The sequence below is a fragment of the Saccoglossus kowalevskii genome, chromosome 22, assembly GCF_978046115.1.
Source record: "Saccoglossus kowalevskii chromosome 22, keSacKowa6.1, whole genome shotgun sequence".
Classification (NCBI taxonomy): Eukaryota; Metazoa; Hemichordata; class Enteropneusta; family Harrimaniidae; genus Saccoglossus; species Saccoglossus kowalevskii.
In genome coordinates this window covers 22,948,604-23,092,782 of record NC_140662.1, presented here as the reverse complement: position 1 = coordinate 23,092,782, position 144,179 = coordinate 22,948,604, and the positions used below count along the sequence as shown (strand labels likewise).

Sequence of the window (144,179 nt, the reverse complement as noted above, 5' to 3'; positions counted from 1 at the left end):
TAATTCACTTTTCTCAGCAGCATTATATAGTTCATCTAGCTGCCCCTTTTATTACTCACCCATGCTCACACCGCTATCTTCTATACACTGTTTTGAATATACTACTAACTTCTTTCAGGTTTGCAAGACTATTGTTCTTTTTGACTTTTTATTTCTGTACTACACTCACCCGTTGCCCGGTAGTTACGCATGCGCAAATAGAGAACCGGGAATTATTCATATTAATGTGAATTAATGAATGAATCGTATGCTCTCTGGGACATTCAAGCGATAATTCAATAAAGTTACAATACTTGAACCACTGGGCCAATGAAATAAGGGACAAAGTTGCAGCCTCAAACCCTCTTCTAGAAAATGATATTCAGCCGTAAACTATTTAGAATCAACTCCTCACTTTGTGGTTTGGGTGCGACACGAATCTTTATATAAGGTTAAGTTGTTATATAGTCTGTCCTGCATACACAATATATATACAAAAGTATAATTTAGCACAAACAATGTCACCACATTTTGTGGTTACTGGTGGAAATACAGGGTGACAACACGCATATTGAGATTATTTACCGAAATCTATGTGCAAGTACATGCAGCACCGTGTCTTTGTACTAGTCCGCATCTACGAGGGTCTCGGCTTAAAGATGAATGTGTATTTCTGTTCTGGATTTCATGACGTCATTGCAGCAGATTACTCGCGATATTGTATCTCATTATTGAGCATCAAGGCCCCATATCATGGATATGAATACAATGTTGTTTTCGAAAACAAATAAGAAAAAAACTATTTAAAAAGAAGCGAAATTGTTAGATAAAAAGTATTTCATACTAAAATCATCATCAAATAAAATGTCCATTGCCAATAACAACGGATTTCAATAACTAAATCTGGCAATTGTGTGAGGGCATCGTCGTCTGCTCTTTGCGCTAAAGCGTGTTCGGTCGCCATGTTCCATCTAGGATGCGCGCTTCTTGATGCCGCGACTGATGGCGGTGATTGTGTTGATGAACTAAGGTTAGCCCGGAGTGATTTGTCCAAGCAAATGCGATAAACGAAGTGGGGGTATGTCCACAGAGCGCGAGTACAGAAAGATGAACGACGTACCAATCACGGTGTGCTGTTCGCTCGGGCGATCACTACAAAGCTACTCTACACCACACATCAGTTCCTCGTACACTCGCAATGTAAATGATTTAAATACATGTACAATAAAATTTGATACATTAAAACTAGTTCATTTCTTAGTTTGTCATATGAGATTGTGGAAACAACTTCCAGAAAGACATTTTAATTATGCAGATTCACGGGCCAGTACCTGTGAAAGTGAAAAACACCACCCTTTCCCGCTAATTTCGGAACGCACATGGGGTAGTAACGGCATATGGAGTGACCCCCCCCCCTGGGATTTGTATCCAAGTTTTCCGCTTGTTGGTGGCAGCAAAACCACTAGTATTGACAACACTACAAAACTCAAGCACACTTTGTGCTCCATATAAGTACTCGGTTCACGCTTGGCACATATATGTCGCACAAATTGAGCTTTTGCTCAATATGGGTTGGCTGGTCGTTCATTATTATTGTTCAAATATTTATAGTACTCTCAGAAATATGAACATAAAGCACAGGATGCACTGACAAGATGTTGATCAATGAAACGAGCAACCATCATACCATGAAGTTATATGAAATCATCTTAGTCAACTGATTACTAACGAGAACTTATCTTATTTAGCGTTTACGCCCATATTTTTGCTTCGAGGCAATACATATTTGAATATTTTTTGTAAATAATTTTATCGTAAATAGGGTTTATTGTTTAAATAATGATTAAACTTTCTAGTTATAAATTAACAGTACAAGTAATAAAATGATTAAACATATACAGGTCTTGTAACAAACACTTTATTAACATCATCATTTAATATATCAATCTAAATGATCTCCAAGAGAGTATTGAAATACAACTATAATAGTTAATGTGTACAACATAAAAACAACTAATACTCTTGTAATAGAAGACATAGCAGTTTGAAATATTTAACATTGACAACAAAAGATTAGAACATGACACCATTGAATTCCATTGAATTCCATTGAATTCCATGTTTGTTAAATAAAATGAAGTCAACCAACCTGTATACTTGAAACATCATATTTGCATGTGTTGATTGTATTGGCATGCTGACTCTAGGCTTTGAATGTAAACAGGTTACAAGTCAGTGCGCCATTCTAACCCTATACAACCACAAATTGTTACGACTCGTTACCAAAATCTACTTGGTGTATCACGTTTACATCACTACAAATTAGTTTCATGGCTTTACTACTACCAAGTTTAGCTTTTATTCACCTATAAAACGAGCGTCTTCATGCTGTCAACATATATCAGAGGGTGGGCGAGGGAGATAGCTGATACAGGTTACACAAAATTAAAAAGGCATTTTACGTTTTTACAAGAAATAAAATGAAAATTTCATGTATAGTGAAAATGGGTTTTTACACTTTACGAAGATAAAACAAATTCATAATTACATTTTACAGTTATTTTCATAAATTTGATTTAAGAGCCAAAGAATATCACACATAGAATAATCTCCGGTGAATGCGTTCTGCTGTGACAAATCTCATGGGTTTGTGTGACGCATATGCGCGAATCAGGCCAGGAATTAATGTCGAACGTTAACGTGCGATATTAGTTCCGGTTTGATATATTTTCCGGTGTTCTACTAAGAACAATGCTTGACGAGGACACTTGCACACCGCATTAAATAAAATGTAGATAACATTGCGTACATGTCATTGTAAAAGTCAGAACATCGTGTTAACTTCGAACGTCACGCTAAATCGCTCATTGTTTTAGCAAATGAGCATACAAATTAAATATACATATAATATTAATAATAATAATAATAATAATAATAATAATAATAATAATAATAATTCACTAAACAAACTACAGTGAGTATAGAATATATAATCATGATATAATCTGTTCAGATATAGAGGTAAGAAATGGATCTTTTGACAAGTTATTAAAATAATATTATAGTGACAAATAAAAATCTGATGCCAGACAAAACATCAGAAATATAATATACGAGGCGAAACAATGATCATCATTGTCTGTTGTAAGGATTAGCTTTTAAACTTAACAATTGTTTAATTTCATTATGTTATTGACGAAATAACTATAAATTATAACAAGTTTTGTATTTGCGACTTGAATACTAATAATTTTTACTGAATACTAATAATAATATACTACTACCTTGAATGGGTCTCTCTCAGATTTTGTGTCAATAATGTATTTTGTTTTTAAATATTTTGGGTCATTTATGTCAAAACTGCTATTTCCGACGACTTCTTGAAAACTACCAGCTCAATTCATTTGATACATGTTATGTAGGTATCTTGTGTTAATCTCTATTAGATATGTTCTTTTTGTGACGATATCAACTATTCTCAATTCTTAGCAATTATTTTTCCATGTTTGGAAAAATAAAATTATACATGAGCATGCTTGACATGTATGTGGAATCATCGATAAAAGGAAACTAGAAGAGAAAACTTTTTCACATTTTATTTTAGTAAAACAATAGAATAGTTGAATTACAAAAACAATGCGACACGTATTATGTACAACGCCAGGCAAAATAATATTAATCATTTATAATCCTTAAGTAAATAACACATCTGGTGTTTACACAAGCAGAGGTGCTCGCTAGGTTGTTGTATTTTGTTTATAAATGTACTATTTGTATTTACTGATAGTTTTACGGAAATAGTTTCAAACACAGTCTTTGCTGTTATATACATTTATTTAGATTTTGGATTACTTAATATATAGAACTGCATAGATTCAATCAACAAGATATAAAATATGCGTGTGTGGTCGAAACTTCCTACATTCGAGATATACGTTACAACTTAGCCATCTGCCGTCGATGCATCAACAGCAGAACGTTTATTTTCATTGAACAATGCACATTATTTACGAGAATCCACTACACCGCGAAGAAAATTCAAGAACTGCATTGCTCTTGTGCGACGACCTCACTCGGAAGTTTTAGTGCACGGGAAATTCTTCGCATGATACCGGGCTTCAAATGAGGAATTACAAGTTTGTAATTTCGTACGAATTACAACATTTAATGTGGAAAATGGTTTATACACTTACAAAAAATAAGATTTGTGTACGAATTACGGAAGAATAGGATAGCTGATTACGTTTTACACCTTGCTCATGTCTACGAAATTACGTTTTTTTATTTTTTAAATTACATTATTACGAAAAATAAAAACAATTGATTACAGCTTACGAAAATACCCCTTGCCGACCGTCATATCACCTGATTCGCAACTATGGGTTGTAAATCGGGCACACTAATGTTTATGACTTATTTAATACATGATTGTCAAAGCTGAGGTGATAGAACGGTCAACCAAACTAATTGCACAAACAAACAATATGTTATCTGTAATAATTGAAATGTGTGCAATTTTGGCGCGACACACAAAGCTTACCTACATGCTATGAGGATATTTTCAACAATTTGGTCTACCATCATGTTGTGAATATATCGTGCATACACGATCTCTAAAATTTAAAAGAAAGCGAAAAACGACAAGAAAAAATCTCGTTACCGTGATTTTCAAGTAACCGACCGATTTTCATGTAGCTGACCGATTTTCATGTAGCCGACCGATTTTCATGTAGCCGACCGATTTTCATATAGCCGACTGATTTTCATGTAGCCGACCGATTTTCATATAGCCGGCCGATTTTCATGTAGCCGACCGATTTTCATGTAGCCGACCGATTTTCATATAGTCGGCCGATTTTCATGTAGCCGACCGATTTTCATTTAGCCGACCGATTTTCATGTAGCCGACCGATTTTCATGTAACGGAGCAATTTTCAAGTAGTCGACCGACTTTTTTCAAGTAGCAGAACGATTTTCAAATAGTCGACGGATTTTCATGTAGCGGACTAATTGTATATATGGGCCACCGTACAGGTCTGTGCAGTGTCCTATGACATCTATGTACCAAGTTTCATTGAAATGTGACAATTACTACTTGAAATATCAAAAGCTGAAAATTAATTAATTATGCTAATTAGGTAATTAATATCTACTGATATTACCATAAAAACTTTCAGGTTTGTGCAGTGTCCTATGACATCTATGTACCAAGTTTTATTGAAATGTGATGATTAGTACTTGAGATATCAGTGGAAAAGCCGAAAATTGATTAATCATTATGCAAATTAGGTAATTAATATTGCACAGATTTTTACCCAAAAGTAATCAAATCTGTGCATTATTTTGGAGCATCTGTGTGCCAAGTTTCATCAAAATCCAATGAGTGATTCTTTAGATATCAGTGGAAAAGTCATGAAACAGCCAAAAATCAGCTAATAATCATGCAAATTAGGTAATTAGTATGCATGGATTTTTACCAAAACCTAATCAAATCTGCGCATTGGCCCAGAGCATCTATGCACCAAGTTTCATCAAAAACTGATGTATGGTTCTTGAGATAGCAGTGGAACAGACGGACACACATACACACACACACACACACACACACACACACACACACACACACACACACACACACACACACACACACACACACACATACACACATACAGACACACTAACTGCAAAGACTCCCTTTTTGTGCTTCGCACACGGGAGTCAATAAAATATCAATCGAATAATTAGGAATACAAATGAAAACAACATATTCCTTTCAAAAGTCATTAAACTGTGCAATATATTGCAAACAACCAAAACACTTCTTAGTGCTAACAATGAACGATTATTATTCAAACGATATCCATTGCCCATATTCCACTCTGTAGAACGGAATTGAACTCGGCCCGAAATTCTGGATAATTAGAATATGATATTGGAGCTCAAGTGTATTGCCACATGTGTGAGCTACAGGACATTGGCCTAATCTTTCCAGCTGTACAAAGACCAATTTTAATGGTTCTGAAAGGCATTAAGATAGATCCTGTACAAAAACGGAAAAACCTCTCAAGAGTCTTCACATACATTTCTCTCACATATCGCTGCAGATGGTTGTGAACTACTTTCTCTTCCATGCTCATTACACTTGGACACTCTATTAACTTACACATGGCTTTCTTTCTTTGTATATGTTGTCAAGATTCTTGATGCCAATATTTGCCGCAAGTGGTTTTTAAAATCATTCTCCTTGAATCAATAACAAACATCGGCTCCTGGATCATTTTCTTGTGCGCAATCTCATGCAGTATATCTGGAAAGCTTTCTGCTGTTGGGGATTTACGACAAGCATGGCAGTCAAGACTTTCGATAAGCTCTTCCTCGTCTACTGTACAGTGTAATCATTAATAGCTCTTTGAAATATATCACGCTCTGTTTCTGAGACGAAAAGGCAATAGTCATCTTGTAAATTAGATGTGTCCTGCGTTCTATGAGCGTCTCCGAACAGGATTTCATTCATGAATGACTTTGCAAGACTTATTGGAAAATACCTGATTTTTTGCCAGCCTTTCCAAATTATCCTTGCAGTTCTATTTCTCGCGAGAGTAATCATGTCGATATATGTTGCCAACTGTAGATCTTTCATAGAACTCAGCCCAAAATCTAGTAAAACAATCTCGAGTTACTCCATCACCATAGGCAAGTTCAACATCCCAATTCGGCAAAATTAATTTTACATTGATATCATCGAGAATGCTTGAGTCGGAAAAGCTGTCTATCATTTCTTTCATCACATTACTACTGTGAATCAATAGTAGTCTAGTCCTTGCTGGTTCTTGTACCTCAAGGTCATCATGGTTAGGTGAGTTGTTGTCTGAATCACTATTGTAGGGAAGGGTTTCATCCATATTATTTCCAGTATAAACTACATTTCTGCAAAATTGTACAGTGTCTGAGTACTCTTGTTCTGCTGACACAAATACGGCGTATATACTGTAAGCAGCATCAACAATGATATCGCTGCTTGCTTATATTTCACCTGTAGTTCCTGACAATAGATCACCAGACGTAGCATACATGGTTTGTAGCTCGTTGTTAACATGATCACAATTAGAACCACTTGCCTCAGATGATGTTGTTGGTTCATCTGTTAGGGCTTGGGGTTCTTCTGTAACGTGCTCAGCTCCCTCCTCTGACAACTTCATCTTTGTTGTGAGATTTAAACGTAACATTCTAAATCCAGTCGTACTATACAGGTTCCCAACAGTACTATGATCATCTACTGTATTGTCTTGCATGTCTTTGAGATCAAACTCAAACTCTTCCACACTTCCTTTGTTGGACACACCATTGGGAAAAAACAAGGATTTACCAATTTGTATCATTTCGTCTTTTCGACTGGATTTCTTGAGCGGATCTGCTTGTAGGCATTCAAGGAGGGGTCATAATGAAGCCATCCTATTTTAACCTTTCGTTTAGATTTAGCGGCATTGTTGTTTCCAAACCTTCTTGTTGGGCACTCAGAGATGTTGTTGTCGTCATCGCTTTCCAATAAAGATTCCTGACTTGTCTGTCTTGCTTTGCGTAATTTAAATTTTCTCCTGATTTTGTTCAGTAGAGCATGCTTTCTGCTTTCCGATTTCGGAGCAGTCTGTACAAACCTTCGGCAAAAATCCACCACTGCAATTCTATCACCGTAAGAAGAGATATATTTAGACAACATTTCGCCATCCATAAGAAGGATAACTGTTGGGTCAATCTGAAAGAATACCATACAAAACAAAATGTAACTATTAAATATGGTAGTTTCCTCTCACCATTGACTCAATGCATTCAGCTATAAAAAATAAAAAATAACAAGAAATGTCAATATTTGTATATATTGCTGCGATCATTCCAATCTAATTTATTATGTATTTATTTGTATCTGTACATAAGGCCAATGACCACAGTACGAAATAAAAAGATATTATTATTATTATCATATAAATTCAGTCGGCATAATATTTTACGATGATGGAATAGAGTCTACAATAATATGTTGAAATAATAAAACCATTTGATTGATTTTGGTCAATATTTGACGTCTTACCTTCTCTCTTTCCATTTTTTAAATGACGTCAGAAGACAAACCTCTTCGAGACAAGTATTCATACAGATCGTCAGCCATTTTTTATCTAAAATAAATATTCAAGTATTTTTTCATTCGACTGGTTAATGTGGCGATGGTGTGTGGAAGTGTATTTCGCTTATGTTACAAATATGCTTTGCTACATCAATGAGGTGTAAATGTTATTAACATTAGGGAAAATGAATACAAATATATAGAAATAATCTACAATCTAGTTGGAAAAGTGTGTCCAAAAATATGGCAAAATCGCTGGTATTAAACGTTTAAGGACAGTTCAGATTAATGGACGATTTATATCGTACAGACATATTTACCACATGTGTTATGTTAAGTTGACCAATTATTATGCAAATTAGATAATTTTTATGCAAAGATTTGCGCAGTGGGCAGACCCCGAACTAATCAGGTCTGCGCACTGTCCCAGGGCATCAATGTATCAAGTTTCATCGAAATCCGTCCAGTGGTTCTTGAAATACTGGTGAAATAGACATACAGATAGGGATAGGCTTTGCACACGGAAATCTCGGTCATATTCCATATGTTGGTGCACCGCAATTGGCGAAACCTGCGAATCGCGACAACCATTTTACGCTTGTGGGTATATACTTATCTCCCCATCGAAACGTATGCATTGCGTTCACTGCATGCAAGTTTTAATTCCCTCCGCCCGATCATTCAATAAATGAAACACGTGTACACGTGTTTGCGTGACATTAAACACGGTCTTGGCAGTTAGTTATGCATACTGAGTGCCTGCCAAGAAACTTGCTGGACATACTCGCAAAATAGAGCAATATTCGCAGAGTTAAAACTGTTACTTACATTACAAACAAGACCGAACAAGGTTAGCCTCTTTCAATGGTGGAGATCCTCGGTCATAGATGTCGTCTGCACTGTAAATTATCTCGAGATCTCGACTCACTATCTCGAGATCTCGACTTATTATTTTGAGATCTTGAATTATTATCTCGAGATTTCGACTTATTATCTCGAGATCTCGACTTACTATCTCGAAATCTCGACTTATTATCTCGAGATCTCGCCTTATTATCTCGAGATCTCGAGATCTCGACTTTATTTTTTTTTCGTTTACAAAATGTCCCCAATGAGCTTTCATATTATAACGTGTTTGTAAGTCACGAATAATTTTCGCAAATGTTAAAAAACGGCAAAGTCCACTTTATTTGGTGATATTTATTAATTTTATCACAGTATTGTAGGCCGTTGGCCAAACAAAAGGTTCACAAAAACAAAGGATTGATAATCCCATCTTAATCAACATTGGAAATAATATTGTCTTTTAATTTGAAACCATAGAATATATAGTTTAATAAAGACAGAAAAAACGCGTTATGAGAATTTAAAAGTGAAATACATTTTACAAATGATTGGTATTTGTAATAGTAGGGAAGGAGAATTTTGTCTCCCAAATTTTTGTATAAGAGACATTCGCAATTTTAAAAAGAAATTCGTCTTCCACTTCCTGTAAATAACATAAAGTGCAGATTTGTCTTTCTATGGGAATATTTCCACTCTCGATGTGCAATCTGTGACACGAAAATTAGAGTAAATTTGTATCAATGAAGAACAGCTATTTCTCCTAAACCAGATTAGTTTTATATAGACGATAAGTGTCAAGTCAAGACAACGATTGGTGACTCATTGACGATCTTGTCTTTAAAGGCGGGTACAATTATATTCACATTGTCAACTCTTTGCATATCCGAGGCCATATGGAAACCAAAACTAACATCAGTTTCTTTACATGATATGTCCAGCACTTGTAACCTTTTTCAACCACTTCAAATTGAAATTATAACAACATTTAATATACGACATCTTGGCACGATTTAGAATGTTTAAATGATATCTAACACTACGAGACATCCTGAGGGTTCTCAGCGGAAATCTACCAAGTTCACAAAGTACAGCGGTATTACAGGTATTATAATCAACGTGTGGAATTTTTCAGTATTTTCCCGCGCATAGAAACCCTTAATTTCACAACCATAATTCAATATTGGTATCGTCAGGCTTTATTAATTTTGATATTTTTATGAAAATATGCGAATCTGTATAACTATTTACAAATAACAAGCTAACTCATACATAATGGTATTTATTTATTTTTTATTTAATTATTCATTTATTTGTTCATGAATAATGAATTTTGCTACAAGATATATAAATATTATAACACAATTTTTCATTAATGTGACGCACAATTGTCTGTAATATAAGTAAAATCAATAGTTAATATGATACATTGATCTTAGTTTGTAATATCATTTTTTATTGATAATGAAGAAATATCGCCTTTTTTACCAGATAATAAGTTGGAAACAATAAGAAAAGGACTGAAGTAATAAATGCACAAACGGTTCTCTAAAATACTGCATAACGCGATCACGATTTACTACGACTTGACTTTGTAACCAAAAAGACCACTGAGGATGATATTCACTAAAATATATTATTTATATGTATGGTCCTTTATGATTTATATTTCCTATTGGATAGACTAAAGATAATAATAATAACCATACATTCCCGGCTTTAAATTTATATCACATGCATTTATTTGTCAACTGTTGTATTTTAACAACGACCACGTGGTCATATTTTTTTTGATGAGCCTGCGCGTTTCAGACGCAAATATCATACCCGTTGATTTTACATTCTTTAAAAGTACTATTTTGGGAACTAAGTGTACTCATATGTGGTGACATTTCTGAAAGGTTGGTCCGTATTTGGTGATCACAGATGCTAAACTTCCCATTGTCTAACAATAAATTAGTAAGTATTATGTTATATACATATTTTATTGTTGATGTAGAATGCTTCTATGATAGACATCCGTGAAAATAAAAATAAAGCGGCCACTAGCAAATCGTCACAAACAAATCAATATCTTATTCATGGCCCGCTTGTAAATAATATATTTTTAATGCACATGTATGGCGCTAATTTGATTGTGTTCCAGTTATACAAAATCACTCTAAATGGACTCGAAAGCAGCTCTAGTCTGCCTTGACGACTATGAAAAATATACCAAAGACCATATGGAGCAAAGAGCTTTAGTGTATATCACCGGTGGTGCCGATAAGCAAATTACTCTAAACGAAAATATAACTGCATATTCAAGGTGAGTTATAGAACTGTCGACAAATGTAAACGTTCCAGTTATCATTTCAGTGTTTGAATATTAAAATTAATTTTTTTGTTATACTGTAACTGTACATTTGACCTTATTTCGATGTCCCGACTAATATTTCAGCAACCACCACCCACGTCTTCTATTCAGTCGACGATTATTATATATTTTATTGTATATATTCTATTTTTATTCAAAGTACATATGCATTCAGCATATCGTTCATGCACTGTATGTTGATTTTATTATAGTCGCGCATTCAACGAAGTATGTTATCACGTAAATTTATCGCATCCTTTTTGCGATTTATTGTTTTTCGATAGGGTTTGTATCGCACACTTCATCCACTATAGAGGCAATAAAAACTTATTGTTAGAAAACACGTCAAGACCTAACTTCTATGTTCGCTGATGTAGAATAACAAATCAAATCACTATGCCTGGGCTACTCTGTTCGTTACATAGCATGGTGTTGTAAGGGTGCGATTGCACTATGCGATAAGAGTGTGATAAATGGAATATGCGATTAATTGTCTTCTATTAAAGGTTAAGAATAATCTCAACAGTGTTAAAGGATGTTTCCAAAATAGACCTATCAACAGCTATTCTTGGCGATCATATAGATTTCCCAGTGTGCATCGCGCCAAGTTCTTTCCACAAGGTCCTGTCGCCTGGCGGAGAAATGGACACAATCAAAGGTAAATGCTGATGTCATCAACTAATTTAAAAGCCATTCATAATTAGACTATAATCAGTATTGCCACGAGAAATTACAAATTTATTGACTAATAACTATAAGTTACATTTAAAATCTCAAAGAGACGAGATAGTGAAATAAACGAATGAGAGTAACCTAGATATGAAACAAGATAAATCAGTTACATTATATGTTCAGCATTTGACATTTTATGTCTATAATGTGCTGTGCTGTAACAGTTTTTGAAATTCCCATTTACAGCTGCTGATACGATGAATACTTGCATGGTGCTGAGCAATTTCTCGACGACGTCTATGGAGATGATAGCTTCTGCTTGCCCTGACACTCTGAAATGGTTCCAGATGTACATCTGGAAATTCAGAGAGTTTACTGAAAGCCTGATCAGAAGAGCCGAAACAGCTGGATTCAAATCTTTAGTGGTTACGATTGATTCTCCAGTCAGAGGAAATAGAAAATGGGCAGGGCTTATATTTCCACCAAACACAGAATTGGTACATTTACCAGAACAATACAAGGTAAAATGATGTTACTTTGCATATATCTATCTGCGCATGTGTAATGGATTGTTATTCACCATATCGTTTATTTATAGAAAGACAGTGGGCACGCAATTGTTGCAACCAGAAAAAGCCTGGAAGTACACCTATAGTTAAAGTATACGGGTATATGTCACTATTTGACCCCAATTTTCACGGTCGAGCTGATCCTTTAATCATTGAATTTTATTCAGATTGAGGTAATATTTTGACGTTCAATTTGGGCAACAGTTTATGTAAAATTGTACGCGCACAACAGGTATCTGTGTACAGAGAATGTTTGATCAATATACATTACATGAATAGGCCCGATACTGGGCACTGGAATGGGCTTTGATCCGAATTAATTTGAGCTAAATTAGCTTAAGAGGAGACAACTGAAGCGACGTCGATCCGTTTTAGATTCTAACTGGAACTACTCGTTTTATTCTAGTAAGAACAGGGATTCAGCAAGCAGTATCTGTCAAATGTCGACTATAAGAGGACTCGCTTATTATTGTTTGTAGTGCATTTATTGGAATTATATTGTTGTATGGGCGTATATGTATAAATGAATATGTATCAATATAAACCCATTCATTGGTCTATGATAAGGATTCCCGGTTAAAGCAAGTATACTACCAGCAGCATAACATGCCCATCGTATCTTGTATATTCTCGTGTTTATTTATTTATTTATTTATTTATTTATTTATTTATTTATTTATTTATTTATTTATTTATTTATTTATTTATTTATTTATTTATTTATTTATTTATTTATTTATTTATTTATTTAATTAATTCACATGCTGGGCCTTACCTCAATAATATAAGAATGACAACTTTAGCTAGACTAATCATTTATTAGCCAGGTTCATCGAGCCTGGAAGCTAAATTATCAAGGCTAGCAAAATTGACTTTCTTGACCAAATGACAAGCAACACTGTACCCTGTGGCTAGTAAAGGGGAGGCTGAAGACATGTCAGCACCAATAACACGGACTAAGATAGTGTAACGCAGTAGTGCAAACCAGATTTTATCTAGTTTATCTAGTTTATTGTAATTTTACTATCATAAATTGTTAACACATTTACAGCAATACCATTTTCTCTATTTCTCTATCTCTATCTCTATTATTTATATATGTGATATATAATATTCTCGCCTCTCAAAAGAATATTCTGCTTGCACAGAATCGTTCAAGCTATGACATTTGAATATCATGATGACGTTCTCAACTGGCTTGTATTTGTTATGATCGTGGCTGGTGCACAAAATCGAATAGTTTACATACCCTCAAATGACGGTGGAATGGAGGTTAAATCGTCATAATATTGTACATAATATATATGGCTCTTTTCGTCTTGATAGATGGTCAAAGCAGCATAAAAAAATTGTCTATGTCTTGCAGTGACGCTTATAGCTTATTTTGTTGGTGTTGGAAATGAAGCTTCTGGAACAATTTCCGCAGGTCAGACGTACACCACAAGGATTTGAAATTCTTTGATGATGACTTTTTCGTGGAACTTAGTGCCAGATCGCTGTTTGCAGCTAGCTTTTCCCATGTCTTGGGGTTAATGTTACATCCCGACAAGCTGGTTTTGCATTTGTCCTTAAACCTCAGCTTGGGTACGGTCTTCCTCTTTTTCTGTTGCCTGCAGCCATCTGGCCATACAGCATCTGTTTAGGTATCTGGCTGTCGTCCATTCTTGTCACATGTCCTAGCCATCTTAGTCGTCGTTTGTAAAGAATGGTCTGAATACTTTGAAGGTTGGCAGTCTCAATGACTTCTGTGTTGGTCTTTTTGTCTTCCCAAGTTATGCCAAGGATCTTGCGTAGGCATCTTAGATAAAATGTCTTAAGTTTCTTCTCTTGGCCTGAATATGTGGTCCATGCTTCTGATCAATAGAGGAGAGTGCTGAGAATGCATGTCCCGTAGATTCTGAACTTGGTCTTGGTCTCTTTTTGAAAGCTTGCCAAATGATTCTTATCTCATCATCTAATGAGACAGAAAATGTGATTGTAGATCCCAGGTAGCAGAACTTAGTGACTGAATCAAGGGTCTTGAGTCTAGCTGAATACTTGGCTGGGTGCTACCTTCTTGTGACAGTATGACTGTTTTCTGCACACTGATGATGAGCGAAAACGCTTTGCATGCCTGTGACAGCTGGTCCATCTTGTTTTGTAGGGTCTTTGCACTGTGGGCAACAAGTGCTGCGTCATCTGCAAAGAGGAGGTCTCTTATAAGAGTGGTTTTTGTATTGGTCTTTGCTTTAAGTCTTGCTAGATTTAACAGGGATCCATCAGTTCTCCAATGGAGAAATTCATCGCCAGGTGATTTCTTGAAAGCATGCTGCAGTAACATTGCAAAGTAGATATTAAACAAGGTTGGAGCTAGGACGCATCCCTGTTTGACCCCGCTTCTTATGTCAAAGCTGTCAGATGTTGAGCCATCAAACTGAACAGTAGCTTTCATATCTTCATGGAATGACATAACTAACTGATGAAGTGTTGGTGGGCATCCTATTCGTTTCAAAACCATGTACAGTCCAGATCTGCTGACTGTATCAAATGCCTTGGTAAGATCCACAAATGCAATATGCAGTGGTAGTTGTTGTTCGCGGCATTTTTCTTGTAATTGGCGTAATGAGAATATCATGTCCACTGTTGAGCGTTCAGATCTAAAACCGCACTGACTTACTGGTAGGACACGATCTGCCAGTTACTAAAGACGCCTCAGGATGATTCTGGCAAATGCTGGTGCTCAGGAGAGATATACCTCTCTGGATTCACAGTCAATTCGTCCCAATTCACATTCGTCCCAACACATTCGTCCCACAAGTCGATTCGTCCCAATTCACATTCGTCCCACAAGTCGATTCGTCCCAATTCACATTCGTACCACAAGTCGATTCGTCCCAATTCACATTCGTCCCATTTCACATTCGTCCCAATTCACATTCGTCCATTTTTATATTTTTGGTCAGCGTTACGACCTTGAACAGGGTCAATTTCTATGCCAACTGTTAATGACACGCTAACTAATAACTCTATGTTGCGTGTACGGTGTATTTGTATTTATTTAATAATAACTCTACGTTGCGTGTACGGTGTATTTGTATTTATTTAATAATAACTCTACGTTGCGTGTACGGTGTATTTGTATTTATTAAATAATAACTCTACGTTGCATGTAAGGTGTATTTGTATTTATTAACTAATAACTCTACGTTGCGTGTGCGGTGTATTTGTATTTATTAAATAATAACTTGTACGTTGCATGTACGATGTATTTGTATTTATTAAATAATAACTCTACGTTGCGTGTACGGTGTATTTGTATTTATTAAATAATAACTCTACGTTGCGTGTGCGGTGTATTTGTATTTATTAACTAATAACTCTACGTTGCGTGTACGGTGTATTTGTATTTATTAACTAATAACTCTACGTTGCGTGTACGGTGTATTTGTATTTAATAACTAATAACTCTACGTTGCGTGTGCGGTGTATTTGTATTTATTAACTAATAACTCTACGTTGCGTGTACGGTGTATTTGTATTTATTAACTAATAACTCTACGTTGCGTGTACGGTGTATTTGTATTTAATAACTAATAACTCTACGTTGCGTGTACGGTGTATTTGTTCATAACGTCGGCAAAAACAAAATGGCGCAACGAACAATTACGCATGCCAGTGCATGACGTGTACGTGAACAGTTCGTTGTTTGGATTTGTTTGTGCTTATTTGGCGAGTTAGTAGTGGGCTAACATTAAATCTGACGAATCGACTTGTGGGACGAATCGACTTTGGGACGAATTAACTTGTGGGACGAATCGACTTTGGGACGAATTAACTTGTGGGACGAATCGACTTGAGACGAATCGACTTGTGGGACGAATCGACTTGGGACGAATGTGATTTGGGACGAATCTACCGTCCCCCGTGTGATGATGTTGGCATCTCTCATATCGTGTGGTGTTCCTCAGTGTCTCCAACAGGTGATTAGAAGTTTGTAGAGCTGAGGTAGAAGACAGTCCATGTTCTCAATATTTTTGCAGGTATTCATAATATGATTAACCATAATGCTATTGACATTATGATTATGACTCAGAAACATACATGACAGGTGTCAAATATGGTGCAGGATCTCCTAATTTCTCATTGCTCAAAACTTCTATTTATGTATACTATGTGATCAATATGTTTCTTTACTGATTTGACTATGTTCTAATGTACTTGTCAGTTAATTATTTTGTTTTTGCGTAAATGTCCTCATTGTTTTCCCTTGATTTTCTTCAATGGTTAATCTTATAGGTTTGTACTTTTTTTTGTAACTAATTTCTGTAGAAATGCAGCTTTATATAAATAGAGGAATTAATCCGCCAGCAACGAACAGCAATTTGTTATCATTGGAATGCCGATACTTTGTTGAACAATACATACTACGAATTAAAATTCAAAAATATATTGACAATTGAAAATTCCAACATACCGATGATGTAATCTGATGTAATCGAGTGTTTTGCTTCAATCTTGTTCTGGTAGAATCGTATCTATCATTGGTTGGGCTTTTAAATAAACAAAGCTGTTTACTTGCCAAATTAGAACTGACAAAATCGAATTTTTCAAATAATACTTTTTGAACAAATAACAATACAATCTAGACTCCAGGCGTGTGTAATACAGTATATCACTATGGAATTTAAATACTCTTATTCTTTTAAATGAATTAGTGGCATGTAGTGTTGAATATAAAAATGCGCTAATAAGTAAATCATATGTTTATTTTACAGTAGGTGAATTTAGCAATCTATTTGTTCTGATGAGATTTGTAACACGGCATTAAAAGCTACTTTTATGTCAAGAGGCACCTATAGTCGAATTCAGTACTTAAGATTCACTACTCTTTCAGGCTATAACAGGCGGAAAACGTGACAGGCCAGTCGGGCTAGTAGACCCTTCAACTACTTGGGAATGCATAGCATGGATGCGATCAATCACTAAACTACCAATAGTACTGAAAGGAATTCTAAGCCCAGAAGATGCACTGCTGGCCGTGGAACACAACGTAGATGGTATCATTGTTTCAAACCATGGGGGAAGACAATTAGATATAGTGCCAGCAACGGTGTGTTGAAACATTACGGACATTGCGTTTAACTTTTTGATGATAAGGTGTATATGTTTAATGGCCAGTTATTAATCTATGATGTTAAAAACATGTGACTGACATTCAGTTATGTAGTTCAATTGCTCAACCATAACCCGTCATGTGAATATTTGAAGTATTACCCATAATTATAAATATATTCCGATTATAAATATATTCCTGGAAATAAATGCGTCATATTTTCCCTTTATATCTGTATATAAGATGTGAATGTCATTATTTCTGACTAGATTGAAATGTTGCCGCATATCATAGCTGCTGTGCGTGGTAGAATTGAGGTTTACGTTGATGGAGGGATACGTACTGGTACTGATGTATTCAAGGCACTAGCACTGGGAGCCAGGGCTGTATTCATTGGCAGATCAATTCTATATGGACTTCAGTATGCAGTGAGTAATATATTCAATTACTCTCCAATACAGATACTTCCAAACGTGTTGAGATGATTTTTATCTAGAACTATTTCATCACATAATTATATAACTGTAAGTTACAATTGCAGTTTTGCTCAATTTGGAAATTGTAATTTTTTTAGGAATAATTTCAAGAAATAAATTTTACAGTTACATTTGTGATTACAGTATATGGTAGGTGAATTTATGTTGACGAAATATAATAAACAATTCAGTACATAATACGGTCTTGCAACAGGAATATTACCGAAATCGGCCACATATGTGTAACATGGTGCATAGCGTGTGGGTTAAATTTGACTGCAATCGGTCAAGGCATGTCCGAAATATGTCCTCGGAATAGCATTCTTGAACAAAATGGATTCTGAGATAGTCGGTCATTTCGAATCCGAAGACGTCCAAAGTGTTAAATCTATCAGTGTACAGCCGAAATCGACCATTTTAAACAAATTTGTGCATATGATATATATGTGTGAATGTGATCGACCACATCATGTCAGCGATAAAAACAATTTTTGAATCTGGTCTTAAAAACAAAATGACATGATCCGGTTCCAGATTGATATACAATCATCCTTTATTGTAATTTCAGCTTTAAAATGACCATAATTCGACCATTAGCTATTGCATCGTGAAACAAATGAATATGGATGATGTAAGGCATGCGTGTGTGTTTGTGTGTGTTTGTGGACGTATTTCTTCCAGGCATGTCTAAAATGCAGATGCGGACGCATGCATAACAAATGGAAAGTGGACGAACGCACACACAGATGTGAAAATATAAGTCCTTGTTGTAAATCTTCATATGTTTTGAAAATGATATTCACCAATTCGGCTTGTCATTTGTAAAAAGTTTCACAATTCATAAACTAGTAGGAAAAATCAAATGTATATTGATTTTTCCAATGTTCTCACACACAGTGGCTTTGATAAATACATTGAATAGCCACCAAGACTCACACTAGTGGAGATGATGCAAAATATATGCTTAATTTGCATATTTTTAGAAAATTACAGAATCGAGTATATCATTGTCATATGATTCAATACATATATAAGTTTCACAATTTAAAACGTAGCTAAATACAAATATATTAATTGTAAATAGAAGCAAACAGACAAACATTACAACAGGAAACACATGCTTCTAACACATAATCATGTCAATCGCCTCAGCACTACAGGCATACGTGTTACCTATCATGCCACACTCACTGCGCCATGAGCGCAAAAAAACGCAGTTCGAAATGACGTGTAGTTAATACCGCCCCCACAAAGGACCAGATGGTGATGCGTCGAATCACGGACGTCACTAACAACGTATATAACTATGCAGTCAAGGTTTGAATGAACTTTACTTAGGTACGATTAATCTCGGAGGCAAACAAACATACAAATATTACAATATGAAACACAGGATTCAAAATTTATTTATTATTATATTGTTTTCCCTTCAAAGGGTGAAGATGGTGTAAAACAAGTTCTTCAAATATTAAAAGACGAGCTCATGAGAACAATGGCACTGTCCGGTAAGCTGTATTTGCATAAAGAATCTGAAAAGAATACATTATAGTAATTCAACATATACTATGGTGCCCCTATGTAGGCAGTATAATTGACATTCGGGCGGCGGTGTGTGTGTGGAATAAAATTAGCAATATTTGCTACTTGTACTACCTGACATCACTTCTCGATTGCATGACTTGAGATTCTTACATCGTCCTCTAGTTTGTTATAAGTCGCTTATTTGTCTGTCTGTTTGTCTGCCGGACTATAAATGTCCTAAAGAATGATACATGCGTTAATTTGTTTCCACATAATCAACTATGCATGGAAGACTTAACATAGAAGTATAACAATACACAACGTCAATGTCAATGTAAAAACTCATGAACCACATTTTATTTTTTATAGGATGTTCAAAGATCAGTGAAATCAGACCATTTCACGTGATACATCAATCTGAATTATTGAAAACACGGAGTGTAAGAAATTCACAGTTATAGAATTACGAAACACGTGGTTTTTCTGTATTAAAATATGAATCTAGCAATGTATTAGTTTGCATTTTTAGGGAAACAATTTTTGTCAATCAGATATTAATTCGAAACATTATTGCAAACTTATGATTACTGGTTTATTTCTTTGTTTGTCTATTTGCTTTCCGTAAAACTATATGAAAACTATATATATATATATATAAAGGAATACATAGTTTTAAATTATTACTGAACATATTATCATACGTAGCAATATGCAACTCATCGAGCAAATTATTTTTCTAGTAGTTGAAGATCAGTTGATCAATGATGCTTTTAAATAATTTATGCGCTAGTTAGTGTAAGAATATTGAGATATAAATTGTGTGGTCAATTGACTATAGTGGTAATGAGTATTTGCCTTATTCAGATACATTGAATATATTGTAAGATAAATATCAGGGACTATCTCTCACAATTTATATCACCATGTAACAAACTGAAAAATTGACACACAAAATTGATAACATGATAGTGTTTTATTGAAAACAACGATTTTAACAAACAGTATCTGAATCATTTATATACAAAACCTGGGCATGGACATATTTTTCAACGAACATCCTCAGTACACACATATTCGTGTAATAATAATATTCTTTTGATGTTTACAATTGTCGATAAATGCATCCACTGCATTTCATTCAATTCACAAGTTACTAATTTCTCTGCTCACATAATGTTTAAGCCATAATTCAGTCCCAGAATCCGTGCGATTTTACGTTTCATATCTTATGACTGACGTGCCTGAATTCCTCTACAGAAATCCGACACTTGTAATATTCCTTTATTTGCTACCTAATTATTGCAATATCGGCTGAAATAATGAACGACATAATTCATGGTTCGATGATCAACTTTACAAAATCTACAGCCACATATAACTGTCTATTTTGTTCTTGTTTCGCAAATAATAATCAATTAGCGTAGCTGTGTATCTTTTTAGTGTTTGAAAGTAAATTATTCTATACTACTCAAGGTGCTTAGTAGTTTTCACTTGGTGAATGTTTTATATATTATCATTCAATCATGTGTTAGTTATGATTGTATTTAGTGTATTCAACAGTTTAATTTTTAATTTAATTATTTGATTCCATGGCAACTTGTATTTGAACATCTCATTGATTCAATAACAACCGCTTTTAAATTATGCAAATTAAAGAAGAACATGTAAACGCATTATCTCGATGTAAAAGCGCCCTCAAATAATGGAAATCTGGCAAATTTTGTAATCACCGATTATATATTTTTTGGAAAGTTTATACAATCAGGTGCCTGATATTAATTGTTGCCAGGTAGTGTCGTTTAGTTTCCGTTTAAGTGTATGTACTCTGACAAAACGTTACAGTTCTGTATTGGTAAATATTAATTTACACAATACAATTTTTAACTATTATGACAATTATATGACAACCATTAACTGTGTGATGAGAGGCGCAAAATACAACAACTAGGTGTTCACCATTAGAAGAAACTAAACTAAAAGAAAGAAATCGAAGAAACACAATATGTTATTAGACACATTTCACAAATGTTCCTTTACGACTTTTGTAGATTGGATAGATCGATCGATCGATCGACGATTGGAAAAGTCATTCCCATTTTTTGCATTCACATTTGATGGCAACAACAATATTTAGCACAACACACTCGTTTCATTTTGATGTTTTTTTACGCAGACTTAAATGTAATATACTAATTGATCCCATTGAAGGTCAATACAGATTAACTAGAAGACAGCTTTATTATTCAAGCGAATGTCACAATTCTCTCTGAAAATTGTGTGTACCAGCCTGCATTGTGCTCGAAATAACTCCATCTACTGTAATTGTATAAGGGTCTTGTTGAAGAATTTAGATGTTACTTCAAAATAATCAGCTTTCAACAACGATGAAAGTTGCATTCATCACAAGTAACTTACATCTGCAAATGTTCACCATGCTGAAAACGGAGTAATGATATGATATGAATTTATTCGGTACAATGGCCTCAGGCCTATGGTACAATAAATTAAAAATATACGTTGAGGGCGCTGCAAGATTCAAAAAGTCGCTAACTTCTCCAGTAATTTCTCATTATGTTTGGATTTCAACAATTCACCCAGTTCATTATAACTATGAAGTATCAGCAAGTACGCACCTGCAATTTTATAAATTGTGCATCAGTATACAACAATATAGAAATAAAATTGGTTGTTTCCATCAACCCAAGCTAAAAGAAAGAACCGGCCATATTGGTTATACATTGAGTGTCATACCACCTGTTGTTAAATTATTTGGCCTAATGTTACTTGTAACGTGCGGTAAGAATCCAGCCCCGGATCTAAAAATCAACATTGGCATAGGATGGTAAGATGATTTCCACGGAAAGTCCATAACTATGGAAACGGATCAATAATAATGAAGGTAACGCATAACTTCGCATAACGTTATAAGTTCATTAAAGTTATTCGAATATTATGACCGCAGTTCGCATGCGCTTATTTAATCCACAACGCATGCGTGACAGTGCCGTGATATATTAGGGACAACATCAAAAGTTCAATGTAGGATAACAAACTTAATTCTTTTAGTTTTTTCCCAAACCCCTCACCCCCATTGAAAATTAATTGATAAACATTGATTATGGCGTCAGGCTACATTTACCATTAAATACAAATTGATAATCGTACAGTAGTATTGCATAGCAGTTGGTTGTCGGGTGGGTGTAAAAAGACTTTACAAATGCACCTTATTTGACGCACATATTTACACTCGGACCAAACCATTTTCTTGTCTTGGATGTGTGTTTTTTTTCCATTTTCTGTTATTTCTGTACATGATTGGATATAGAAAAAAAACGAACTACAAATACTCTAAAAATTTGTTTGACTTTATTAAAAAAATAAAATCGTTTTTGCAGGATGGAAACTTTTTGAGGTCAAACCCCCACCCCCACCCCCAAAATAAAGCAAATAATTTTTTTATCCGACATCGATCTGTTGACGTCGTCCCTTAGTACAAAGCGTTCGTCAATCTGAAAAGGGTGATGCCGCTTTAAACTGCAAGCCACTTTCTCAGTGTTGTTGTTATTGACAGTTTTTTACCAAGTCTATGGATTTATATCTACACACACTTAGTGAGAGGATCCTTTGAACTTCGTGTTCAGTGAATGCTCTCACTACCAAAGTCTGATATCCCCACTCATACTTTGATAACTCCCATCACAACCTTCTACTTTGTCTCCATCCTCGACACCAAGACATAGTCCTTCCTTCTTTTAAAAACAATCAACATGTATTAAATACTCCATGTCTACTTCAGTGAACTTCACCAGTTTCTACTTCTCGTTCAAACAGTTGTCTAAAATATTGATAAGTATATGTTATAACATATCAGAATGGAATTAGATATTCCTTAGAAATCGTTTTTATAATCGTTTATATGGTGTATTAAATATTAAACATGTTTCACCTATGATCTCCAAACTTTATTTTAACACTACATTTTGAGTATATATATAAATACATCATATTTACTTATTTAAAGTTAAAATACACTGAATTATCACAAAGCAAGCTATCCATACATAAAAACAGGTATCAAGACAAAATAATATTTTAGTTACAAATAACGTTACAAAAATATCAATAAATCTGAATTAGGTTGTTATTCCCATTTTAAATTAACCTTTAACCTCTGAAAAATTGAAAAATACACCATTCGATTAGGTGTTTAGATAGAAACGCTATCGTGATTTATATATTCTCACAGACAGGCAGGGCTGAAGCACTGTCCCCAACGAAATGACATAAATGACAACTCTGGTATATATGCAGTCGTTGGTCGTTTAAAATCAATTAAATCCAAAATATTCCACATGAGCGGTTTGTCGCTACATGTAGTATTCAAACCATCATTCGCGAGAGCTATAAAACACTACTGACAAAAGGTCATCATAGTCTACGAAAATGGATTATCGAGTCACAATATCATAACCATGGCCTGTATTATTGAACGTTTGTTATATATTGATATATAAATATTCCGACTTCTATATTGCAGCGACATTGGCGTGTATGAATGGTTTAAGGTATTCTTATTCACTCTCATCTTCCCAAAAATATAATTCCACTAATAATTGTTCGACTCCAATAATCAGTATCAGAGAAGCTAACGCATAACAGAATTCTCTCTGGAAGTGGTCTAGGACGTAGTAGAGACGATAGTACATTTGTATTATAATTTAACCCGAGGACGATGTAGTGGAACACAGCTCGGTCAACAGTGGATATAGCAAGGCATTGCAATAAACTGCTAACCATGCTACATGGTAATATTATTATACAACTGACAGTAAAAAGCAACGTCACTAAACGCAGGTGATCTGCGTTATGAATATTTGTTGAATGTCTTCTGTTAATAAAATGGCTTGTTATATCTCTCAAACGTATAACTACTATGGGTAAATACGAATAATATTATGAAGTTATCACCAGAAAGCCGAAAAAATATAGATGTTTGTTGTACAGTAGTGGTAACGATGTGCATCAAAGATTGATGAGATTGAATTACCAGATACACGAATCATAAGCAATATAATTATTGTATAATTATTTACTCGGGCACATGTACACGTACAAATAAATATATTCTTGTGTCTACGTTTCCTCCCCTATCGTGTCCGAATGGTCTGTGGATTGGCGATGCAACAAAGCTGAAATAAAAAGAGAAATAGCCATATAGATATGTTTTATTCGACTACTTAGTATATTGTATTTTCGTACAGCGTCGAGTTGCGTTTATATGTGTCGTTATAAAAGCAAAGCGTTTTAATCGATTTTGCCCTCTAGGTGACAACTTATTTTGAGGTTTCTTGAAATGTTATTTTAGGGAAATGTGCAGAAGATACCGGGCTAAGATTATCCAAAAACGTAGATGTAACCTATATCTTTGATTATGTGCGTTAAGGACTAAACATACTAATTCTTTTACTTTGAATGGCCAGTGTATTCTATACTGATAACGGTCCGAGGTCGGTTACACATATCCCATGAGTCCTTGCGAAAACACGATTGCGATTCAGGTAGTCTGCAGATAGAATTAGCCTACATATCGTATGAGAAAATGCTGCTTGTGAAAAAAATGTAATCCCTAGTTAAGTTAAGTTGAATACTTTACCTGGTCTGGTTCGCGTTATATTATTAGAAGGAATTGGTGTAACCTTTCTTCTCCTGCTTGCTGGTTTGACAAGGGACTGAAATAGGATGAATGAATTATAATGTACATAATCACAAAACAAACGTGAACCAGGAGTACAAAAAAATAAATGTCGATCACAGTTATAAACATTCCTTTATCCGAGTAGTGTTTATAATAACCCTAGGACCAAAATACAAATCGAGATACCACGCATTAATTATTCGCTGGTTTTTAAGTTTACTATTTTCGCCAATAAGTAAAATCAGCCAAATTGAATCCAAGTAAACAATAAAATAACAAGAACACTCATTGTTTTCCTGTCAATGTTGAGAGTGTGCTCAAAGCAATAAAATAGGTAAATTAAATGTCAATGAAAAAATGGTTTTACAATAGCATCTACAGAAAACTGTGTGAGTGTGTGCATACTCAATTGGCAGGGCGACACCACAAGCGGAGAGTCATTCACTGCGATATGCGACTTCGATTGAACCTCGGTTAAGATGCACATGTTCGCCGGTCGCATTAAATTGCCCAGTGACATACAGTATATGGGTTATCAGCATACCTGGGCATAAACACTCGCATCAGGTAGATCTCCTAAAACTGACATGCCGTCTTCTGAATCCTTCTGCCATCTAGCGGTTACATCGCGTTTATGTGTTTCCTCGCCACCTTCGGCGCCTTCACATTTCTTGAGGTCATTATTTCGCTTGTCAATCCCATCTTCCAGATTTTCCTCTTCATCTTCCTCCTCCTCTTGAAGCGAGAACTTCTCTTTTTCTTTGTGAATATTTTTAACTGAAATATTGTGTTTATTTAAAATGTTATGTCAATGAATGCCCTGGATTAATTAATGTGTATTCATTATGAATGTGGCATGACCAAAATTATTTGTTCAGTGTCATAGCTTACGCCTGACCTTCCACGTGTTCCTTTAATCTAAATGTACTCACCATCAAGTTTCGTCGGCAGGTTCAATGTCGCAGGTGTGTTTTTTCGACGCAGTACCTTTTTCTTGGCTCCTGGTTTGCCTGTTTTGGGAGCGGACGATGGTCGTGTGATCTCCGCATGCGCCGACTGTGGTATTGCTTGCTGTTCTTCAGAAGACGCGTCTTTTATTTCAGGGCTCTTAGTTTGGACACAAGAGGGCGGTAGAGATGAATCTGGGTCTCCGTCCCCTTCATCCTCTTCCTCTAAAAGTTCTTTGTTTTTTGTTCGCATTGTCTTGACTGCTGGAAAAGTTAATGTACAAGAAGTTTGATGCAAGCTTAAATTTTCTACTACTGTGCATGTTACTGCTCATACGTGCAAAACATTCCAAAGACGAAATTCAAGTTTTGCTTCTACTGAGCATGTTACTGAGCATATGGCAATGTATTTTGAGAAATACGTCATATTGAATAAAATATAATTTTTAAAACTTTTGTAAAAAGTTGTAGGATTTATATAGATAAAACTATAGAAATCAACTTAAAACCACAAATAAAAAGCAATTTTTGTCATTCTCGATGATATTACAGACTCCTGGTTCTCAAAAACAATTTCGGTATATGATGTCGTTGACCCATAATAATGAAAACATGGAGAAAATTAAATATAATATTCAATTCACCTCCTTATAAAACAAGTCTGTGTAATCAATTTTATCTACACTTATATTGGCACACTAAGTCGGTGGATTAATATATATTGGAGGTTATCTTACACTTAGACACGTTATCATCTAGGTGTAACATCACACTGTGGTGATGTGCATTTCAATAATATGCTACCGGACTACTTTCTAAGTTTACACGGACAGGTTGGCCGGCCACTGTAAACAAGCTGACAATTTGTTGAAACGTACGAAATGTGGAGTACATCGTGACAACTAAAACTATATAAAACTATATTTACAATGTTGCATCGTTTTGTACATTTTCTGTACGCCGACAATTCTCCCATCGTCTTTCCCAGCGTGTGTCGCCAGTTTGCGTACACCGGTTTATTGATATGATTCGGAGGGTTGTTTGTACAGTTCTCGTCGGATTTAACAAACAGAAATCGGACATGACCAAGATTAGTTTTGCGTTTTTGAAACGAACGGCCAAGCACTACTACATTGTTCGCGCACATAAATATGATAAATTTGCTTACTGTGTTACAATACATTGCAAATACATGTATAACTAAATGGTGGCATATTTCCGTTGAATAATTCTAAATAATTATATATCTCCGTTAAATACTGTAAACGCATTTAAATTGAATCCACATGAACTTGTAAAATACCATTGGAATTCATTGTTTTACCGCTAAGTTTTGGAACTTGAAAACCCAGTAAAATTGCTCAAAGCTTCAAAGTTGTATAATTAAATGCCAGGGAAAATAATGTTTTTTCAGTACGGCAACTCCCGAGCTATACACCGAGGATTTATAGCATGTACATTTTCAATGTTAAGTTGTCTCTTCAACGGTTAGTTAAAACATAGACAGGAAAATGTCTATGGTTAAAAACACTATGCCACGAAACATTAGTCTTTGTACTTCAGAACTGCTGTCAAAACACAATAGAAATTTTGGGAGCCATCCAAGTACCCGCGACTTAGCCGAATCGCGACTTACCGAGGCGCGACTTAGCGAGGGGTCACTGTATTTCATATACGTGTCATACAATAGTGTTATATGAATACAAACAATATGTAAGCTCGCATTGTAAATCGCTGCGTTATAGTATGACTGACTCCATGAAAGAACAGTAAACTGCATAGTATTTTTTAAATATATAGAACAATTTAGCCCTGAAAACAATACTGAAACACACTGAGATTCTTTTGGTTGCTCCGATTTGACTACAGATCGGACCTAAAACAGTCTTGAATACCTATAACTATAAGGCTCCAAGCTGATTATTTGATTTTTACATATGGGATAATGAAAAGTGTGCTTACACTATGGTGTGCATGTGCTATAATTTACTATGGTCTATATTCTCTCTAAAAACAAACATTGATGGAATGGCAAATAGAATGTAATTTAAACTAATCAAAATGCATGTGCTCATATGAAAGAAATGTATTCAAATGATTGTATCTCTATTTAATCCACAAGGTTTGCTAGTAAGAGTTCAGATCAGATATTTTCTGCTCGATATTTTAACAATTAACGTATTTAAACAATTACGTATTCAGCTCGTGAAATGATGTTCTAAATCTAGGACTAGAATGTGTGTGTATGTGTGTATGCCTATTTTCTTAATTTTAACTTACCTTCATTTGTTGGTAAAATTATATAAGCTGGCGTGTTTTTTCTTCTAAGTTTTGGATTCTTGTTCGGTTTATTTCGACTCGGTTACGTCTTCTTCCTTGCACCACTAGCGGTCATCGATGATGTATCTTTCGTTTTTACGTCGCCATTTTTGTGTACCTCGCTTTTTTCAGAGGTCGTGTGCTTTTTTGAAGTTTCTGCCTCCTTTACATCAGTGTTCTCGTCGAAGCTCTCCATTGGAGAGTCTGGGAACTTACGTGCTGATCTTGAGGGCGCTGTAATTGAAATAAGGTGACAAAAAGGTAATGTTTGCCGTATTTGGTCCATGTGATTTGCATATAGATAACATACGCCATACATATTTCTAATTGATTTCAACTTTTCAGCCAAAAAATTTTAAAAACATACCTCTGACATCTGGAGGTTTATTCATGACTGCTGGGGTTAGTTTTTGTTGCCTTGACAGCGCACGACTAGCCTCGTTTTAGTCCTGCTCGTTTACATTTTCAAGTGTATCCACGGATGGCCGAAGTTTGTCTCGAGTCGCTTTGCTTTTTCCTTTTCTTTTCCCGTCTTTTTTGTAAATATTGAACCGTTCTTCTTCTGGGTCAGAAAACTGAACAAACTCGAGATCGTATTCGTGGCCGCCTACTCCACTGTCCTGGGACGTGTTATCGTCATTGGTGACGCTGTTCGTAATTTCTTCGTTTTCGTAATAAATTAGTGTGTCAGGTGCAGGTCGCCCCTTGGAAGATGCTGTCAGACAAAGATCGTAAATACACATTAATTAATTTATTCATTGACCGAAGTTATATTTGCAGCATTTTTTCGGACAAGACAATGATACGTTCAAAGTACAGGCAATCGTGTGTAAATTTGAATTCAAGTCAATGTATGTACTGGTCGTAATACAAATCACAGCAATATACGAATCAATTAACGTGTTTACTAGAAGCTTATATTCATGTTGTTCGTTTCAGTAATTTGTGTTGATTTTCCCGGAATTGCTGTTATGTATATAGAACCTAATTCGTCTAAAATTGATATGAAATATTTAGAATAATTTAAAGGGCGGTAGTCGTCGCGCCACGTATGCGCGAGATATATGGGTTTCATATAAACAAAGATGGCGACTTTGACTATTGCGTAGATCAACAAGTACAAACTGAGACGTTTCCAAGCTTTAATTAGGTAATTTTTAGGTGATTGGAAGGTATGGAGGGAGTTACCGGCGGCATTCATTGCAAGTCACGCCCAGATCAACCCTCATACTTGTGATTTCCATTGGAAGAGCGCATTGGATTGAGGGAAAATCAATGTTTATCAACACAAATGTCGCACGTGCGCAGCGCGACGACCACCGCGCTTTAAAGGAATTTGTTTTTATTTGTCATAGTTTTTAGAATGTTGGAATTGCACACGTACACGTTACTTCCGTTTAGTTACAGATGTATTTATATTACCTGTAAACGGTGATCGTGGTAGATCGATGTATTTTCAATAAAAAATCTACGAGTATTTCAGAGCCTATGGTTTACCGTGAAGAGTACAAAGTGGGATATTAAATTATTTATCCTTGATGATTTTTATGTAGTATTGAGAACCAACTCCAGGAAGCGAACACACAATAATGAATAATCGCGTAATCCTAGAATCGAAACGCGAGGCACAGAAGTTTTGTTCATCCTTTCCAATCCCATTTTTCCCACTGCAACATATTTGTTAAAAGAAATATTTGAATTATGTTCGTTTTTTAAGGAGGCATTTTTTTATTTTTCCGATTTTGGCAACGCCTTATTCAGGGATTTTCTAAGACAGTCGCAGACAATCAGCGCACGGATGTACGTACAAAACATGCTGTTGTACTGCCGGCGACGGTCGCCTGTAAGAAGAGAGCTCCAGCTCCTAACGTAAAAGTTTTAAAATTTCGACCGGTTTTAAATAATTTTGTGTTGGAAATCTGACATGTTTTAAGATTGCAAAATTAAGGTGCATTTTGGAGCGGTCGAATTTTTCTTAATAGAAATCGGCAAATGGAAAAAATAGGAGTGCTAAACAGTGTGCTTCGTTAGTTTAAAAAAAATGGAATGTCCGTCAAATTGACGTAAACTTCCCCATTTTCACGGAAAAAGCAAAGGTCGTGGCCGAGTTGCAGGCTAAAAAACTCAAAAATCAAAACAAAATCATCAATCAGTAAGTAGTATGACAAGGAAAACAAAACATCAGACGCGGAGAAGCGGTCAGCGCGTCAAAAGAGTTGTTACTGTAATGTATCAAGTTACCTCTCTCTGTGATTTATTTTTCATTGAAATTATTTGATTGTTTTCAGTTAATTTTCGCGTACCTCTGCAATTTATTTTAGCATTGTCAGTTGTTTGCTTCATTGAATTAAACGGAGTTCGTCCGGTTGCAAACAAAGCTGTCTCGCACCACCTAGCAAAACTTGCGAATGATCGTAGTAGAGGTATCCATTGGACAAAAGATACACAAAAGTTTGTATCTCCCCGACCCAGTGCAATATATCCGGCTAGAATCAAAGCTCACGTGTCCCTTATTTGAGGGACCAGATTCTGCCGTAAATTCGGGATGGGATTTGGAAAAAAAAATAAAATGGGACTTTTAAGGTGTATTTTGGCGTCATTTTCGGATATTTCAATCATTCCTGATGCCTAAAATAGAGTCTAAGTTTTACCGTAGTCATTGACGCCTATTCAAGAGTATGATGTTTATTGTGACTAGCGTGAATGGGTAAGCTTCGTTTCGACAATGAGCAGTTATCACTGTAAACAATGTTAAATTATTCTTCACATGCTCAGTTTATTTTTTGAAAACAATTATTTAAAAATAAAATCTCTCGGTCAATCAGAAACTCGGATGCATGCCTTAGGGGAAAGTCATGTTTGGACGCTAACATCAATTTTGTTTTTCGTTTTGTGGGCTGATGCCTTCAGTGTAGCTTTTGCCTCTTCCGACATAGAAATCATCTGAATCTTCTTTCTACCTCTCTTTCTTTTCACACCACGCATAATATAATGATAAAAATTAGGAAAAAACACTGAGGAAATATAATGTTTGGTTTGCTAGCGAGCGAGAACTGATTTGAGAATAATTGCACATGCGCGTGAATTGAATGAACTATGACCCGTACAATCTCGATTTGCATATTGTCAATCAAAGGTCCTGTTATTTGGTTACTCATGCAAATTAGGCAATTGGACATAAACATTGCCACGTGTGAGTGTTTTTTTATTTTTAACCAGAAAATAAACAGCAATTTTAACGGTGTTCACAGAATGTTCTTTAGATAAAAATCTACATAAAAAACGAAAAAAACTATTTTTGATTGAAATTCACAAATAAACTGCATCTCTACCTTAAGTCAACTCCCATATTGTACTTCACAGTGAAAGTTAATTCAGATATATTACTTAGAAGTAACACTACAATGCACTTCCCTTTACATTCCCTTGTATTACACAACAGGCTTTGTGCTGAGGCAGTGATGGTTCACATCCATCACCAGTTCTCTTGTCTACTATTATTTTTGTTGTTAGTGACATTCACGGTCCTTGCTATTTTAATATACCTTTATAACAGTGTATACGTGGGTATTTTCGCCTCGGGCAGTTCCATTTCGCTCCGAGCAGTCTCGGGCAGTCTCGGGCAGTAATTAGTAGGACCCATCGTCGCGGATTAAAAAGAAATTCGCGTTCATGCCGAATTCTATTTTCGCCAGCGGGAGCACTGACCCGTGAAGAACTAGTACCAATATAAATAGAAGTTGAAGAACTGTTAACGTTGCTCTTGCTTTCGACATATCGAAGACAGGATTCTTTCAAACGAATAAGACCACCGAGCCGAGACACACCAAGTCGCATTAACTGCGTATCCGTCATGGTATATACAAGTGAAGGTTCGATTTTTTCTTCTCTGAAGTCTTGAACCAATGTTCCCAATGACAATTCAGTTAAAATTCAATCCATGTTGTTATCCCAATCCTGAGTCGATCACAATCAAAAACTGAACCTCGCGGCAAAATGGAAAAATATAAACGCGCATGCGCAATATATCTGAAAACAATCCGACACACGTCCGCAGCGACAATGCAGTCAGTGTGCCTATCACATTATGGTGAATGCCTACCATGTTGAATGCCTATCACGTTTTGACGAATGCCTATCACGTTTTGGCAAATGCCTATCACATTGTGGTAAATGCCTATAACGTTGTGGTAAATGCCTATCACGTTGTGGCGGATGTCTATCATATAAAGGCGAATGCCTATCACATTGTGGCGAATGCCTATCACGTTGTGGCGAATGCCTATCATGTAAAGGCGAATGCCTATCACGTTGTGGTAAATGCCTGTCACGCTATGGCGAATGCCTATCACGTTGTGGCGAATGCCTATCATGCAATGGTGAATGCCTATCATCTAATGGAAATGAGTAAGATAAAACAGTCATGACTTTCCATAAACATGCGTAATGTTGGTGTCTTCACGTAACACGTCACTCATTTGGGTAAATTAATCATCAGTATGTAATATGACGAAGCAGAGTGTCACTCGGTGAGGAGTGAATAGATGTTTATTTCTGTCAGTGGCTGTTAAAGATTTAAAAAACACCTATTTGTACTAGGATGTTTAAGTGGGTACACATTGAAACACCGTAATAAATAACTCGAATGACTGCTATGGTTGACGATGGTTGTACTAAACATTTTTCTGAACACGTTTTCCGGTGATTTATCAATTGCCTTATTATTGTCATATGCTTTCACAATCGCCAATGAATTTTCCGCTATTGGTTATAGATTTCTCTGAGAATGAATAGAAACGAAGCAATCAACTTGTACTTCAAATTGGGATTCAGCTACACAGAAATCTTGGCTTCATTGGCGCACAACCATGGATTTGTTGTGAGCATAAGACATTTGAAACGACTCCTGAAGCAAAACGGGTTATACAGAAGAAAACACCAGTCAGACATTAACGATGTGAATTTATTTATAAGAAGCCAAGTGGAGGGTTCTGGAAGATGCCATGGCTATAGATGGATGCATTTGAAATGCATCCAGGAAGGTTTAATAGTGAGTAGATAAAGTGTTCATCTTCTGTTAAAGATCATTGACCCACAAGGTGTACAAACAAGGAAACGCCATTGTCTTCCTCGCCGAAAGTACGGATCACCCGGACCAAACTTTATGTGGCACCTAGACTCGTACGACAAACTTTCACCATACGGAATTTGCGTTAATGGATGCATTGACGGCTACTCGAGAAATGTCTTATGGGCCAAAGCGTATCATACAAACAGCAATCCTAGAATAGTAGCAGGATACTTTATGAGGGCTGTTGAACTATTAGGTGGTACGCCAGCTAAAATTAGAGCGGACATGGGCACTGAAAACGGTCATGTTGAAGAAATGCAAAGATTTATGAGAACTGATCAGATTTGCTTCTAACTACGGAACAAGTCAAATGAACCAATGAATTAAAAAGATGGTGGGGAATATTCTGAACGCAATGTGGCCAATTTTGGATGGATTTGTTTAAGGGCTTGAAAAATGATGGCTGTTTTACTGGTGATACTCTGGACAAAGATCTCATCCGGTTCTGTTTCATGAGAATGATTCAGATATGATTGTGAACAAATACAAAATTTGCATGCAAACTTTATCATTCATGTGTATCTATACAGGAACAACGAAACACGTCGAGGGATGTCGCTTACATCACCAATATGAATCTATTACAAAAATGCATGTGTGTAATGTATCCTAAACCTCCTTAAGTAGGCCCAATAATAACGTTACTCTTTTTAACAGGAAGAACTAGATAATATTGTTTTGGAATGGAACTGCCAGAGACTCAGTCGTTCGCGAAACGCAATTAGTCCTGCTGGGCGCCCCTGTATTATGTTTTCAGTTCCAGAAATTTACGGAAGCTGTAACTTTCTACAGTCAGTCACACAAGATGTCATTGAAGTGTGCAAAGACGAATCTGCGAGCAAAGGGCCACCATATCCGTGTAATGAAGAACTGTTCGAGTTATGCTGTAGGCATATGTTAGAAAATAACATTTCTTTTCCACCTGACTCATATGCGGCAGTTGATTTATACTTTGTACTTCGAAACTATATTCGTGAAAACTGATTTGTAGATATATAGACTTGTATACTGATTTAGAGTTTTATTGGATTCTACAACCCATTATACTCTTTCATTGAGTTACGAAATAATCATTTCAAGTCATTTGTATTTTATATATTCACAAAACGGACCGATGACACTATATTTTCAATCTAACGACAACGTACTATAAAGGGTTATTACATTATTTTTCTTTCATGTCTGACATTATTTAGCTAGAATTGAGACTGCCATGTATGGTTCACTTTCAATTGTTTCAAACATGTTTATTATGTTATCTGTTAATAAAACATATTCCATATGCAATACAATTAGCTCATAAATCTCAGTTTCCCTGAGATAAAGCCGTTCGATATTTGTTTTAGACTCACCCCCATGTGCCACCCCATCGACAATATGATTGGTCCACACATCCTATGACATCATCAAGAACAATCACCAGTGTTGCTGGGTTAGGCTTTGTAGATTTATTTGAAGTTGAATCGTAATAAGTTGACAGTTATAGGCATAGCGAACCTGCTGGTTTGTTGTAAACTGAGTATACATGGTGTGTTTCTAAATATCAAAACGGAATTAATATCAAAAGACCATGTGACTGGCATAAGAAACTGCAACTTTTTGCTTGAACTAGGGTATGTTTCTTATGCAACATACACCTTGCAATACATTTATCAGTACCAAGTTAAGTTCCACTGCCACGTTACAAATTTGCCAGTTTTCTTCAACGACTTCTTTGTAAGTATACACACGTTACAAACATGTCGGTGCAAAAGAAAATATTATTTTGACAGTCATGGACACATTCTGAATTACTGTTACTGGCGAATTAATTTTCTATCGGGACTAGACATCACATTCTAAACCATCAACATGGTACTCGACTTAGTTGTGTTTTTTCCAGAAAAAGTTCTTAACATACTAGTATACACGGGATAAATAACATAACTGTTTATGTTCCATGCGCAGTGCGGGCCTTTTGTGACAATTACACTACACTCCAAATATAATTCATTTGAGACCCATTTGAGACACCAATACGTGTCTTGTTGCTTCAAGGTAGGAAAATGTACTTAGAAAGCAGTGTAGAAATATGATATAAATGATAATTTTACTAAATGTTAATGGTGCAATGACCATTGCAACCAGGTATTCCCGATTCTCGAATTTATTAATGCGTTTAAACGTTTATCGTTTGTGCGTTCACGCCTATTGCGTGATCCGAGGTCAACAAACCGGAAGGTAGGATAAATTTCGAATGTTTTAAACATACGTGTTTCCAACTCGTAGCAAATAAAATCCTCCCAAATAAAAGTGCCATTATCTTTCAATAAATTCATATCCGCCTCACACATTTTGCACACTATTCTGCATAAGCATGAAAAACGAACACTCAAATTATGTTTGGCTATAGCGTAATACATTTGGAGGCATTTTGGGAGTTAAAAAAAAACAATGTCTTGGTCCTTTTTATTTCATTTATTCCAAAACGTCATGTTTTTTTCAACTGGTAATTCACTTTTCTCAGCAGCATTATATAGTTCATCTAGCTGCCCCTTTTATTACTCACCCATGCTCACACCGCTATCTTCTATACACTGTTTTGAATATACTACTAACTTCGTTCAGGTTTGCAAGACTATTGTTCCTTTTGACTTTTTATTTCTGTCCTACACTCACCCGTTGCCCGGTAATTACGCATGCGCAAATAGAGAACCGGGAATTATTCATATTAATGTGAATTAATGAATGAATCGTATGCTCTCTGGGACATTCAAGCGATAATTCAATAAAGTTACAATAATTGAACCACTGGGCCAATGAAATAAGGGACAAAGTTGCAGCCTCAAACCCTCTTCTAGAAAATGATATTCAGCCGTAAACTATTTAGAATCAACTCCTCACTTTGTGGTTTGGGTGCGACACGAATCTTTATATAAGGTTGTTATATAGTCTGTCCTGCATACACAATATATATACAAAAGTATAATTTAGCACAAACTATGTCATCACAGTTTGTGGTTACTGGTGGAAATACACGGGTGACAACACGCATATTGAGATTATTTACCGAAATCTATGTGCAAGTACATGCAGCACCGTGCCTTTGTACTAGTCCGCATCTACGAGGGTCTCGGCTTAAAGATGAATGTGTATTTCTGTTCTGGATTTCATGACGTCATTGCAGCAGATTACTCGCGATATTGTATCCCATTATTGAGCATCAAGGCCCCATATCATGGATATGAATACAATGTTGTTTTCGAAAACAAATAAGAAAAAAACTAATTAAAAAGAAGCGAAATTGTTAGATAACAAGTATTTCATACTAAAATCATCATCAAATAAAATGTCCATTGCCAATAACAACGGAATTCAATAACTAAATCTGGCAATTGTATGAGGGCATCGTCGTCTGCTCTTTGTGCTAAAGCGTGTTCAGTCGCCATGATCCATCTAGGATGCGCGCTTCTAGATGCCGCGACTGATGGCGGAGATTGTGTCGATGAACTAAGGTTAGCCCGGAGTGATTTGTCCAAGCAAATGCGATAAACGAAGTGGGGGTATGTCCACAGAGCGCGAGTACAGAGAGATGAACGGCGTACCAATCACGGTGTGCTGTTCGCTCGGGCGATCACTAAAAAGCTACTCCACACCACACATCAGTTCTTCGTACACTCGCAATGTAAATGATTTAAATACATGTACAATAAAATTTGATACATTCAAACTAATTCATTTCTTAGTTTGTCATATGAGATTGTGAAAAAACTTCCAGAAAGACATTTTAATTATGCAGATTCACGGGCCAGTGCCTGTGAAAGTGAAAAACACCACCCTTTCCCGCTAAATTCGGAACGCACATGGGGTAGTAACGGCATATGGAGTGACCCCCCGGGATTTGTATCCAAGTTTTCCGCTTGTTGGTGGCAGCAAAACCACTAGTATTGACAACACTACAAAACTCAAGCATACTTTGTGCTCCATATAAGTACTCGGTTCACGCTTGGCACATATATGTCGCACAAATTGAGCTTTTGCTCAATATGGGTTGGCTGGTCGATCATTATTTTTTTTTTTTTTTTTTTTTTCAAATGAAATTATATTTTTATTGCGGTTACTAAATGAACAAGTGCGCATACAAAAATGTAATCACATTAATATATATTAGCAAAGACATTATATAATTTATGAACTTGATCATGATTGGTCAACAAAATAAATGTATTTTCCGAGTATGAGCTCTGAAAGTAATTTCGTGGCGAATACCTCGTTTGACACCTTGTAACAGGAGAACACATGAGACTATTCTCCTTAAGAACTGTTGTAAAACTAGTATAATTGGGAGCATATTATTTTAAATTCTATTTCAACACAAAGGACACGAATTGGTTGAGGCAGATTAATAAGTTTTATGCTTACTATTTTATTTGAATGTTGTATTCTATTTTTTATATCAACAAGTTGACACGGAGGTAGAATTTCGATTTTTCATTACATTTTTGATTGAAAATAATGCTGTATTTCATACTTCATGAAGTTGACAATGTAACATAAATAAAGTGATTTAATAATGTATAAAATTGCATAAAACAGTGTTCAGTAGGTTAATAAGGTATGTTTTATTTTTTTATTTTTTTTTATATCTATTTTTTATTACTTTAAATAAATACATTTACAAAAAAAAAGAAAGAAAAAAAAAATTACAAAAAAAAAAGAAAAGTGGATGGCTTAAAAGAAGTGGAAGTGGGGGAACATTATTGATAAGCTGACAAATCTGGCTAATAAGTGAATTACTCATAATTAAAATTATTCCATTTTTCATTAAATTTAGACATTGAACCATTATTGATAGCTATTTGTCGCTCTACAATGCGAGTGTTTAACATTATACTCTCCACGACTTCCACCTTTGGGACAGAACCTCTTTTCGATTCAGAATAGAGGTGCTGTTTACAGATTAAAATAAAAAGGTTGAGAAGATTACAATAAAAACTGCCATGTATTCCAAAACAAATATCCCTGTCAGACAATAAAATATCAACGTTTGTCCATTTTTTCCAGAGTTGCTGACATTTCCCCCAAAATCTTCTAGTAATAGTACATGTAATAAAAACATGCTCAAGAGTTTCAATATCAGCGTTACAAAAAGTGCACAATGTACTATCAACTAATTTCCATAAGCACAAAGTGTTATTTGTGTAAATTGCCCTATGTAAAAATTTATAATGAAATGCCTGCAGCCTGGAATCAAATGTACAGAGAAATGGTAGTTTAAAAATGGGTTTCCAATCTTCGTCCGGAATTCGAATTTCAAGCCGTTTTTCCCATTTATTTTGACAGCCCAAAGGAGGTACATTTTTCCTAACCAAATCCGAATACATTTTTTGTGAGGTTTAGGTTTGTCTCTAACATTAAGGACAAAATAATTGTCAATTGAATTTAATTTCTTAGGATTCTCCTGCAACTCCTTTTTCCATGACCTGGGAATAGCTTTTAACACAGATTGAAATTCCAAAAAATTTACATTGCAGTCGTATTTACACTTGAAATTTTCATAACTTAAAAAATGACCATCATCTCCTAATAAATCATTTACATACCAAATATTCTTTTCCTGCCACAACCTCCTGTTGACATAATCATCTTTTATAGCAATATTTGAATTATGCCACAAAACCTGACTTTGATAATTAAATTTTTGATGATTTATACAAGAATGCCAAATGTCCATTATTTCCGACCAAAAGTTATTTTTAATTGAAGTAATATACTTTTTAATAAAATTTGCATCTGCTTCCCAAATCTTATAATGTCCAATTTTCCTAAAAATATTAAAATAAAGTATTTTCCACGGGTGAGCACTTTTTTCTTGGGACTTTTTAATCCAAGTTAATTTTAACGCCTTGGAAAATAGTGTTAAATTAGGTAAATTTAAACCACCATATTCAACACCACGACTAAGAGTAGCCCTGGATATTTTAGCTCGCCTACCACTCCAAATAAATTGATTAATAATTGCATTAAGACGATTCATAAGTGCACTAGGAGGGGATGGCAAGGAGGAAAATAAATGGATTAGTTGTGAGATTGCAAGATTTTTAACAATTGTAACTTTACCCAAAAGAGATAGTGGTCTACAGCCCCATGAAGCAAACAAGGAAGAAATTTTTCTCAATTTATCTTCATAATTTAAGACCACCATGTTTTCTAAATTAAGGTCGAAGATCAGTCCCAATAATTCAAAATTATTTTCTAACCATATTAAATTAAATGTGGGGCATATTCTGTCACTGCATCCTTTTTTTGACCCAAACCAAACAGCCTTTGTCTTGCCTACATTCAATTTCAAGCCTGAAACTAAAGCAAAATTCTTCAGTACCTGGAAGACAGTACGTAGAGAGGATTCTGAACCATCTAATGTTAAAAATGTGTCATCTGCATACTGACTTAATAATAATGTTTTATTATCAATCTTTATTCCTTTAATATCACGATTGTTTTTCAGAGCCTGGGCCAGAAATTCGACTGCAATAATAAAAATGTATAGAGACAAGGGGTCTCCTTGCCTAACACCCCGGGATACTTTAAACATTTCACTTACATGTCCGTTATTTATAACACATGAGACAGAATCCTTGTAAAGACATTTAACCCAACTCCTCAAAGAAGCACCAAAATTAAATTTTAAGAGAACCTCATCAATGTAGCTCCATTCAATAGGTCAAAAGCTTTTTCGAAATCCAACAATAACAACAGACCAGGAATTTTGTTAAGCTCAGTGTACTGCAACACGTCATACAAGTAACGAGTATTTTCACCAATGAACCTATCTTTAATATATCCAGTTTGAGAATCACTAATAATATCCGGAAGAATCGTTTTAAGTCTCTCGGCTATACAGCCTGAAGCCAGCTTGTAATCTGTATTCAATAATGAGATCGGACGCCAATTTTTTAGAATGGATTTGTCCTTATCTTTCTTAGGAATTAAAGTGATAACACCTTGTTTTTGTGTAATCGACATGTAACCAAGAGACAATGAATAATTAATAGACTTTACTAGGAAATAATGAATATCGTTCCAGAAAAACTTATAAAATTCACAAGGAAATCCATCACTACCTGGTGTCTTATTATTTTCCATTTTTTTCAAAACTGATAGAATTTCTGTATAAGTGATCTCACCATTGCACTGTTCTTTTTGAATTTCAGACAAACTGGGGGATAGGACTGAAAAACAATTATCAATCGGTACAGTAGGTTTCGAGGTATAAAGGTTTTCATAAAACAATTTTTCAGTGTACAAAATTTCCTTAGGGTCTGAAATTGACCGGTCATCATCCACTTTCAAATGTGTTATGGTTTTATCAATATAATTCCTTTTTTCTAAGTTTAGAAAAAATTTAGTATTACGCTCACCATGCTCAACCCATTGAACTTTCGACCTCATTATTGCACCCTGGGTTTTAATTTTCTGCATATTTTCCAACTCTTGCTTCTTATTCTCTAATTTAATAACCAAATCATTTGATTTTTATATATTTAATTCTTGTTCCAAGGCGTTAATTTCATTCTCAATTTTTTGAAAATTGTTCACATTTTCTTTTTTCCTATAAGTACTGTAAGCAATCGTCGTACCCCGTACTTTAAGTTTTAACATTTCAAAAAATAGTTGGGGGTTAATAGAGAAATTCCAGTCATTGTCTGACACTACGGTGTCACCCTCCCCAATTTTGTATTGCTCAACAACCTCTTCAATTGACGTTTTAACCTTTTGTGTATAAACATTGTCATGCAATAGTGAAGTATTAAATTTCCAGAAACCTCTCCCTCTTTTTTGTAAGTAAAAATTACAAATAATTGTAGTCGTACTGTGATCCGAACGGTACCCGTACGAAATATCTGAATTTTTAACAAAAGAGGAAATGTCTGGGGAGACCAAGAAATAATCTAAACGACTTTGCTTTAGATGCTTTTTTTTGTGCCAAGTGAATCTTCTAGAATCTGGGTGGGTGACTCTCCAAATATCAATCAAATCAAAAGCTTTCTTTAGATTGTCAATTTCCAGGCTTGCTTTTGGGTTATTATAAGATACATACCCACTACAGTCCAAATTAAAATTGGGTGAGACATTCCAGTCCCCACAAATAATTATACTCAAATTCCCGAAGTCATCCAGGATATTCTGTATTTTTTGGTAAAAAGTTGGATTGTCCTCATTGGGGCCATAAATGGTACCCAATGTGAACCGTTGTGAATGAAAAGTTAAATCGAGAAATAGAAAATTACCACCAGCGTCGCCTCTACATTTATGTATCGTATATTCATCAACTTTGTTAAAAAAAAATTCCCACACCTCGGGAATTACTTCGATACGCACTTAAAAACACTTCTACCCCCATCCCGATTCCCATATATCCTCATCCCCGATTTTGCAGTGTATATCTTGCAAACAATAAATATTAAAATCTTTGTTTTTTAACCAACAGAAAACATCCTTTCGTTTTTCTGGAGTAGAGCACCCCTGAACGTTTAACGACAATACTTTCAAATCACTCATTATAATTTACATATGGTATTTTCCTATAACATAACCCCACACTAAAACTTAAAGCCATCCACTTACAAAAAAAACACAAAAACCACAAAGAAACAAAAAAGTAAAATTGAACAAAGTAAGAAAAGAAAGGGGGAAAACTCTCCCCCTCCACCAAAAAGGCAGATGAAAATAAAAAACCAAGAACAAAAACGCACTGCTGGTTGTTGCTAGTCTCACTATGAAAACTTAATCTAATATAAACCTGCGACTAAAATGTTTGATTCGCCAAGTTCACGAGAAGTTTTACTCTGAAAAGTTTAAACAGATTTTAGAACGCATTGCGAATCTTTTTCTTTTCTTTTGCAGCCAAAGCTGTTTTCCAAACTAAAGCATTTTAAATAGCGTAATTCACGTTTTGCAGTATTAATATTTCCCCTGATAACACATTTTTTTTAAAGCATAGAACAATGACATACAATTAACTGTATCACGTGGTCGATCATTATTATTGTTTAAATATTTATAGTACTCTCAGAAATATGAACATAAAGCACAGGATGCACTGACAAGATGTTGATCAATGAAACGAGCAACCATCATACCATGAAGGTATATGAAATCATCTTAGTCAACTGATTACTAACGAGAACTTATCTTATTTAGCGTTTACGCCCATATTTGTGCTTCGAGGCAATACATATTTGAATATTTTTTTTAAAATAATTTTATCGTAAATAGGGTTTATTGTTTATATAATGATTAAAGTTTCTAGTTATAAATTAACAGTACAAGTAATAAAATGATTAAACAATATATAGGTCTTGTAACAAACACTTTATTAACATCATCATTTAATATATCAATCTAAATGATCTCCAAGAGAGTATTGAAATACAACTATAATAGTTAATGTGTACAACATAAAAACAACTAATACTCTTGTAATAGAAGACATAGCAGTTTGAAATATTTAACATTGACAACAAAAGGCTAGAACATGACACCATTGAATTCCATTGAAGCAGAATGTCATATAACGAACCAAACAATCATTTTAGCAAACAACGAATGATCAACGTCTAGTGAACAACAAATTGTTTTAAAATGAATAAAATATCAATCGAATAATTAGGAATACAAATGCAAACAACATATTCCTTTCAAAAGTCATTAAACTGTGCAATATATTGCAAACGACCAAAACACTTCTTAGTGCTAACAATGAACGATTATTCTTCAAACGATATCCATTGCCCATATTCCACTCTGTAGAACGGAATTGAACTCGGCCCGAAATTCTGGATAGTTAGAATATGATATCGGAGCTCAAGTGTATTGCCACATGTGTGAGCTACAGGACATCGGCCTAATCTTTCCAGCTGTACAAAGACCAATTTTAATGGTTCTGAAAGGCATTAAGATAGATCCTGTACAAAAACGGAAAAACCTCTCAAGAGTCTTCACATACATTTCTCTCACATATCGCTGCAGATGGTTGTGAACTACTTTCTCTTCCATGCTCATTACACTTGGACACTCTATTAACTTACACATGGCTTTCTTTCTTTGTATATGTTGTCAAGATTCTTGATGCCAATATTTGCCGCAAGTGGTTTTTAAAATCATTCTCCTTGAATCAATAACAAACATCGGCTCCTGGATCATTTTCTTGTGCGCAATCTCATGCAGTATATCTGGAAAGCTTTCTGCTGTTGGGGATTTGCAACAAGCATGGCAGTCAAGACTTTCGATAAGCTCTTCCTCGTCTACTGTACAGTGTAATCATTAATAGCTCTTTGAAATATATCACGCTCTGTTTCTGAGACGAAAAGGCAATAGTCATCTTGTAAATTAGATGTGTCCTGCGTTCTATGAGCGTCTCCGAACAGGATTTCATTCATGAATGACTTTGCAAGACTTATTGGAAAATACCTGATTTTTTGCCAGCCCTTCCAAATTATCCTTGCAGTGCTATTTCTCGCGAGAGTAATCATGTCGATATATGTTGCCAACTGTAGATCTTTCATAGAACTCAGCCCAAAATCTAGTAAAACAATCTCGAGTTACTCCATCACCATAGGCAAGTTCAACATCCCAATTCGGCAAAATTAATTTTACATTGATATCATCGAGAATGCTTGAGTCGGAAAAGCTGTTTATCATTTCTTTCATCACATTACTCCTGTGATCAATAGTAGTCTAGTCCTTGCTGGTTCTTGTACCTCAAGGTCATCATGGTTAGGTGAGTTGTTGTCTGAATCACTATTGTAGGGAAGGGTTTCATCCATATTATTTCCAGTATAAACTACATTTCTGCAAAATTGTACAGTGTCTGAGTCATACTCTTGTTCTGCTGACACAAATACGGCGTATATACTGTAAGCAGCATCAACAATGATATCGCCGCTTGCTTATATTTCATCTGTAGTTCCTGACAATAGATCAGCAGACGTAGCATACATGGTTTGTAGCTCGTTGTTAGCATGATCACAATTAGAACCACTTGCCTCAGATGATGTTGTTGGTTCATCTGTTAGGGCTTGGGGTTCTTCTGTAACGTGCTCAGCTCCCTCCTCTGACAACTTCATCTTTGTTGTGAGATTTAAACGTAACATTCTAAATCCAGTCGTACTATACAGGTTCCCAACAGTACTATGATCATCTACTGTATTGTCTTGCATGTCTTTGAGATCAAACTCAAACTCTTCCACACTTCCTTTGTTGGACACACCATTGGGAAAAAACAAGGATTTACCAAGTTGTATCATTTCGTCTTTTCGACTGGATTTCTTGAGCGGATCTGCTTGTAGGCATTCAAGGAGGGGTCATAATGAAGCCATTCTATTTCAACCTTTCGTTTAGATTTAGCGGCATTGTTGTTTCCAAACCTTCTTGTTGGGCACTCAGAGATGTTGTTGTCGTCATCGCTTTCCAATGAAGATTCCTGACTTGTCTGTCTTGCTTTGCATAATTTAAATTTTCTCCTGATTTTGTTCAGTAGAGCATGCTTTCTGCTTTCCGATTTTGGAGCAGTCTGTACAAACCTTCGGCAAAAATCCACCACTGCAATTCTATCACCGTAAGAAGAGATATATTTAGACAACATTTCGCCATCCATAAGAAGGTTAACTGTTGGGTCAATCTGAAAGAATACCATAGAAAACAAAATGTAACTATTAAATATGGTAGTTTCCTCTCACCATTGACTCAATGCATTCAGCTATAAAAAATAAAAAATAACAAGAAATGTCAATATTTGTATATATTTCTGCGATCATTCCAATCTAATTTATTATGTATTTAATTGTATCTGTACATAAGGCCAATGACCACAGTACGAAATAAAAAGATATTATTATTATTATTATCATATAAATTCAGTCGGCATCATATTTTACGATGATGGAATAGAGTCTACAATAATATGTTGAAATAATAAAACCATTTGATTGATTTTGGTCAATATTTGACGTCTTACCTTCTCTCTTTCCATTTTTTAAATGACATCAGAAGACAAACCTCTTCGAGACAAGTATTCATACAGATCGTCAGCCATTTTTTATCTAAAATAAATATTCAAGTATTTTTTCATTCGACTGGTTAATGTGGTGATGGTGTGTGGAAGTGTATTTCGCTTATGTTACAAATATGCTTTGCTACATCAATGAGGTGTAAATGTTATTAACATTAGGGAAAATGAATACAAATATATAGAAATAATCTACAATCTAGTTGGAAAAGTGTGTCCAAAAATATGGCAAAATCGCTGGTATTAAACGTATAAGGACAGTTCAGATTAATGGACGATTTATATCGTACAGACATATTTACCACATGTGTTATGTAATTATGTTCTGTTGTTAATTAATTTATATATAAATTAAAAATAAAACACTAAGTATGCAAATTAGGTACATGTATTTAAGATACTAACCCACATCTATGAGGTATGTGCATTGCTCTGTGACATCCATGTATTAGCAAGTTTCATAGAAATTTGAAGATTAGTACTTGAGATATAAACGGAAAGCCAGGAGAGGGAGGGGTGCATGACACGATTGGTCGTAATAATTGTCTCATTTGCATAAATTAATACTCATGAGCAATGAAAAAATCTTCTTTTCGGTAAAATGCTTTCCGATAGCATACATGATAGTTTAAATTGACTGATTCTATTGTTACGAGCTGAAAAAAATAATCGAAAAACTGATGTAAAGGTGTTTTTGGAGACACGGTTTTGATCAGACTCGAGCAAAATGTTGAAAGTAACCACAGGTTTTTTCTTTACCCTGATCATAGCAAGTTATGAAATTCATGGAGAATGCAGAAGCACGTTTATATTTCACTCTAGTAATATTGCTCGAAATTCCTCAAAATGTTTTCAGTGACTTTTGTCAGTGACAATTTAATTAGTATGAATTTTGAGAAACCACAATGTCTGTGCATGCGAAGTTTGAAATGGAACAATTTTGAACGCAATAAAATCACGCGTAGAACTCGGGCTCCAGCAAGATATTGTGGCGCCAAACTGACTGTCGGTTGAATTGTATTGCAATAGACATACTTTTAGAGCCTGTATTTTTCTATGAAATGTTTCTAAGTTTTGTTGAGGATTATTCTGTAAAGAAATCGTAAAAAGGACGTTGTTTCTTCGACGGTGGCCTACAGACGACTGATTTCGAAACGTTTCATCCAGATCGGACTGCGCCCTCTCGTGCTAAAGCCCCCCCCACCACCACCACCACCACCACCACCACCTGCGGAAAGCCAAAAGTTGACCAATTATTATGCAAATTAGATAATTTTTATGCAAAGATTTGCGCAGTGGGCAGACCCCGAACTAATCAGGTCTGCGCACTGTCCCAGGGCATCAATGTATCAAGTTTCATCGAAATCCGTCCAGTGGTTCTTGAAATACTGGTGAAATAGACATACAGATAGGGATAGGCTTTGCACACGGGAATCTCGGTCATATTCCATATGTTGGTGCACCGCAATTGGCGAAACCTGCGAATCGCAACAACCATTTTACGCTTGTGGGTATATACTTATCTCCCCATCGAAACGTATGCATTGCGTTCACTGCATGCAAGTTTTAATTCCCTCCGCCCGATCATTCAATAAATGAAACACGTGTACACGTGTTTGCGTGACATTAAACACGGTCTTGGCAGTTAGTTATGCATACTGAGTGCCTGCCAAGAAACTTGCTGAACATACTCGCAAAATAGAGCAATATTGGCAGAGTTAAAACTGTTACTTACATTACAAACAAGACCGAACAAGGTTAGCCTCTTTCAATGGTGGAGATCCTCGGTCATAGATGTCGTCTGCACTGTAAATTATCTCGAGATTTCGACTTATTATCTCGAGATCTCGACTTACTATCTCGAGATCTCGACTTACTATCTCGAAATCTTAACTTATTATCCGAGATCTCGACTTATTATCTCGAGATCTCGACTTACTATCTCGAAATCTCGACTTATTATCTCGAGATCTCGCCTTATTATCTCGAGATCTCGAGATCTCGACTTTATTTTTTTTTCGTTTACAAAATGTCCCCAATGAGCTTTCATATTATAACGTGTTTGTAAGTCACGGATAATTTTCGCAAATGTTAAAAAACGGCAAAGTCCACTTTATTTGGTGATATTTATTAATTTTATCACAGTATTGTAAGCCGTTGGCCAAACAAAAGGTTCACAAAAACAAAGGATTGATAATCCCATCTTAATCAACATTGGAAATAATATTGTCTTTTAATTTGAAACCATAGAATATATACTTTAATAAAGACAGAAAAAACGCGTTATGAGAATTTAAAAGTGAAATACATTTTACAAATGATTGGTATTTGTAATAGTAGGGAAGGAGAATTTTGTCTCCCAAATTTTTGTATAAGAGACATTCGCAATTTTAAAAAGAAATTTGTCTTCCAATTCCTGTAAATAACATAAAGTGCAGATTTGTCTTTCTATGGGAATATTTCCACTCTCGATGTGCAATCTGTGACACGAAAATTAGAGTAAATTTGTATCAATGAAGAACAGATATTTCTCCTAAACCAGATTAGTTTTATATAGACGATAAGTGTCAAGTCAAGAAAACGATTGGTGACTCATTGACGATCTTCTCTTTAAAGGCGGGTACAATTATATTCACATTGTCAACTCTTTGCATATCCGAGGCCATATGGAAACCAAAACTAACAACAGTTTCTTTACATGATATGTCCAGCACTTGTAACCTTTTTCAACCACTTCAAATTGAAATTATAACAACATTTAATATACGACATCTTGGCACGATTTAGAATGTTTAAATGATATCTAACACTACGAGACATCCTGAGGGTTCTCAGCGGAAATCTACCAAGTTCACAAAGTACAGCGGTATTACAGGTATTATAATCAACGTGTGGACATTTTCAGTATTTTCCCGCGCATAGAAACCCTTAATTTCACAACCATAATTCAATATTGGTATCGTCAGGCTTTATTAATTTTGATATTTTTATGAAAATATGCGAATCTGTATAACTATTTACAAATAACAAGCTAACTCATACATAATGGTATTTATTTATTTTTTATTTAATTATTCATTTATTTGTTCATGAATAATGAATTTTGCTACAAGATATATAAATATTATAACACAATTTTTCATTAATGTAACGCACAATTGTCTGTAATATAAGTAAAATAAATAGTTAATATGATACATTGATATTAGTTTGTAATATCATTTTTTATTGATAATGAAGAAATATCGCCTTTTTTACCAGATAATAAGTTGGAAACAATAAGAAAAGGACTGAAGTAATAAATGCACAAACGGTTCTCTAAAATACTGCATAACGCGATCACGATTTACTACGACTTGACTTTGTAACCAAAAAGACCACTGAGGATGATATTCACTAAAATATATTATTTATATGTATGGTCCTTTATGATTTATATTTCCTATTGGATAGACTAAAGATAATAATAATAACCATACATTCCCGGCTTTAAATTTATATCACATGCATTTATTTGTCAACTGTTGTATTTTAACAACGACCACGTGGTCATATTTTTTTTGATGAGCCTGCGCGTTTCAGACGCAAATATCATACCCGTTGATTTTACATTCTTTAAAAGTACTATTTTGGGAAATAAGTGTACTCATATGTGGTGACATTTCTGAAAGGTTGGTCCGTATTTGGTGATCACAGATGCTAAACTTCCCATTGTCTAACAATAAATTAGTAAGTATTATGTTATATACATATTTTATTGTTGATGTAGAATGCTTCTATGATAGACATCCGTGAAAATAAAAATAAAGCAGCCACTAGCAAATCGTCACAAACAAACCAATATCTTATTCTTGGCCCGCTTGTAAATAATATATTTTTAATGCACATGTATGGCGCTAATTTGATTGTGTTCCAGTTATACAAAATCACTCTAAATGGACTCGAAAGCAGCTCTAGTCTGCCTTGACGACTATGAAAAATATACCAAAGACCATATGGAGCAAAGAGCTTTAGTGTATATCACCGGTGGTGCCGATAAGCAAATTACTCTAAACGAAAATATAACTGCATATTCAAGGTGAGTTATAGAACTGTCGACAAATGTAAACGTTCCAGTTATCATTTCAGTGTTTGAATATTAAAATTTTTTTTTTGTTATACTGTAACTGTACATTTGACCTTATTTCGATGTCCCGACTAATATTTCAGCAACCACCACCCACGTCTTCTATTCTAGTCGACGATTATTATATATTTTATTGTATATATTCTATTTTTATTCAAAGTACATATGCATTCATGCACTGTATGTTGATTTTATTATAGTCGCGCATTCAACGAAGTATGTTATCACGTAAATTTATCGCATCCTTTTTGCGATTTATTGTTTTTCGATAGGGTTTGTATCGCACACTTCATCCACTATAGAGGCAATAAAAACTTATTGTTGGAAAACACGTCAAGACCTAACTTCTATGTTCGCTGATGTAGAATAACAAATCAAATCACTATGCCTGGGCTACTCTGTTCGTTACTTAGCATGGTGTGGTAAGGGTGCGATTGCACTATGCGATAAGAGTGTGATAAATGGAATATGCGATTAATTGTCTTCTATTAAAGGTTAAGAATAATCTCAACAGTGTTAAAGGATGTTTCCAAAATAGACCTATCGACAACTATTCTTGGCGATCATATAGATTTCCCAGTGTGCATCGCGCCAAGTTCTTTCCACAAGGTCCTGTCGCCTGGCGGAGAAATGGACACAATCAAAGGTAAATGCTGATGTCATCAACTAATTTAAAAGCCATTCATAATTAGACTATAATCAGTATTGCCACGAGAAATTACAAATTTATTGACTAATAACTATAAGTTACATTTAAAATATCAAAGAGACGAGATAGTGAAATAAACGAATGAGAGTAACCTAGATATGAAACAAGATAAATCAGTTACATTATATGTTCAGCATTTGACATTTTATGTCTATAATGTGCTGTGCTGTAACAGTTTTTGAAATTCCCATTTACAGCTGCTGATACGATGAATACTTGCATGGTGCTGAGCAATTTCTCAACGACGTCTATGGAGATGATAGCTTTTGCTTGCCCTGACACTCTGAAATGGTTCCAGATGTACATCTGGAAATGCAGAGAGTTTACTGAAAGCCTGATCAGAAGAGCCGAAACAGCTGGATTCAAATCTTTAGTGGTTACGATTGATTCTCCAGTCAGAGGAAATAGAAAATGGGCAGGGCTTGTATTTCCACCAAACACAGAATTGGTACATTTACCAGAACAATACAAGGTGAAATGATGTTACTTTGCATATATCTATCTGCGCATGTGTAATGGATTGTTATTCACCATATCGTTTATTTATAGAAAGACATTGGGCACGCAATTGTTGCAACCAGAAAAAGCCTGAAAGTACACCTATAGTTAAAGTATACGGGTATATGTCACTATTTGACCCCAATTTTCACGGTCGAGCTGATCCTTTAATCATTGAATTTTATTCAGATTGAGGTAATATTTTGACGTTCAATTTGGGCAACAGTTTATGTAAAATTGTACGCGCACAACAGGTATCTGTGTACAGAGAATGTTTGATCAATATACATTGCATGAATAGGCCCGATACTGGGCACTGGAATGGGCTTTGATCCGAATTAATTTGAGCTAAATTAGCTTAAGAGGAGAAAACTGAAGCGACGTCGATCCGTTTTAGATTCTAACTGGAACTACTCGTTTTATTCTAGTAAGAACAGGGATTCAGCAAGCAGTATCTGTCAAATGTCGACTATAAGAGGACTCGCTTATTATTGTTTGTAGTGCATTTATTGGAAATATATTGTTGTATGGGCGTATATGTATAAATGAATATGTATCAATATAAACCCATTCATTGGTCTATGATAAGGATTCCCGGTTAAAGCAAGTATACTACCAGCAGCATAACATGCCCATCGTATCTTGTATATTCTCGTGTTTATTTATTTATTTATTTATTTATTTATTTATTTATTTATTTATTTATTTATTTATTTATTTATTTAATTAATTCACATGCTGGGCCTTACCTCAATAATATAAGAATGACAACTTTAGCTAGACTAATCATTTATTAGCCAGGTTCATCGAGCCTGGAAGCTAAATTATCAAGGCTAGCAAAATTGACTTTCTTGACCAAATGACAAGCAACACTGTACCCTGTGGCTAGTAAAGGGGGGGGGGGGCTGAAGACATGTCAGCACAATTAACACGGACTAAGATAGTGTAACGCAGTAGTGCAAACCAGATTTTATCTAGTTTATCCAGTTTATTTTAATTTTAGTATCATACATTTTTAACACATTTACAGCAATACCATTTTCTCTATTTCTCTATCTCTATCTCTATTATTTATATATGTGATATATAATATTCTCGCCTCTCAAAAGAATATTCTGCTTGCACAGAATCGTTCAAGCTATGACATTTGAATATCATGATGACGTTCTCAACTGGCTTGTATTTGTTATGATCGTGGCTGGTGCACAAAATCGAATAGTTTACATACCCTCAAATGACGGTGGAATCGAGGTTAAATCGTCATAATATTGTACATAATATATATGGCTCTTTTCGTCTTGATAGATGGTCAAAGCAGCATAAAAAAATTGTCTATGTCTTGCAGTGACGCTTATAGCTTATTCTGTTGGTGTTGGGAATGAAGCTTCTGGAACAATTTCCGCAGGTCAGACGTACACCACAAGGATTTGAAATTCTTTGATGATGACTTTTTCGTGGAACTTAGTGCCAGATCGCTGTTTGCAGCTAGCTTTTCCCATGTCTTGGGGTTGATGTTACATCCCGACAAGCTGGTTTTGCATTTGTCCTTAAACCTCAGCTTGGGTACGGTCTTCCTCTTTTTCTGTTGCCTGCAGCCATCTGGCCATACAGCATCTGTTTAGGTATCTGGCTGTCGTCCATTCTTGTCACATGTCCTAGCCATCTTAGTCGTCGTTTGCAAAGAATGGTCTGAATACTTTGAAGGTTGGCAGTCTCAAGGACTTCTGTGTTGGTCTTTTTGTCTTCCCAAGTTATGCCAAGGACCTTGCATAGGCATCTAAGATGGAATGTGTTAAGTTTCTTCTCTTGGCCTGAATATGTGGTCCATGCTTCTGATCAATAGAAGAGAGTGCTGAGTATGCATGTCCCGTAGATTCTGAACTTGGTCTTGGTCTCTTTTTGAAAGCTTGCCGAATGATTCTTATCTCATCATCTAACGAGACAGAAAATGTGATTGTAGATCCCAGGTAGCAGAACTTAGTGACAAAATCAAGGGTCTTGAGTCTAGCTGAATACTTGGCTGGGTACTACCTTCTTGTGACAGTATGACTGTTTTCTGCACACTGATGATGAGCGAAAACGCTTTGCATGCCTGTGACAGCCGATCCATCTTGTTTTGTAGGGTCTTTGCACTGTAGGCAACAAGTGCTGCATCATCTGCAAAGAGGAGGTCTCTTATAAGAGTGGTTTTTGTCTTGGTCTTTGCTTTAAGTCTTGCTAGGTTAAACAGGGATCCATCAGTTCTCCAATGGAGAAATACATCGCCAGGAGATTTCGTGAAAGCATGCTGCAGTAAAATTGCAAAGTAGATATTGAACAAGGTTGGAGCTAGGACGCATCCCTGTTTGACCCCGCTTCTTATGTCAAAGCTGTCAGATGTTGAGCCATCAAACTGAACAGTAGCTTTCATATCTTCATGGAATGACATAACTAACTGATGAAGAGTTGGTGGGCATCCTATTCGTTTCAAAACCATGTACAGTCCAGATCTGCTGACTGTATCAAATGCCTTGGTAAGATCCACAAATGCAATATGCAGGGGTAGTTGTTGTTCGCGGCATTTTTCTTGTAATTGGCGTAATGAGAATATCATGTCCACTGTTGAGCGTTCAGATCTAAAACCGCACTGGCTTACTGGTAGGACACGATCTGCCAGTTTCTGAAGAAGCCTCAGGATGATTCTGGCAAATGCTTTTCCGGTGATGCTCAGGAGAGATATACCTCTGTAATTATTGCAGTCACCTTTATCCCGTTTGTTCTTGTATAGTGTGATGATGTTGGCATCTCTCATATCGTGTGGTGTTCCTCGGTGTCTCCAACAGGTGATTAGAAGTTTGTAGAGCTGAGGTAGAAGACCTCCATGTTCTCAATATTTTTGCAGGTATTCATAATAAGATTAACCATAATGCTATTGACATTATGATTATAACTCAGAAACATACATGACAGGTGTCAAATATGGTGCAGGATCTCCTAATTTCTCATTGCTCAAAACTTCTATTTATGTATACTATGTGATCAATATGTTCTAATGTACTTGTCAGTTAATTGTTTTATTTTTGCATAAATGTCCCCATTGTTTTCCCTTGATTTTCTTCAATGGTTAATCTTATAGGTTTGTACTTTTCTTTGTAACTAATTTCTGTAGAAATGCAGCTTTATATAAATAGAGGAATTAATCCGCCAGCAACGAACAGCAATTTGTTATCATTGGAATGCCGATACTTTGTTGAACAATACATACTACGAATTAAAATTCAGAAATATGTTGACAATTGAAAATTCCAACATACTGATGATGTAATCTGATGTAATCGAGTGTTTTGCTTCAATCCTGTTCTGGTAGAATCGTATCTATCATTGGTTGGGCTTTTAAATAAATAAAACTGTTTACTTGCCAAACTTAGAACTGACAAAAATCGAATTTTTCAAATAATACTTTTTGAACAAATAACAATACAATCTAGACTCCAGGCGTGTGTAATACAGTATATTACTATGGAATTTAAATGCTCTTATTCTTTTAAATGAATTAGTGGCATGTAGTGTTGAATATAAAAATGCGCTAATAAGTAAATCATATGTTTATTTTACAGTAGGTGAATTTAGCAATCTATTTGTTCTGGTGAGATTTGTAACACGACATTAAAAGCTATTTTTATGTCAAATAGTCGAATTCAGTATTTAAGATTCACTACTCTTTCAGACTATAACAGGCGGGAAAGGTGACAAGCCAGTCGGGCTAGTAGACTCTTCAACTACTTGGGAATGCATCGCATGGATGCGATCAATCACCAAACTACCAATAGTACTGAAAGGAATTCTAAGCCCAGAAGATGCACTGCTGGCCGTGGAACACAACGTAGATGGTATCATTGTTTCAAACCATGGGGGAAGACAATTAGATACAGTGCCAGCAACGGTGTGTTGAAACATTACGCACATTGCGTTTAACTTTTTGATGATAAGGTGTATATGTTTAATGGCCAGTTATTAATCTATGATGTTAAAAACATGTGACTGACATTCAGTTATGTAGTTCAATTGCTCAACCATAACCCGTCATGTGAATATTTGAGGTATTACCCATAATTATAAATATATTCCGATTATAAATATATTCCTGGAAATAAATGCGTCATATTTTCCCTTTATATCTGTATATAAGATGTGAATGTCATTATTTCTGACTAGATTGAAATGTTGCCGCATATCATAGCTGCTGTGCGTGGTAGGATTGAGGTTTACGTTGATGGAGGGATACGTACTGGTACTGATGTATTCAAGGCACTAGCACTGGGAGCAAGGGCTGTATTCATTGGCAGATCAATTCTATATGGACTTCAGTATGCAGTGAGTAATATATTCAATTACTCTCCAATACAGATACTTCCAAACGTGTAGAGTTTATTTTTATTTAGAACTATTTCATCACATAATTATATAACTGAAAGTTACAATTGCAGTTTTGCTCAATTTGGAAATTGTAATTTTTTTAGGAATAATTTCAAGAAATAAATTTTACAGTTACATTTGTGATTACAGTATATGGTAGGTGAATTTATGTTGACGAAATATAATAAACAATTCAGTACATAATACGGTCTTGCAACAGGAATATTACCGAAATCGGCCACATATGTGTAACATGGTGCATAGCGTGTGGGTTAAATTTGACTGCAATCGGTCAAGGCATGTCCGAAATATGTCCTCGGAATAGCATTCTTGAACAAAATGGATTCTGAGATAGTCGGTCATTTCGAATCCGAAGACGTCCAAAGTGTTAAATCTATCAGTGTACAGCCGAAATCGACCATTTTAAACAAATTTGTGCATATGATATATATGTGTGAATGTGACCGACCACATCATGTCAGCGATAAAAACAATTTTTGAATCTGGTCTTAAAAACAAAATGACATGATCCGGTTCCAGATTGATATACAATCATCCTTTATTGTAATTTCAGCTTTAAAATGACCATAATTCGACTATTAGCTATTGCATCGTGAAACAAATGAATATGGATGATTTAAGGTATGCGTGTGTGTTTGTGTGTGTTTGTGGACGTATTTCTTCCCGACATGTCTGAAATGCAGATGCGGACGCATGCATAACAAATGGAAAGTGGACGAACGCACACACAGATGTGAAAATATAAGTCCTTGTTGTAAATCTCCATATGTTTTGAAAATGATATTCACCAATTCGGCTTGTCATTTGTAAAAAGTTTCACAATTCATAAACTAGTAGGAAAAATCAAATGTATATTGATTTTTCCAATGTTTTCACACACAGTGGCTTTGATAAATACATTGAATAGCCATCAAGACTCACACTAGTGGAGATGATGCAAAATATATGCTTAATTTGCATATTTTTAGAAAATTACAGAATCGAGTATATCATTGTCATATGATTCAATACATATATAAGTTTCACAATTTAAAACGTAGCTAAATACAAATATATTAATTGTAAATAGAAGCAAACAGACAAACATTACAACAGGAAACACATGCTTCTAACACATAATCATGTCAATCGCCTCAGCACTACAGGCGTACGTGTTACCTATCATGCCACACTCACTGCGCCATGAGCGCAAAAAAAAACGCAGTTCGAAATGACGTGTAGTTAATACCGCCCCCACAAAGGACCAGATGGTGATGCGTCGAATCACGGACGTCACTGACAACGTATATAGCTATGCAGTCAAGGTTTGAATGAACTTTACTTAGGTACGATTAATCTCGGAGGCAAACAAACATACAAATATTACAATATGAAACACAGAATTCAAAACGTATTTATTATTATATTGTTTTCCCTTCAAAGGGTGAAGATGGTGTAAAACAAGTTCTTCAAATATTAAAAGACGAGCTCATGAGAACAATGGCACTGTCCGGTAAGCTGTATTTGCATAAAGAATCTGAAAAGAATACATTATAGTAATTCAACATATACTATGGTGCCCCTATGTAGGCAGTATAATTGACATTCGGGCGGCGGTGTGTGTGTGGAATAAAATTAGCAATATTTGCTACTTGTACTACCTGACATCACTTCTCGATTGCATGACTTGAGATTCTTACATCGTCCTCTAGTTTGTTATAAGTCGCTTATTTGTCTGTCTGTTTGTCTGCCGGACTATAAATGTTCTAAAGAATGATACATGCGTTAATTTGTTTCCACATAATCAACTATGCATGGAAGACTTAACATAGAAGTATAACAATACACAACGTCAATGTCAATGTAAAAACTCATGAACCAAATTTTATTTTTTATAGGATGTTCAAAGATCAGTGAAATCAGACCATTTCACGTGATACATCAATCTGAATTATTGAAAACACGGAGTGTAAGAAATTCACAGTTATAGAATTACGAAACACGTGGTTTTTCGTGTATTAAAATATGAATCTAGCAATGTATTAGTTTGCATTTTTAGGGAAACAATTTTTGTCAATCAGATATTAATTTGAAACATTATTGCAAACTTATGATTACTGGTTTATTTCTGTGTTTGTCTATTTGCTTTCCGTAAAACTATATGAAAACTATATATATATAAAGGAATACATAGTTTTAAATTATTACTGAACATATTATCATACGTAGCAATATGCAACTCATCGAGCAAATTATTTTTCTAGTAGTTGAAGATCAGTTGATCAATGATGCTTTTAAATAATTTATGCGCTAGTTAGTGTAAGAATATTGAGATATAAATTGTGTGGTCAATTGACTATAGTGGTAATGAGTATTTGCCTTATTCAGATACATTGAATATATTGTAAGATAAATATCAGGGACTATCTCTCACAATTTATATCACCATGTAACAAACTGAAAAATTGACACACAAAATTGATAACATGATAGTGTTTTATTGAAAACAACGATTTTAACAAACAGTATCTGAATCATTTATATACAAAACCTGGGCATGGACATATTGTTCAACGAACATCCTCAGTACACACATATTCGTGTAATAATAATATTCTTTTGATGTTTACAATTGTCGATAAATGCATCCACTGCATTTCATTCAATTCACAAGTTACTAATTTCTCTGCTCACATAATGTTTAAGCCATAATTCAGTCCCAGAATCCGTGCGATTTTACGTTTCATATCTTATGACTGACGTGCCTGAATTCCTCTACAGAAATCCGACACTTGTAATATTCCTTTATTTGCTACCTAATTATTGCAATATCGGCTGAAATAATGAACGACATAATTCATGGTTCGATGATCAACTTTACAAAATCTACAGCCACATATAACTGTCTATTTTGTTCTTGTTTCGCAAATAATAATCAATTAGCGTAGCTGTGTATCTTTTTAGTGTTTGAAAGTAAATTATTCTATACTACTCAAGGTGTTTAGTAGTTTTCACTTGGTGAATGTTTTATATATTATCATTCAATCATGTGTTAGTTATGATTGTATTTAGCGTATTCAACAGTTTAATTTTTAATTTAATTATTTGATTCCATGGCAACTTGTATTTGAACATCTCATTGATTCAATAACAACCGCTTTTAAATTATGCAAATTAAAGAAGAACATGTAAACGCATTATCTCGATGTAAAAGCGCCCTCAAATAATAGAAATCTGGCAAATTTTGTAATCACCGATTATATATTTTTTGGAAAGTTTATACAATCAGGTGCCTGATATTAATTGTTGCCAGGTAGTGTCGTTTAGTTTCCGTTTAAGTGTATGTACTCTGACAAAACGTTACAGTTCTGTATTGGTAAATATTAATTTACACAATACAATTTTTAACTATTATAACAATTATATGACAACCATTAACTGTGTGATGAGAGGCGCAAAATACAACAACTAGGTGTTCACCATTAGAAGAAACTAAACTAAAAGAAAGGAATCGAAGAAACACAATATGTTATTAGACACATTTCACAAATGTTCCTTTACGACTTTTGTAGATTGGATAGATCGATCGATCGATCGACGATTGGAAAAGTCATTCCCATTTTTTGCATTCACATTTGATGGCAACAACAATATTTAGCACAGCACACTCGTTTCATTTTGATGTTTTTTTACGCAGACTTAAATGTAATATACTAATTGATCCCATTCAAGGTCAATACAGATTAACTAGAAGACAGCTTTATTATTCAAGCGAATGTCACAATTCTCTCTGAAAATTGTGTGTACCAGCCTGCATTGTGCACGAAATAACTCCGTCTACTGTAATTGTATAAGGGTCTTGTTGAAGAATTTAGATGTTACTTCAAAATAATCAGCTTTCAACAACGATGAAAGTTGCATTCATCACAAGTAACTTACATCTGCAAATGTTCACCATGCTGAAAACGGAGTAATGATATGATATGAATTTATTCGGTACAATGGCCTCAGGCCTATGGTACAATAAATTAAAAATATACGTTGAGGGCGCTGCAAGATGCAACAAGTCGCTAACTTCTCCAGTAATTTCTCATTATGTTTGGATATCAACAATTCACCCAGTTCATTATAACTATGAAGTATCAGCAAGTACGCACCTGCAATTTTATAAATTGTGCATCAGTTTCCATCAACCCAAGCTAAAAGAAAGAACCGGCCATATTGGTTATACATTGAGTGTCATACCACCTGTTGTTAAATTATTTGGCCTAATTTACTTGTAACGTGCGGTAAGAATCCAGCCCCGGATCTAAAAATCAACATTGGCATAGGATGGTAAGATGATTTCCACGGAAAGTCCATAACTATGGAAACGGATCAATAATAATGAAGGTAACGCATAACTTCGCATAACGTTATAAGTTCATTAAAGTTATTCGAATATTATGACCGCAGTTCGCATGCGCTTATTTAATCCACAACGCATGCGTGACAGTGCCGTGATATATTAGGGACAACATCAAAAGTTCAATGTAGGATAACAAACTTAATTCTTTTAGTTTTTTCCCAAACCCCTCACCCCCATTGAAAATTAATTGATAAACATTGATTATGGCGTCAGGCTACATTTACCATTAAATACAAATTGATAATCGTACAGTAGTATTGCATAGCAGTTGGTTGTCGGGTGGGTGTAAAAAGACTTTACAAATGCACCTTATTTGACGCACATATTTACACTCGGACCAAACCATTTTCTTGTCTTGGATGTGTGTTTTTTTTTCCATTTTCTGTAATTTCTGTACATGATTGGATATAGAAAAAAAACGAACTACAAATACTCTAAAAATTTGTTTGACTTTATTAAAAAAATAAAATCGTTTTTGCAGGATGGAAACTTTTTGAGGTCAAACCCCCACCCCCACCCCCAAAATAAAGCAAATATTTTTTTTATCCGACATCGATCTTTTGACGTCGTCCCTTAGTACAAAGCGTTCGTCAATCTGGAAAGGGTGATGCCGCTTTAAACTGCAAGCCACTTTCTCAGTGTTATTGTTATTGACAGTTTTTTACCAAGTCTATGGATTTATATCTACACACACTTAGTGAGAGAATCCTTTGAACTTCGTGTTCAGTGAATGCTCTCACTACCAAAGTCTGATATCCCCACTCATACTTTGATAACTCCCATCACAACCTTCTACTTTGTCTCCATCCTCGACACCAAGACATAGTCCTTCCTTCTTTTAAAAACAATCAACATGTATTAAATACTCCATGTCTACTTCAGTGAACTTCACCAGTTTCTAGTTCTCGTTCAAACAGTTGTCTAAAATATTGATAAGTATATGTTATAACATATCAGAATGGAATTAGATATTCCTTAGAAATCGTTTTTATAATCGTTTATATGGTGTATTAAATATTAAACATGTTTCACCTATGATCTCCAAACTTTATTTTAACACTACATTTTGAGTATATATATAAATACATCATATTTACTTATTTAAAGTTAAAATACACTGAATTATCACAAAGCAAGCTATCCATACATAAAAACAGGTATCAAGACAAAATAATATTTTAGTTACAAATAACGTTACAAAAATATCAATAAATCTGAATTAGGTTGTTATTCCCATTTTAAATTAACATTTAACCTCTGAAAAATTGAAAAATACACCATTCGATTAGGTGTTTAGATAGAAACGCTATCGTGATTTATATATTCTCACAGACAGACAGGGCTGAAGCACTGTCCCCAACGAAATGACATAAATGACAACTCTGGTATATATGCAGTCGTTGGTCGTTTAAAATCAATTAAATCCAATATATTCCACATGAGCGGTTTGTCGCTACATGTAGTATTCAAACCATCATTCGCGAGAGCTATAAAACACTACTGACAAAAGGTCATCATAGTCTACGAAAATGGATTATCGAGTCACAATATCATAACCATGGCCTGTATTATTGAACGTTTGTTATATATTGATATATAAATATTCCAACTTCTATATTGCAGCGACATTGGCGTGTATGAATGGTGTAAGGTATTCTTATTCACTCTCATCTTCCCAAAAATATAATTCCACTAATAATTGTTCGACTCCAATAATCAGTATCAGAGAAGCTAACGCATAACAGAATTCTCTCTGGAAGTGGTCTAGGACGTAGTAGAGACGATAGTACATTTGTATTATAATTTAACCCGAGGACGATGTAGTGGAACACAGCTCGGTCAACAGTGGATATAGCAAGGCATTGCAATAAACTGCTAACCATGCTACATGGTAATATTATTATACAACTGACAGTAAAAAGCAACGTCACTAAACGCAGGTGATCTGCGTTATGAATATTTGTTGAATGTCTTCTGTTAATAAAATGGCTTGTTATATCTCTCAAACGTATAACTACTATGGGTAAATACGAATAATATTATGAAGTTATCACCAGAAAGCCGAAAAAATATAGATGTTTGTTGTACAGTAGTGGTAACGATGTGCATCAAAGATTGATGAGATTGAATTACCAGATACACGAATCATAAGCAATATAATTATTGTATAATTATTTACTCGGGCACATGTACACGTACAAATAAATATATTCTTGTGTCTACGTTTCTTCCCCTATCGTGTCCGAATGGTCTGTGGATTGGCGATGCAACAAAGCTGAAATACAAAGAGAAATAGCCATATAGATATGTTTTATTCGACTACTTAGTATATTGTATTTTCGTACAGCGTCGAGTTGCGTTTATATGTGTCGTTATAAAAGCGAAGCGTTTTAATCGATTTTGCCCTCTAGGTGACAACTTATTTGGAGGTTTCTTGAAATGTTATTTTAGGGAAATGTGCTAAAGATACCGGGCTAAGATTATCCAAAAACGTAGATGTAACCTATATCTTTGATTATATGCGTTAAGGACTAAACATACTAATTCTTTTACTTTGAATGGCCAGTGTATTCTATACTGATAACGGTCCGAGGTCAGTTACACATATCCCATGAGTCCTTGCGAAAACACGATTGCGATTCAGGTAGTCTGCAGATAGAATTAGCCTACATATCGTATGAGAAAATGCTGCTTGTGAAAAAAATGTAATCCCTAGTTAAGTTAAGTTGAATACTTTACCTGGTCTGGTTCGCGTTATATTATTAGAAGGAATTGGTGTAACCTTTCTTCTCCTGCTTGCTGGTTTGACAAGGGACTGAAATAGAATGAATGAATTATAATGTACATAATCACACAACAAACGTGAACCAGGAGTACAAAAAAATAAATGTCGATCACAGTTATAAACATTCCTTTATCCGAGTAGTGTTTATAATAACCCTAGTACCAAAATACAAATCGAGATACCACGCATTAATTATTCGCTGGTTTTTAATTTTACTATTTTCGCCAATAAGTAAAATCAGCCAAATTGAATTCAAGTAAACAATAAAATAACAAGAACACTCATTGTTTCCCTGTCAATGTTGAGAGTGTGCTCAAAGCAATAAATAGGTAAATTAAATGTCAATGAAAAAATGGTTTTACAATAGCATCTACAGGAAACTGTGTGAGTGTGTGCATACTCAATTGGTAGGGCGACACCACAAGCTGAGAGTCATTCACCGCGGTATGCGACTTCGATTGAACCTCGGTTAAAGTGCACATATGTTCGACGGGCGCATTCAATTGCCCAGTGACATACAGTATATGGCTTATCAGCATACCTGGGCATAAACACTCGCATCAGGTAGATCTCCTAAAACTGACATGCCGTCTTCTGAATCCTTCTGCCATCTAGCGGGTACATCGCGTTTATGTGTTTCCTCGCCACCTTCGGCGCCTTCACATTTCTTGAGGTCGTTATCTCGCTTGTCAATCCCATCTTCCAGATTTTCCTCTTCATCTTCCTCCTCCTCTTGAAGCGAGAACTTCTCTTTTTCTTTGTGAATATTTTTAACTGAAATATTGTGTTTATTTAAAATGTTATGTCAATGAATGCCCTGGATTAATTAATGTGTATTCATTATGAATGTGGCATGACCAAAATTATTTGTTCAGTGTCATAGCTTACGCCTGACTTTCCACGTGTTCCTTTAATCTAAATGTACTCACCATCAAGTTTCTTCGGCAGGTTCAATGTCGCAGGTGTGTTTTTTCGACGCAGTACCTTTTTCTTGGCTCCTGGTTTGCCTGTTTTGGGAGCGGACGATGGTCGTGTGATCTCCGCATGCGCCGACTGTGGTATTGCTTGCTGTTCTTCAGAAGACGCGTCTTTTATTTCAGGGCTCTTAGTTTGGACACAAGAGGGCGGTAGAGATGAATCTGGGTCTCCGTCCCCTTCATCCTCTTCCTCTAAAAGTTCTTTGTTTTTTGTTCGCATTGTCTTGACTGCTGGAAAAGTTAATGTACAAGAAGTTTGATGCAAGCTTAAATTTTCTACTACTGTGCATGTTACTGCTCATACGTGCAAAACATTCCATAAGACGAAATTCAAGTTTTGCTTCTACTGAGCATGTTACTGAGCATATGGCAATGTATTTTGAGAAATACGTCATATTGAATAAAATGTCATTTTTAAAACTTTTGTAAAAAGTTGTAGGATTTATATCGATAAAACCATAGAAATCAACTTAAAATCACAAATAAAAAGCATTTTGTGTCATTCTCGATGATATTACAGACTCCTGGTTTTCAAAAACAATTTCGGTATTATGATAATAATTATAATAATGAAAACATGGAGAAAATTAAATATAATATTCAATTCACCTCCTTAAAAAACAAGTCTGTGTAATCAATTTTATCTACACTTATGTGGCACACTAAGTCGTTTATCATACACTTAGACACGTTATCATCTAGGTGTAACGTCACACTGTGGTGATGTGCATTTCAATAATATACTACCGGACTACTTTCTAAGTTTACACGGACAGGTTGGCCGGCCACTGTAAACAAGCTGACAATTTGTTGAAACGTACGAAATGTGGAGTACATCGTGACAACTAAAACTATATAAAACTATATTTACAATGTTGCATCGTTTTGTACATTTTCTGTACGCCAACAATTCTCCCATCGTCTTTCCCAGCGTGTGCCGCCAGTTTGTGTACACCGGTTTATTGATATGATTCGTAGGGTTGTTTGTACAATTCTCGTCGGATTTAACAAACAGAAATCGGACATGACCAAGCTTAGTTTTGCGTTTTTGAGACGAACGGCCAAGCACTACACAGCATTCGCGCACATAACTACGAGTATGATAAATTTGCTTACTGTGTTACAATACCTTGCAAATAAATATATAACTATATGGCGGCATATTTTCGTTGAATTGTTCTAAATAATAATATATCTCGGTAAAATACTGTAAACGCATATTTCGCTATTTAAATTAAATCCATACGAACATGTAAAATACCATTAGAACTCATTGTTTCACCGCTAAGTTTTGGAATTTAAAACTCAGTAAAATGGCTCAAAGCTTCAATGTTGTATAATTGAATGCCAGGGAAAATAAATGGTTTTTCAGTACGGCAACTCCCGAGCTACACACCGAGGAATTATAGCATGTACATTTTCAATGTTAAGTTGTCTCTTCAACGGTTAGTTAAAACATAGACAGGAAAATGTCTATGGTTAAAAACACTATGCCACGAAACATTAGTCTTTGTACTTCAGAACTGCTGTCAAAACACAATAGAAATTTTGGGAGCCATCCAAGTACCCGCGACTTAGCCGAATCGCGACTTACCGAGGCGCGACTTAGCGAGGGGTCACTGTATTTCATATACGTGTCATACAATAGTGTTATATGAATACAAACAATATGTAAGCTCGCATTGTAAATCGCTGCATTATAGTATGACTGACTCCATGAAAGAACAGTAAACTGCATAGTATTTTTTAAATATATAGAACAATTTAGCCCAGAAAACAATACTGAAACACACTGAGATTCTTTTGGTTGCTCCGATTTGACTACAGATCGGACCTAAAACAGTCTTGAATACCTATAACTATAAGGCTCCAAGCTGATTATTTGATTTTTACATATGGGATAATGAAAAGTGTGCTTACACTATGGTGTGCATGTGCTATAATTTACTATGGTCTATATTCTCTCTAAAAACAAACATTGATGGAATGGCAAATAGAATGTAATTTAAACTAATCAAAATGCATGTGCTCATATGAAAGAAATGTATTCAAATGATTGTATCTCTATTTAATCCACAAGGTTTGCTAGTAAGAGTTCAGATCAGATATTTTCTGCTCGATATTTTAACAATTAACGTATTTAAACAATTAAGTATTCAGCTCGTGAAATGATGTTCTAAATCTAGGACTAGAATGTGTGTGTATGTGTGTATGCCTATTTTCTTAATTTTAACTTACCTTCATTTGTTGGTAAAATTATATAAGCTGGCGTGTTTTTTCTTCTAAGTTTTGGATTCCTGTTAGGTTTTTTATCGTTCTCGACGGCTCCACGCCTTTCATTCGTGACTGCCGAAGGGCCAAACTTGTTCGGTTTATTTCGACTCGGTTGCGTCTTCTTCCTTGCACCACTAGCGGTCATCGATGATGTATCTTTCGTTTTTACGTCGCCATTTTTGTGTACCTCGCTTTTTTCAGAGGTCGTTTGCTTTTTTGAAGTTTCTGCCTCCTTTACATCAGTGTTCTCGTCGAAGCTCTCCATTGGAGAGTCTGGGAACTTACGTGCTGATCTTGAGGGCGCTGTAATTGAAATAAGGTGACAAAAAGGTAAGTTTTGCCGTATTTGGTCCATGTGATTTGCATATAGATAACATACGCCATACATATTTCTAATTGATTTCCACTTTTCAGTCAAAAAAGTTTTAAAAACATACCTCTGACATCTGGAGGTTTATTCATCACTGCTGGGGTTAGTTTTCGTTGCCTTGACAGCGCACGACTAGCCTCGTTTTCGTCCTGCTCGTTTACATTTTCAAGTGTATCCACGGATGGCCGAAGTTTGTCTCGAGTCGCTTTGCTTTTTCCTTTTCTTTTCCCGTCTTTTTTGTAAATATTGAACCGTTCTTCTTCTGGGTCAGAAAACTGAACAAACTCGAGATCGTATTCGTGGCCGCCTACTCCACTGTCCTGGGACGTGTTATCGTCATTGGTGACGCTGTTCGTAATTTCTTCGTTTTCGTAATAAATTAGTGTGTCAGGTGCAGGTCGCCCCTTGGAAGATGCTGTCAGACAAAGATCGTAAATACACATTAATTAATTTATTCATTGACCGAAGTTATATTTGCAGCATTTTTTCGGACAAGACAATGATACGTTCTAAGTACAGGCAATCGTGTGTAAATTTGAATTCAAGTCAATGTATGTACTGGTCGTAATACAAATCACAGCAATATACGAATCAATTAACGTGTTTACTAGAAGCTTATATTCATGTTGTTCGTTTCAGTAATTTGTGTTGATTTTCCCGGAATTGCTGTTATGTATATAGAACCTAATTCGTCTAAAATTGATATGAAATATTTAGAATAATTTAAAGGGCGGTAGTCGTCGCGCCACGTATGCGCGTAATATATGGGTTTCATATAAACAAAGATGGCGACTTTGACTATTGCGTAGATCAACGAGTACAAAATGAGACGTTTCCAAGCTTCACTTAGGTGATTCGAAGGTATGGAGGGAGTTACCGGCGGCATTCATTGCAAGTCACGCCCAGATCAACCCTCATACTTGTGATTTCCATTGGAAGAGCGCATTGGATTGTGGGAAAATCAATGTTTATCAACACAAATGTCGCACATGCGCAGCGCGACGACCACCGCGCTTTAAAGGAATTTGTTTTTATTTGTCATGGTTTTTAGAATGTTGGAATTGCACACGCACACGTTACTTCCGTTTAGTTACAGATTTATTTATATTACCTGTAAACGGTGATCGTGGTAGACTGGCTGGAGTGTTTTTCCGTTTCGGAGGCATCTGAAATAGAGAAGATTGTCGAACAGAATACTAGTAAATTGAAATCGGAATACAATACATCACAGAGATAGAATGTCCTGATTCAGAATTGTGATATGTGTGTGAGCGTCAGCAGCAATGATTGGAAGACGATACTATTGTTGCCCGGGATACTATCGGGTGCATTATACCTCATCATTCATAAAAAATAAATAAGCCTATAGAAAAAATAGGTATTTGTTATCACTAATTTGCATGCAATAATATAAATGTTGACATTTAAAAAACTTCTGAACTTCTGAATTTACATTATAAACACCACGCGATGGTGCCTGCCATTTAGACTATCAATACACTACTTGAATTTGTGTGTTTTAAAATCATAACATTCAAGTTTGTGTTCTGCATTTACAAGTAGCAATGATTGTTTGAATCTACAATGATGTATGGGCAACTTTTGACATTGAGACATTTCCTTCCGGTGTATTGAGGTTATATTTTAAAGGGCGATAGTCGCCGCGCCACGCATGCGCGAGATAATGGGTCTCATGTAAACTAAGATGGCGATTTTGACTGTTGCACAGATCAACGACTACAAACTGATACGTTACGGAGTATTTTTTTGTTGGTTGGATGGTATCGAAGGAGTTACTGGTAGTAATTAGTGCAAGTCGCGCCCGGGTGAAACCTCATACTTGTGATTTCCATTAGAATGCGCATTGGATTGTGGGAAAATCAATGTTTATCGACACAAATGTCGCACATGCGCAGACCAACGACTACCGCGCTTTAAATAATTTCCAAGATGTCCGATCTTGTTTCACCCTCTTGACCAGAATGACCTTCATCAGATCTGTTGGCACGTAGCAAGTAACGTTTTTTTCCTACCTTCGTTTCTGTGTCAGTCCAGTTACCAGCTTTATCTTCTTCACTGTTGCTGCTAATACTACTTCCTTTTCTTTCCTCCAGATGTGCCTCCTTCTCCGGAAACCGTTCTATACTATCGTTGGTGGCAGTATCAGTATACAGTATATCTTCATCTGATTCATTTATGCTGCGGGCTTTGAGATCTCTCAAGCCTTCCCGCAGCTCTGTAAAACGATTGTGATTTAGTTCATCATTTAGAATATAACTAACCTGACAAAAACAATACTTGATGGACGGTCGATCACAGATTATTGACAATATTGACGCTGTCAACAGCAGAATGCCTCATCGCCAGAGGACGCTTATTACAAGAACAATCGTACTCAATTGTACTTCACACCATCAACTAAAATTATTCAGCCCATGTTTGTTAAGGGCGAGAGGGTTCCCAAAAAGAAAATAATACAGGACTGTTCTAATATAGTATTTCATTACAAACCACATGATTCAATTTATACGTCCCTGCACGTTCTAGAGTATTATTTTTCATTATGTAAAATCTCAGCATTATGTTATAAAAACTGTCACAGTATTATATTTCCGTGACTACATGTTTATCTGAAAAAGAATCCTTCCGCAATAAACCCACTCACCGCCACATCATATTTTAGGAACACGATAATGAGAAATATCAGGTAGATATTACATAAAACTGGTGATGAGTAACTAGTACTTGCCTTCCACCGTGGGAGGTTCCGAAATAGCTGGAGTTATTTTCCGTTTTCGTTCAAATGGTCCTATTACAGGGGGTACATATGGCTCACAGTCGCCGGATGATCCGTATCCTTTGTCCGAATATGCTCTGGCGATTCTTAGGTTTCTGCTCCGCCGCTTAGAGAAAATGACCTCTGACTTTGTACGCAGTACTGGTTCCCTTAGTTCTGAGAATGAGTGTTCTGCAAATAGAGTATGCAAGCACTGGAGGGATGAAGATGCTATCCTGGTATATAACCACGTGGGGGCGACGGGACTCACTGCATACTGCCCCAACAAAGGCAAAACGGCGCAATTACTAAATGAAGGTGAACGAGCGAGATATGTGCCGTTAAGTGTGATAATAGTAGCGAGCTCTATTGTTCGTGAATATCAATCTGTGAAGGTATTCAAAGACGTGCTTGGACGAGGATAAATATAGGACCACCTACCTCTTGAATTATCCTGAGTTCCCTGGGGTACACGCTCTAACGGATTATGTGTACGTGGAGTCTGAAAGACACAATATAATATTCAAATGAGAATCTTTAAAAATATCCAACAGCTTATGAAATACGTGAGCGTATGAATACATAGTGATATTCATCTGACTTCTTAGTCTCCATACTTTGCAAAAGAAAATGCGGCATTCACGCATAACTGTATTTCACCCGCGACAGAAGCTGGTCACGTTTTTTGTCATTTTGAAGCCGTTCATGATCAGTAAGAGAAGACTATTTATTATGGGTGACACATAGTATAGGTACTCGTTGCTGTAAATACCATCCAAAACTACAATATTATAACCAGTAACGTATTCATACAGTACACTACTTAGAATGTAAGTCTATTTTCAAATTTTGTTGAAGATATATCTTGAACAACTTCGACGAGAGGGGTTTGGACAGTTAATAATCCGCGCTGAGTTCGCAATTATTTGCTGGTGTATGCTGGAAATGTTGCAATGAAATCCTCCCGATCGTGCAACCAGGATAGTATATGTAGTAGTGCACCTAGGGAAATAATGTTGAGTTAATCTGTTATTAGGCACTACCAAGCTGATACGAAAGACAGCGTGTTTTCAGGATCACATGATGAAATGTGACATGAATACGGGGGGTGTTATGTTGCTTCCAGTACTTTGGATTATATCGTACCTACTACAAGCTGCTTAGGACGATGAAGTCTTACAAATAAAACAAATAAAGGATCAAATTACCAGGCAAATGTATGTGTGGATGATGTGGTAAGTCGGCGTGGAGGGCGCGTTCGCATGCTGTGTAAATAATGTGTGTTTTACACGCGTTACATAAGTTGTCTGCGACCCATATATAACTTATGGTGTCTCAACGGCCATAATACTTTAATACGATTTTGTATGATTAAATTGTGTGGATTTATGCCATGCAGATTGTTTTTTATTCCTTCAATAGCTTGTTTCTCGAATATATCCACGACTATGATGGACCACCCATGGCCTTATGTAATGTGACTATAGTCTACTTGTGTAATAATATATTTTACCTGTTAAATATAGGCTAACATAGTTTTTCCCACTTGTGGTTTGGAAGTGCAATTAAGTTACATTGAATTGCAAAGGGGTTGATGAACGCTTATGTACGTTGTGATACTGAAAAAACATCGTTTTGAAATATGTGTACTGCTCATTCTATGTATTGGGTGTGATGTGTGCTCATATATAATATCATCAATTGGTGAAACAACGCAGTTGCGCATGTGCGTTCATGTACTGGATTGTGAAGTAGTAGTAAAGTATTTGTGGAGTTGATTTCTGTCATTCTAAGAATGATTTTATTTGTACTGTTTAATCAACGTCTCTGGTTTAATGCATCAAAAGTGGAAGTTAGTGGAATTCAGCAGCTTGATTTACATTATCAAGTTTGCTTACATGTAGTGAGTGACAGTAATTTATTGTTAGAGGTTTGATATCAATGACTGTGTGCATTAAATCTCCGATATAGTGGATTATACGGGTACCATACGAAGTGCAACGAGCACATATCCACAGAAGAATTTCATGTGCTGCGTAGATCAGATTTGGGGGTCTGATGCCTGTTCTTTAAAACGTCACTCGACTCCATCTCGACCAGATCAACTCTTATGTTGGATTTTTAATCGAGTGTGGTAGGTTGCGGGAAAATCCAGACGTTTATCAATACAAATCACGCGCATATGTAGCTCGAAGATCACCGCCGCGCAGCGTGTGTTCGTGCGAATTGTATATAAACAAACAATACATTTTACACGCGTTGTATATGTCGCTATGAGTCTCATATCGATCGACGCGACGTGACGAATACCGTCCTTTAATAAAAACTTAAGATCTGGTCCATAAACTTTCATAAGTAGCTATATACATTTATCAATTAATTTACGACGTGAATTCTACAGTGTGAGATTGAAAAATCGAAAATTCTGATCGGAAATCTATTCAAAGCCCTAACTAGTAAGAGCTGAACAGCCCATAGTTGTGATGTTTAATACTTGTAATATTGTATCTAATATAGCCTTGGGTTTTAATCGCCGCAGTTACTCTATACTCAAAGACGTTTTCCATCTCAATCGCCTGCAATCATAAACTGACAAGTGAATTTACTTTAATCCTGCACCTCACTTGCATCCTTCCACGCGTCGGTAGGATGCTTTACAACAAAGCTAAACGTCTTGATATAAAGTTCACTGAATGAATGAATGAATGAATGAATGAATGAATGAATGAATGAATGAATGAATGAATGAATGAATGCAAAAGCAAATTGCGGTGAGAATCATTAAAAATGTTCTCTTGTTCTCTGTGACCTATCAACTAATAGATATAATGGGAATAATTATACTAATGAATAACAATATTGATGATAACAAATAAATTTACAGATAAATAAGGTTATAAAAGTCTTGTAATTTGAAAAGTTCGAGATAAATTATCTATAGAATGGCGGAGATTGTATCAAAACATAATCACGTGAACGATTTTCCTGAAAAAATTACGTTGACTTTTACCTGCCATATCTAATCATCTAATGTATGCAGTTTGTAAAAGGCGTACGCGCGTCTGCTGAAACGCTTATACAAATATGTTTTAAATGGGAGGCAAATGTTAAGGGAGACACGTCGTAGCGACGGTGATTAGCACACGTAAAAGGCTATACAGAAGTAAATAATAGACACATGATTAATACCTATACCGTTATACAGATTTGTTTACATTCTAGATATCCACAAGGACTTGCATATATTGATGTGTTGGGGACTTTACATACGTTTTCAGGTTTAGATAAATAAATAACATAACTGACGATTACATCGTTAGTGCTTCCATTAATAAAATCTGTCACCGTAACGCCATAAGTTACAGCGTGCCGTAATTTTGCGGTATTGTACGGGTATTTTCATCCTACCATATAAGGAAATGCGAATTCCAAATATGGAATGATTACGCGCGTAATCGTCCTCTATTAATAAAAACAAACATGGCTTCCACCAGGGTTTGACCGTACTCCACACAAATAAGTTGCTGATTCTGTTCTAAACTTTTTGGATTTCAGCATTCCCATGATGTATCCTTAGAAGGAAAATATGTATAATAATAAGGTTATTATGAGAATACCTCAAAGTATGCACTCAGACAGTACTCCGTCGCATCGACCTTCACTACGCGTCAATCGTTACTTCGTGCATACTTTGAGGTATCCATGTAATAACATCATAGTATATATGAACTCCAAATATGAACATATTTTATTACAGTATATAAAAACAAAAGAATCTTTATCCCGTTTTAGTGATATTGGAAATATTACTGTTTTGTAAATTTGAAACTATAGAATATATATCTAGATAAAGACAAAAGAACAGAAGAGTCATGAAAATTTAAAAGCAAAATTTATGTATGCGAGTTTATTTGACAAAGGTAACCAGGTCAATTTATATAAGGAGTCCATTTTCTCAAATACAATGTAGAACAAGTATTTGTGTAGACCTTTAAATATGTCCTTTGTACATATTCCTAACTTGCTTGCTATCCAACTGAGGCATAATACGCATCGTTATAACAAGCTCCTTAGTATGGATCTGTTCTCCAGGTATTGCTCGGTTTATAGTCATATGGATATGGATTACACACCACTACCCTAAAGTATGTGTGTAAAGTTATAAGTGAGTTTATTGTTTTATAAATTGGGACGAGATTTGATTTGCAGCTTATACGCTTATCGACTGTGACTATAATTACAGCATCCCATGTTGCATTCAAGTTATATCAACTAACATATCTCTCGTACAAAATGAGATAATTTAGCCCCGGGTATCTCTCGTACAAAATGAGGTAAGCCAGCCCTGGTTTTCAATTACAACGTCTGTCGAACACACTGAGGTAATCCAGACCTGTTTTTTCTATTACAACGTCTGTCGAACAAAATGGGGTAAGCCAGCCCTGCTGGTTCTCAGCTATGGCATCTCTCCCAGTTACAACAGGAAAAATAACGGTGAACTTTTGTTCACAGTTTCTCTCGGGTTTACCTTAAAATCAAAGTTAAACTCTTGCGACCTTGCCATTTGTTACGTACTATTATTCCATTTATTGAAGTTTGTTTTAATAGTGAATTTAATAGTGAATTATAAATCATATCTTCATTATATCTTCAACCATCTGAAGCTTTGATAAAGCGTAGTAATGAGATGGTGATGATTGATCAAGTATGACTTTTCACAGTAGAAATATTGTGTTACCTCAAAGATTACCACTTATATATTTTTTGTTGGCATATTTAAAGTACAAATCTCAATTCAATCATCACATGCTTAATTATGTATTATTTCTTCACAGAAATAATCGTCAAGATATTGTAAAAGGAAAACTGATTATTACTATCTATAATAAAAACATTAATCATTTCTAAATTCAACGTCTGTAGGATACAGTCAGATTCCTCGCAAGATTTACACAAATTACAAAATGTACCCATAAATATAGTTTGAATAGTGTGCACTGGCAGTTTGGGTCACGGTTATCTAATAAGTTGAATAAGATACGCCAACATCATGAGCATCATTTTCTATAAATGGATTGAATGTATTTTTGAAGCAAGACTGTATATATGTTTATCTGAGCACATGTTTTTTTATAAAATGCTTAAAATCACATATCAAACACGACTGGTCTTTATTTGCGAAGTGACTTTTAGACTTAGAGTATGTATTAATACCTGTATGGTGATATTTGGATAAATGAGAGATCTAAATTTTGTAAATTCATTCTTTCTTATCGTAGGTACGATAAGTGAGGATTTATCAAAGCACTTCGTGCTGTTGGTGTTAATTAATAATGTCTTTCAAGTGTGTATTAAAATAGTATTATAAAAGCTTTATAATTGTGTTCTGGGACAAATTCCTGTGAAATTTATTTTTTAAAATTAAAGTTATTTACTTAGACAAAGAAATGTTTTGTTATAACAATGATTTCATTTTGAAATGTATGTCAAACGCATATTTTTAATGCACTTTTTCTTCCAAAATGTGGATGCAATATTTTGCCTGATATGTATTTTTGTTGATGACTTTGAGTCTAGCAGACATAATTTTCTACTGGTTTCAGATCTCGATCAACAGTTTGGTACTTAAATATGATTATATTGATTATATGACATCTTGTCCTCCTTTAATGTATTTTATTGGTATGTTTGCAAATGTGTATAACTTCTTAAAAGAATTGGGCAACAGTTCATCCATGAGTTGACATTGGAACCCAGACTAGTACTAGTATTCCATGGAATTTAGAAGATACATTACAAATGATATGCATATTCCCCTGGGAATAATGACCTTTTGAATGCATATCAACAATGGGATAAGTCATGTCTACGCCATCCAATTTAGACTAATACTCTCCCAATGTTTGCATTATATTTGTCCACACATGACATCTCTCGTTTCAACTAATGCATAAAGTGACCATGTTTGATAATTTTTTTACTCAAGTTATCATGTACATTTTAACAATTATGAACAACGGCAACGACGACAACAGACATTTTCCCTAAATATACCTTAATAAACCGATGATACGGGTAAGCTAATTACGTCGAGTAGTCTCTGTTAGCACTGACAATTACGCAACAGTACTGTTACACAGCCCGGATATGAGGACATTGTCTCATACGACAAACGAACAAAACAACTTTAATCACAGAAAACTCTCCTTTCAATAATACACTGACCCAGGGCATTGTTTTCAAGCCAACAAAGAATGTCCATTTCAATATCAACACGACTTCTTCATGTTCACCGGATGTCACCCTGACAACTGCATTGAACTAGGTGTTCAATTAGTAGTTGAAGATATGACGTCACTGATGACTGTTGAAAAGCGGGCGAGTTTACTAATTTAACGAACAAAATATCAACCATATTTAACATAATCCTTTTAAGGTTACTTAATGTTTCATCTCAAATGAAAATGTTGATGCCCGCGAAAAACGGGCATACTAATTTGAGAAATTGGACAAACATGTCGTACAATTAAAATTGTGGTTGTTACAAATAGATGGTTCTTATTTTAGAAACATTTTTTTTTCATATTTGTTCATGCATGTAATAATAAAGAGCAATTATCGCTGGGTTACCAAATGATGTTCAAGGTAAACTTATATATAAATGACATGTAACATTTGCAATTAATTGTCACAAGATACCTTATCACAAAGTATATCAATGTGTCCAGTTATTTTAATTGTATTATTTTCCTCGTACTCGAGTATTTGTACTTAATATATATGTAAATACATACTAATTATTGGGATGCAATACCACGTGAGTTCATTCAACAATAAAACACTCACTGTTGCATATGTTACAATGATACAGCCGTTTTTGCATAAAATATTTGCATACTTGTACTTTTCATACAGTATTTTTATTAATTGTCACATTTATTCAGTGTGCATCCACATACCATTTGGAATTTCTGTTTTAAGATTATTTTCAGTGGAGACAAATGAGAGATTATCCAATTATTTCAGTATATTGCGGCGCTAAAACTACGGTGCCTCGAGCCCACAATCAATCATGAGCAGTATGATCTGAATTTACGCATCGTTTTGTCCACATTAAACCAGTAAACTAATCGTTTCGGAGATCAAATTGAATGGATTCCATTATATTCTTACGAAATTAGCTTATGAGTTCCCCGGGACTTAAGGGTTTCACTAATGATGTAATTATAGTAACCCCGAGAACATTTACATTAATCGTATGATTCGTTCGACATGTTTAATCAGCAAATTCACTATAGAGAGATATGCGAGAGTTTAGCGCTATAGATTATGTATACACTGTTTAATTATGTGTACCTGCTGGCCTCATTTGTATATTAAACGCGATAATACAAATACAGTGAACTGTAGGTAATAGTATTCGAATTTCGTGTACACAGACCCGCATCGAACACTGTGCGTCTGGCATGACGTCACAATTTAAGGTACCTCGCTAGTTTCACTTAACTATATGAACATAGACTGTTCTACAACTACACGCATCACGTCTGTGGTTCGGTTTCACATACACAGTACACTATTCATAGGAAATTTACCGCCACCAATGAATAATAAAGCAAGTGATAGTCACAACCGGCTAGGTTTGACGAACGTAAACATGTGATTGAATTTAAACCGTGCTTCTAGACGCTCAAAAAACCTCGCTATTTTAATGAGTTTTTATCTGAGCGTGACTTGCACTAATTACCGCCGGTGACTCCATGAATGCCTTCCAATCCCCAGAATAAAATTACCTAATTTAAGCTTGATAACGTCTTAGTTTGTACTCGTTGATCTGCGCAATACTCAAGTCGCCATATTTGTTTATATAAGACCCATATATTGCGTGACGCGACGACCAGCACCTTTTGTCTACAACGGGTAAAGTTGTCTTACATTTCCCCGGGGAAAGTGCAAATTGATATTATTATTCTTTTGTATTTTGAAACCGGGAGGTAAAACATGAAGCACCATGGGATTCAAAATGGTTGCCACCTCAGCTGACTTGTACCTTCTTACAAAAAGTGGTTGTAATTTTGACTATTACAAATCTAAGTATATAAATGTATATATTTCCAAATCAATTATTCGAAAATACTCAAGGTCTTGCTTCGTATTATATAAATCCACTCTAGATTGTGATGAGAATAAACTTAATCGCTTGCCAAAAATACAGCTTATTGCATTATCCCTTTAAAATAAGGGGCTGGAGGTAATTTGTTTTCGTTGGCATTGCATTTTATTAACATATGCCTGGCATTTTTTTTATTATTTTCCCGCTTCTCACACATTGTGTAGTCAGCTGGATTTTTTTCCTTGTCACTCACGTCATGTTCACAATATTCTCTCGCCCAATCATATTTTTTTTAATGGAAACATCCTTAGAATCCACTAATTCAACACTGGTAATCATGAAAACAACTACAGGGTATGAACATGATTTAACCTTTTGACCGCCAAATTTCAAACAATCATCCCCAAAAATAAAACTGCGTAATATTTCCATATTTATTCAAGTGTATAGATAGAGATTTGAGGAAAACAAAAACATATGAGCATTTAATAAGACAGTAACTAAAGTTATAGATGGGCGAAATGCTTACAGCACAAATTATAGCGTTCTATATAGAAATTTCTCTGACATGACGTGTCAATTATTTTCACCAACATTTCAGGGTTTCGTTTTTGTTTGTTTTTTCATAATGTAGAGCTACTATTGAAAGTTATTACGCAGTTATTACTGCGAGCAAATCAGCGTGGCGTCGTGTAAACGCTGCGATCCGCACAGCTGGATTGTTCGATTCTGTGTCGAGATGGCACCGTGTCGTGTGCGTAGTCAGAACCCGACAAGAGTTTTATTTTCGTTTTGCTAGAAGTGCGAACATTAAACAGTCGATACAACGTTCAACGCTGCTAGGATTGTGTAGTGTTTTGTCGTTTCTTGCACAAGAATACTACATGCCATAGCTGAAAAATTATGATTCCTCGACGGACAGCAACCATGCTGAATCCTGTCGTTTGCAGTGGTGGACCCTTAAGCTGCTTTCTTTTAACAATTGTCTCTTCACATGTGACTGGTAACATATTATAGGCAAATTATTTATGAAAATGTTGCCGTGTTGCCATGGCATTAAATGAAAATCTCCCACACTGAGTAAGTGTGTATCGTGTATCACAGAAATGTTTGGATGTGCATCGCGGGGGGTACTTATGACCTACAGCGCGTATTGAAGCCGTTTTGATTAGATATACAGTACTGGGGAGATCGTCTTTGTTTAGTCCGATTGTGGGTCACAGTACATGCGCAAAAAGAATTCGATGAAATGGCGGAAGACACGAGCCTCTAAAATGATAAACGATATTCTGATACAATGCCAGTAAGTTGCTTACTTGGTACGTAATATTATCTAATTATTTATTAATTCGACTTTAACGTTGAACACATAAATTTGAGCTTCCAGAAAATTGACATGTTTTAATCTGTTAGACGCAAGTCTTCTGGTGAGTCTTGAGGTATTATTTATTCCAACGTGATTGGATTAGTGTCATTATTTAATTAAATCATTTGTTATTTTCGAAGCTTAATAAAATTTGAGATGTAAACGAACATGAGCGTTCAATTTGGGTAATTGGATTAATTTGCAAATGGCGGGTCAGTGAATATATTTAATAGATGTGTATATCATTTTAAGGCAGGGTATTGGTCAATTGAAAAGCTCTAATTTAGGATGGCGAAAATAACCTAGGACTTTCTTATGGAATCATTTTACGAAGCGTTAAAAGTGGTTTCACCCTTTTGCCATATCGTGTTACACTAGATTGTATTTTCTGTCGTGGCAATGACAATCATTCACACAGTTTTTTTCAATGCCCTCGTCTACTGTCATTATGTTATCTACTCCGGAACACCATTTGAACATTTTTGAGGAACCATGATTCCACATGCCTGGTTCACCATTTTTTTTTAGATAAAATCTTAAATGTAAATAATTCACATGCCTTAAAACTTGTCTGTTTATTTGTTAATGTTGTATCAAATAAATATAGTGTTCATGAGTGTCTATATTTCTTGATCCAAATGTTTTAGAAAATAGGGTAATGTCCTTTTAAATTAGCATTTTTCTAATGGGAAGTGGCTGTTATAGGTAGTCGGTTTCATATCTAGTATTCCATCACGATCGTAATCTTTATGTTTTATTGCATCCTGTATTATTGAAGACCCATCGCTAATATGTAGATAAGATCGTACAGCCTTGCTCTGAATACACGTGAAGGTTTATTGCATTTACTCATTGCTGTCTCAGTATTGACCGATCTCGGTGAAGAGTCGGCGGGTTATTGATCTTGGATTGAGCTACATGTAACAGTCACCATTCAGAAAAGAAAATAGTATGTAATAATATGTCAATGGTTAACGTCTGCTCATGAAGGATTTAGAAATACGTTTCCCCAAACGTCGCATCCTCGAGCGGGAAAGTATTCTGTTACGTCGTGTTGATCTATAGTCTTTGTGCAAAGGTATGTAAAACGAGGGAGTCGTCACCTGGGCAAAGGTATGTAAAACGAGGGAGTCGTCACCTGGGCTTGCGGCAGAAGGCCATACATAGCCTGTCAACACATGGGCTTTTGCGCTTTATCGTCGATTGAGAGTCAATTCCCCGTGCGTGCGCAAGTGACGACCCCTACGCTTTAAGAGTTTTACTGTATTCAAAACAAGCAGCGACCAAAGAAGAATGAACAACACAAGACTCCTCGGCATAAATATCCTTCAAGAATGAATCAAAACACTGAAGAAACAAGCGTGATTCCTTCGGTAGAAACAACCCTGGGAACAAGGAATCTGTAAAGGATGGCTAGTGCCTAATGGCCTGAACATTAACACGGCCATTGTACGCACTTAACGGGGTACGTTAAATGAAGCAAATACTACCGGGTTCGTAGACGTGAATAACTTCCCACTGCCAATAATTTAACGGGAGTTGTTAGTAGATCGTTATATACCCTATTCCCCGCATTAGTTCTAACACCACGTGTAACGAGAGATACGTAACAAGCGTGTTTTAAGTACACCCACGAGCACGCACTCTCTGCCATGAACTTACAAAATCCAGTGTTACGAAAAATAGATCAAATAAATAACATTAAGCTAAAAAACAAATTAGAATAACTAATTATTTTTATGTTATACTATATTTTGCCAATGTATATTCGAAGTATTATTATTTTTACTTACAGAATTGTATTATTTTGAGAGAATAAAATGGGCTGGAGTTGCGCAATTAAACATATCTGTTTGTGTGTTTCAAGCTTTCAATGTCTTATATAAGACATTTCTGAATGAGGCGAGATCTCGCGTTAAAGTCACCTACTCAGATGCTTGATTTGCCGCTTTTTTGTGGTCAAGAAGATGTCGTAGATGGGGGCGGGTGGCTGTTATGAAGGCCTCTCCACAATGACTACCATTTAACTGCAGTTACTCGGTTTTGCTATGATTGAATAGGTTCAGCACAAAGTTCAAGGCCTCGATACAGAACAGTGCTACATAGAACAGCGGTACAATAACCAAAAATATCGCATTCATTATACGTCTATACACTCTGATTTCTTTTGCGGTTTAAATTATAATTGAAAAAAAATCATAACAATAAACGATTATTGGAATATCTTGTTGCCATGTGTATCTGTTTGAAATGTCAGCAATTCAATTCAATATAATGTCAGTTTTCTTTGGGCCATAAAAGATACTATCAATACTACTCTAATGAATAAGATCTTCGAGATATTTTCGATCAATCAGTGATGGTAAAAGTCATCACATACATAAATACCGAGTCTTACCATAAATGCAGTGAGTGATTTGTATACGTATTCATCAACTTAATTCAAGTCTGTTCTCCCCATATATTTTCACTCACAACAGTAATTATTCCACCTACACTTTAAACATACTCAATAAAATACATACACCTCCAAGGCCAATATTTAAGAACTTTAATTTGAACTTGTATGAGTAAACGTCATAAGAGCAAATCACTAATCAGCGCTTACTTGGAACGAGGGCACGGGTCGTCTGCCTCTACTAATAAATTGATTGGTAGGAAGCCGCGCTGCTGGACACACTTGTATACTACTGAATACTGCAATTTCAACCTAGTAATAGTTATTTATTTACTTACAGCGATCTCCTAATGATAGGAAATTGTCCACGTGACATTTTTGAATCCCTCGCTTATATAATGATATGCAGATCGCAGCATAGCCTTCCCCCATCCCGTTTTCGCCATTCTATTAACAGCCATAAATTGTAGAATTTAATTGTAGCTCTATTCCCGATTGACTCAATTGAAGGATTGTAGTCTAGCGTATATGCGACGTTAAACTAGCTGCACCCTAATCTATTAACGCATAGTTACGATCCGGTAATATCTCATTTTGATCAATGAAATACTGCCAACGTAAATACTGCAGATGATTTGGATTGTGGGGAATAATTAGAAATGAGATATTACTAGTAGCTAGACGTTAGTAGGGTAACGTATGGCAAGTGAAAGGATGCATAAGTTCTAGTTAATGAGTTGCTGCCGGGAGCTGCTATCAGCTTCCTCGATCAATGTCACGGGACAAGGGTGTGGGTATGCATCATCGGGACAACGTAGAGTAACCCGTGACGTTAAGATACACACATTCCACGGCGGTTTTAGTAATTTATCGGTCTGATATTCAGCTACTAAAGGTGATATCCAATGTCAACTGATGAATGAGCCCGGGGATCAGGGAATTGCAAAACGGCTATAGTAATCTAAATGATTGTCAAATATACGCGTTTGACTTCCCCTGCCTTATCTCGTTCGGAAAACTAAAGTGCGTCATTAAAACACCAAATGTTATCCGACAATCGTAAAAGACATTGAACGACTCCACAGATAATTATATTTTTAATATAATTTTGTTCAGCAGCATTAAATTATGATTTTTTTTTTACTCTTCACTTTCCTACCATTAAAACAGATCATTAGGCTCGATTTTTACAATGAGGTTCACTTGATGACGTTGTCCATAAGCCACGGATACTTTTCACTCAAAACTCTTGCAATTTAGTTCTTGGACATGCAATAATAAAAATGAAAGGATATCTTGTCAGAGTACGTCATTCTTAGACCTTAGACGCAAATGGTTGCAGGGGTATTGTTGAGGGCGAGATCTCGGCAGCGATTGACTAAAGTTCATTGCCGGCACCTGAAATCTTTAAATGACGCATTGACAAATACTCCAGTGTTTGTTGTAGTGGTGTCGACTGTTAAAAAGCGTATTCAATGTGTCCAAGTTTTCAAATCTCCGTATTCCGTGTGAACAAACTATTGTGTGCGATTACTTACAATGACGAGGCGCATTTGCAGGCTGCGGCTGTGAGTTCAAATCTCGCATGTTGCGTGTCCATATGTTCGTATTGTGCATATAATTAAAGCGGGGGAGTCGTCACCTGCGTCGTGACTACTGAGTCGTCGTCAGATGGCCATAGCGTGTCATTGTCTACGAACAAGCATCAACCCATGAGCCTTTGCGTTTTTTTGCGTGTGTTGTTATCGTCGCTTGGGACTCAATTCCCGCGCGTGCGCAGGTGACAATCCTCCCGCTTTAATAGTAGGGTAGTTTAAACCGAATTCGAATGTTAAGCTATTGAGCATGTTACTGCACATATATATGCAATTGCATTGTGGGATTTATCCTTCCACTGTATATACAATGTAATATAAAACTAGTTTTATCCTGGAAATTCACTAAATTATATGTGATTATTATATCCAACATAATATGCGACATTTTTATCCCATGTCACCAAGCAAATATATGATTGAATAATCTCACCATAGAAACCAGTGTAAAAATTGCAATTTTGATCATTTTCCTAGTATTTCTGAAATAGTATGTCGTACATGACATATAATTTTCAATTTGAACTTGAACTCGAACTTTCTCAAACGTATTGTATACGTCACATGGAACGAACACGAACACGACGCGGTATGATGCGTGTTGTTCGCACACCAATCCAATTTATCAGGATTATTTTAAGGGATAACAGCTACAGGAAGTTTATTAGTAGCCTTGTCGTCATGGGATGCACTGAGCTAGTTAGTGTGGTAAAGTACGCCTTGAAAAGCTCAAGTTATCTTGTACTTTGTAGAATAGCGTTTTCCCATGATAGACATTACAGAAGACAGGCGGGTAATAGCTTTCTTGAATACTGGACACATACGTATATATAGGTCCATAATGACGTTACCTCTACGGCACATCAGAAACACGTTTACCCGTATTTCTGCAGTGAAGTCATTCGTGGAACTCGTGAAACCTATAGGTCATAAGAATGGGATAATTGAATTAATTAAGAGACTTGAGCTTAGCTACCCCACGCCCTTCCCTTTGGGAAATTATATAACAATATTTTTGAAAATTGTTGACCTGTTTTAGCGGATATTTCCGAAACTAATTAAAAAAAATATGCACATAAGGTAGTAATATTTCATGTATTCAATTACAAATCACTATCGTTGCTATCGAGTCAGTTATTTACATGAATTTTAGTGTATCATTATTAGTGTACCCATTATAGTCCTAACCATGCAGAAGGGTTGGGAAACATACATAGTATTAATGAGAGCACTGTAAAAGTAGCTACATGTGCATAATCTAGCATGAACTTTACCTGGAACTATTATCGAATAATTGTGTTGTCGCGAAATACACTGAATACATATCCTAATTAATAGATCACTGAGAGAAAACTGCGTGACAACGGTGTCGAGTGAAAACAAGCGGAACGACCCGAGGCACTACATCAAGGATGCAGATAACAATCAACTAAGCCGACGATCGTCCATTTTGATAGTCTAAAAGAATTTGACGGTGAACTATTTTCCGTCCGTCGCGTATTCGTCTTACTATGTCGAGGTTGTAATTCCTTCTATTATTGTTGTTACTATTATTATTACGGTTGTTAATGACTCGGGTAATTACTTCAGAACACGGTGGCGGCGTATTTCAACTAAGGATACAATTACGGAAAGATGTTTCTTTGCCTCGTGAGTCGGTCTTTTATCACCGTAGCGCGGCGGTGTTATTTTATCGGCATTTCAGTTTGACTACCAATCCATTAGGTTAAAAACATTCCTTTTATGGCTGTAGTTCACCAAGATTTGTAGTAAAACATGTATATACAGTGTGTGTAGTGCAGCATAGTTAATACCTACAGAAAGTAGCATGTAATGTTAATAGCCCCGTAATACGACCTCCTTAAAAATAATTGTTAATTTTTTTTTTCATGAAGGAATTAACCTTGATTTTTGTATTGATCGTTGTCTCATGAAGTATCAGCCTGAGACAATATCAGGTGGCATCAATTTCAGGAGGGGCTAAATTTCATCTCACTAAAATGACTACACATTGAAAAGGTGTAATATTCACTCGGTTGTAATGTGAGCTTGGGGTTGCATTTAGGTTTTGATGTTTCTTGGCGTCTATTATGTGAGATATATTATAGCATAAGTTGCGTGTAACATGACCATAAACGTCCACATATAACGTTGGCGTTTGAATTTCATAGCAATGTCCACTGCTGACAGTGTCACTATCGCATTGGTTTTATGTACCATGTTCAATTTGTTAATGATCACGTGACTCAATTTACCGCCGTCATGTTCAACTCACCAGCTGACATTTTCCAGTGTAGACGTGCCTTTGAAGAGCACGGGTTAATAATCATTCAAAAGGTCAAACCGTCTAGAAGCTAAATGGATTAAATCCAAGGCCTCAATTCCTGGATTTAAACACAATAATTCGTCTATTAGCCAATTTGTCAATCAATATAGATTACGTAATACATATTAATAGGTACAAAAACAATCCAGGTACAATAATATAATTAGGATTTACGTACAATTGTATTGAAATATTAAAAACAAAATATTTAACTAACTTTGAACATTTGTAGATGTCGGTTTCGAGCAGATATTGCATTGTGGGAAACAAACAACGTATCTCCTGCAAATAAGTGGGATGGTTACCGAATGCTAGAACGCAGGTTGAGATAAGCTCTCGCTCAAGAATCATTTCTTGAATATTAATTAGCTAATGAGGTGTTAAATTGCCAAATAGAAGCTGAATTGTCACGTGATAGCGTCGTCATGAATTGACCCAGCATAAATTTAAAGGGCGGTAGTCGTCGCGCTGCGTATGTGCGACATTTGTGTTGATAAACATTGATTTTCCCACAATCCAATGCGGTTTTCTAATTGAAATCACAAGTATGAGATTTGAACTGCACTAATTGCTGCCGGTGACTCATCGATACCCTCCAATCACGTGATAATACCTAATTAATGCCAGATAACGTCTCAGTTTGTACTAGTCGATCTTCGCAACAGTCAAAGTCGCCATCTTTGTTTATATAAGACCCATATATACATTATGATATTTTGCTGTTCCTACGTTATCGTATCAATACCCCAAGGTTAAATACAAATAATTATTTTACTACGTCATCGATTTTTTCCATGATTTCAGCGTCATACTGGTTCACGTTTGTCAGTAAGTATGCATTATCTGCTGCCGTACACCGTAACGACGTTGATTGTGGGTTACCGTGACCGTAATCCATTAGCTGTACTTTTTATGTCGTCCTGTAATTGTCAATGAGCGTCCTGTGGTAATGCTGATTTCTCGCAGTATTACGTGTACCCGCAAATCACGCGAGTTCCGGTCCCGGTCCCGATTCTGATACATTCGATCAAACTTGATAAATGTGTGTATAGCAGATTTATTTTACTATAAGCTTTTTTAGCGTTTAGCTTAGTGTTAAGGTACTTGGACATTTTCCGAGTCTTGGAGCATTTATACGTTGATATTACTTGTCACACAATTTAGCAGGCCGTCGGTTACAATTCTTCAAAGCATCATGCCCGTGGATGGCGTGTCCGTTCAGTTCAACTGTCATTTAATTCACAAGCTTTACAACAAAATGGAGTAGACATTCAATTTATCACAATACATGCAGAAACAAAACTACAATTTGTACCCGGGTGAAAATCCAATTGAGAACATGGAATACACCGAATGAATATGTATGTTCCTGTGGGTGCGCTGACAACTTTCAAGCTCCGAGTCGAGCACGCAGATTTCAGCGAATTGAAGTATTTTTTTTTATTTAAAAAAGCAATAAACAATTTTGAAAGATTTTCTTGGCATAACCCGTATGTATGTTTCATGAAATCACGCTCGCAACCAGGGACTATATAACTGCAAAATTATTCGAAAGGAAGAAGATTGTTTATATCACCCGATTCGGCAAGTGCCGGCGAATGACTGTAGCTATGGCAGGAAGCGGTGCCTTAGGCAGACATGTTTGTAACACAGTTGTCAAAGTTGATTCCGATGACGTGTATCTCATCTCTATTTTTAAACCTCTGGAGAGAAGAGTAATCGTTTAATGGACGAGTTCCCGTGTTTATGTGTGGAAGTACTTGCCGAAAAGTGCAGAACAATGTCATTACCAACGGTCAATGACTCGGAAGCACTTACGTTGATTACTATGATGGTAAATTTCCGTGATATATTCGACGAACCATGGAGGTAAAACAGAATCTTATTGTACACGTTTCAAACATTTACATTTTGATTGGTAGCTACATTTCGCCTGAATGAGGACAATTTAAAGCAATGAACTAAACTACAAACTTCCTTCAGAAATTTTGGAAAACGCAAATACGCATGCGTCCTAGAATTATCTAAACCTACATGTTTCCATGAGTATTTCCTCGAACCAATACGTTTAACGATTTAACGATAAGTGTTTCTATTTAGATAAAATACCAAACAAGTCTTCAAACAAAAATAATACTCAAGGTTTAGCCTCTCAAAAAAGATTGATACGTCCCTGCGCAAAGCAAGACACGTGTTATCCATATAAGCCTAGAGCAACTGTATTAATGAACAATATAATGTCAAGTTTATATGAAGCTCGGGAGACCAGTTAGCAACAAATTATCTGTATATTGTGATCTTGGGAAACTGTGTTGAGGCACTCGATAATCATGATTGCAAAACAATACAAACGAAAGATAACTGCGGTCATAACACATTTTGTTTGACGTTTGTTATAGATTGCTAGTTAAAACAGATGAAACGGCTTCATAAAATCAATTGAAGTATTAATCAATACTTAGTGACAATACTGACAGCGAACGCATGATATAATGTATGCATGATATGCTATTATTCAAAATGAATGTCACACCTACACTATATCGATGAATAAAAGGTCAGCAGTAATTTTCTTCTTTGTGACTTGTTTACCTCACAATTATTAATTAACTTTGCGTTCTGTAGCAACACGTTATTATGTGTTACTAATTTAAACATTAAAATTTTCAAACATATAATCATGCAGTATGAATTGTTATGATTATAACAAAACCCTACAATGTGGCAAAACGTTTTACGGCAGGCGGACGAAATATTGTGGAAATGGGAAGAGCCGCCGAGATCTCGCCGGGAACGGGAGAGCCAAGGAATTTGCTTTTGTCCCTCTTGTTTTTGTACTTTTTGTAAATCTACACATGATATGATACACCTCTGCGTCATAAATAATAAAGTGGTCGAAACCTAATCTTTTGAGTTGTATATGATGACGTCAGAATTTCACAAATATTTTCGCGAAATTCAACTCATATTGCTGACAGTCCACTCATTAATTATTTAGGAGAATCCATGCAAGTACAACATATACTCGATAGTTCCGTTGTCAGATAATCGCAATTTTATACAATTTTTAGGGACGACTTCGTGGCTCGGAGGGTAATCTCTAATAATTTGCCCACAAATTCATGGCCACATGGAGTGCCGTATAACGACCAATGTATGCGAAGACGAGTGTACTCATGGTAATTGTCAGCAGAATATAAAACCGTATTTTTCATGAGTTTATTAAACCTAATAAATTGATCATTATATGCGAACATGTGCGATTATATTACGTGGTACTTTTCAAAATGCAACAAAATGCCTTATGTATGCACAAGTACGCTAAATTTCTTTAGACTAGGATACACATCGTTACGAAATTTTGTACGTATGCCATATGTTTAAATTATTCAAATGAATCTATTAGTCTTGTTTGGATCGAAACTAAGTACACATACACTAAATGTCACAAGAGTGTATTGCTGTCATTTTGAAACATGTCGGAGATAGAGTACTTGTTTTATTATCATTTTTTATATGACTTAGATTTTACCACTACGGATGATCATTGGATGGTCATCCTTTCTGATGTATTCAACCTTGGGGAAAATGAAATTGTGCATATTTCAGGTGCCACCTGAGGGGAATTTAATGAGACATCGTTTTTATGACTTCTTATCATGTGTGGGAAAGCCTAAACTTGTCGAGTTGCGGACGGGTTTGGATAACACAGGGAGTTAAATTATATCATTTTCCCACCTAATTAATTAAATCTTACCATGGAATACATCAATAATGTAGAATCGAAGTAAATCATAAATCGGATTAATATGTTTTGAGATATTATTATTGAATTATTGAAGTTCTATTTTTGGCATTTTTGTTTTGTTATTTTTTTCATAACTTACTCAAAATTGGCAATGACGTCATATCGTATGTATTTGCCTGCGGGCTTGATAGTAGAGTTAATATACACTCCTATATCCCAGCAACCTTGTTATTTTTAGGTCCTCTAATGGGAATATGTTGTAATTCTTGAAAGAATTATTGACTCACACTCACTTTTCATATTGAAACAAAAAAAAATATATTTGATAATAGAATTAGCCAATATTACGTCATAGTCTGCACAACGTTACAACACTACCATAACTCATTTCTTTGATTTGGGTATTTCTCAAATGAAAAGTTGTAGTTAGCCACATCAATTTTGATAAATCAGTAAAACATTTTTAGATAACAACGTGAGTGATATAAATAACGATAACGATAACGGTGACAAAAACTATATGATATTATGGCCGCTCATCCAATATGAGTAAAGCGTACATGTGATATATACATGTTATAGATTGTATGTGCTCAAACTTAAATATGTCAAAAATGTCTAACATTAAGGTAATTCAAAATTGTCAACTCTGAGCATCAACTATTTCATGCCTTTCATTTGAACATATGAACAAATATTTTATCATATAAACTGTTGTGTCTAGGAAAGTTGTCTGATGGCCCCAATTATATCCAGTATCCTATTGAAATCAGTAATGAAAACATAAAGAAAATGGCATATAATCTTCTTCAATTTAACTTGTGCCTCATTTAGAATACATGTTTTAATAAGACCGATATACCTACAGTAGTAAGCATATAGTAAATAGAGAATGTTTCTAACAATTAATGTCATTGGCTCCCCAAATCAGAAATAATTTTTTATGCAATCGTATTCTTCATGTGTATCTTTTAGTGCTATAGCTAATCTTATAGTAAGTAGATTTTCAAAGATCCCGTTTTCAGAGAAAATGTCTATTGATTATTTTTTTCCAAAATGTATTGTTTTTATTATATTATATTATCTTTACCATGATATAAGTATGTCTGAAACACTTGTTCTCAATTGTGTCATTATATTCTACATTTGTCGTCACAAATCAGAAGCTGTTTTGTATTTGAGATTAACTGCACCTAATAAAATTGATTTTGTTAGTCTTAGTAAATATCGTAATATTGTAATATAGTTAGTTGATATATTCAACTAACTTTCAAATTTACGATACCTTCTTTTATATTTTTTGTGTGTATTATTATATTATTAGGTGATGTTTGATATAACATAAATATTTTTCTCTGAACTGTAACACCGCGTAGACATTAAGTGATAAAATGAAGTGAAATTTAGCAACACTTATTTCTCTGCTCAACCTCAAAAACCATGATATGTTCTGGGCGCTGCAATAATAGTTACATGTTGATCAAAGTGGATGTTGCACACGGATATCAAGAAATTAGAAGAGTACAAAACAAACAACTATTAAAAATCATGAAAACATTAAACAAAAGCAAAACAAAACAGCGCAAAATTATACCAGAAACACACTAAATAGTCAAATCAGTATGAGAACGGTATAAAAACATGGTCGTAATATAAACCTCGCCGTATGCAAAGTATTTTGAAACGAGTAAGCACATTTCTGTTTCATATGTGCACCCGTCATATAAAACTGTGTGCCCATGTACATTGACAAACTATCAATAAGCACATCACGATATTAGTAAAATGTGTTATGATTGTTCTCATACAATCTGCATACTGAACTTGAAGAAATCGTAGAATGAAAGAGATCAAAAGCCAATGACCGACAATGAGGTCAAACAGACTGCTGTCTGAGTTCTGAGTTTGAACCCAATTGATCTGAATACAACTCACTAAAACATCAAAGACGTATAAATGTCCTAGGACCAATTATGAGAACAAAGAAATGTGACATGTCATTTAGTATATGGTCCTGCGATGAATCATTTTGATTCGTCAAAAAGCGCTAGGTTCAAATAAAGATTTTAAAGTATTTATAATTTTGAGAGTAGTAGATATCGCTGGGGGTAAATCCTTTGTTGTTTTATTTGGTCAAAACTGCACATGCTTTCATTGAGAATAGATTATGCCCATAGTGATTGATGTAGTCATTATTGGTGTTATTTGTTTCATGATTACAAATAACACGGAAGGTATGTATTCTATATTCAATCGCCAGAAAGAAACATGATCAAGCTATATCCTTTAATTTCACAAATACATATATTGACGATGACGTCATTTCAATGATACATCCTTCACAACTGGACATTAAAGCAACAACTGAACCAACATGTGGTGCTACATAACTAGTCATCTTTTCCTATACTTCATGATACAATGGATGGTTGTAATTTCACCTCAACAGTAATATAGTTATTTCTCTAGCCTGTAATGCATATTAACGTCACGTATGATCCGTTACAGTCGAGCATGCTGCTTATATTTACTCTTTCCGCAACGTCATTATAGTCTATACACAAAATTATTACACCAGGCTTCCATTGCTAAATGAAAATCTTTTGGATAAACACTTCTGTGTCACAAATGATCATTACTAACAAAGTTATGTATTTATATGGTTAGTTGATTCAATTTCAAAGTAGTTAACAAGTTGTTTTGAGATGTATGTTGCTAAGAAACAATATGGTGTTGCAATGGGGAAGGAGGAACTCACTCTTCTCAAAGCTACTAACATACCCTCATGGTTGGTTTCCAAGAGGTCCATGTATCTCTACCAGAACTGACATTATTGTATTGTATTGTGTTTGCCCTCTTTCTTTCAATGGTAAATAAAAACCAGATACCAAAGCAGATGTCAGTATTACTGAGTCCACCTTTTGTGTCTATAGTTGACAACGTTTTAATATGATCTGCACATATGTGAAAGTAAGCTATGGTGATGGTAACTGGCATTAGAACTGTGAAAATACTTTTCCGAGTGTCTACGTAAAACCATCTCAGAAAATGAAACAATCGGGACCTATATGATTTTAGAGTCACTCAAGCATGAAACTTAAAATCTCCATTAGAGCACTGAACTTCTATAGAGTCAGAACGCTGCCAAGAAGTGACAAGCAGTCTCATGTGTTTTTGACTATGTACAATTAAGCTGCTTATTGTTTGCCAACCAACGAATAATTCTATATGTCAGGTTCAATTCCTCCAGTGCGGGTAACCCCATGAAATTCCACACAGACATCATGCATAATCAAAGGGTCTTGACCTCTCATTGGCATGCCGTGAATATGCAGGAATCGACACTGTTCAAGTAACCATACACTGGAAAAATACCCAGAATATCGCTCCTTGTAGTGCCAGTATTTATTGGCTGTGCTCTACCTTAACTGGATTTGGTAAGCTTTGCATTCCCACAATTGCGTGGTTAGAACTTTGATGTGTGTCTCTAACTTAAATAATATTCACACACATAAGCACAAAAGAATTGTCTACTCGTTTGATATTATCTTATTTAAAGCACCCATTACGAGTAGGTACCAGAACTACTCGCTCTTTGTTTACTAATACACACATTAGTCTCCACACGTGTTATGTAAGTGTTCCTGTGTAGATGAACAACAGAGATACCTGAAATGTGGGTACGGTACACTCATGCACATCACTTATCGAACTCCCGCACGAATTACCTACTTAGCTCAGTCACTACAGCGATCACTCTACTACTTGGCTGATCTGTTTGATTCCCGGGTATTGTCAATAAAAAGAACAAACTACGAGTGGTTTCAGAACTTCCTTGAACGAACTCTAGGTGGCTCTGAAACTAGCTTGAACAAACGCCAGGTAGTTATAGACCTACCTAAAACAAACTCTGCGTTGTTCTAGGACTACCTTGAACAAACTCTGGGTGTTTCCAGAACTATCTAGAATAAACTCCGGGTGGTTCTAGAACAACAACGTGTCCTTGCCTTACTTGGCGGTTATTGCCCCCAGATATTGCCCGCACAATACAATAGTATGACGTAACAAATGTATTCTATATGAAACATCCTCCATCTACATAAATGATACGCATTTACTGTGACCCAGACTGAAAATATAGACTAAGACAAATCACAAAGCTTTGAGTTACAAAATCACTGAACAAGCCTTCCAAACTGACACCTAATCATTTGCCTCATTATACGAAATCTCCTCAAAAAATATAACGTGCGTGAAAACTTATTGTAATTGATAGTACGTATATTCCCACAAGCAGGCACTCGGCACTACTATCTCGATTTCGATCATTACAGTTTCATATGAATGTGTAATTGCCAGAAGGGACCCTCGTAGAAGTCGGTACAGGGATTTTGGTTTGAAGTCTTGAGTTAAAATTCTGGTCAGCGTCGTTGTCTAATATTCTCAGCATATAGTTTCATATGAAAGGTCTATTTTCAACGTTTGCCATCCATGGAAGTGTTGTTCACTAGACTAACCCTTAAAAGCACAAGTTGACACTATTCTCGCGTCACACGAACCCTCTTAATTAAATTCGAACACGCGCTGTGTGACGACCACTGCCCTTTAAAGTCGCCATCCTCTCTACAATGAGTGTCGGGGAGGGGTCTTTACTTTGAAATTTTTTATGTCAGTTGTCAGTCAGTACGTATTTTAACGATCTATTTCGTTAATAAACACTGATAAATGAAAATTGGAAACGTTGTAGAAATAAATTTGCTCTAAATTTGTCAGTTTACACTACTAGTTTCTTGACCGGAGTGCGTTCTACCCGAAATTCATTACGTTTTATTGCCTTCAAGGACTTTCTATTCCAAGCTAGGTCAAACCTAAATTTACGCGGTAAATTTCGAACTTAAACACAAATTTTATAAGCTTTATTATGTGACAGTGTCTGCTGTTCCGAAGATTTATATACGTAATATTTTACTGAAATATGTCACTTATGTTGTGAAATGAAGTACAAAGTTATAAACAATTTTAGCAAAAATCGGTTAGTAAAGCGTTATAATACACAGGTCTATGAGTTCTGTGATGACACAACGCTTTAAAGTAAAATAAATAAACGCATAACACGCAAACGGCGTTGCTAAGGAATCTGAAGGTACATTAACGATAATACACAGAATGCTTTGAATACGAGGTTATCATGATTATATTAGATCGGGAACACGCTGAAAAAAACACTCGAGTTCTATCCAGTCCAGTAATCGAATCAGATATAACGAGTCAGCCATTTCCTGTAGTCTGTTTGTCTCGCTAATAAAACTCTAACTATCGCGCTTAGACAGAATTGCTATTTTATCAAAAAATATGCTTTCTAACATAAATGATTCATTTAAAAACCTCTCACTTTCGTAAAATACGTAAAATATTCACTGTGGTAATCGGAGTATGTATGCAAGTGCATGATGGGAAGTGATGCCTTTGGTGATCATCAAAAAATTGTAATGGAAAAAGTACGCGTTTCTTGTATACGACAAGAATAGTCAGTGCAAAGCTATCGCAGATTAAAAGTGCCCTAATGGATCAACTGCTCACGTGGTGAGATGTAATCGGTCCACACAGTACGAATCTCGTGAGGGAAGACATAATCATTGGCAATCCGTAGTGATGTGTTGACAAAAAATCGCGGGGTAATCGGCACATTTTATTTTTTAAAGGGCGGTGGTCGTCACGTCGCGTTCTGTTTGACGCACACAGCGCGTGGAAAATATATTGTCAATTTACATGAAATTCGAACACACGTACGCTGCGCGACCACCCTTTAAAATATCCATGTTCATTATTTGGAATGTATGGCCTTGGTGCTTTGAATATTGACTGCGACTTTTGGGTATGGGAGAAAGGACGCGTGAGGGACTGTTGTCGTCGGTTGTACGGATTCAACAATTCATTTCATCGTGTGTGAAGTACAATACAAGCAAACTTCGATGAGAAAAAAGTCAGCAAACATTTTGCGTACCAAATCAGAAAGCGAATCCTTGTCGTAAAAGGTAGGCAATTTTTTTCCTGAGTTATTTGAAATCGAGGGGAACTGCTCACGTACACGTGTATACAGAATTGTTTCAATATAGCGGTAAGGGGTCAATCATTTTGAAATCTAGGGGGCATGAACATTTACAAACACGCGTTCACAGGAAAAAAATCCAAATGAGTAAAATGATCGGGTGTTTACGAATGGAAATCAAAGATCTCTCCCACATATCATTTGTGTGTGCTGACGGTAATTTTAGTTTTAGCCTTGTGTTTAAGTACTCTTGAAAATAGATTCAACATGACATAATTTGCCCTCAAATAAAACAGAAACAGAGATATTTTGTAGTCAATGCTTGCACACTGATACTCATTACATCCCTAATATTACTACACGAAGACCGAATAACAAGCAACTGATCGCGACAAAAATGTTAGTCAATTGTCGCCAGCTCCCAATAATAAACTAGTAGTTCTATATTCAGACAGTAAGTAATATATCAACTTTTTCAAGCAAACTCTCCTAAAAAAACTAATAACGAGGAATAACGAGAATGACAAGTATATTTATGCTCTTAAAAAACAAGTCATTGTTAATGACATAGTCCCCGTTCAAATTATGGGAAATGTTATTCATGTCAACAAAAACGTCATATGTACTGAAAACATAGTTAGTAATTGAGAGTAATTGGCTAGTATCAGCAAAAATTAGATGTATCAAATGGCTCTTTCAAAATCGAAATATATGGTCTGAAATTAAACAGGATATGCTATTAATGTATTTTTTTAGCCAAACTGAATTTCATTTGTGTAGTGTGTATCAGTTTATTTGTCATTGGGTTTCCTAATAACATAATTTCTAATTAAAGACACTATACAATTTCATGAAAAAGAAGCATTGATCAAAAATAAACTTGAACTAAGTGGCGAATGACACGTGTATTTATAATTCTACCAACAAACTGAATGTCTTGGTTCCACGCATCATATAAACAGGATCTCAAATATCCATGATATAAAATGTATTCAACTCAATGTTGATATTGTTGATAATGTTGACTTATTGGTGATTTTTTGAAAATGTACAATTTTGTGCCTCAGTTGAAGTTTTTTCGCAGTGTTAATCGTATATTGGTGTATGAGCTAATATATCTCTGGGAGAAATCTTGCCTCTTATGAGCAGCACAAGATACGTGTAGTCATACAAATGACACATAATCAAACAAGCTTGACCCTCCGATGAGGGCAACAGTACAAACAAATTGTCAGCTTCACAGCAAGTGGGAACAAATTATAAGAATAGATGAGGTGAACATAAATTTGTACATTTTTAAGTATTCATGCCCCCTAGATTTTCAAATACAACCCACATTTCAAAAATGTAACTGTCCTATTATTATTATTATTACCTTACTATTCTGCCTGTTATGAGATATTTTGCTCACCATTTACGACAATGATTTGCTATCTGATCCAGTGAGTAACATGTTGCTGACTTGCAATAGATTATTTTTTCTCACAAAATAGCGAAATCTTAGTCGTGTGTCCGAGAGCACGTCCACGCGTTGTTGCCATTTGATATCAATAGGGTTGTCTGCGAACGAGCCTATACGATCTTTCATATCAATGAGAGTGTCACGCGCATATCATCTCCTACAGTTCCTAGGTTTGTCGCTGTACAAGATAGAATACATTAACATTGATCGTATCATATTTCTTCATGTGAAATGATCATGGTTTTCGATTAAACGTATCTCAACGGGGACAGTAACCGCATTATATATAGTAATCTTCAGGGTGTACGCGCCAGACGTTTGGTTATACAGAGTCATCTCCTGCTTAGATCAGTTGATCCGTAAAATGTTCTAATGCAAAATGTTACAAATAGAGAATAATCCCCATCAATCCATCACTTGGGGGCATCAAAGCATCTGGAACAATCGTGAAGAGGGGATCAAAAATTGTCCTTGCATATTTTGCGGCTATTTCAAGTTGTTGACTGTGCGTCCTTTAAAGAAGTGAAAAGGGTATAACACGTGTACTGGGTTCAAGCTAGTACTAATATATAAATAATTCGCATAACTTAAGATTTAGTATATTTTTCATACTTGAATCATCAGTTCATCGTTAACGCCGAAAGTAAACTAAACCTACACAAATGCTTTGAATATATTATCGCAATTGTTGACCAAGTTTCTGTTTCATGGCATTTGCTCTTGTCTTTCTCATGGTGATGTTAATTATGAACATGTATGTCACAACAAGAACACGTTTGAATCAATGGTGTCATGTTTGTTTTAGTAGTGAGTGAGAATAGAGTTCATCTATTGTACAATCTTCATGTTGAACGGAAAGACACACACCGCGATGGGATCGGATGTCACCTTGAGTAGACATAGGTATGGCATACAATTATAAAACCTTTTTATTAAAGACTATATATCACGGCATGTTACCTAGGCAACAAGACTTCATAGGCAAGCGGGTGGCGAAAGATTGAAATGGACTAAATAAAGCACATTTCAAGTAGGGCAAAACATCACTATGTTTTGAGATTGTTTTAACACGTTTGTCGTCATTTTCATAGTTATCTGAAATTAGACAAATTCGCCAAAAAACGAAAAGCGACAGAATTAGTACTTGAAGAAATGTATCATGATCACGATATTTGATGACTTAAAACTAAACGATTTGCTTCTCGAAATATTTAATTCTGAAAGTCATTCGAGTTATCCGCGCTTTAACATCAATATTTTAGCGAATATTTGTTGGCAGTGCACCTTCATGAAGGTCAAATATAGTTATGCGCATGCGTACCACAGCCACGTGGTGTGGACAACTTGATCTTTACATTTTAAACCGTACCGCATATTTTCAGGAAGTATACTTCCCACACGTTTGTAAGTATTCTGCGTTGATTTCTTTTGTTGTTGCAGCATTTTGACAATTCCTTTAACGGCTGTTCACCGAATACGACTAAAGCCATGATCCTCAAAATGTATTAAAAGCTTGTCGGTGATACGTTCTCAATCGCTTGAATTAAATTGTCAAATTCATGTGCTATGTATTGAATCTTCGCTCGATCGATATGATCACGTGCTTGGTTAACCTTGTATACACTGTCAAAAGTGAATAAGTGGTGTATTTTAATTTCTGAACTACACCGGTAGCATAGCGTGTTTGTGCCAGATATTCGCGATCGGTAGGTCTTTGATGTGAACACCAACGAAAGGTCGTACGGGCCCTGGGTGAGTCAATCGGCTAATTCACTTATGGATGCAACTTTTTACCTGGATAGCATCGTCGTTGGTAAATATATGGCCACAGCTTATTCATGTGACAAAATACTAATATTCGCACTTGTCATACCAAAAAGGGCTAGAGAAGACAACAACATGTTATGTAGACTGTAAACAGTCGCCACTACAAAATTATTGCGTAGATTTTATTTTTTCACCATTCAAACTTTGCTAATATAATCCAGTGAGTGCGTATTATTTATTTAACTCAATTAATGTAAGAGGCAGCCTAAATGTAGATACATTCATATTACAGATTCCCATTCTCCCCCATTGTAGTGCATACTTCGGTCAGAGAATGGTTCGTCAGAGATTTCCAAAGTGGCAATAAAACTTTATTTTTATTATGAAATTATTATGGTACTTTGTGACTCAATTTCCTCAAAGATGGGACATTAAAAGTATTGAAAAGAAAATATTATTTGTTGATAAATACGCACGATGAATAGTTACACATTATAGTTTTAACGGTGTGTTACATTGCTTTGTTTTACATGTGTTTTGTCATATATGTTCCATTTATGCGTGTTTTTTTTTTACAAGAATTATTTTGACTGAGCGCTACGCTACACACAGTTTAAAAGGTTTGTCACCTAAAAACAGGAACGATGGACTTTATTCATTGTGAGGTGTCGCTATGGGCTAATCCTCTAATGTATACAACCCGAATGGAAAGTGTTCACAAATAAAGAGGAATGACACCGAGAGATTGGTTCCAACGACGCACGGGGGGTTTACAAACATCGACAATGTATACAATATATATTACTATAGTGTTAATCCTCCATCTCCACGTACTTTATTTTTAGGATTAAAATTTGACGATTTTATATATATGTAAAGGCACGACATTGACAGACAGTATGTGTGATATCAAAGCATTCATGGATTGGCGTCGTCATGCAAACAGTGTTTGTGTGAACACAGAAGGGTATATGCAAATTAAAACAATTATGCTCAATTGACTGCGTATCGTGTACGTAATTTATACACGAAGTCATATAATGCCCTATTCAGTCGTGATTGGGGTCAAAAAGTCAGCGTCAATAACAGAAGATGGGTGGGTTGAAACGACTATCGACGAGCGCGAAAATATATGTACTAAGATTTATTTCGAAAAGCCACCAAGATTATCAGATAATTCTCGTAGGAACAGCCCGATTATTCTGCAAACATAAAATAGTATTTCTGTTGAATTTGATATTTAATGAATATATTGATTGATATAATCAAATCACCATCGCTAAGAGTATATTGAACAGTATTGGTTTTGGGATAATAAGGGAAACGATGGGAACGGGAAAGAAATACTCATTTAGTATCGTCAGATACTTCTCTCAGTTGTTGTATTCGCCGGCTATATTAAATGGCGCTCTCAAAAAGATATTATTAGTACTCAAATCTAAGTTACCTAAAATACATTTCGACCACGCGACTACACCTGCCCATATTACACGTCGACCACACGAAATTACCTTAAAGTGGGGCGGGTGTTCTCGGTAATCCATAATAGGTAGTGATCACGCGACTGCACCTGCCAATATATTACATCCTGATCACCCGAAATTACCTTAATGTGGGGGCGGGGGTTCTCGGTAACCCATAATACGTAGTGATCACGCGAATACACCTGCCCATGTTGCACCTCGGCCTCGTAGGATTATCTTAACGTGGGGAGATTCTCGGATACCCCTGATCACGCGACAACACGTGATCATATGATGAGGTAACGTCATAAAAATATAAACCAAGATCAATAAATATAATCTTACTTGTTGGTCATATTGATATCTTGGTAATTTTAAGTAATTTAAGCACAACACAAAATAGTACGAGTGCGATGATGTTTGCAAACATTGCAGTTCTTCTGTCGGTAAGAGATTTTACCGAAAGGTTTGAATCCTGAACATATCAACTAGACTGTCACGGTCAATCATTTAATGAATAGCAGGATAGCATACACGTGGGCCTCCAGGCATTACATCTCAGATAGATTAAATTACTATTATTTACTCATGTACCAACAGCATCTACCAACTACTTAATAACTGAAAGGAGGTTCGAACCGAAAAACGTGTCATGGAATATGCTAATATATCAATATCATTATTTTTAAATTGGTTTCTATGGTGATGGTATCTCTTCATATCTCAATGGCTGTATTCTAATATTTCTTACAAACTTTAGAAAATACAAATTATTGTGATAAAATTTAGTTGTTTGACATTTTTCTTAGACATTTTATAATTTGGACGCTGTAATACACTTATACTTGGCAATACGTGTAATTAAACGTTTGGCAAAGGATTTTAACCCCATGTGTAGATCGCCATGTTAACATATGACAAATTCTTTTCGCGTGCGTTCTTGTCACGTGCAATAGTGTGATGTAGCAAATCGCGATCACTCTTGTACCACCGATGTTTAAACATAGGGCTGTCGTATCTTTTCAAATAGATCAGTACCCTCCCCTCTTTTTAATATGTTTTTTTTTTCAAAATATAATTCTAGACACATTTATTCATTATCTGCGAATTATTAGGCGAATTCAAATTCGCATTTATTTCCAAATTGAGCGGATCGTGTTTAACGTTTCCACAAAGTTCCACGTATTATGATAATTCCGTAATCCACACCAAGTAATATTATCTCAAATAAGTCGTCCGTGACCCTATATTATATCATATATGACTTTGTATAGCAATAAGCAGGTCTGGTCAGTGTCTGCAATCTCGGGTCGATGTTATTGTCCTTTCGAATGAACGTATTTTGAGAGAAATGCGCTTTTATGTTTTCTGACATCTGAGAAAAATGAGCCAAGCGAGCAACTTCAGTTCAGGATTTTGTGTCACCATACGAAAGGTGTTACGCCAACTCGTATTTTATGACGGGTAACGTGTGTAGAACTAACTTGGATATGTTTTGGGAGGTTAAAATCATGTTCGCTTTCATTTCAGAATAAAACTAGCCCCTGGATAAATTAGTTGTCCAGATCTTAGAATATAGGTTAATTGTTGATTGGAAGTGCAGATTGATAAGTTCAAACATTTTTTTGAAAAATCACGTGAACGCAGCGTTTACAGATAAAAAAAAGAAATCTGATCAGTGTGCGTTATTTCCGTGCAACTGATCCATACGTGGAATCGCCTAATATGTTAAAATATTGTTGGTTTTCATATCGAATTTTTGTTTTATTTCCTTTTAACGTTAATATTAGTGAATCAAGAAGTAATTCTATGCTATGTTCACAGCATAATAGACGCAGGTCGCCGTGGTTGATAATTAGTGTCATAATTTTGGAAACGTGTATCAAGATAATTTTGCTGTTGATGTTAGAGCAAACGGACGTCATTTCACACAAGTATTGGAGGGATCTTTGAGAGAGAAAAAAAGACGTAGATTTCGATGACGGTAACAGAAGTCAGATATTAGCTTCCAAAACATGTATAGACAATTCCGCCTCAACGATAACACGCATAAAACAAACACGTCCCGTGTAGCTGTATTGCCCGTAGCGTGAATCATCGCCTTATCTGTCACGCTCTATTTTTCTTCAGAAAGTACATACTAATAATGAAATGATAGATATAAATTGTTTACAACGGGAAAATGTGCATATATACATATTTAAGGATTTGTGACCACTTGCCCCCCCCCCCTCCTCCCACGATTGACAACATAGGAGCCAATACACGTAATTTCTTCCTACCTTTTGCTTGCTGGACGGTGTCGATGAAAACGCAGTCAGAAACCACTACAACACGTCCAATTATAACGCAGAATGTACCGTATCCCACTGATTCGTTATATGACAATAGCAAATCCCTCGACTGCCGCGTTTTCTCCCTGATTTCACGTGTATACGCTCACAGTTCTGTAGCTAGGTGACCACAATAGCTTAGATGAGTATCATCTATATATTGGTGTGGTAATGATCTCTTTCTCTCTGTATGCGTTCAGTGACATCATGGAATTACAATGGGCGAGTTCATTTTAAAGGGAGGTGATTTAGATATGTTTTATCAGCGTGTTTTTCTCCTTGTTGCTGTAATATTAACGGATTCACGTCTCTGTAAATGTCGCTGATTGTGATTGTAATAATATTGTCTTCGGGTAGGTTTAAAACGACAACTCTTCCACTGAAATGTTCACCCTCCGTCTGCCCTGCAACAAACGATATCGTCGTCTGAAAACTCTACTAGATTTGTGCCCTTCCCGACGTGGACTGCCGATGGTGGCGCTCATAACTGGTTCTCATGGATTAGCCAATGATTACGGAATACTACATGTACAAATTGTGAATTTACATTATTCACAACTGTCTTTCGACTACATTATTTATTGGTGAAGAAGACACGACACATGAACATGAAACACTACAAGTGAATTATCAGTTCTATAGTGACGGCTGCACTGTCGAATAATCTGTTGACTGAATCTTATACCCTCCTGCCCTCTGTGGATGGAGGTTGTCCAAGTTTGCCACAAGCTGTACACGGTGCACGGTATACTGTAAAGTAATATGCGTACACCAAATGGGACGCAAAGAGAGAACACCAATTGCCCCCCCCCCCCAAGCACACAGCTCTATCGACTTGTTAACCAACCCCGGTTACTAACATCAGGACAAAATATCTAAATTCAATAGAACATCACTGTGGAAACATCGCAGTTATCAAGCGTAATTCGGTCAAAATGTCAAATATGTAAAGTTGTTTCTGTCATATGCAAATTCAGGGGACCCGACCGCGCCATGGTTTGTCTTCGTATTGCTACCCATAAAACAATGCGGTAATGACGTCAGTATAAAGATGCGCTCTTCCTAATCAGTGACACAGTATCCGCCCCTTTCTGAGCTGAAGGACGGTCACGATGTGTTAGCAGAACGTTTCAACGGTTTCAGCCGTGACGTGCATGTGTGCATTCAAGAGAACGTGCTTGTGACTGCCTAGCCTGCCTATTTATTAAATGGGGCTTCGGCCAATAATTAATGACGTCAAATTAGGAATGTCCTTGTAAATAGAGAATCTTTAGTCTAGAACACGTCTCGGTGTCTGTGTCTACTATTTTTAGAGTGGAAACGTTTAGGTTATATGTCGCTCATGCCCAACGCATTCTGTTCCAGTGAATAGCAAAACTCAAGTGTTTGGCGACTAGCGGAACTTTGATCTCAAATCTGCCATATTTGATATAACGATTCCGTATAACAGATGGTTTATTGGTTAATATCACAAGCCGCATTTTAATTATCAGATAATTACTAAAGCCAAGTGGTTATTTACATAGAAACACAGGATTTCGCAAGGAGCATTTACGAGTGGTTTCCATAGATACGTGTTAGCGATTGGAAATCACGGCTTGCGTGTGACGCTGATATTTGCATTCATGTGTAACAGTCATAGGATTTAATGCGATCGTGCAAAGACGCATTTTTTGCTCAAAAAAACAAAGGTCGATGACCATGATTACCCACATCTTCCATTATAATAATGTATATGAAAGTGCTACGGCATCCCCATGTGTTCTCCGGTACGTGTGCCGTGCGATTATGTTATCGGCCAGGGAAATCAACATCTTCCTGCCTTATTAGGAAATGCAAATTCCAAATATGGAATGGTGACGCGATATACCCAAGATGACGAAAGTGCTGCTAAAGATCTTCCATGAAAGACAGCGTCAACTCTTAAAAGACAAAACTATTTTATCGCACAGATCTCATGGCATATACCCAACAATGTTTGTAATATATATCATTACAACAAATAAACACGTAACTGACACGTGATACAAACTGACGACAACGACAAAGCGCCTTGCCACTATAAGCAGAAGTGCACCTACGCCACACTAATCATCCAAAAATACGGCTCGAAATGGCATGTAATGAACGAGGACCTACTGCACAGCGAAAATAAATGGATTATCTAGTTTTCTATAGAATGCAGTTAACAGGATCACCACAAAAGAACGAATGAACCACTTGCACTGGTATTAACACTCACATTATTGAATTTACTAATATTTTGATTTTCACAGAATATCCAAGGCTTTTCTTTAAAAAAAAAACGTTTGAAATACAAGCATGATATCCTTGTTTTATGTAACTTACTTTGTTCACTATCTTGTAAAAATTCCGGGGTTTCGAATGCCAGACGGTAAGCAGTTGTACTGGGCAGACATATACAATAAACAATTATAATTTTCAACTGAGGGGTATATGCGGGATTTGTCTCGACTGCCCCTCGGTGAATAATTGTCACATTAGGAGATACATCTTCTTATACCACGAAGCTTATGTGAAATATTGTTTAGGTTTTCAGAACGTGTCCACACTTTGTAATTCGATATCCATATCCGATTAATGCTATACGCATGATTGCATTTTAAGGGACGAAAAACGTCCGGGTTCACGGGCGAGTTTGCGTAATTCTGAAAAGAAATGTTCTGTGTGTGTGCGTGTGTGCAAAAAGACCTTAGGGCAGAAATTGTCCTAAAGTATGTTCTTTGCCCGTAACGCAAAAATAGAAAGATATTTGCCGAATTAGTTGACAGCAGGATTTATCTCAACTGTGTACCTACTTCTAAACATGAAAAACCATGGTATACGGCGTATGTAATTGCATAATTGACGAATCAGAAAGACGTATTCGGGCATTTGAAATACTCCTATAGTATAATGTGACTTATTCAATTTCACGTGCCTGGCTCTCTTCAAATCAGCTTTGTGTATTCAAACATGAGAGATGACCACGTGTATAATGAGCGTTTGAACCGAGAAGATGTATAACAAGCAGTTGGACAGAAACGATATTCCATAAGCTGCAATAATGACCAGGCAGATGTATAATAATATTCTGTGTGACCAGGAATAAGTTTAATAAGCGTTCGGACTGGAGAGATGTAATAATAGGCAGTTGGACTAGGAAGATGTATAATATAAATAAGCTGTATTGTCAGGAAGCTGTTTAAAAAGCAATTGGATTGACATAATGTGCTATGGGATATAATAGGCTGTACGACCGAAAGTTTCCATGAAGTTCCTACTCAAGATTTTGACTGACAAGGATTGTCCATGCTTTGGCCGACCCGGAAATCCGGTGAACGGATCGACTAGCGTAGCTGAACCAAATATTTAGCACCAAAGTCTGAAGTCCAACAGGAGAGAAACCTGATGATATAGATATAAACGTATATTTTGACACTCCAAGTCATGAACTCGAGTCGCCAGTTATATGACATTTACTGGGGTAATTAACTCTGCACTGGTTAATATACTATGAGCCACCACTTGACAATAATCAAGAAAATATTTATTTAGTCCTGGAATTTCAGTTATTATATCGTGCTTGTTAATTTATAGAATCTATTCTAACGACTTTTCATGGCCAGTTTATTTTGCAGATACGTATGTAAAGAGAATTTAATGTTCATTCTCCCTATCGCCTTGCCATGTTGTGTAGTGCATGTTTCCATTGCATTTAGCAATGACCTATAACAGGGCGAGTGAGAACCTGCATATAAGGTGGTAAAAATTTTAAATATTATTGGGTGTCTTTGGGGAATATGTGACCCGACTCTGTAAACGCGTGACATTTAGTGTCAGAAGTGAGATAGTGTATGACTGGAAAAATGTTATACTATGTTTTCATATGCATATTGAACCAGTTACAATTACACATATCTTAGTTACACTTTTAACCACACAACAGTACATAATTCCTCTGTAATATTATTTAGTAAAGTTAGAATTTCCCCTGAGATAATTATCGCTCTAGTAAATACAGGTTTTTACATGTCTAAAACACCTGTAATTGTCAAATATAAAAAATTAGCAGTTGGCGATTCAGACATATTGATTTAACCGAGAAGAATTTTGAAAATTGGGCAGCGGCTCAATATATGTTAATATTCGAAGAAGAAAAACCCAAACGAGCATTGAGGAAAAAATATGACAGCTTGAAATGAAAAAATTGAACAAGCTGTTAAAAGTGAGCAAGAAAAAGAAGAACAGATAGCTAAAGTTGAAAGGAATGGATTGAACAAGCTAGCTGAACTGGAAAGGGAAAGGCTCCTCAAGCCATTAAGCTAAAGCGGGAAAAGGCTAATCTTGAGAGAGAAAGAGATGTACAAGCAATTGAACTTGCACAGGAAAATGCTAAATTTGAAGAAGGAAAGGCCAAACAGATAGCTAAATTTAAGAAAGAAAGACAGCTTAGAACAAGTAGATAAAATTACTAAAATACAGACTAATAGAGAGACCACCACCGAATTAGCTAAACTTGATTCTAAAGCTAGGTTAGAACTGCAAGATGTTGGATAATTTATCTGCATTTGCTACCAAAATTCAGAATGGGATGACGAGGACGTCTATGTAAATCAGTTTAAAATATTTGCTCAGATATGGGGGGGGGGGTACTTGAGTGCGGCATTTAGTGGACAATTAACAGGGACGGTAGTAGTGGAATACGATGTGTTGGCTGTAGATGTGACTGGGACAAGTGTGTTATGTTAAAGGCATATGGGATGCCGGAGAAGGGATATAGTATCAAGTCTTGTCAGTCGTGTCCCGCGAAATTCGAGATCGCAGAACAACTTGTGGTTTGTCAGAAGCATTGTTTGACTCAGTAGATTAGTGTGTCAGGTATTGTGCATACTACGGAAACACTGAAAATGTTTTTCTTGTACAAAAAGTATTATAGCCAAACGTGTAGCCATGAAATGCTGTTGTTTTCGGAGGGAACACCAGTGCTAAGACTTGCGTCAAGTTGCGGAATTTGCAGACATCTGGAATGTAGCACACTACTATTCACAAAGTTGCTGTAAATCTGTGGCCGAACCAAAGTTTAATAACACCACAAAAAATCACAATTACTGCCTGTAATGAGTAAAACTGACAAGGATGCCTCAAAAAGTACTTTAGTTTAAGGATAACAAAGCTGCAGCCATGATGCAGGAAATATGTGGCTATGTAATATGTTCAAATAAAATCGTTTAGTACTGTAAAATACTTTATTTCAGCTGGGATTAATATTCGCTGAAAAGACTTTTTGGTTGTTTTGTATTGAATTTATTTTCACTGATTTTTGACAAGTTGAATGTAAAATATAGGAAAAAAGGTATTATCGCTGGATTTTATTTTAACTGAATCATTCCTTCAGCGAAAATAGCGGGAAAAAAAGTTGCAAGCGAAAATAAAGTATTTTACAGTATATATTATGCTAGTGTCTTTTTTCATCGTTTACCGCCACTTCTCAAACATTATATTGTTTTTAACTTTGATTAATTACAATGTGGTATCCGTGCTTACAATCTTGTGTTGACAATTATGAAAGTAATATACTCGCTAGTGAATGTGTCTTTCGAATCATCAATATCATGTCTCACCATAGATAATATAATAATAATCTCATTAAAATCATGTAAGCAGATTATGATCGTACAGTTTTGTCTTTATTATTTAAGTTTAATGTTTTTAGGCTATAACCAAAGACAGACTGGTATCGTACATCTCGGGCAAACATTGAGGTTGTATGTCATTTTCGAGCGATGAGATTGCGGCCATTTTGGTTGTCATCATGTTTTGAAAAATGCAAATTGGTCAATACCACGTGACATCGACAAGACAAAGCAGAACTTGGGTTTATGCCGCAGTGCTTAGAAAGAAATAGCCAGGACAAAATGAGCCATATACAACTTTTCCAACAACGGAACGTATACTCATTGCATGTTAGAAATGTTCCCACTGTCTCATATGTGAATTGCCAATATCATTTGCGTAGTGTCACCTAACCTCGAGCGGCTAATTTCGTTCATCCGTATCAGAAACGTGTTACGCATGCGTGATGTGTGCTTCAACACAACGATACAGAAAGAGTATCTGGGTTGGAAAAATGCCAATTAACTCTAAATAAATTGTCAGGGTCACTGATTATGTAGTCGTGCATAAATCAATGTAAATGAAACCTGTGAGAAATAAGCACTATAAATTGGTTTTATTAACTTGAAGATACGTCAGTAAATTGACACAAAAAATACCCACTATCTCGTTCCTTACTGTGGTTACTTCTGGTCTTACTGATTCGTACAATGATTGTACTTTAGATCAAAATAAAATAATATATTTGTAATTCGTGTAAAAATAATACAGTAAGCGAAGAGAAGATATAATAATGGAATATTGTGAATTCTACTTCACATCAAAGTTCTTTTTTTTCAAAAATGATACAAACGTTTCGTTCTGGTACGAGAGCAAGTTGGTTCGTATATTGTATATATTTATTAGAAATAAGGAGAAAACCATTATAATTAATGTTCTCGCTGAAATGAAAATTTGCATAATCACCTGATAATTGTTCTTTAGATCTATAATTATTGAATCAATATGGCAAAGGTCAAATGCATTTAATTCAGAAACAATGATTTCGATGATTTCGCCTGTGAGATTAATGTTATTTGAAATTTTAAAATGTATAGATATTTTTTAGAAGAAATCTCCTTCTTCTTAATTTACCTAAAATATCCAGGTATCCGAATACATTGAAAAAATGAATCAATCAAATCAAGCCAAATTTTTCAAACAGCTCAGGAAGATCGCCGCCATTTTGGTTGCAAACAACTGTCGTATTATAGTAAAATTTCAGCACGCTTTGTAGTTTTTCTGTAAAACAAATAACGTAAGAGAGGATTTTGTACAAATCGTTGAGCTCGTGGGCAGTATACGTTCCTCTCTAGGTTTGTTGTCGTTCCACCATCGTACTATACTCTAATGAAACCACATTACGTCTTTTGTTGATCTTCCGTTGACAGAGCGTAACTAAACGTATAAATCACAGCTCAAGAAGTTTCCAATATAACACAATGGCATTATGAATGAATAATCACCAACTTATTATTATTCTTACTTTATTGTATTTCTTGGGTGCAGTGTAATCGTGTATTGTATAACCCTAAGATAATTTCACGTCATCATGGAGATTGTCGCGTGATCTCTTTAATCGATATTCGACAACGGCGATCAGTGGGTGGGATCATTTCACCAAAGCCGTCAAAGAAATTTCGCTAACTCTGATAACTAACTACAGGACGTGTTGATGAATTCCGGATTATCTATGCTAAGACAGACAGCACGCGAGTCGAACACATGTCGCGCATTCCCGTACTTTGACACCATATCGCATTTTGACATTATCGAATAAAACAAAAAACTGCACTTTAAGGCGCAATAGTCGTCGTGCCGCATCGAGTCGGTGTATGTCCAACGCGACGTATACAACGCGTGTAAAACTTATTGTTTACAGGGAATTCTAACGCGCGTACTAGTGTCTTCATTAATTGTGCTGTCATGGTTACGATTGACGGTTTGACGGTGTTCACATCTTCTCATCATACACTCAACCTTCACCCATGCCCTACGCTGCTTCTGTTAAATATATTATTATAGTTGTGTTTTTGAGAACGGGATGAGCAACATAATCGCACAATTTTATGCATGGGGTGAGAGCATCCTTAGAACTTACCGGTAGATTCTCACTATTGCGTGATTCGGTTAAAGGCATCTTTCCAGACTACCATAACACGGTCTGTCAAACTATGAGATTACAGTCACAGGTGCTAACACGTAGATGAATATTAATTTCAGGAAGTTGCGATGACACAAATTATCACAAATTCAGTAATCGCTATATTACACGATCCTCGCCGTCTGAAAAATTGTTCAATATTGTCGAAATAATCACGTGGTTAATGGTGTTATCATTTTAAAACTATTTTTGACTTGTTATCTCCGATCGCTCCAGGGCTACGGCAATATGTTCACAATCATTTACAGTTTGGTTGGCAACACCGCGCGGTATCCCGGCAACCATTGTACGAACCCGATGATTATACTTAATCGATGCGTATTCCGGGGACGGCATGTCGCTCAAAAGACAAAAATTGATTTGATAAATCTAAAAATAATACAGACATAATATACTATATTCACTGTTGTTTCTTCAAAATAGATAATACATATGGCAAGCATATTAATACTTACCCTCGTCCGATTGCTGAAGCTGAAATGTACGGATTATTATGATCCTCTGCGACTACTCAAAACAACTGCGTCTTTTTATCTGGCTCGCATTACTACTAGTAGCTGGTCACACATGGAACCAGGTTTGCATGATTTTAGCCGGCTTGTTTCAATATTTGAAAAACGTTGCGGCGATCTCACCAACACATGCCGTTACTTCACATTTCCGCATCTTAGCTAAACAGTAATATGTATTTTGAATTCAAATATTATATTACTCTCACTGAGCATTCGGCAATGCGTCATTATGGGGGGGGGGGGATATTTAATGATTCCATATACTGAGCATATTACTGAGCGGGTAACACTGCATTGTGGGATAGAACGTCACGTTGAATATAATAGAAACATTAACTTCTTGAAATATATCTTCTTCAGAAAAAAATTCAAATTGGTATACTTTCCGACAATAAGAATATACTAATTGCCATCCCATGTGATCGAACAATGTGAATGGCAATTCCGTTTTTTTTAAAGACCTTGCTTGTTTTCGTTTTTTCGTTTTTTCGTTTCCCGCTTAACGATATCGAGAAATGGCATTACATTTTTCCGAACTTTGTTAGGTTTCATAACAAAATATGATTAATTGTAAACTACTGGAATATATACGATGATTGCAAATAAATAAATCAATGTATCATCCTTAATGCATCTTTAAAATTTTGCATTTCTTAATAAGATAGACTCGGATGCAATTACGCGGTTTGATATCAAAACATTACGCCACGCTGCGACTCGTGAAAATACACTGATATAATACTAGTAGTTAATTTTTCAAAGCACGTACAAATGCGACTGATTTATGTTTTTTACCACTGCGTTAATAATGTTTTAAGTGTATTTGCTTGAACATACACATTTCCGGTTGCTTGCATCCTATATTATACAGAAGTTATGGTTCTGTCATATTTAATTAACCACCTACTTTTGGAAATGCTAAACAAGTATTTGCTAAATTAACATTATTATTTTATAATATAGTTACAGAAGTAGAGGTCAATATTCAGTTTTAATGACCCAGAGAGGAAATTATTGACAGAGGCACAGCCGAGGTCAATTATTCCCCTGAGAGTCATTAAACTGGATATTGGCCGATACTGAAGTAATTATATTTTTCATAGCGAATAAATTAGCATGACCTAAAACGAACATTGGGGTCTGATGCAGACACTTTTTTTGTAAACGATGCGTTACGAAAATTAGATTGCCAAAAACAATGGATTTTTATTATTGACAGCGAGTCAATAATGGTTGTTATTGACCGCCACGTGACCAATCAATGTGACTATCTGGCACATGGAGTATAATAATTTATATATTGAACGGTTTAAAAGGTGAAGGTGTTTGTAGTATGACATGCAATCCGCATTGGTCCGCGGCGGCCATCTTTGATTTTACGCAAAAAGACTTCCGCGGTACAATATTAGGGCTTGTGTAAAAAAAATCACTTTATGACACTATCACTGGAAATCATTAGGTTGAACGAACGTTTTAAATTAGTGAATAACACCATTGTCCCCATTAGCGGGTATGTGCAATGTGACAAAACATTTTGTAAGAAAAATATATTGGGAAAACATATTCAATTAAATTCAATAATATTGGAAACGTGTTGGAGGTTTAACTTCACATCAATGACAATATACGACTGTTCCAGTCCAAGTTTTTGAACATTATGTCTAGTTATGATGAATGATAATTTTCCGCCGTTTCTTCATTTCTTTCTTTTCATGGAAACCAGGTAAAGAAACAATGACATTTACAGAGTGAGTTGGGAGTCATAGCAACGTGCACATCGCGTGTTTACTTGGAATTCAAACACGAGCTGTGCAACGACCACTGCACTTTAATTTTCAAGTTCCACCAAAACTCCTTGGAGCAGGTCACGTTATAAATCGGAAATTAGTTCAGGGCTAAGAAAGGATCAAACAGACATCACACATCCTGTCTATAATGTGTTCGGCGATATTGTTTGGAATAGTACAGCTACGTGCTCACGATCACCAGACTGTCGACCTGCGCGCATGCTAGTTTTTCTCAGTTACTCGTCAAATGTTGTGCTCTTTTATATGAATACATTTATACTCAGTAACGCGTAGATTACTAGTATATACACAATTGAAAATAATTTGATCTACTGGGTTTCGCGGGTGGTGCATGCAGCTGAATTTTCGCGCCAAACTGCAATTCTGCTGCGAAATCGTTTTTTGCACTTGCGTGTGTACTCCAAAAACACGATCAAGCAACAGATCTCTACTTAGATTGCACTGTCAATAGCTAATTTCGACACTGCTGGTGTCATTAATTGGCTAGATCTTATCTTAAAATGGCTACCTTTCTCACGGGGGTGGCGTGATAACGTAGCCTTGTGAGAGTCGTATCAGCCAACATCAAAATGATGTCTTATCTGAGCGCCTGTTCGATCAAATGTCATAAGGTCAACAAACTTTAGCCTACTATAAAATGTTTCTACAGGTATTACCTATGATGTACACAGTGAGCATCGTCTAGTATTGAAACACAGCGTGTTAAATGTACTTACGACAGTGATGTCCAGACGGACGACAAACAACCACTTAAAATGATTCCACGGGCCCGGTCACCTACCCGCGTGTCGGGGTTGTGAAATGTTCGCGTGAATTGTAAGACGTAGAGGGCGATATTTCTACTTTTCCCGTATTTCATAAAAAATCACCATTATTAATAAATCAAAATAGCACAAAGAGTAATTATTTCTCGAATCGTGATACTCGAAACACTTCCTTGAAAGTATACAAATACCACGATTTGAACTATTTTGGGGATTATATCAACATTATGTGTTATATTTGCTTTTACTAGTCAACTTTTTTCGGATAAATGAAATAATTGTTGAAATCTGAAGTGTTTGCATTACATTTCAATGATAGTTAATTGACACTTGCTTATAAGAGTTAATACGTGTCATTATACATGATCACTGAGAGAATTTAACACATTTCTTTTTCGCTTTTTACAACAAAATTAAAAGTACATAAACTGTAAAAGTGTGTAAAGCCGGGGCTATGCGCAGACGTACTGTGATGTCACCTGTTTACATTCTTTGCAAACCAAGGGAATGTTATTTTAGTAACCGAGGGCACATAAATGTATATGTAATAATAATAACCTTTACCGGGGTCGAACGGAATGGTAATTACCAAGCAACCACTGCGCAAGCGCACAAAACGGAACGTCGTCCTGTAAATTCAGTGATACTAGCGTAATCGTACGACCGACAGACACTCATGCCAAAGTATCGGGGGAATATGAGGTTATCACAAGAATACCTCGAAGTATGCACGAAGACAGTACGGCGTAAGTATCGACCGACGTGCAGTGTTAGTCGATGTGACGGCGTACTGTCTGAATGCATACTTTGAGGTATCCTCGTAATAACCTTATTATTATACATCTTTTCCTTCCAAGGATACATCATGGGAATGCCGAAATCCAAAAAGTTTAGAGCAGAATCACAGCCTTCTTCGTGTGGAGTCGGGTCAAACCCTGGTGGCAGCCTTGGCTGGTTCCCGCCTCAAGTGTCATGGCGTACCAAGCCACAAGAGGCCGGTAACTAGTAATGAATCCGGCATTCTGATTGGTCCGTCACTTTCTCGTTGCTTGTTCTATTTCCCTTGGTTACCTGACGGCGGCGCTTACGCTCGTGGCCGTTCAGGGGTTTCCTTTTACTTTCGAAAGTTGGGTGAATAAAAAACTGTTTCTTTTGTTATAAATTTTCACAGAAACAGTGAGGAATGTCAGAAACATCTCAAATGTGTAAATCTAAGCAGGCAGTATGTTTGAGCATGGCTTTATTGTAGTATTATAGACATGTTTACGCAGAACGGAACTTGGAATGTTTTCACATTTCAAAGAAATTAAAACATTGCAAAATATGTGTATTTGTAATTTTAATTAAATATGTTCATAGACAGTTATATACAGTTTTATAGAATTTATAACGATATCAAGAAGAAAGTTCATATCTCAGTCATTCTTTGATTGACATATTAGACTTGGTTTCCCACAGATACTGGATTTATGGATCGCCCATTTCCATAAAAAAATAAAACACTTTTAAATCGCACGAGAGTATTCGTCTTATTCCTAGTATAGTAAAAAATAACCACAGTCTTAGGCGTGATCTGTTTTTATCTTAACTTAAGTTTGTTTGTTTTTTTGTTTTTCGACGATCGCATAGAGGGCGAAGGAAGGAACATCCGTGTATTTCTACATTATAATACAACAATGTGTATCTGTTCTGGTGCTCTTTTCTTTATTACGTGGTCAGCAGGTGACATGAGCAGAGCACACAAATATGAAAAAAAAATTGTAGGTGTGATTTGTTACATCTATGCCGATATTTACGAAAGACGTCGGGCATTAGCAACTTTCTCAAAACACTATTTTTGTTTAATTTTAAAAATAAATATAATTTTAAAAGGTATTGTTCGGATTTCAGTGACAGCTCTGTACATTTTACGATGTTTTTTGTTGTCTCACCTGATTTTTGTGTGTGCTAGAAGTAATTACAGTTCGTCCCAAACACTCTACAATGACGCAGCGGGTCTTGTAATTATCTTTGGCAGTGAAATGTACTATTTTTGGATCTTAATAAAGCACAGTGAGAAACGACTGCGCTATAAGGATTACATGCAACGTCACTGCACGAAAACACAAATCGAAGATCGAGCGTTATGCGTTTGCCACACGTCCCAGTCACGTGTCAAGAAAAAGGTAACCACTATGAGCGTAGATGTTAGATTTCGTCAACCGAGACTTTATGTTTTGGTTTATTTTATTTTTGACGCCATTTTTTTTTTACATTTTTCAGCCGGCGCAATCGTGGACAGAAGCGTCTCGCGCAAATTTTGCCACGCCAAAGACGTCATTGACCGAGCTCGGTAAGGAAGTAATAGTGATAAGGATGGCGGGTGAATTTGACATTGCGAGTAAGAAATAATTTCAATTTACACTTACTGCACTGCCACCACAGTATAATCCATGAATATACTTGGCTTTTCTGGCTCTATAGTCTCCAGAAGGGTCTCCTAGCAAGAGATGATTGGATTCCTTTATTTCTTGGTGGTGCACGACCCGGGCGCCATTGTTTTCATAGTTGGTGTCATTACACGCTATTATTTGCTCAGTTTGCTCCACTTCAGGGTGGGTTGAATTAGACTCTTCTGGGGTCATGTGACCTACGGTTGTCGACGGACTGCTGGATAATTCGATGTATTCGAAAAAAGAGTACTCATTCAATGACACGTTTTGCGATTTTTCAGTCGCCATTTTCACTTTCTGAAAATTTGATTGCGAACTGGAAGCCCAGAGTTCGGTTGGACCGCGTGGGGTCGATGTCGGATCGCCGTTAATTATGAGTTCAGCTAACTCCTTGATGATCTGTAAATCTCGTCACCATCGATGACGTCATCGCTATTACCATATCGGCGCCAGGTCTGTAGTCATGACTACCGGCCTTGCACGATGAAATTAACACTTTTCCGCTCTCCCATTCTATTTGATATTTATAATAAGATATCACTATTCAAATGATCCAAAGTGTACATGATGTCATAGTTCCTATCAAATTCACTGATGTGTCTATTTTGGCATTCTTTTAATGACCTTCCGTGGGCGGAGAGATTCAATGTAAATAAATGAAAAATAATTTCCCATCCGAATATCCAATAAGAATAGTCGAACAAAAATATAATTGATTCTGATATCAAATTTCAAAATTTGTGTAAATATCCTTTTTGTGGGTGTTCTATATATACGTAAATTTGATAAAGATATATATTGGCTAAACGTATATATATATATATATACTTTGCAAGCTGGGGATATGAAATTTCATTATCACGAATTTGTAGGTAGTTGAGATTTAAATAACTCGACTATTTGCGTAATGTTTAGATCACGCATAACTGATAAGTGTATATTTTTTTCATATTAATCTGAATTTGTTTCTTGTACGTGTCATATCCTCTATTCCAATCAGTGGATTAAGTTAACAAGTAACTTATTATCTCATTCTCTGTGTACAATAGGCAAATACATAGCTTTTGATACATTAACAACGAAAATTAAACAATTTCGTGTCCGGTTTTCTTATCCGTCAGGCAGTTCCGGGGATGAATGTGCGTCAGAGTGCAATCTTTGTCTTGCTTTTTAAGAGATATTTCACCTAGTGGCAATACATGGAACTTCGTTACTGTTGGTGCGTCAAGACGTGGAGCAGCCACATTAACGACTGAGTGAGCAGATGATTAATAAAGGATTACAACAAGCGCCACCATGTGTGGCTGCCGCCCTCTATTGGCAGATTTGAAATGTTCTTTCTTAGAATGTTGGAAGAGCCTCGCGAAACAAACAGATCGAATAGCTTCACCTTCGCGGTGGTGTGCCATTACGCATAAAAAATAGTTCTTTTTGTTTCATGAATTGTATGCATTTGCAGACTCCTTGTTGTGTTTGGGGTCTTTTATTGATAGTGATAATTATTTTGTGTTGTATTTTGAATACTTTTACTCATTACTTATTTGATCTTTCTAAGTGACTTGCCCTATTGTATCCATTCGCCTTTTTGCCGTTTGTTGATACATACTAGACATGAAAGCTGTTTTCTGTTATGTCACTGTGAATTTCGGATACTTTCGATTATCCCAAGGCTTTACAGGTCGCCAATGAGGTAAATATGTGCCCATAATGTATCCGTTGCATTTACACTATTTTTGCCTTCTTTTTGTTCAAGATTTATCTTGTTATCAAGTATTTTAGATGTTTTGAGAAGATCGGAAAAACGGTCATTTGTTACTATTATTCGACATACCTATCGTTACTATAAATTTAATTGTGTTGCTACGTTATTGTTATTTGTATTTATCTGTATTTTTCAGTTTTTACGGAGCTTAAGATTGTGAATACGATGTTCATGAATGTGCTTGGTTTTACACTACTGCTCGTTCGCTGTATAGTGTTAAGCAGACCTGCACTGTTGCGTGAATAAATCACATCTCCAGTATACGAAACTCTTGTAGACTTGTCACTTTAAAGTAAAGCTCCTGGTGATACACCATGTACATCCGGGTCATATTTTATGGACTGATTATTGTTCATCTGCACAATAGAGGCTACGTAACATACACGTCTAGCGACCAAGATGTAAAGAATTCTGAGATTTACGGAAGAATTTTATTTAAATCTTCGAATACGAGTAGTCCGTTTACTATCAGAAAATTCCTTTGTATTTATGCATATTCAAATGCATAGCATAATTTTCTCATATACTAATTGTTACTTGTAAACCGGCACTGTCTTAGCTAAATATAAATCAGACTTTGAACCTTGGCTGAGAATGGACAGGTTTAGTAGAGGTGCAACGTCTGAAGTTGGTGAGAAGTTTTTCCTCGACTATTGAAAGTATTAGCCAGGGAAGCATTCGAAATCATAAAATTAACCTCAGCAGTTAGTTTCTTTAACGACTAGGCTATTGCGATTTGCAATGTTTCTTGGAGAAAAACAGGTATTAGAACGACCATTTCAAAGTCAAGTGGTATGCATTGAATTAGTCATGAACAAATGCAAAACGTACAATGCATTATTTGTATTTATGTAAATTAACATAGGTTCAGTGATTTTCACTGGCGATGCAAACACCCTAGATATCTTTATGTAATGGTCAATAGCATGGCTCCTACTCACCTTCTACAGCAACACTAGATGTCTCAATGGTTTAGGATGGGAACACCTTCACTGATCATTACTTCAGCAACAGTATATGTCTCGGTAGGTTAGGAAAGGAACACCTCCCCAGCTTTTCACTTACAGCAAAAGTGGATTCCTTAATGAGTAAAGATAAGAACATCTAGCTTCTAAAATATCCTCGTACAGAAATTTCAGATGTCTCAATGTGTGAGCATAGGAGCACCTCCCCAGCTCGACACTCGATTCTTTAATGAGTAAAGGCATGAACACCATCTAAAATAACCTCGTACCGCAACCCCAGATGTATCAATGAGTTAGTACAAGAACACCTTCCAGGATCGGAATAATGTCAACTTGTATGTGCAACTTTAAGTATATAGGCCAACGAACCTAAAATGCTTACATCAGTCTCTTATCTCATGACATTTCAGTACTTTCTCATACAATGGTGATAGTTGAGGCAGTGGTATACAAGAAAGACTGAGCTTTGAGAAAGAGTGTCAAGACAAACAAAACAAAATGTATTGTTTTATTGCAGTCATATAAACAGACAGTGAAAAAAAGAAATGTGTACCTATATTTATAAACTTGTAAATACTGATCATCAGCCCTTCATTCAAGAGCTCAACTTTGTCTACGCTCATGTGTGCCATGACTTCATGTTAACTAGCAACTATGACTGTCCACTTATTCAAAATGAAACGCTAGCTGATGATGTTGAAATAAGTCATTAATATTTATTCTCATATTGATGTTATACAATATCATTTCTAGATTAGTCAATTTGAATAAACCATTTTAATTTATACTAATCTATAAAATGTTTATAACATCCCCAGGTTTCTGTCGTTCACTGTATGTTACACTTTAATAATATATTATTTATTGCGGTCATACAAGGCAGTAAATAATTAGTATATTATTGTTTAGATATTTGGCGATGATTTTCATGAATGAACCTCGATATAAAGATATTCACTGTGACAGTGTATAATCAAGTATTTGTAAGATGGGTATATATCAATGCGATATGCGATGAAGAAGTCGTGTTCATTGCGAAAGAAACCTACATTAATTTTCAAGAAACACTAATACAAATTAGTGAGTCTGTGAAAGACCTGGTTCGTGTTTATCTCAGATCTGTTTTAGCTCCCGTGTATGCTAATTTGCATATTAATTTCGCATTTCAGTCTGTGTAACAAAATCTCGTAATCTTCTAAGCAGATTTTGATCAAATTTGATACCTTGGGGTAATGCACAGACATGATTAGTTTTGGGTCATGTGTATGCATATTAAGTAGCTGATTCGCATAATAATTTTGTCTTTTCAGCCTCAATAGGCAAAATCTCGAAAAACTTCAAAGAAGATTTTGATAACATTTGGTACCTTGGGGTAATGTGCAGACCTGATTAGTTATTGTTCCATGTGCGTGTCACCTTCTCTGACTGTTATGGAGTTTGTATACTGTAAATACACGATATCTCTGCAAAGTTTACCTTTGAATTGACATTGCGTATTCTCTAAGAATGCATTACGTACATTTTTTGTCTTTGGATGAGATGATAATTTCATTCATGTCTGTTTACGTAATCGAACATTCCTAAACACCCAACGCTTTTCGGGACGCTAATGGTTTGTTCTACGTTCGAAGCATGAAATGTTATCGCGTTTTTGACGTCCACAAAAAACACACCATCTAAAACTCGAGTTGTAATACCGTTTAAGAAATATGACAGTGGTGATGGGTGGTAGTGGTGACAGATCTTGTTAAGCAGCTTAACACCCCATCCCCTTCAAATGTAAAGTTAACATTTTTATTAACGGAGTCGCGAAAACAAGACCCATACCAATGCATCTATGAGGTGGGATGTACCTAATATATATTTCTAATTTGGTAATTGTCTTACGCGTGGAAACGCAGTGAACAATAGCAACGCCCGTTGCCAGAGTGTATGCATTTAGCCGAAGTCGTAATGGCATCCAGTACTTATCCTTAATAAAAGTGAAATAATATTCAGCGTCATCAAGAATAATTTCATAACTTCGCGATCAACGGTGCATATTCAGAGAACGACAGAAACATCACACTAACAATCGCAAATCCGCGGAACCCTAATAATATGTAATATTTTACTACAGACGGCATTCAGGTGATGTTTCCTCGGTGCATGTTTTTTCATACTCATAAATGTACACTTGCTAGTGATTACTTTAATGTAGTCCTATTCCAGACTCATGTCAGAGAATCTCGTTACTTGGCTCATAGTTCCTGTTTCAGTCAGTTGAACAATAATATTTTTAGTCTGATAAACAACAATTATTTTAAACAATAGAACAACAACAATACGTTCATTCAGTTGAGCAGCAAAAATTAGTTCAGTTGAATAGCAAAAGTTAATTCGGGTAAAGAGCAAACATTTCAAATAAATGAACAACAATAAGTTCATTCAGCAAAGAAATCAGTTCGTTGAACAACAATAAACTAAATCAGTCGAGCAACAATAAGTTGAACAACATTAACCTCAATCAGTTGAACAACGATTTCACGTTCATGTGCAATATATCGAACAATCGGCGTCAACTTTCCAACCGGAACACTAGGATTCTTTTCATTATATCTGAGCGCTCAATTTCTCAACAAGTTCAATTGATTCCTCAATCGATTCCTTGCGTCATTTTCTTCCGAATATCTCAAAAATGGATGAAAATGGCTATTTACAGTGAATTTTGACAGATATCTAATTCATTGCAACTAAATATATGAACAGAATAGCAAATATCAGCAACTTATTCCTATTGGTTATTATACGTTTATTGATTAACAAAAAAACTGGATAACAAAGGGTAGGATATAAGGAAATTAACTTCAACAAATTATACTTAACATCAGCAAAACTGAAAAACATTGATAAACAACTAAAAAAAGTGCATTTTAACACATTAGAAAATAAATACATGATGACAATAAGAGTAAAGCAAACGAAAAAAAAAATAGTTTAGATGATTACTTGACAAACATTAAAAATATTGAATTCCTGGAATGAATTGTTCAGTTGTGTCTAAGTTAACACTCACTGGTTGAAACAAGACGCCATATTCAATTGACAGCAAATGTAAGGGCTTGCTTTTTCTGGGACACAAATCAGATCCGAAATAACATTTGGTGACGCCCTGTCAATGCCCAACAACATATTTATGGAAGATATTTATGTCACTCGGCTCGGGGGGGGAGTTCTCTGAATAAAATATAATATGGTACGCAAGCTGAAGTAAAAAAACGCATAAAGGGGTGTAATTTTCGGTGTTTGGCTTCAACATGCCTTTTGTTTTTCTTGTCTGTGTTTTTGAGCGTTGTATTTATTGACATCCAATCCAATAGATGTTAAATGATTGAACACATGTTTGAAGTGTAACGGAAAAAAATGCCTTCTGGCTGGTAGGAATAATGCACAGTGAGTTTAGGTATGCACTCAGAATACATGAAGGATAGAATGAAGTCTACAGCACAGGCATCAGAGCCGATTTGCGGGGGCGCTGCTGAACTTGAGGGCGCTATTAAAGTGGACCGGTGGTTCCTCGTTCTTGGCAACGCCATTGTTCTTGACAGGTTCGCTGTGCATTGACACCAAAAACGAGCCGGTTGCTTCACCTACGTAGTCTAACTGAACTAGAAACTCGTAATCAGCACAGACTACACGCTTAAGTTACCTCGGCACAAGTGAATAATAGTTACAGTTCACAACGAAACGCTGTCAGACGTCGGAAGTTCTAGCGTCTCGGCGTTGCCAAGTAACTCTGACTGTTCGGTCACGCTGTGACAGGTGTTCGAGGGCGACGCAGCGTACTACTGTGTCACAACACTGTCCATTATCCTTCGAGTCACTGCGATAGTGTTGTGCATTTCATTTTGTGTAGTTCATTTGACTTTTCGGACATGTCGGCGTTGCACTGGGAAGCCCTGAGAAAACAGCGAGTTATCGATCGCAAGTACTTTGCTGAACAGAAGCAAGAGGTATGTTTTATTTTGTGTGGGGCTACGGTAAGGGGCGTTACTGGGAGATGTTGAGGTGTGTTGATCGGTTCATGGACGTACAAATTCTTGATACGTAACCGACCTGTGTGCATCTTTACTCCCGTTCGCATTGTTATGTCTGCTAATTTTCATTTGCCCAACCTTTAGTTTTGTCTGATAACACACTGTTCTCGAATTTCCAATTGTAGCGTCATATCGATTTTTTTCCGCGATCTGGCATTAATACGATTAATTAGTGTCTAGAGCTCCATGGTGCTCCTAATCGACACCTTCAACCGGGTTCAATTTGAAGTCTTAATAAATAACACTTCAGTTAGTGTCAATAGTGGTGTCTGACGTAAATTATTTTACGATGCAATATTTACAGTGAAGCCACAGTGAAAAAGAGACGGCTCTTCTAGTAACTGTGGTAAAATTGAAAGTAAAACAATAGCCATGATTAGGGCACCCCCTTAACAACCAGGGAATCCATTGTTAGTCTTGAATTCCGTTAATAGGGATTTAATTATAAAGAAAAAAATGCATTGTTTTTTTTTTTTCAACCATTAGTCATGAAAAAATGATTTGTTTTCCATTATTTCCTAATATGTATTCTTAGCATGTAGATATGTCACGAAACCCAGCCTTCTATAGTGATGATTTTTTATTAAAAAAGAATGCCTTGTACAAGTTGTTTTATAGACATCTTTCATGAAGGTTAACCTATTTGTATAGGTGCCTTATGTTAAATTTACCTCATAAAATACACCCTACATGTTACTGTCTAACCTAGATACCACAGTACTGTTTAGCCCTCAGGTTTAGCTTGCTACACTGTCTCCATTTATGTTTGGAATTGCTGCTTATAAATTCATTTTATATATTAACCTTCTGAAATTCATTCATCGGTTGCTATTGCATGTTGGGAAAATGTATTAATGTTAACTTTTAGTTTTGAAAATTAGCAACTGCTAATTAAATGTTAAGCATGCTGAACACCCATTGAATCATGTGATTTTCAGCCAATCAACAGCCACTAACTTTATAGGAGGGGAAGGGGTTAATATAAGCATGTAAACTGTTGTCTGGCATCGTGGCTAGTGAGATTCTGCTGTACATACTCTTGAGAGAAAAATAGATGAAAACCTGATAAAAGCCTCGAAAATCAGGATATTAGGCCCAGAACAAAAATTTGTTATCTTTTGTGTCAGTGTACACTGCTTTTTCACAGAAATTTCACAAAGTATGAAGAAAAATCAAATTTTCATGGCAAATCAACATAAAAGCACAATTTTATTTTAATTTAGAAATGTTTTTCTTTTTTTTCTGGGCCATTATGAATTAATTAAACAACATTGTTAAAGCTCTTTAGAAAAAAAGGGAAAAGGAAACCAACATACCGTAGCAATATAGTATGTACATTTGCAGAAAACAGGAAATTAAGTTTTCTAATGATCCCTTCTTTGTTTATTTTTTTTAATGAATAATTATGAAGTACTGAATAAAATACCTTTTTTTTCTTTCTCACTTGGATTTTTTTTTTTTTTTTTTTGCAAAAAGCAGCAAAATAAATTCAGTGAAAATTCTTTCCTTCTTGAGGTTTGCATGTTATTTTCAACAAGCCAGTGAAAATAACTTACAAGTGTCAACCAAACTTGTAGCTTTCAGAGAAAATATATTCCAGTTTAAATCTACTCCATGCACCCTACATTTACTTTTTGCCTTATGACCTCTATATATTCATACAACCACTTGTTGATCAACTAATTAGTTTATTTGGTCAGTGAGTTGCCATGGGCCAGTTAGTATTGTAAAAGCCAAACAAACACGCATGAAACCAAATGCTCATTTTCTAGGTAAGGTAATCCACAAGCTTTATGAGTTAGAATACTGTGGTAATTGTACTGAATAAAACAGTGTACATTGTATCCGCTGTTGTTTGGAGACATTTTATCCTTGCATTAAGAACAGTACCGGTATACACAATGCTGGATCTAGAATTGAAGAGATTCTATAGTATTCTGAAGGATTAGATGCACTGTAAAACCATTGATTTACACCGACATTTAATTTCATTTTTTTGATGTTTTGAGCAATTTAACTAGGTTTTAAGTTCAGCAACTTGATTGGGGAACAAAGTTGTTATTCTACAAGTTCACATGTTTTCGTTTTAGTGAATACTGACAAAAATAGCAAAATTACATTTACAGTATTAGAAATTCAGAAAAATCTGTACACTCTATGTATCTTCTCTAATTGGACCAACTTGGCTTGCCTAATTTTATGTTAAGTCAACTACTGTAAAATACTTTATTTTAGTAGAAATTGATTTTTGCTGAAATGACATTTTGGCTGTTTTGTATAAAGTGAACACGTGCGGGAATTGAGTCCCAAGTGACGATAACAACACACGGTAAAATCGCAATGGCCATCTTACCCATGCGCAGGTAATGACTGCCCCACTTTAATTGTCACTGACTTTTACAGCGACAATAGCTGTAACTATTATTCTTCGATTTTTATTTTTAATAAAACATTTCCTGTGTCATTAGTGTTAATTTTTAATGGCCATTGTCAAAATGTGGATACTGAAAGCATAGTGTGTACGCTATGTACTAAAATTGTACTTGCAAGTGGAAAAAGATCACATCGGGGTTGCATTCCAAGTCCCAAGAGAACACCGTCTTTTGAAGTTCTTCAGGATTACGGTACAATACGACAATTTTGTCGGGCTCTGAGCAAAATCTCAAATATGTCGCCGTCTTGAGGGGCTAAGGTTTTCTCTGATGGCCTCTCATGAAAGATTTTATGTGTTATTTCCCATAATAGTTTGCGTTATGCGTCACAATTTTTTACACTTACACAAACAAGCGACTACTTGATCATTGGTTTTAACATTACATTTCATGTGACGTTAGCTTTGTGTAGTCTCAATTTGCTAATGCAGTTGTCTTTAAAACAATATTTCGGTAAGATTTTGTCATTATTATGTGGTTATATTTAAACAAAAAAATTTCAAAAACACAACTATTGCCACGTAATTGAGTTAATTAATAGGTGGGGAATAATTAGATGCTTCACAATACAAAATGAATTACATAATTTTTCTTTTAATGTACTTGTACATGTATTATAAGGTTATTACGAAAATACTTCTTAGTATGCACGAAGACAGTACAGCGGCATTATCGACCGACGAGCAGTGGAGGTCGATGCAACAGCATACTTTGAGCATACTGTCCAAGTGCATACTTTGAGGTATCTTCGTAATAACCTTATTATTATTATCTTTTCCTTCCAAGGATACATCATGGGAATGCCGAAATACAAAAAGTTTAGAACAGAATCAACGAACTTCTTTGTATGCAGTCCGGTCAAATCCTGGTGGCAGCCATGTTTGTTTTTATTATTAGATTACGCGCATAATCATTCCATATTTGGAATTCACATTTCCTAATATGGTAGTATGAAAACCCCCGTAAAATACCGCAAAATTACAGCACACTGTAACTTATGGCGTTACGATGACAGATGTATAATAATAGTTTTTATTGTACATTTATTGCTAACAAATGATAGAAAAAATATATCGATTATTATTATTGAAAGTCAAAACTGCCCTAGCAGTCTCAGTACATAGTCGTTTTGTTGCAAAAATGAATAAATATAGAACAAAGGTAAAACTATCCTGTCTCACAAGGATCTTGCTCACTGACAATGACTTGTACATACACTATAGAAACTATATAGTGGCTGTAAAATAGGTTCTTATCTTTCTAAATATTTACAAATATAGTGTCACTGCATACGATATTAAAAAAACAACTTACTGGAGTTCATTTTACTTTATTCTTATTGCCAATATACATTATACTCTGGGACGTTTGAGAAACAAATTAATTCTATCGATAAACACTGACAGGGTGACTTCATACGTCAGATATAATCATATTCGCTACTACTGCTGCAAATTACTTCTGTCAGATTCTTTTCAGAACTGTTGAACCATGGACATGTCTTTCTTTCATCCTCTTGTTTATCGGTTTGCTTTTGTTGTAACACGCCCAAATAAGAGTTACTCGATGAGCACATTTTTAAATCGGCTGCCATTGTTTGTTAACAATGGGTTACTGTAAAATACTTTATTTTAGCTGGAATTAATTTTCGCTGAAAAGAATTTTGAGTGTTTTGTGTGGAATTTATTTTCACTGATTTTTTGACTGAGTTGAATGTAAAGTACGGTATAGGAAAAAAGGTATATTCGCTGGATTTTATTTTCACTAAATCATTCAGAGGGAGATTACAGTGCGAAAATACTAAATCGTTACTCGGTAAGTGTCTTAGAATATACGAATATAGCGAAAATTAATTTCAAGCGAAAATAAAGTATTTTACAGTATTGTCATTTGGAATTATACAGTATGTATGTACATGGGAGTTGTGTAAAATTAACGAAGATTTGAACTTTTAGTTGTGTTCCTTGGATTACTTTACTGTCCAGGGAAGACTTTTATTTTCTCCTAACAACCAACAATTAGATCTCTGTATTGTCTAGGAAGATCAGTAATATTCCTAACAAATTCATTACTTACAACGGAGATGACTTGAATTCAGGAGAGATCTAACTAATTTTAGAACCTAGTTAGGGCCAAATAATTGTTCATTAGTTTATAATTAGTCTTCTTTGTAGTCATATATGTACAGTACGTGACCAGATGATGTGTTTTGGGTTTTAGGGGATAAGTTGTCATGACCTGTTGTCATGGTGTGTTTTATAATATTTCAAACTAGTGAAAGTCAATCAAACAGAACAAATGAAACCCTGACATCCATGGGGAATTGACAGTTTTTTGTATGAATGCAATCGTAAGTTGTTGTATCCCCCATAATGTTTCAAACGTGCATTTTTTGCTCGTTGTGTTTTTGAAAAGAAAGTTAAGTGTACTTAAAGCGAGGTGGTCGTCACGCAGCGTGTGTTCGAATTTCCTGTGAATAAACAATGTATTTTATACGCATTGTATACTTCGCTATGAGTCCCATATCGAACAGGATGCGGCACGACGACTGTCGCCCTTGTAAGCTTATTACAGCTATTTTTCATGTTGTAGAGATGGTTATTTATACATTTGGTTTTTGTTATAATTTTGAACAATATATATTTAGTAGCATTTCACAACTATTACAATTATTATGTGACTTTTTCTTCTCTACAGGCCAATCGTAAAATGCTGGCAGAACAAAACCAACAGGAACTAGCAGAATATGCTAAGTTGAGAGAGAAAGAGAAGTCTCATAATACGACTTACGATAAACAGTTCGCCGAAATGAATGCCTGCCCAAGGGGTGAATATCACAAAAACAAAGATCCCGCTCGTAGAAAGGCGTTCATGGAGGCGACAGAGGGAGATTACAGTGCGAAAATACCAAATCGTTACTCGGTAAGCATCTTAGAATATACGAATAATAACCTGTGTTTTACCAAGATTTACAGTGAAGGGCAGAAGAGCGTAATCATTTCTTGTACGTGCTATATAAACGTTTGTCTTGCACACGCACCAACAGCCCTGCATTGTTCGAGCCTGTATCAACTGAGGTTTATGCATTGTACAAAATTAGCTTCCTGAATGGCCCTAGCCAATTGGTTTCTATTCATACAGTACAACATTCACTCAATTTATTCAGGCATACCTTATAAGAGGGGGGTCAAGGGTTATTTTCGTTCAACGTAATTGCAATATTTTTTTGTTTGTACAACGTAAATTGGAAAAATAAATTTCGTAATTCTGTAATTTCTTACACTGTAAAAATGTGTCATTTTTCTCGGTACGAACAAGAATTTACATCCAAATAAAAAAAGTCGTAAAGAATAATCCAGGGAAATTACGTTTTCAAAACTGTAAAACGACTAGATGACACAATTCACTGCAAAATTCAATTTTCACCGTAAACTTTAAAAACGTCTTTTTTCCTTGTAAATTGTAAAAAGCCCTTTTTATTTCCCGTAAAACTGTACCAGCTACCCCCCTTGCCCCCCCCCCCCTTATGAGTCAATAGGTAATAATCTCATTCACATGTATCATGTTAATTTTTTTCGTGTTTTTTTCGCAGTCTATAAACTACTCACAGCAGTGGTGAAGCGAAGTATTTCGAAGTTAGAAACCGATTGAATTATGACATCCGTCCATTGCTAAGTTTTAAACAGAAATAAATCCATCCATCTTTGCTCAAAGGTTTTTTTTTCATAGTTATCAGTTTTCTGTCTACATTTACAATTGTGCAATAGTCAGTCTGGTTCTAGCATTCTTCCCATCATGCTTAGCGTTTTGCGTTGAAAAAATAAAGGAATCATTTTCAAATCCAGTAAATCTTTGCAGCCAGCAATGCTAACAATTTCCAGATTTTTTAGGGTTTCATCAACACATTATTACCACTGTGATTACTATCTTAAGGGCCCCAGTGTTTACAACATTCATCATTTTTTCTGCCCTGCAAAACTGCCAAAACTTTTCACTCATGAACTTGAAATACGGTATGTTTCAACATTGTGGTATAGATTGTGGAGTTCAAGATTCATGTTGCTTCTGCATAAACATCAAGAGTCATTACAATTTTCTCATTACAATCTTTTTACCTCCATGTTACAATGTAGTTCAGTGACACAATGGGAATTTTGGCCATAGAGGGCATACTTTTATTGAGTTGTCATCACAGGTGTTCTTTTAAATTGCAAATGAAAAGGGTTGAAGTGCTATCATTTTCCTAAAGTATGTCTTACTTTATGCAAAGCCCAAGGAGTTGATTTTCGAAAATTTGATTTTTTTGACTTTTTGTTTATTTTTTTAAAAGTATCATCACTAGAGTTGGAAATATAATTTCTGTTTATACCTCCATGATTCGATCATCCTGGTAATGGATGACCTAACTGTTACAGTCCGCCATTTTGTTCCACTCCCATACGTAAGGCTTGGTCATTCTTGTTTGGTATTCATCTATTGCCATAAGTTGTAAGGGAGATTACATTCATTGGGTGCCTACGTGACACCCTGACTTGATAGTGTAAAACTATAGTGTAAATTCAAAAAAATGAGAGACTTATTTTTTAATGGGTCTATAGTATCTATCTAATACCATTTGGTACACATGCTCATGGGGGGGGGGGGGGAACTTTTTTGCTTGCTGACACTTTAAGCCAGTTTTATTTTTTCTGCCGGCAATGAGTTTGAGAGTATGCAAATACTTCCAGGTATCAATGGGTACCATGAATTGGGAATTTTGTAATAAATGGCATAGAGAGCTAGAACCAGACTGTGTCGTCCTAATGTTGTGTAATATATTTATAATTTATCACCTTTGTGTATACCGCCCTCAAGAGTTTGTGAAAAGAAAATGCCTTGTATGACAATGTGTGATTTGCCTTGAAATATTGTGACATTTCACTGATTTTACAGTAGCACTAATTGTTAAATTGTTGGATCATCTGTAAATAGTAACTTCCATATGCCAGTAAAATGATATCCCCTCATTTAATTATGCAAAATGTATAATGTAGTTGATTTATTGGCTGATATAAATGGTATGCAAATCATATTTAAATGAATTCTACAGTAGTTGTATCATTTTTTCCAAATCTGTTCACTACTATTTTCTTTATCTTCATTCACAAATAGTCCCATGTAATTTATTTACATTCAATCATTTAGTAACACTTGTGATTGTTTTATCCAAAATTGAAAATTCTGCGCAAAAAAACCTATCTGAATTTTTGTGTAAATTGTTTTAAAAATAGCGATTTTTGAAAAATAGTAAGAGAAATTTCTCAAAATATGTCACTGTGACTGTTCCATGATTTTACATAATAGACCAATGAACACTGTCATGAGATTGATGACCAACTTTCGCAAAAACTATGATTAAGTTTCTACATTAAGGAAATGAAATATAATTTTTTTTTTTTTTTGGAGGGGAGGGGTGTTAAATGTGCTGTTGAATTCCACTAATAGATTAATTTTATTTAATCAGATGAGTTATATTTAAATGTGTTCCTGGAAGGCAATATATAGTGTTTGAGGGTTTGTTGCAATTAAATTGTGTGCTGTGTTGTTTCTGTTTGGTATATAATAAATTTGTTTTTACACCATATATCCTAGTTCTCTGATGGATCCATATTTTCTGTTTTTTCTCCGCTTTATCTTTTGAGTTGAATATCCTCTCAAAAATTACTACCAATCTTTATTATTGCTTAGAAATATCGGTCAATGAACTTGATTGTCAATAGTGTTCCAGAAACACCTACACTTAAAGGGCCACGCATGCACAACATATGGGACTTGTACGAACAAAGATGGCGACTTTGACTGTTGCGCGAGTACAAATTCAGACATTACTAAGCTTTTATGTATGTAATTTCTTTGGTGATTGGAAGGTATCAAAGGAGTCATCGATAATTAGTTCATGTTGTGATTTCCATTGGAAGAGCGCATTGGATTGTGGAAAATCCATGTTTATCAATACAAATATCACACATGTACTACATGACAACCACAGTCAGCTGGCGCACACGTGATAATAAAATAAATACGATATTTACTATATGGGGGGGCCGCCATCTTGAATGACGCATAAAACTAAATAAGAGAATGAAGCTCTTATTTAGTTTTATGCGTCATTCAAGATGGCGGCCCCCATATAGTAAATATCATATTTATTTTATTATCATGTGTGCGCCAGCTGACTGTGACGACAACCACCGCCGCTCGTAGGAACGCTGATCAATAAATGAGATCACTGATAGTATTCTACAGACCTTTACACATAACCATGCTGGTCAATGAACATAATCATGGCCAATATTTACCTAACTGTAAATCTGGTTGATTAATTGACAATTACGTCACTGTAGGTTTTACTTACAAGTGCAGCATTTAAAGCGAGAGGGCACGAACGGGAATTGAGTCTCAAGCGACGATAACAACACACGCTAAAAATGCAAAGGCTCATGGGAAAACACTTGTTTGTAAACAATTACACGCTATGGCCGTCTGACGCATGCGCAGGTGACGACCCCCCCCTGCTTTGAACTGGTAATGAATTTATGGTACTAGTATTTCACTTTTACTTCAGCAGGCCCACTGTGTATGGCCCTTGAACACATTTGCATAGATAATAAGATGAACTTACCACCTTAACATTTTCACCATCAGCTTCATCACAAACTCACCAAATAGTCCCTTCAGTGAAAACTATAAAATTGACTCAAATTTTGACTGTTGCAACCACAATTTTCAGAAATATTGTAAAATTTTAGAAAAAAGAGCAGAAAAATTTGGTGAGCAATCATTTTAATGTATTTTCCTGTGTTTTCATATTTTTTTAATTTTCAATGTAATCGCACCATAAACATAGAATCACTAATTTATTTATTTTTCAAAAGAATTTATCCAGACCTGTCACAATGGAAATGATTATTTATAAAAATGAAATGATTTTTTTTTTCCATTTTTGCACAATACTTTCTCAAAATATGTTAAATTGACTCAATTTTCAGGCTAGTTTTGTTGAACGTTAGAGTAATATAAGATTTGAATTTCCCATGTCTTGGAGATTAATGATGACCCTCTGATGGATCTGACACTCCCTGTAGCACGCCCTCAGTGGCCGTATTCGTGATTTCTGTCGGGCGGCCTCGCAATCATAGTCGGTGAAAAGGCCGAAACTTCGTGTTAATTTCGCGGTAACCCAATTTTCGACATTTATACACTTGATACTATATTATTTTGTTGAAAAATCACCCAAAAATAGACAAAAGACTGTATAAAAGTCTAGCCCAGGACAGTTCGAAACGCATTACAGGCATTACCTGCGTTCATCATGATTGTACAAAGCCGATTCGCATACCACTCATTTGCATATTCGAATACGTTCCTTTCGGCGGTTTAATAAAATGTTTCCGCTCTGACTCTGAAGGATGCCAAACAATTACATTTTAAATAAATGATTAACTTTAAAAACCTACCAGATGCTATGTTTGTTATATGTCAGACGCGGAGAATCCGTTCAAGCCATAAATATTATTAAATATTCACCAGAAAAAAAAGATAAACGGAGACGTTAGGAAATTCATTTGAGTGAAATTAGTGTTTAATGTTTCTTCCCAAGCTAAATACCGAACGTTGTTTCTTTCCAATGTTAGTGTATTACGTGCAGCAGGGGCGGAAACAGGATTTTTTTTATGGGGGGGGGGTCCAAACTTTAAAATCCCCAGACTAAGTTAATGATTTTTTTATATTATACAAAAACAAATTGAATACATTTTTCAACGGGGGGTCCGGACCCCAAGACCCCCCCCTTTAGATCCGCCACTGTGCAGGCCTGCTCTCCATGCACGCGGCGATGTTCCATCCTGATGTTCCGAGTCCATAGACCATTTTGCCACAGTGTTACGCGTCGGTCAATACTTCCACTGTGCTGTCTTCGTGTATACTTTGCGGTATCCTCGTAATTAAACCTTGTGTTATGATATGACAATCATTACAAAAAACAGAAAGATGGAGGTGTGGTTATTCAAATTCGGAGTCCTAACTGACTGCTAAAGTACCAACACATCGTATAAGAAAATACGGAAAGCTCTCTTGTAGGCAGATTATTCACCGTAACGGTTGTTGGTATATTAAACAAGGGACTTTTAATTCATATCTGACAAAATTATCGCAGTGTTTGTGTTGACCAAATGGTTAACATCATAGCCCATTGTAGAGCAAATCATGATTTTGTATACCCCTCCCCTATAAACTAATAAGTGTATGCCCTAGAACAAAAACTTGAAACATTGTGCATTGTGATACTTGGGGGGAATATGCTGTCAAAGCAGTAAAACTCAGAACGGAAGCTAAACATATTAGAAATAAAATGGCCACCGTTTGACTATCTTGAATCGGATCATCAACTAAATGTGCATACATTTGTCACGGTGTGTGATGCATGTTAAATTTGAACATGGCCGAGCCAGATATGTCAGGAGTTCTGTCCAATTTGTTTGCATTCCGTCCGAAAGGTATTTTACAAAAAACAATGAGGTCAAATATAATTATTTATAAAAAATATGAATCTTTTTGTTTGTTAGTTGATATATTAAATGTACATTTATAGAATATGGACTTGAAATGTATGAAATCTCCATAGTGCAACAATTATATATCAGAAAATTATTTATATCATATTACCGGGGGTAGAAATATTATTTATTTGGGAAGTGCATTTAGAACTGCATGTTAACAACTAGACTGATTGAAAGAGTTTATCACACTGGTGAATGTTTTACTCCATGAAGATATAAATTGAATAAATGCTATATTTTATATATTATTCTCCATAACATTACGCAGTGCTTATCGAGGAAAATTTAATAATATTATCTGGGGAGTATACTGACATCTAGTTATCATAGTAGGTATTTCAGTTGTATTTTTGTACAACATTTGTACAAAATGGACGCACTAAAAGTGAGTTATGACCGTATGAAACAATGGTTTAAGACATCAAATCAACAACGAGAATGACAGACATTTACTCCATCTTTTCCTACAACTGATGAATGATAAAAGGCACGGTAAAAATAAAAATGCTTTATATTCGCATAGTATATTTCTTCTTTTAACTTTATTGATTTGAACTTTCAAGCTCAGACAGAGTCCAGACATCTGATGCATTCGATTACAAACCCCGCCTCCTGTTATCAGGCATGTTCGTCAATAGCTCCAAAAATACCGGTACATGAGCAAGGTATACCAAACTCGAAGTGCATCAAGATCGTACATTGATTGATTGATAATATTTAAAAGTTTGACTGAGAATGAACACAAATTACTTGATTTCCTGGCCACAATAAGTGTTAACATACCTCGCTAATCATTATCATTAAGGGCAACTTCTAGCCGGAGAAAATATGCCATAAAGATTCCAGATGACTGTCCCATATCGCAACTATCGGTGAATTCATTTGTTCAGTTGACATTTTTTAATAATAAAAATCATCGTCAATTTCCATTTATTATAAAACGTGAAAAGTATTCATTTTTGTGAGTTTCGCTTAATAATCGTATTTAAGTACTGGAATTCGTTTTTCTCTGAGGTTTTGTTCGTGTCGTCGTTTTGCAAAAAAAAATCTTTCTGAATTTTATTTGAAGAGTTGATAAACAATAAATTCCAGCTGATTTAATAATTACTGATGATATACATTTCTGTTGTTTCATGTGTCTCGTATTTTCAATGTATGCTTTGTGTAACGTTGAGCGAGCAAATCGATCTGTTCTACGATTACGCTCTATATTAAGTCTTGTGACGGCTCATCGCCACAACTGCAGCGCATCGCCAGGGTTCGGGTCTATATTGGCAGCACATAATCTTCTGCATCGTCTTCGAAGTCGGTGCCAGATTCGAAACCAAAAACTTCTCTAAGCAAAGGCGGGAGTTCGAATTCCAAACCAACCATGTTGCGCATTTTACTATCCGGCCGATAAGCAAATCGCAAGTGTTTGATATGCTGCACACTGTGTGTGCGCAGTTCAACGAGCAGATTTAATATCTTAGGGAGCAGGACCCGGTTTCCTGGTCGTGTCTGCTGGATTGTGTATTCTAAAGCAGATGTTATCTTTTCCTGGAATAGTTCTACCTTTGCTCTGTCTTGTATGCCATCTCGATCTGAAACAAAATAGAGTGAAAAGTACTTTATCAAAGGTAACTGTAATATGAATGTTAAAAAAGTAACAAATAATTTTAAAGTTCAGTATTCTTGATTATTTGCTTCATTTGGAAGCATTTCAAGTTCCCCATTCAAACAAATTTCAAGCATAGCGTTTTGAATTTCAAAACGTTTTATTTGTATTCGAACTTGTCTTTACGTACCTGGTGCAAATAATACAAGGGCACACATCAACGCCATTTCTTGATCCGTCATGTTTAATTGAATGACACGCTGGCCAAATTTTATTTTTGGTTCTGTGATTTCCTTCATATTCATATTGATCAGACTTGAAAAGTGATTGATCATACGATCGGTGTTAATATATACGCCTAACTCGTACAATACAAGTCTCGAAGGATCTGCCAAGCGATATGAGTTTACCATCATGCTGAGTTCGTAAGCTCCATGCTTTAGTAAAATGACCTGGTCAGAAATGTCCAAATCCTGAAAATCATTTAGGGTTCTTACAAAAGATGCCGCTAGTTTGATTTGAGCCTGTGCCACGCAGTGGCCGCACATTATAACGTCCTTGAATTCGGTGAGTTCTATAAAAGCCTCGGGATCTCTAGATCTTTCCTGGTCTTGACCATTCTCAGGGCTACTTAGCATTGATTCGTTCACCTCAATGTTGACATCTGTTGATTCTTTGTTTTCCGACTGTCGAAAAAAAAAACACAGAACAAACGTAATTGTATAAAGTTTCTAACGAATGGTCGGAAATTGATGCCAGCTATAGCCAATCACAATTCGCGTGTATTGTACATCAACCATGTACAAAAAATCCAGAGCTGAACTTACCGGAGACTTTCTATATTTTTTGAATTTCAAAGCCTCTTGAAATATCTGGCTATATGCAGAGTATAAGTTGTCGATGAGTTCTTCGTTCTCGGCTGAAAAGAACCGCATTGGTGTTTGGACCGGAGACTCAAGTGGAAAGCTTGGAGACTGTGAACAACCGTGGTCATCGGAGGATACAAGCGACGTTGATGGCGATGGAGTCGGGGTGAGAGTACCGGTAGGTGGCGCTGTCATTAATGACGCCCGTTTTTCAAGTTCTTGGAGTATCTTCTTCTTTTCAACAAGAGGTATTCGTCCCATCTTCACTTCTGCAAAAAAAATGAAGCTCAACGATATGTTTTGAAATACTGGAAGTCATCGCCATCTACATTTGAACTGTTGTAAATTGTGAGACTGAAAACGCAAATATATAAACGCGCATTGAGCTTCTGGGAAGCGAAGGCAAACCTTTCGCAGACATGCCCACGTCCAGACATTTTTTATAACGGCAAAACTGGCACTTATTTCTGGTGGAGATGTTGATGGTGCATGGGTCGGAATCGCGGTACGGGCACGGCTCGTATAGGAGGCTCATGCGTATCGTGCGACGAAAGAATCCCTGCAAAAAAAAAAAAAAAAGAAGAAAAAAAAACATGTAAATCGTTTAATGAGGTATGAAACTTCAATGAGGAGGAAAATATTGTAGTTAATAAGTTAAAAATGTATAACCGTAAGTATCTCCTCTCGTTTTGTCGTTTTAGGTGACACGGTCACGTGGTGTTATACGTCACGTTTACCTTGCATCCTTCGCAGGAGTGGACTCCGTAGTGCAATCCCGTGGATACGTCACCACACACTGCACACACGTACTTACTGGCTGTAAAATATAATCAATAAGTTCTTGACAGTTATTTCACCCCGACACATTAACACCGAGCATGGTAGGTAAAAAATAATTTAAGCTCAGACTAGTTGCGAACCAGGGAGAGTTTGTAGAGAGCGCAGTACAGCGAGAGGGCCCGTCATTTGTTTACAAAAACACAGTTAGATATTACTATGGAATTCTATAAATATTACCCAATAATCACCGCATTTAATAAATGATTACAATGTTGTTTTTGTTTCCCGTTGAGAGACAGTTTTCTGCATGATGCAGTGAAAAGTTCAGTATTACATTATCAGTTTTATTAGCATACCATTTTTTAATGAAACTGCAGGACAATATCATGTTTTCAAATCAATCGAAAAAACACAGACATTTATAAATATGTAAGTCACAGCTTATGAGAGAAATCAATAATTGTCTTACGGAAATCAGCTACTCGTGTTGCAATGAGGACGTCTGGATTATTTAAAGCGGGGGAGTCGATACCTGCGCGTGCGTCAGATGGCCATAGCGTATCATTGTTCACAAACAAGCGTCAACCTTTGAGCCTTTGCGTTTTAGCGTGTGTTGTTATCGTCGCTGGGACTCAATTCCCGCGCATGCGCAGGTGACGACCCTCCCGCTTTAACGTCCACCGATGTCAGGTACTACACGGGACCCAGTCAGATAGCTACATGGAATTATCAGTGTTTTTTTTTCACGCAATTTTATATATTTAGATATTTCCCATTTCGCAATGTGGTTGTTGGTTTCCTATTGCAATGCTAAACTAAAATATACTGTTAAGCATTATGAACCGTACCCTCCCCGAACAACAACGGTATCCCCGAACAGCAATGGTATCACCCACAGTTAAACTTTGGCAAATGATGACTGAGTTCACTCAGGTTAAATGAAGGTCGAGTGACTCTGTGTCACGTCGTTTTAAAATGGGTTATATTACATACAGTAGTTGTAAATACATCTGTGTCGTGAGTTCGAAGGTTTGGTTTGAGTACTGTAGGACAATTAATAACATGACTAAGCAGTTTTGCAGCTATAAACTGGAACTGACACAGTCTCCAGTCACCATTGGCCACGTGCTACACCTGCTACGAAGGTGTCACCAGGGAGCTGTAATGAGTCTCATTACAGCTCCCTGGTGTCACAGACAAAATCGCATAATTTCAGACAATCTGTGATTTATACAAACGTCAGGTTGACCTTGCACATAAACCATGGGCATGTACACTAAACACATGATAGTTTACGCGATATGACATACGTGACAAATGTCTAAATTACCTTGTCGAGGACGGCTTTTCCGATTTTTAATCTTCGAGGATGCCATCGATGCGGGAAAAGTTACACCCTGGTGAATAGTCGTATCTAGAAACAACACAGTGGATTGACCGTTATCTAGGTCAGGAGTTATATGGAAAGTCGTTACGCATTTGCTGGTTAACACCGTACTGCGTGCTAAACCATAGTATTGACTTCATAAGACAATAACCGTGACAGTAATGATAGTTTCCGCAGCCATGGGATTGTGATTTTCACACACAGCGCCGAATGTTGTACATGCGGAACTTGGTACGAACCATAAAAGTATGCCGTAGTGTACTTAAAAATAAATAATGACGTCATACACAAAGCGCCACCATACATCAAAAAAAGAATGATTAACTGAATAGTTTGCTAAGGAAATATGAATTGTCAGCTTGCACGAATATTTTCACACGGAACAATTGTTAATTCTGGTAGACAAATGGCTCATACAAATTATCACGCATGTCAAAAAAGAACCCTAGTTTTAAAAAAGGTATAAATCTTCAACAAAATTGTCTGAAAATGGTATAATTTTTTCATTGCACACGTCTGGAAGGGGGTCTGGAAGCACTGGTGGCACCCTTTACAGCTCCAAAAGAAAAGTATATAAAAGTATATAAATTACATTTATTGTATAAATAATTAAATGCAATTCAATTTTACACCTTACTTGAAAATATGATGGAATGTGTATTTTTTGAGATACCATAGGATTAATATATGGTTACCATGGAAACGTGTTTTCATGACTTTATCACACATGTGTGTGACTATAACGGGCAGAATATTATACTTTGCTTAATTTAAAACACGTCTGTCATTTTTGTTGGACGGGTTGATTATATCTCAACAATCAGATGGTGCCGCGCCTTGTTCGGTATTTCGACGAGCGCCAACATCTACCCTCAACGCGCCCTCATCGACGTGAATGGTTAAATTTTGTGCTTCGCGGAAGACCACACCTTTGTCAACAGTGTGATCGGTAATGGCTGTTCGCTGACCGCTGGACTCTTGCTGCTGAGTGTACATATCTTTTATTGGTCCAAAACATTTGTCGTTTCAGCTGATCAACCCATATATTACCTTATAACTCGAGTAGTTTACCAACTAGCTGCTCCAGGAAATGTCTACCTCCCTCGATTGCTGATATACTACGATAAACGTGTTTGACTTCGCTCGCCGCGTCCTGACTCCTGTGGTGGTGCCGGCGCTACCTGTAACATTATCAACTCTCCAACTGGGCGGAGTACTTGTACTCTGTCATTTTATGAAATCAGCTGGTGATACATATACGTGGTTTTGACGAATATTTGCATCGCGATTGCAGTTCTGCCCGTGACGCGACGTACCTACAAACTTGAAATTGAACTTGACAGCGAATGACAACTTAAAGTGAGACTTCTATTTGCGTTGTTTCCTATTACGTTCGCGGTTCGTCGATACTATATTATCCTATCGATGTAGGCTATTTTATGTGTACAGTCGTGACTACAAGTCTGTAGATAAAGAGATATCCACTATCGTGTCGTGCTGTAATTATTTGCTGAGTGTTGCTAGTTGTGTCGTCACCTTGTTTGATCAGGTAGGGTCTCAAGTTCTACGTGTTTTTATATTATTTTAACTGATTTGCCATTTACTTTTTTATTTTGAAGTACTTTATATGAATATTTATTTACTATATTTAACACTGCTCTTATCCAGTGTATATGAAATGTAACTCCTATAACAACACCTGTGGTCTTCAAGTGCTCATATTCGTTTTGGGAATTTTGGGATTTCATTGGCAGTGTTTTCAATAATTTCAAATACAGTACAAGTGAATTTATGGTGATTGGCTGGAGGATTTTTAACACAAAAATTCAATTGAATGAACTGTAAAAAAAAAAAATGTGCTGGATGACTGTATAATGTACATAAATTTGAGAAAGCAGGGGGACAAAATTCTCAGTATAAATAGTATTTAGTATACCCGGTAGTTTATTTGACACTAAATTATATATTTTGTTACATTATCTGTGGCCAAAAGACAGTAAATATAATAAAACACAAGTACACACAAGAGACAAAAGAAAATACATAAAAGACTAAAGTCTAAGTAAAATTCTATTCTTTGAACTTAAATATGTGATTAAATACCCCATTCCCACCTCCCCCCCCCCAAAAAAAAATTCCCAGCCCTCCTCTTCAAGATTTCAAATTGGGAAAACCCTTAATCATTGCCAGCATTCCAATGCTTTATAATAGTGCAAACATTTTTTTTTCTGATCACTTCAACTCAATAAAAAAAGCAAATAACATTTTGTTTCAATTTTATTTAGAATATTTTTCAAAATAGTTCATAATCTACTTGTATAATCAATTTTTTCTATACAAATGCATGGGTGTACCCACTTAGACGCCTAATGTTAGGCGCATATCAAACTATTTATTGATTTCCATGAAATTTATTCTATTTTAAGCTTATGAAGGTCATTCACGATTAATGTGTTTTCAGGTATACTCGTATCATCATTTAATTCATCTTCAGACTCAATGACTTGAGTGGAAATGTTGAACTGGAAAAATAGGCAGAGTTTTGTTTAAAAAAACAAACATTATGTAGCATACAGTAAGTTGCATGTGTATGATTAAGGGACAACGCCCATTTGAACATTAATGGTGTTGTTAGCTGAGAGTATGTTTGTTGTGTAAACACACGTTAGTCTGGTTGACTGTTTTACAGGCGTTTTCAGCAAATGTCAGAAAGTTTGCCTATTGATTATACCACAGTCCCTCTCTGATTCTACGTCACTGTTTTTTATCAGTTTTCTATCAGGGTATTTCATGTGATTGTAACTAAAAAAAAACTTAAAATCACTCTTTCACTCCTATAAATACCTAACTTATGGTGCAAAATGCCATGCTTGATAGAACATTATATCAGGTCGTATGAATCAAGGATAAATGTACATAAAGGGCATGCAACTTCTGTGCTCTCAGATTAAGATCTCATTATAGTCACATGACATTTTTTCAAAAAAATGACAGACTAAAGTTGACTGTCTTGTGCACTTGTTATGAAAATTATTATATATAATTTTTAAGTTTTTTTTAAAAAAAAAGTCAGGTGTTGCAATTTTCTCCTTATTTGGCTATTCAAATAGTTAATTAATTAGGCATCAGAAATTTTTTTGTGATTTCATCTGAGACAATCAACAATTGGTTGTTATGTACTTGAGTGATTATTACTTGAACTTTGAGTTGGACATATATCATAGCAACCTTTTACGATAAAGTATTTGAACTTTAGAGTACTGCTTAGTTTTGCAATGACCTCAAACGTAACAGTTATTTTTTCTCATCATTCAAGAACATGTTTTCTATGCAGTTTGTAGAAATCCCATCATGCATCTTGCCCATTGTGTGCTATTTGCTCTTACAAACACTACTGTAATATTATTTTTTCGCAAAAAAAAAAATCACAATAAACTAATCGTTTTCGCAGACAAGCCAGTGAATTTAAAACCCAATGATTATGCTCAAAATATCTAAACAGTGATATTAAGCACGAATGAAAATGTGTACGGTATATAGACATGCATCAGCGCGGAAACTCATCAGCGAATAATTACTCTTTTTTATCTTATCAATCAAAGGCTTAAAATATCCCATAATATCCAGTCAATCGTGAGTAATAAACAAGCTATAACAATCTATATAGATATGTTTCATAAAGCTTTATATGATAAATCTGACTGACTTAGTAGATTAAGTTTTAAGCCAAATATAATTAAACTCTTATACTGAGATATTAAACTCTTATATTGATAGACACTGTTGTGATGGGAGCTCCATCCTGGATTGTATATATATATCTATGATTGTATCCATATCTGTTTGAAAAAATTAATATTGGGGTGGGGGGAAAGATGACCCTGGGATAGTGACCCCCATGTAGGTTACCCACATCATAGTTGCAATGATCGAATCACCATTGTTGGTCACGAGCTTAAATTAGCCGCTCTGTGACACCTGTCCCAAACTTGGAATATTGTTTTTGAATCAAGAGACAGATTGGCATACTTGCATGTGTTTATAGTTAACGCATAGTAATGAGTGTTGTCTAAAGCAAAAAGCCACAATGTGACACAGAAGCATTGGCTTTAACACAAATCAATGTATAAAGATTTGTGAGAGAATACAATGTTTTATTTTTTATAGTTGCCCAGAAATTTTCATTAACTAACGCTACTTTTCAAATCTGTGGTATTGAGCACTGTGCATCTATAGTAGAAGTTTTATTCCAAACTTCACAAGCGACAATCAGATTTTTGTGGCAGTGTACGTTTCGCATGGGTCTTTAAGGCAGTATGATGTGCGAGGAACAGAAATGAGGTACACATTTTAAGATTAATTTATCACAGAATTGAATACAGAAGAACATTCTTGATATCAATTTAATGGAATATTAATATACATTCTATATGCATCAACTAGTCATTATTACATGGTCCCTCTATTTTCAAAAATGTGTCAATTACAAATCCCCATTGTCCTCCTTTTCATGTAAATTACAATGGATGATGGTCATCTAATTGTAACATGGTGTTTATTACGCTTGATATATTGATCATGTGGGACGAAAATTGGAAATTATGCGCCATGGTTACCATCGCCATTTAACCAACCGCTGATAATTCACTTTTATTGTCTTATTATCCCTTACTATGGAAAATTAAAATAAATTAAACTAAATATTTAAACTGTTCTCTTCTTCCTCAAGCCATGAATCTTGTAAAGTACAATAAAATTTATTTCAGTAATGTGACTCTAGAGGAGTTTTAAAATTTGTTTCTGGCTTTTCCATCATCAAAAATGTTATGCACTTTAGTGTCACCCTGGTAAGGAATTCAGTCATTCAGTTGTCATGGTGATTTCAGAAACAAGTAATTTCTATATCTTGATCATCATTTGATGTCAAATAGTGGTGAATTGTTAGTGTGTTCACCGCCCATAAACTTTGGACTAACTAAATTTGAATAATCAATCTAGTTGTCATGGTAACTGTGTGATTCTCTAGTAGTTTGATGATGCAGTCACATATTGTACAAGTTGATCCGTCGTTACCATAGATGTAAATTCCTGTCTTGCAGCCATCTTGTAAAAGCCATGAATTATCATACTTGACAACTGTCCCGACAACTTGTAGGGTTGATGTGAGTGGGTTATACACGTACACAAATGGAAGTCACTGCATATCTTTCAGAATGTAATTTTTCATCAATTCTGTTACCTGTCACGTTCATTATTGGTGTGGTAAATAATTATTTTTAGGTTGTTGCAACATGACAAGGCACAATCTACGACAGCTCGACAAAAACAGGTGTATAGCATGATTTCAGCACAAGCCATTTGGGTCTCAAGTAGGACCTGATGCGCGTCTCGAATGTCGTCTTGGAAAGATCTTCCCTGAGCGAACTTACTTTATGTTTTCTCTTGGACAATCAAATTAAAATCTACTTGTCTGGAACGTTACTCAAAAAAATGAAATTTTGATATGCTCTAATCAGTGCTCCGTATCCCCGACAACCACAATTAAAATTCATAACTAGATTTTTTTTGTCAGCTGATGCCAACACCAGGTTGTCATTTTTATTTTTTCAGCTGAATGATTATTTACTTTTGTCAGATTTATTTGAAATACAACATTTTTACAGAAATCTGAAAAATGGCGAGAATTACGTCTTTTTGAAGTGACACCCACACCCACACACACTGACCAGAAACTAATAAATAAAAAAAATGTTTTTTTTGAATAACTATATATGCGTAAAAATACATTTTACAATAAAAATTATATTCAGTGTTTGGGAGTATACATGACCAGGTCATCTTAAATGATATTATTGCACTGCGCACCCAAGGTAGGGAGGGCAATCTGTTTTAGGTGTTCAACCCAAGGTACATTTGAACTACCAATCATGGGTCTTTCGCAGCAAGCCCTATACTATGGGTGAAATGTTGTATTGACATTTTCTACCAGGACTAATGTGTATAATTTACTTGAACCACCACTCACGCACATTCTAACATTGAGAGAATATTCATATCTTAATCAATATTTACTGTTAAATATTTTATTTTTGCTTGGAATTTATTTGCGCTAGCTCACTGAAAGACAGATTCAGTGAAAATAAATTCCAATGAATATATCCTTCATCTTGTATATTACATTCAACTCGTTAGAAATCAGTGAAAATAAACCTTCTACACAACCCTCAAACTGTCTTTTCAGCGAAAATTAATTCCAGATAAAATAAATTATTTAACAGTACCGGTATGTGATTTTAAGCAAATCAAAATTCAATGTTATTTTCGTGATATTTCCGAAATTTTGTGATACAGACAATTGGAAAATGGCTTGGAGTATTACAGGCTAATACAAAATCAGTAATTCTCAGAAAAATGGTGAAATTTTATTTCATCTGTGACAATTATTTATAATTTTCAAATTGCTGGTTCTAAAGTTGATACAAGGTTCTAAGATTGATAAAGGGTTCTCCCCAGGCTATTAAAGAGTTAGGGTTCCCAATTTTTTGATAAACAATAGAGACCATTGAGCATAAGAATTAATACAATAGAGGTGATTAACATATTCTATTGTTATGCAAATTAGCCAATACACCATGCTGTTTTTCTGGAGAGAACACTGTTGATATCAATTAGTTTT

General features: G+C 35.7%; 4 protein-coding genes and 1 pseudogene across 5 annotated transcripts; 3 read left to right on the top strand and 2 right to left on the bottom strand.

Annotated features, from left to right (window-relative positions):
- The first annotated feature begins 10,816 nt into the window (after positions 1-10,816).
- Positions 10,817-20,133, top strand: LOC146729194 (2-Hydroxyacid oxidase 2-like; annotated as a pseudogene). Its single transcript, XR_014928180.1, has 8 exons — positions 10,817-10,900; positions 11,088-11,249; positions 11,804-11,955; positions 12,216-12,540; positions 17,438-17,627; positions 17,900-18,058; positions 19,542-19,611; positions 19,997-20,133. The product of XR_014928180.1 is annotated as a 2-Hydroxyacid oxidase 2-like (transcript).
- Positions 20,134-49,413: 29,280 nt separating this feature from the next.
- On the top strand, positions 49,414-57,486 carry LOC100376240 (2-Hydroxyacid oxidase 2-like). Its single transcript, XM_085495830.1, has 8 exons — positions 49,414-49,497; positions 49,685-49,846; positions 50,389-50,540; positions 50,801-51,075; positions 54,808-55,023; positions 55,296-55,454; positions 56,940-57,009; positions 57,395-57,486. Exons 2-8 carry the CDS (start codon positions 49,704-49,706, stop codon positions 57,484-57,486), a joined length of 1,107 nt encoding a protein of 368 aa, XP_085351956.1. The 5' UTR covers positions 49,414-49,497; positions 49,685-49,703.
- A 3,453-nt stretch (positions 57,487-60,939) lies between these two features.
- LOC144344440 (uncharacterized) lies at positions 60,940-115,329 on the bottom strand. The gene is made up of 11 exons (XM_085495829.1): positions 115,018-115,329; positions 69,528-69,588; positions 69,060-69,278; positions 68,344-68,546; positions 67,422-67,476; positions 66,378-66,725; positions 65,905-66,243; positions 63,619-63,897; positions 63,231-63,463; positions 62,644-62,719; positions 60,940-62,179 (listed from the first exon to the last, which is right to left on the bottom strand). Exons 1-11 carry the CDS (start codon positions 115,327-115,329, stop codon positions 62,124-62,126), a joined length of 2,181 nt encoding a protein of 726 aa, XP_085351955.1. The 3' UTR covers positions 60,940-62,123.
- A 6,032-nt stretch (positions 115,330-121,361) lies between these two features.
- Positions 121,362-128,101, top strand: LOC144344439 (uncharacterized). Its single transcript, XM_085495707.1, has 3 exons — positions 121,362-121,760; positions 126,974-127,198; positions 127,869-128,101. Exons 1-3 carry the CDS (start codon positions 121,683-121,685, stop codon positions 127,893-127,895), a joined length of 330 nt encoding a protein of 109 aa, XP_085351833.1. The 5' UTR covers positions 121,362-121,682; the 3' UTR covers positions 127,896-128,101.
- A 5,295-nt stretch (positions 128,102-133,396) lies between these two features.
- Positions 133,397-137,756, bottom strand: LOC100329099 (peroxisome proliferator-activated receptor-like protein). The gene is made up of 6 exons (NM_001171242.1): positions 137,447-137,756; positions 136,074-136,153; positions 135,745-135,895; positions 135,298-135,605; positions 134,661-135,156; positions 133,397-134,456 (listed from the first exon to the last, which is right to left on the bottom strand). The coding sequence occupies exons 1-6, from the start codon at positions 137,490-137,492 to the stop codon at positions 134,140-134,142; spliced, it is 1,398 nt and encodes a 465-aa protein (NP_001164713.1). The 5' UTR covers positions 137,493-137,756; the 3' UTR covers positions 133,397-134,139.
- Between the last annotated feature and the right edge of the window lie 6,423 nt (positions 137,757-144,179).

What these genes read in the sequence shown, in the direction of transcription:
- LOC100376240 (XM_085495830.1), top strand. Translation starts at nt 49,704, where the DNA reads ATGGACTCGAAAGCAGCTCTAGTCTGCCTTGACGACTATGAAAAATAT. An exon ending in AATATAACTGCATATTCAAG is followed by an intron (nt 49,847 to 50,388) that starts GTGAGTTATAGA and finishes CTTCTATTAAAG; the next exon opens with GTTAAGAATAATCTCAACAG. An exon ending in ATTTACCAGAACAATACAAG is followed by an intron (nt 51,076 to 54,807) that starts GTGAAATGATGT and finishes CTACTCTTTCAG; the next exon opens with ACTATAACAGGCGGGAAAGG.
- LOC144344440 (XM_085495829.1), bottom strand. Translation starts at nt 115,329, where the DNA reads ATGGCGACTGAAAAATCGCAAAACGTGTCATTGAATGAGTACTCTTTT. An exon ending in GGACTGACACAGAAACGAAG is followed by an intron (nt 67,477 to 68,343) that starts GTAGGAAAAAAA and finishes TCTCTATTTCAG; the next exon opens with ATGCCTCCGAAACGGAAAAA. An exon ending in CCTGCCGAAGAAACTTGATG is followed by an intron (nt 63,464 to 63,618) that starts GTGAGTACATTT and finishes ACAATATTTCAG; the next exon opens with TTAAAAATATTCACAAAGAA.
- LOC144344439 (XM_085495707.1), top strand. Translation starts at nt 121,683, where the DNA reads ATGTCGGCGTTGCACTGGGAAGCCCTGAGAAAACAGCGAGTTATCGAT. An exon ending in TTGCTGAACAGAAGCAAGAG is followed by an intron (nt 121,761 to 126,973) that starts GTATGTTTTATT and finishes TCTTCTCTACAG; the next exon opens with GCCAATCGTAAAATGCTGGC. An exon ending in AAATACCAAATCGTTACTCG is followed by an intron (nt 127,199 to 127,868) that starts GTAAGCATCTTA and finishes TTTTTTTCGCAG; the next exon opens with TCTATAAACTACTCACAGCA.
- LOC100329099 (NM_001171242.1), bottom strand. Translation starts at nt 137,492, where the DNA reads ATGGCATCCTCGAAGATTAAAAATCGGAAAAGCCGTCCTCGACAAG. An exon ending in AAAAATATAGAAAGTCTCCG is followed by an intron (nt 135,157 to 135,297) that starts GTAAGTTCAGCT and finishes TTTTTTCGACAG; the next exon opens with TCGGAAAACAAAGAATCAAC. An exon ending in CCTTGTATTATTTGCACCAG is followed by an intron (nt 134,457 to 134,660) that starts GTACGTAAAGAC and finishes ATTTTGTTTCAG; the next exon opens with ATCGAGATGGCATACAAGAC.